The 144179-nt window shown below is 37.4% G+C and overlaps 3 protein-coding genes and 1 long non-coding RNA gene across 8 annotated transcripts; 2 read left to right on the forward strand and 2 right to left on the reverse strand.

Moving 5' to 3' along the window:
* Positions 1 to 2162: 2162 nt before the first annotated feature.
* On the reverse strand, positions 2163 to 6033 carry LOC127942335 (protein phosphatase 1 regulatory subunit 3B). Its single transcript, XM_052538004.1, has 2 exons — positions 5842 to 6033; positions 2163 to 4025 (listed from the first exon to the last, which is right to left on the reverse strand). Exon 2 carries the CDS (start codon positions 3992 to 3994, stop codon positions 3113 to 3115), a length of 882 nt encoding a protein of 293 aa, XP_052393964.1. The 5' UTR covers positions 3995 to 4025; positions 5842 to 6033; the 3' UTR covers positions 2163 to 3112.
* Positions 6034 to 9276: 3243 nt separating this feature from the next.
* LOC127941485 (poly [ADP-ribose] polymerase tankyrase-1) lies at positions 9277 to 108291 on the forward strand. Of its 5 annotated transcripts, XM_052536559.1 has the most exons (29): positions 9316 to 9812; positions 10997 to 11221; positions 21089 to 21184; positions 56587 to 56623; positions 58270 to 58345; positions 74303 to 74323; positions 77460 to 77554; positions 77759 to 77825; positions 79560 to 79746; positions 82328 to 82449; positions 82716 to 82807; positions 82932 to 83010; positions 87470 to 87641; positions 87752 to 87831; positions 89362 to 89507; positions 89627 to 89792; positions 90797 to 91016; positions 93381 to 93490; positions 97588 to 97776; positions 98325 to 98562; positions 99145 to 99227; positions 102166 to 102286; positions 102381 to 102478; positions 103451 to 103525; positions 103635 to 103740; positions 103911 to 104097; positions 106488 to 106644; positions 106738 to 106775; positions 106946 to 108291. In XM_052536559.1, exons 1-29 carry the CDS (start codon positions 9362 to 9364, stop codon positions 106989 to 106991), a joined length of 3780 nt encoding a protein of 1259 aa, XP_052392519.1. In that variant the 5' UTR covers positions 9316 to 9361; the 3' UTR covers positions 106992 to 108291. The 5 variants fall into 5 exon arrangements, with proteins under 5 accessions (XP_052392520.1, XP_052392518.1, XP_052392519.1 ...); XM_052536558.1 differs by having other exon boundaries at positions 9315 to 9812; positions 106738 to 108291; XM_052536560.1 differs by lacking the exon at positions 74303 to 74323 and having other exon boundaries at positions 9277 to 9812; positions 106738 to 108291.
* LOC127941487 (uncharacterized) lies at positions 74335 to 76974 on the forward strand. Its single transcript, XR_008149038.1, has 2 exons — positions 74335 to 75703; positions 76234 to 76974. It is a non-coding gene; the product is annotated as an uncharacterized LOC127941487 (long non-coding RNA).
* Positions 108292 to 109234: 943 nt separating the features above from the next.
* LOC127942337 (dual specificity protein phosphatase 4-like) lies at positions 109235 to 114619 on the reverse strand. Its single transcript, XM_052538023.1, has 4 exons — positions 114118 to 114619; positions 113286 to 113413; positions 112572 to 112791; positions 109235 to 110902 (listed from the first exon to the last, which is right to left on the reverse strand). The coding sequence occupies exons 1-4, from the start codon at positions 114491 to 114493 to the stop codon at positions 110523 to 110525; spliced, it is 1104 nt and encodes a 367-aa protein (XP_052393983.1). The 5' UTR covers positions 114494 to 114619; the 3' UTR covers positions 109235 to 110522.
* Between the last annotated feature and the right edge of the window lie 29560 nt (positions 114620 to 144179).

The raw sequence follows: 144179 nt of genomic DNA on the forward strand, positions 1-144179 counted from the left end.
TTGTAATGCTAGTTACAATTATTTTTTTCCAATTTCATTTTATTTATTTAAACATAACAAGTTTTTAGGGAATCTTTGAGAAATTATCCAAATGCAGTCAAATCAGAGAGATCATCTTATTTCTCAAGGATTGTATCACAACAGGTGAACAACCCTAAAGTGCTGTTTGCTACCATAAATAAGGTGTTAAACCCGCCTAAAAGTGTAATTGTAAGACCATCTCATGACTTATGCCAGGCTTTTTTTTTTTTTAATTTGTGAACAAGGTGGATTTGATCAGGTCGAATATATCAGGAGTAGGGCACACAGTGTTTAAAATAATAGTGAGACCTTCTCTCCCAGTTCTGAGTCAGTTTAATTTGGTTTCCTTAGAAAAGTTGGAGGGCATTGTCTTGCATTTAAAATCTACTACATCCATTTATGTCTTCCCACTAAATTGTTAAAAGAGGCAATGCATGTCCTTGGTCGTAACATTCTTTTAATTATCAACAGTAGCCTACAATCTTTCATAGTACCACTTGAGTTCAAGCGGGCCATTATTGAGCAAGTTCTAAAAAAAAAAATAACCTGGATAGTCAGGATCTCAAAAATTTTAGGCCAATATCGAAACTCCCCTTTATGAGTAAGATTTTAGAAAAAGTTGTCCACACTCAACTTATAGATTTTTTAACTGACAATAATATAATAGACATTTTCCAATCAGGTTTCAGGAGAAACCATAGTACTGAAACAGCATTAATAAGAGTCGTAAATGACATTTTAATGGGAAGAGACTCTGGGAAATGTTTTGCTTTGATGATGCTTGACCTGAGCGCAGCTTTTGACACTGTTGATCACAGCATTTTATTAGCACGTCTTAGAGATGATGTTGGTATAACTGATGTGACCTTGAAGTGGTTTGGTTCCTACCTAAGGGACAGAAAATGTTCAGTTAAGATTGGAGATTGTCTTTCTGACACTGTGGATGTTTTGTGGGGGGTTCCTCAGGGATCTATTCTTGGTCCAACTTTGTTTTCTCTGTATTTGTTGCCTTTGGGCTCTATTTTTACACGCCACAATATTAATTACCACATCTATGCAGATGATTTGCAATTATATTTTTCTTTGGATAAGCGTGCTGCATGGGACAGCTTCTACATATGCTTAAATGAAGTGAAGGTATGGCTTAATTTTCTGCAATTAAATGAGAATAAAACTATATTGAAATTATAGTTTTTGGAAACAAACAGTCTAAAGGAAATCTGTTTGTGAGTGAGGATATTGCTCCCAGTATAAATGGTTATGTTAGGAACCTGGGTGTCATTTTTGACACAGAACTTTGCTTTGACCGACAAGTAAATGCTGTCGTGTAATCATCCTTTTATCAATTAAGAAAGTTATCCTATCTGAAATCTATTCTTTCCAGGAAAGATATAGAATCTGTTGTTCATGCTTTTATTTCTAAGAGGTTGGACTATTGTAATGCCCTATACTTGGGTTTGAATGCATCACTCATAGCTCGCCCTTCAGTATGTTCAGAATGCTGCTGCTAGGCTTTTAACTGGCACTAAGAAGAGGGATCACATAAAACCTGTTTTAATTTCTTTACACTGGCTTCCAGTTATATAGGATAGAATATAAGGTCCTGATCATTGTGTATAAGGTCTTACATCAACAGGCTCCTGACAATATCATAGCTATGTTGAGCCCATACAAAACCTCTCGCTCTTTGAGAGCAAATGAGCATATGTTGTTGACTGTTCCGCGATCACGGTTGAGGAGTGGAGATCGTGCATTCTCTGTGGCAGCTCCTGTGTTATGGAACGGGCTACCGTTATCTTTGAAATCGGCTCCCTCTTTGGGTAGTTTTAAAGGACAATTGAAGACTTTCCCTTTTTCTAAGGCTTTAGCTGTATGATTGGTTGTTTTCTTGTGTTACTGTGTATGGTATTTTTATACTTTTATCTAATTGTTAGTTTGATGTGTTTTATGATTATACTTTTTATGACTTATATAATGATTTCTACCATAAAGCACTTTGGTCCATTGTTATGGTGTTGAAAGTGCTATACAAATAAATGTTGATTGATTGACAAATTGAAGAATCAACATCAATGGGTGTTGACATGACACTATAGGACATGATGTCCTCTTTCTACTTCTACAGAGATAAGTCAGATAAGTCTTATTTGCTCCAATACTTTATTTGAAATTTTCAGTGATTATGAACATTTAAAACATTGCATTGAAATGCAAATAATGAACATACCTCATACCATTGAAAGAACTTGAACAATGTCTTTAAAGTGGTTCTGACTAACCTGTATTCACACTCGAACAATGCTATTTAAAATGGGTGACAAAAAATTAAATGACAAATTAAAGTGAATACATTACCTCGAAAAAATGATACGCTTTACATTAACTTAAATCGCTAATATCATAATCCTGTTGTGCAGTCAATCATAGTGAGAATCAGTCACAGTCAATTAAAATACAGAAATGTAAATACTTTAAGAGTTTTACATTAAAAATGAGCTGTTCAGGGAAGAAAACAAATATGAAAATATGCATACGTATATCCAGTTCAACTCTGGTCTCACATCTTTTGGGAAAAACACATTTTGGGTCATTCTGTCTTTGCTTTTAGCAAGGTTTTTAAGATCAAAACCATTTGTTGTTCTCAAGAAAGAAGTTAATTTGAACTGAACATGATTTACAGTTTAGCATATACTGGCCTGCAGATTTACTTACACTTAATTAACACTGTATCATTTTATAAAGGTCCATGCAAACCCCAAATCAACCTTGAGAACCTTCACTACCCTGCACAGAAACTAGCATCAATGTCATCAAATTTGACAGACACTTGAAAAATAAACAAATTTACCCTCATAATTATTCGTATAGCACCATGAACAGTATTTTTTAAAAACATAACATCCTTTTGAAAATATAATCCAATATTATTGAAAATAAACATCTCCAAGTGTCCATATGACTTCAGAGTCCAACAGGTCCTTGTTCAAAGAACAACGTCAAAGTTGCTGTGTTTATTTTATTTTTTTAAGAGGCATTCATCACAATGTCTGATGGATATGCGAGCAGGATAAACTTCCCCGAAAGCAGATTTTCAGTAATACGGACCAATGTCTTCATATCCAGCATAGTTTGGCCAATTGGGAATGATTCCACGAGAGCACCTGGGGCTGCCGTACCGGTCAAAATGAAAGTCCCAATCGCACACACCATATCGCTGATCCTCACCGATCAAGTCATTTGAATTCTTCTTTAGTGCTGATTGAACGATTCTGTAATTCTGTCCTTGGTTGTTGTCCCAGAGCATTACGCCATTGACGTCATAGCAAATGGCAAACTCGATGCGTTCGTGTGGAGGCACCTGATCAGGCAAAGTAGCTTCGAATGAAAAGGTGTCACGGTTTGAGGCGGTGTAAGTGTCCTTTACGTACTGGCATTCTATTTCTGTGTGACTTTTCCAAGTGTCAAACGTAATGCGAAGCTTAACGGACTTCTCAAAGGAAAGGTTTTTGACTTTAACTGTGCCTGCTACAGATTTTTCCTTAAGCATGCAGTGTTCGAGGCAGATGTTTTCATTTTCTATACGCTGACGAAACTTTAAGTAGTCTGCCGACGGCTGGTCAAAGTCGAGGGTTAACCTGTCCTTCCCTTCTGGCAGTGTCAGCGAAGAGCTAAAAAACTGCACAATGTTGGTTGGGATGTCAATGGGATCATCAAATTCAGAAAACATCTTCACCATCGTCAGTGAGAGGCCCTTGTGATCAGCAAAAGATACTTGTTTTTTGGCCCTGCCAGGTATCCCCATGGGTGTGCTGGCCCCATTCGCCTCTGAATGCTCCCTGGGAGAGCCAAAACGAAGTTTGGTACTTTGAAACTGCTGTAGACATGGTCTCAAGGGCCTGCTGTATTTAGACACCCTCGGGTTCAGGAACTCTTCATTCGTCAGATAAATTGGCATGGCGAGTTCAATCGGCATGGTGGGTGAATTGGGATGGCAGCCACGTGGACTGAAAAAACAGAAATGTGTTTTAATAACTACATTAATACAGTGAGAAGGGTCTGTGAATGTTGGTTGAAAGCTGATGAATTCTTCGAATGTCTGACGAATTCAAATTTCACATTTGTACTTTAATATGGCACAGCATGAAATCCTTACTAAATACGCTGTATAAAATATTTAAATAATTATGCACAGCAAACGGGACTTAATATAGTCAAATAATTAAAGACTATGCAATAGATTGTAGCAAGTCAAGCAAGTTTATCTAAACCGGAGGATGTATGTCAAGCAGCAAATTATGGTGAACCCAAAAAGACTGAACTTCTAAAGATATTGAGCATCCTCTGGTGTTCATAAATTATAAAACATTTTATTCAATTAAAAAAAAGAAGAAAAAAAAAAAAGAACTTGGATTATCTGACAAATTCTAAGAGTCACTGAAAAGGGAAGTTTTGTTTAGAAAAGACCTTAATTTTTAGAGTGCCAGGTAACACATCCTATAGGCACACAGCACTGCAGAGTTTAGCTCCAGCTCTAATTAAACACACACCTGAACCATCAAACCAATGTCTTTTCAAGTAATCCATGCTGGGTTTATCTAAAACCCTGATCAAACTCACCTACCTGCAGTTTTCTAGTGATCCTGAAGACCTTGATTAGCTTGTTCAGGAGAGTCTGAACAGGGTTGAAGCTAAACTATGCATTACAAGATCTGAGCGAATATGGAGTAGATGATGCAAGACTGTTTAATAATTATTAGTTTACAGGAAAATAATAATAATAACGTATAACATCTCATCTACAAGCGTTCATCTACATGAAAATCTGCTAGAAATTTCATGGCTGAGGAGATAAGGTGGGCTAACACTATTTTAAAGTGTACTTCTAATGGTGCCATATATAGATAGCATAATGGCCTATATTTGCTACAATAATTAAACTAACTTCTAAACCATACACCGGTATGTTTTTAGTTTGTTTTATCTATTTCTGAATTTGTTCTGTATTTCTTTCTAAATTCCCATTCATTGTTAAACTATTTAAACACTACATTCTGTGATTACTCACAATAAACTCATGCACACAGTTTAAAACGTCAAGCAGTGGGTTTGGTTGTAACAACAGCACTCTTTGTAATTTTACATTAATCTACACAATGTAAAAATAAGCAATACGTTTCAAAACAACTTTAATTTGTAGAAGGCAAATATGGGAATATAATTGTAAAAAATCTGAGACAAATATTCCTTTAAAAAAATCGTGTTACAACACTCATCTAACAGCTTGTATACATATAAAGTCAGGAACAAGGAAACATAGTACCGGTTTGTCTGTGTAAAGCGAGAGATAGATTTTCTTTAGAGTAAAACAGAAAATGGTGAGTTAAAATAGCATGCAATGGCAATCAGATTTAGAATCAAATGGTTTCGCAGCTGTTGCAGTTCAGTTGCAGTTGCAAATTTAGCCCTGGTTCAAAATACCATCACGCTATAAACCACACTGCTGCCTTTGCTTCTGATAAACATCTCCTCTCTTAATCGTTGATTTTTTTTTTAACCCCAACTTTATACAAGATTGCTTTCCTTTTCCATGTCTATTAAAATCTTTAAGCCTAATATCATCTGTTGCTCTGCATCATGCTCTTCCTGGTTTGTAGCCGTTTCCTTGGGCACGACCGTGTGTAATAAAAGTTTTCTCCCTCCCTTAAATAAAAAAAAAAAACTGCGTGTTTGAACACGAATCAGCTCAATGCAGAATTTGTAGTTCCTTCCTCGCGTGCGCTTTAAATTGACCGTAAGTTGAGGGCATATTTGAATGCATACCTGTGTTACGGCATTGGTTCTTCAGCAAGCCCAGTGTTTTCTGTTAATGAATGCAGCTTCGGCTCACTTGAGGAATACGCTCGCGCTGATGTGCGTCCGGCGGCATGTGCGAGTCTCCTAGCTGTACCGGCCGGCCCCATATTTACATTTTTGCCGAAGATCAGCCCGTGTTCACGTGAACTTCCTGTTTGGACCAATCATTGCAGGCTACAGGGGCATGCATGCGCCCATGTTGATCAATGGCATGTCACGTGACTTCTAGGACTGGGGGTCAGTAGGCCATGTCTGGACTGGAGGTCCCACTAAGTTTTAATAATATCCACCACTTTTCCTCCCATAAATATAAACCCACTAACTACTACATGTTTTCACATTGAACAGTGGATATATATAATTTTTTCTCTCTCTTTTTTCTGTTCAGAGCATAATTCTAAGATAATTGTGTATCTGTGTTAATTTTTTGTGCATTGAAGCTGAAAATGCAAAGGAAAGCTGTTAAGCACTGTTGTCTTTGGAACAGGCACCCATGACACCCATGGTTGTTGTCTAGTTGTTTCATGTGACCTTTTATCGCTTTTTTTTTTCAGTTCTATATCTATAAGTTTATATCTCTCTATTTTATGACAATTCGGAGGTGGAAAAAAGTTAAATTGCACGATATACATTCAGAATATAAATTTGCAATTGCAAGAAAAAAAGTCAGAAATGTACGATAAAAGTGTCAGTTGCCTTTTTAATTTTTAATTCCAAGAATTCTGAAAAAAAGTATGAATGCGGCAAATTATACATAAAAAATTATATCACATGGGATTATATCACATAAAAATGAACACAAAAGCCTGAATACTTAATTTAATAAATGTACAATATATATATATATATATATATATATATATATATATATATATATATATATATATATATATATATATATATATATATATATATATATTATTATTATTATTATTATTATTATTTTTTTTTTTTTTTTTTTTTGCCAACTCATGTTTGTTTTGCTTCTTTTTTATGAACAAATATTTACTTTTTTATATTTAATTAAAATCCAAGCTCACAGAATCATTCTTCATACAGGAGTCTTATGCTCAGTTTCAGTGTGGAGACATTAGGAGACTGCGGTATACCTGATCCTACTGCTGCCACAAGTGATGCACAGATGGTGTGGAAAATCCATAGATAAATCCAGATACAGAAAACCCAACACTGGAACATTATAGGGCCAAGAAAAAAACTGCCACAATCAGCAGAAAAGGAGAAGCTGTTTTAGGCACATGATTTATGAAATAGTGAACTAAAACAGACTGTAGAGAAGGTTATCAGGAGAACAACTGTTAAGGCTTGTTAATTCTGAATCAGTAAGAACACTGCTTATAAGATGACAAGAAGAGGTCAAATGAAGTCAAGCTGACACTGATTTGAATGATAATTCAAATAAATGGATAAATGGAATTATTGTGCTTGGAAAAGTATTTTCAGACAGGTTTAAAGCAATGGACACTTAAATGGCAGCTGATATGACACCGATGCAGACACATCAGTATATGTATAGTCAGTAATATGTATATTTTGGGGGTCATTTGTGAACCTCTGTGATTGACACTGCAGGGTGTCAAAACTCATTATGGAACTTCCAGAGCATATGATCCCTTCCTGTATGAATGCATTTATATATATATATATATATATATATATATATATATATATATATATATATATATATATATATATATATATATATATACATATTTAAAACAATTAAACACATTTCCCCCTAATAAATTATTAGCATAACAAATTAAGGTAAAAGATTAACTGAGAAATTAAACATGAGTCTGCATATTCTTTGAGTAGGTACTTTTACTCGATAATTCATTACTTCACAACTTTTAAAAAACATGCTCTGTGTATGAATAATAGTATGAAAGCAGTCGATATACTACATTGATCATGTTGACATTGTCGTGTGACCTACCAGTGTGAGTTGCATCACTCCCTTTCACAAATCCACTCCTGAGGCATTATGGGAAAGAAAAGTGTCTATTATTAGATGTTGACTTAAGAATCTCACCAGAAGAAGAAGGTCATTTAGGTACTTTTTGCTTGTTTTTTTCTTCTTCTTTTTATGAATACTGTGAATTTGGGTATACTACACTTTCACATATGATTTTCACATAGGGAGGAAGTACGCATATTCGGATGTAGTTAATGCATATGTTTCTTTATTTTTCAAAACGTAAACTTTCTGATTATTTTCAGGTTTAAATTAGATTTTTAAATTCAGATTTTCCGTTTGGTCTTTTGGACCGGGATGTGGATATAGATATTTTTTTAATAAATTACACTTTAGTACTCTTGACCATGAGGAGAAAATAAGATAGCTTTGTAAACATTAACGTTGGACTGTCGGCAAGATAAGAGTTCCATGATTCTTACGCAAATATTGTTATAATATAACAGGCATCAGAAAAGCAGAACTTTATACTCAAGCACAAAAACTGTGAACGTTCATCCTTGGCTAGCGTTTCAGCTTGAGCAATCAAATATTTTCAAACAGCTGAGAAATAGAACTCTGATCCCAGAAGGTCATTACTTTCACTAGCCTAATTCAAGTTAAAACAAATGTTTACAGAGGGGGGATTTGCAGTTTTGTTTTGTCAATATTGAATCAGTGATGGTTGAGTTGCCCAATGAGGGTCTAGGGAATAAGTAACAATGTTTGTTATAAACAGCTGCTAATAGATCTAAGACTTTGAGCCATGATTTTTGATTCGATATTGTAAACAGAAGTATGCCAATCTGATAAAGACAAATGGTTTACGTGCTTGATGAATCATACAACTATTATATTCCTTCAGAATTCCTTTTTTGAGTCACAGATTTTATTTTATTCATAATTGAAAAATACGCTCTATGTGAACTAATCCCTGCTGTAAATAATAATAATAATAATACAGATTAAGATGGTTTCTGATTTGAGCAGTTTTGGTTGATATCAGAGGACTGGTTTTAGAAGGGTTTAGGCTCTTTTTAACCAGACTGGCTTTGGAAGACCAGCTCTAGGACCAGCAAACCAACTTAGACTAGTTTAAATATTTGTTTGTTTTCTTCAGCAGAAACAAGCCATCAATAATAATAATAGCGTGAATGTATAAAAATATGATAAACTGTTTAATTTTGATTTTTTTGTGGTTTTTTTACATTTTGATTTCATAATATTGTTTATATGTAGGCAGATTTCCAGAAGCACTTTTGCATTTGTTTGTAATTTAACTCAATTATATTCGGAACAAAATTCTGTCTGAATTTTTATTTCTTATTTATGATACCATGCTTCCCCTGATTTTTGCTGCCGGAAACTGTGATTACCATGGTAATAAGACACAGATAGCCACAAAAATGTTTGACCGTTTTGGTCATTTGCAAGCGGAAGTTTTACTATGACACTTCCCGGAAGTTCTCCCCAACTGTTTTGGCTGCCAGAGGGGGATTTGAGTGTGTGAAAATGGCGACGTCTCGTCGCCCTTCCCAGCAGCAACAACAACAAAACTTATCCTCCCCACCAAGACCCGACCCCAGTCCCCTCACGCTTCCAGAATCACCCTCAGACACCGGCGGCTCTGCGGCTGGTGGGAGGCCGGAAAGCATCGGGGATCCGGAGATCACTGCAGAAATCCCCGCTCCGCTCCTCAGCACCAGCAGCAGCAGCAGCAGCTCCAGCTCCAGCAGCACTAGCTCGCCTACCACCGGCGGGGGCAGTAGTGCGGTCTCCACTCCCGACTCCGGTAGTGCCAGTCCTGGAGACAGCGTCTGCGGCACGAGTGGGGCTTTCAGGGAGCTGTTTGAGGCCTGCAGGAATGGGGACGTTTCTCGAGTGAAGAAGCTGGTGGATTCGGCCAATGTAAACGCAAAGGACATGGCCGGGCGCAAGTCGACCCCGCTTCACTTCGCTGCAGGTAAATACAAACATATAAATGTTTGCGATCAATCTCGATATGGAAATCATCCAGGTAGACGGTTTAAGTCACTAAATAAACAGTTTGATGGGGTTAAAGGAAAACAGGTCAAAGGGAATAAAGTAAGTTAGAATTCGGCCAAGTTGGCCAACAGGACAATCATGCTTCTGGTTCTGTCTAGTAGAAAGTTAACCACTCCGCCAGCTAAATCGGTCTGCTCATGTTTGTTTTCGTTTGCCGCGTTGCCGTAACTGAATAAAGTTCAACATACAGGCTGAATGAACCGCACTGCACCGCGAGGTGATCGATAAAAGTTACAAACATCGCAATAAAGTTACAGTTTGTCAACGAATATCCTGAATTAATGTTTACTTTCGTTCATATAATTGTATAATAAACTGAAACCGGACCCTCTCACGTTACTTGTGACCTTACAGAGCTGCCAAAATACTAAACGCAAAACATAAATGTAGTAAATGCCACAAAATCAGTTTTCCAATTTAATAATAATAATAATAATAATAATAATAATGTTGAATTTAACTATATGCGTGCTCATTCTTAATTTTATGCTCTTTGTAAATGCAACCACTACAGAACTATTTTTAATAGTCCTTATCCAATAATCACAAATGGCTGGATATTTTTAAAGATATAAAAAATTGTGGATGTTAGTCCACGTGTGGTTATTTAGAGGCTGTTTTTAAACAAATTAAGGAGCTATTTGGGTCCCGCCCCAACTTCCTGTTGCAGTAGGAAATATGTCCACAGAGAAAGGAAAACTGTACTTGCTAAACATATATTATTTGAAATGTACACTGATAGATTTCTTGCTGGAATAAGCATGCCATCGAATGTTATTTGCCTCTTTGGGATGCTTATAGTGCATGCATTATATCAATAAAATTATTGAATGATCCTTGTATGCACATATTAATGGTCTATTGTGGGAAACCGGTTTATTTTCTTCCTCTTCATGTCCAATAGTATTCTCAGTCTGTAACCAGAACAAACCAAAATAAAGCATTATCTGTTGAAACAGGTTCTCATATCATGACTAAAATCATAGATAAGATTTGACAGTCAATGGAAAGAACAGCAGCACAAGTGTAAAATTAGTTTCTTGCTAGACGTGACTGTTATGCATGTTGGAAACTTGATTAACTGACATTTTTGTCTCGCAGGTTTTGGAAGGAAAGACGTTGTGGAACATCTCCTGCAGACGGGGGCAAATGTGCACGCAAGAGATGATGGAGGTTTGATCCCGCTGCACAACGCCTGTTCCTTTGGTCACGCAGAGGTTGTCAGCTTGTTGCTTTGTCAAGGAGCCGATCCCAATGCCAGAGACAACTGGAATTACACTCCTCTCCATGAAGCCGCCATCAAGGGCAAAATTGACGTATGCATCGGTAAGCCCCTATTCTTCTGTCTCTTCTACATTGATAACTATAGTATATCATCGGAAATCCTGAAACATGTTTCTGGATTTGAAAGTGTTGGTTTAGATTCGATGGGTAACATGTCAGCTTCGTAGATTGAGGAGACGAATGGTACAATCTCGCCTTAGTGAATTCTGAAGATGCATGACTTTAATTCTTCCTGTGTTTTTGCCTGAGGAACAGTTCTCGATATGGGTTAACCATGTGGCATTTTTCTTGATTAGCCATGGTGACTGACGCTGCTATTACACAGCTCTCAGTCATTAATCAGATCTTTACTGCTTGGTATTCATGAGAAAATTTTACATTGCATTTGAGGGTTGAAGAGAGTGGCGATGGAATGTGGTTAAACATTTCAGTCCTCTGTTTCATGCAGTACATTGGGAAGATCATGAAACAATCAGCTTGATACGCTTCCCAGTCTGTTTATTACATAATTAGACTGTGGATTTGCATTAGAGTTTGTTTCTAAAATGAAAAGGGTATTTTAAATTGTATTGTGGTTGTATCTTCTTTTTTTGTTGTCTGATTTTGTTAAAAAATAAGTCTCGTCTGCTGCTCATAGCAATCTTAACCATTGCACCATTTGCTACATTTTTAGCATAATCCAATTAAATGGGAGAAAATTCCAATTTAAAAACTTTGAGATAAGAATTATCTGCACAATCTTAGGGAGAATTCATCTGAAAAGATTGAAATAGATGTTCTCTGGCTTTTATCTTTGCACTTATTCATCAGAAAATTTACTTTGGAGAGCTTTAGACAGGCTGAGTCATTCCATGTACAAGTAGACCTCCAATTTTTATACATCAGTCTAGAGTGGAGTAGTCATGCTGGAAATAAAACTTCTGTCCTTGAGATATTTTTGATTCAGTATTGATCACGACATTGTGCAAGTTAGTTCAAATTGTAGATTTATGCTGATGCATCCAGAGCAATAGAGATTTGTTTTTTGTTGTTGTCCATTAATTTAGTTTAAAGCATAGCAGGCAACTTCTGTTCAATTTGTCGTTTGTTGTCGTCATCTCTGGTTGACGCCCTAATTGTTCATAATCCCCAGGCTTGGTTGGTTTTTGATAGAGTCAGTAACTAAAAGACCAAAATAAACACTTAGCTTTACCAGGATGTTTGCACATGCCTCAACCAGAAGGTGTGTTTCGATTCAGACAGGACATATGGCCACTTTATATTCTATTACCATGCAATGGAACAGTGGAACGCTTTTGCATTGCTTTTTGATGTTTATATATATTTTTTAATGCAAAATACAGACAGACATTGTTGTTTACATGCCACAATTTTTTCAGCATTTTGTGCATGAGCACCACGTTTTAAAAATGTGTATTAGTTCCACTATTTATTTGTAAACATTAATAGCTAAGGAGGTTTTACACACACACACACACACATGTCTGGTCAGCTATATTTTTGTGGGGACTCTCCATAGGCGTAATGGTTTTTATACTGTACAGACTGTATTTTCTATCGCCCCACACCAACCCTACCCCTAAACCTAACCCTCACAGGAAACTTTCTGCATTTTTAGATTTTCAAGAAACTTCATTCTGTGTAATTTATTTGCTTGTTTACCTGTGGGGACCTCAATTTAGGTCCCCACCGTGACACGAGTCCCCATGAGTCTGTGTGTATTCAGGTTTAAGTCCCCACCAGAATAGAAAAACAAGTACACACACACACACACGTGTATATATATACATATATATAAATAACGTTTATATATAATATATAGGGGTGTAACGGTTCACAAAATTCACGGTTCGGTTCGATACGATACACTGATGTCACGGTTCGGTTCGGTTCGGTACGTTTTAGATACAGCAAAATGTAAAAACATCTCAACTTTTCAGAATGCTGCAAGCGCACCGCGGGTCATGTGACAAGAACTAACCAATCAGCTTCATCCTTTCCCGTAACAACGTTGAAAACTCAGCCAAGATGAAGGAACAGCTGTTCACAGTTGTATATGGATTGCAATTTTGAAATAAATTTAGTAGCAGAGCTACTGCAAGCGATTTTTAGAGCTGCAAATCCATTTATCATTCGCTGAAATTTCCGCGTCTCATGGAGAGAGCACGTCATTGTTGCTTAGCAAAGACAGACGCCTCATGAGCGCTTCTGCCCGAGCGCTTTGGAAAGGAGGAGAAAGACGTGCTTAGCGTTTTCCACGCGTTTTTAGGCGCGATATGTGAACGGCCCCTAAGGCGCTCGCTCACTCAGCACGCGCTGAAGGCTCGTTGCAAAATGTCTAATGCATTTAACAGACCAGAAATATAAGATCCTAAAATAACCAACAGGTCTGGTGTGGGTGCACTTTGGATTCCCTGTAAGCTATAATACCGGTGTCTAAATGCTGCAGGGATAGTTTGTTGCGTGCTTGTTTCTCATTTTTTTCGTCTTTTCCCAGATACTGACACAATAAGGTGATGTCAGCGTAAATGAGTTGACATGTTTCAAGTATTCCCGCTGGTGTTTTTTTTTTTTTTTTTTTTTTTTTGTATTCCCGCTGGTGTACCCTGTCATGTTGCAGATGCGACATACCGTTGTTTTTTTATCCACCACTCTCTTGCCATCACCATTATAGCTTAAAGGGAATCCAAAGTGCACCCAAACACCAGACCTGTTGGTTACTGGAGGATCTTCTTTTTTCTGGTATGTTAAACACATTGGCCATTTTGCAACGAGCCTTCAGTGCGTACTGAGTGAGCGAGCGCCTGACTGAGTAGTACCCTAACATAAACATATAAGTTGGTGTTTTTTTCTTCTTCGGGAGTGTCAGGGGCGTTGCCTGTTACGTCGTTTGGGTTATTGGGCTACCTTGTTGAACGCATATCATTATATTTCTCTTTTTTTTTTTTTTTTTTTTTTTTTTTTTTAATATAATGAATTAGTCCAACGAACCGTTCGGTATACATAATGCGTACCGCGTACCGAACCGAAAGCGTCGTACCGAACGTTTCAATACGAATATGCGTATCGTTACACCCCTAATAATATACCATAAATAAATTAAACTGTATAACAGTTTCACTGCAATTCATGTTATTATGATAGAATTAAATAAGTATAAAAATAATACATATACACTTATCTGTACATAGTAAATGCAGTTATTTTTAAGCAGTTGATGACATCCTATCTTAAAGGTGATTTAGCCAAAAAAAACAACAACAATAATAACGTTACCACTGTAATATGTCTTGCAATAACCGTGTGTGTGACCCTCTTGTTCAATATTCTCTGGGTCTTAATCTGGCTTAAATTGATATCGACGCCATCCTTAACTAAACCCGAGCAGACAGAGGAACTTGCTGCTTTGTTCTTTATGATGGTTTTTCTAAAAATATATCCTGTTCATGAAATAAGAAATATCCCGATATATCGTCTTGCTTATATTATCACATGTGTGTCGCAACCCCTTGTACCATGATGTGTATTGTATCACCAGATTCTTGCCGATACACAGCCCTAGCTGCATTTGTTTTGGCAGAATTTTAAAGCTGCTACTAGGGCTGCAACAACTAATCCATAAAATTACAGCACTGAATAATTCATTTCTATGGACAAAATCTACAATTTGCATCTACAAATATTGGAGGAAACAGAATGAGCTCCTGCAGGAGCCCCTTTTATTTTCATCCTTTTGGTACCCAACAAGTGTTGTCACTAGGGATGCATTGATCCGATACTCGGGATCGGTATCGGCTCCGATACTGGCATTTTCTGCGGATCCGGTTTCGGTCAGACAAGATTGATCCAAGATTAATATTGAAGTCATTAAATTCAAGTCTGAATAAACTCTTCTTTCCGCTGCGGCTGTCTGTCATCCTCCATTCAGGAATCAAACTGCGTGTTGCTTTCGGATACTACAGTCAAAAAGATAAAACTCTCTTTAAGAGCGCACATAACTGAGGTTTAAAACAGTTATGAGAAAGAAAAGGCTCATTAAACTAACGCACATATTTAATACACTACTTATCAATATCTCTTCCCTTTGTACTTGTGATGTCATAAATGATTGTTTTCATTTGTTATTTTTCATTAAAATGAATTTGTTTATATATGCCGTATTTTTCAGACTATAAGTCGCACCCGAGTATAAGTCGCATCAGTCCAAAAATACGTCATCATGAGGAAAAAAACATGTAAGTCGCACTGGACTAGAAGTTGCATTTATTTAGAACCTAGAACCAAGAGAAAACATTACCGTCTACAGCCGCGAGAGGGCGCTCTATGTCTTCAGTGTAGACTACAGGAGCACTGAGCAGCATAGAGTGCCCTCTCGCGGCTGTAGACGGTAATGTTTTCTCTTGGTTCATTTCTCTCTGTTCATGTCAAATTAATTTTGATAAATAAGTCGCACCTGACTATAAGTCACAGGACCAGCCAAACTATGAAAAAAAAGTGTGATTTATAGTCCGGAAAATACTGTAGTAGATTGTAGGGGGTGTAATGGTACGCAAAAATCACGGTTCGGTACGGACCTCAGTTTTAAAGTTACGGTTCGGTTCATTTTCGGTACAGTAAGGGAAATAAATGCAAACAATAAAATGCAGGTTGTTTATTACTATAAACTTTTTTTTAACAATTTGTTTACACTTTTTTTATAATTAAAATACTTAATAAAATATATATAAAATAAAAAAGAATAAGAAATAAAATACTGCTGCAAAGTTCTCCACTAAATAAAATACTCTCTCAAACCAATATCATATAATAAAATATAATGAAAAATATAAATAAATATCTATGATTTACAGTGCTGCATTACTAATCCCAGCTTGTAGGCCTGCTCATATTTAAAATATATATATATAACTTTTCCAAAGTGTAAAGTGCAGCATCAGTTTTTAGACCTGCTCAGATTTCGTTATAGCCTTGGCCCGATCGGAATTAAGAGCAAAGGTCTTTTTAAATGCCGATTGGAGCTGCGTTTGAATTGCAATAGTTTTTTTCCTAGTTGTAGTGATGTTCACACCCGTGTGATGCCTTTTGTAAACCTTGAGCCGGTGACACACTGGCATATTGCACCTGTCAAACATAGTCTATTTGCCGTCAATACTGTTGACGGTGTCCTTTATCAGTAGGCTTTATATTTATGCTCAACATGAAGTATAGATATTGTTGTCATGAAGACAAGATCCTGGTCTGTAGGCGGCCTACCTCTATGTCACCAGTGCCGCGTCAGGCACGATTCTGGTGTGTAAAGACAAAGAAAACGCAAAGCAGCCATCACACAACTGACACGCAGCAGAAACGCCACACTCACGCCATGCAGCCAGTGTGTCACTGGCCTTAGAATCAGCTGCAAGGCGGGATTAGCGCTGAACGGGGAGACTTCCGCTACTTAATATGTTCGTTTGGAAACAAGAAAATGTACCTATGTTCCACACACAAAATATTGCATTCGGTCATTCCGTACACATGTGCACCGTTCCGACAGCCCTGTACCAAAATGGTCCGGTACGAATACACATACCGTTAAACCCCTAGTAGATTGTGTTTAACACACAAAAGAGTGATGATCAGGTCAACACAGAGAAGTATAAAAATGTTACATTACGCAGATACTCAGAATGTTGGGTATTGGATCGGTTGTGAAAAAATTGTATCGTTGCATCCCTAGTTGTCACCTTTTCCCTTTGTTCATGATGAATAAATAATTAGCATTCTCTTTGCTAATTATTGCTGCTGGTCCCCACTCATTAATTTCTTTGTCCATCAGCCCAAAGCTGCAGGGGGCAGCATGAAATTTAAGGTCAGGTTGTCATTCCTTACCTCAAATAACGATAATGGTCACGGAATGTTTTAATTTGTATTTCTACCTCTCCACCTCATTCCTGACTTTTTTACCGAACGAACAAGTGTGATCTCCCCACATTCATAGCCTTGGTCTGTAGCCATTCACTCTTCTTTTCCAATGTGCCTAATCATTATTGCGCACGTAAGGGATGAAATTAAAAATCAATAAATCGATTAATCACAAACGTCTCCGGCGCACACCTTCAATCCCGGATAATGTGTATGTGCCCGTCTCTGTGTTTGCAAGCCCCGCGAGTCAATTCTTCCATTCCCTTCTGGGTTTATCAAATTGCTAATGATTTCACTTGGCACTAATAGCCGTTTTCACCGTTGTCTAAGTATGTCAAGAAACTTAATGAATGGCAGCTTGCAGAGATGGCTGTGTCTGATATATGCGTGTTTGCAAGTCTCTCTGAACGCTGTCAGAACAGCAGGGATTTGTACATGGTTATGCATTAACCCAAGCACCCATGTTCTATCTGAAGCGTTCAGTGTTCAGTGTCTGGTCGTAATTACCTTACTCTGCTGATCACACTCCTACCATCAATTACTGTGCATGGGCGGCCGTTGTTTATTCAGAAGGTCCTTATGACCAACTGTAGGTCTCGCCACCTGCTTTACAGCTGCAGTTGGTTCTGGGGTTCTTTCATTTGTATTCTGTGCACACATTTTCATGTTTATTTCAGGGTCAATGACATTAAAGTTTGTACATGATAAGGAAAGGAACAAAATAAATCTATTATATACCACATTCTGTGGATGTACTTTGTTTCTTTGTTTTTCTGTGGATGTACTTTGTTGTTTTGGTTATTCTGTTTTCAGTTTATTGGGAAGTCATTTTTAAAGGTTATGTAAAAAGTAATAACATTGTTTACACATGTTGAATAAATGTTTTCACATCTTAATCATTATAATAAAAAAAAAAAGCATTTTCCAGGGTCAGTAAGGTTGTCTATGATAAAGATAGAAAGAAAATGAAGCGGTCCATTTAAAATACATGTACCAGGCTGAGAGCATACACATCCTAAACATTAAAAAATGTAAAATTTATGTAAAAATGTAAGATTTGCACCACTTAAATCAAAAAGACAAATTATCTGGTATTTTATGATGCCAAATTTACAGAAGTGCTTCTGAAGTGGCATTTAAGTGACAATTATATACTTTGATACAAGGGACTGAGGTGGGTCTGAGCAGGCATAATTGAGTCTGGCTTTGATGTGCCATTGTGTCTTTTACACTGAATTTTGAGCAGGTACAGAACAGCCTAAACTTGACTCTGTTAAGGTAGCTGTTTCCATTGCAACAAGGCTCTTTTTTTTGTTATTATATCAGTACAGTTGTATCACACTGACATTTATGCTCCCTGAAAAGTATCAAAATAAACTTTAAGAAACAAATTAAACCAATGCAATGTATTTTTGAATAAATTAATAGATCAGGACAAAAAAAAAAAAGCTTTGTCAGCATTCTTTGACGCTTCAGGATGTATAAGCATGCAGACAACATACTGTAACAGACAACATACTGGATCGCAGAGGTTACAATGATGTCCCCTCGGTGCCTGTCGCCTGATGGATCGGCAAGCTGTCATAAGCACGCCAACGAAATGTAATCACCCCATTGCCGTCACCCTTCAAACACTTCCAAACCTCTGTGCCCACCCACCCCACAGCAGCCCACTGCTCAAATGCTTTCATGACACCAGTGTATGCAAATATGGTCTCCGTGGGGCCTTTAGTGCATATTAATTTGACTGAGAGGGTTGATGGTAGCTGTATCTTCCCACTTAACTAAACCGTTTTCCTCATCTTGTGTTTTTCCTCATCAAACCCCGAGTCCTCCCTTGATGCAGTGGTGTATTTCACACGGGTTTAATGCTTGTCAAAACTGTGTTTTTGTGATGAGAAATGGATGACCTATGAGTCACTGGCATAGCAGTAGCATCACAATCATACTCACGCAACGCAAGATTGCTCTCCTTTTTTTAGGTACACATACTTCTTTGCCAGGATTTATGAACCAATCCAAACAAAACACTTGTTTTTTTCCCCTCAGGCTTTAAAGATTTAATAGTATTGTTTTGAGTATAGCTTTCTTGCAAAGCTTATGCTTCATTGTATTAGCCTGTCCCAGATGACATGATGGTCAAATACACTCTTTCAAAAGTTTGTCGATATGATTAAAAAAAAAGTTTTTGAAAGAAGTCTATTATTATAATTATAAATTATTATTATAATTAAAAAAATTATAATTATTATAATTTAAAATGCAATTAGTTCCTGTGATTGCAAAGCAACATTTTCAGCAGCCATTACTCGAGTCTTCAGTGTCACATGATGCTTTAACGGAACACTGAAAATAGGCTCATTTCAAACTCCCCTAGAGTTAAACAGTTGAATTTTACAGTTTCTAATCCATTCAGTCAATCTCCGGGTCTGGCGGTAGCACTTTTAGCTTAACTTAGCATAGAACATTGAATCTGATTAGAGCATTAGCATTTTGCTCAAAAATGACCAAAGAGTTTCTATATTTTTTCTATTTAAAATTGACTCTGCTGTAGCTACATCGTTCAGTAGAACAATTTATCAGTAATAGATATCGTATATAAAATATATTTTTTTCAATGTCTTTACAGTCACTTTTTCTCAGTTTAATGCATCAATTCTGAAAGATTAAAAAAAAATTAACTTTTTTGTTTTTGTAGACTTATTTCTAGATTTTTAAATTATGATTATTATTATTATCATAACCATTTCATAATAATTTATTATTAATATATTTATTTATTTGCTGTAGCGCTGTAATTATATTGCAGTTCCTTAGCATCATTTTTTCTTTCAGAGAAGATGGGCCATGATGGTTGACACTGTATAACAAGCAAGATGTCAATTAGTGAGGTCAACTATTGTATGATATTATTTCATGTATTTGTTTATATATTTAGCAGCGGTACATTAAATAGCAAAAATGTTAATTCTGCATTTTCACACCGCTATGTTGTCCCAAACCTATATGATTTTATTTCTTCAGTTGCACATAGATATTTTTTTTTAATATTATTTAGTGTAGTGTTGTTTTTCAATGGTCACCAAAACAGAAAAAGCATTTTTCTGTGTGTGTTTCGCAGAAGAAAGTCATGCAGGTTTGGAATGACATAAAGGTGATTTAAATAACAGAATTTTCATGTTTGGGTGAACTTTTTAAGAAAACTATTTTTAATCTCGTTTTAAGGAACTGGTTGAGGTAAGCAATTAATTGTATTCTATAAAAGAAATGCCTCCATTTACATTAAATTGTCCCTGCACATATAAATTGAAAACTGGGTCCAGGTGATCCCAAAATCAGCCTAATTATGCACGTCTTCCAGAAGACTAGTTGATTATGAAACCATGTTGTTTTGCACATCACTAGCCCAAAGCTCCTGGATGCTCCCAAAGATTTGAAGCATGGAGATGCTCATTTTTAAGAAGAGTTATTTGTAGTTCCTCTCTGATGCCACAGATGTGTGTGGAAGTATTAGTGAATGGACAGGGTTAGTAGAGGAAGGGGACACGCACGTTAGCCTGTGTACACGCGTACGTTGTTGTACAGAGAGAGAGAGGCGAGGATTGGAGACAGTTGATAGACGCTGCTTGCTCTAGGTGCTCTGCGTTACTTGGGTCTCAGTAGCAGAGCGCCAGGCAATGGCTCTCTCCATCTCTGTTCCTTTCTCTCAGGGGACAGTGAAGAGGATCGGAAAACATGCTTAGATATTCCTCTCTCACACCCGAGTTTCTGTCACATGCCCGGAGTCGGACTCTCTCTCAGTAACATGGGCTTTTTTCCTCCGTCTCACTGCAGTGTGTGTTTTTCCGTGCAGGCTGTTTTCGCTGCTGCTCTTGGTGCGCTGGTGCGCGATGTGTGTTTATGTCTGCACCATGCCGAGGCAATCGCTCCCAGTCAGCGGTGCGAACGGCCCCAGCAGCAGCCTCTGCCTGCCTGAGTTACGATACTGCTTGTGTTTCCCCTGCACAGTTCTGCTCCAGCACAACGCCGATCCCAACATCCGCAACACCGACGGCAAGTCTGCCCTGGACCTGGCTGACCCGTCCGCTAAAGCTGTTCTCACCGGTGAGTGCTGCAACCTCATCTTCTGCTTTCCTTTCTTTTTTATCAGTGTTGTTGTCTTTGATCTTCTGCAGTTTGTTCCTGTATGATACTACATCTATACAGCTTTGAAATGGAGCAGCATTGTTATGCATCTGTATCTCCACATTAAGTGTGTTTGTTGTCCTTGAGCACTTTCTGCCTGCATGCTCTCTCTGTAGTAGGGATGGGCGACTATATTGAATATCCAGGATATATTCGTGATCGTTTAAAAATAAAGATACATTGTGAGGGTTTTAATGGACTGTGTTGGTAATAGTTTTGCGCCGTTCTTAGCGCGAAACATTGCTAGAGTTACGTATGATTAATTACTATGTTGTGAGTTGATTCAAAACTCTGATTCAACAATTTATGAATCAGACAAATCTATGTATATTTGGAAAAGGTATTTGTTGATAATTATGGCTGTTTATTATTGATAGGCAAATGTATTCGCTAGGCCGTATTTGGCCTGAAAACAATGTCGACATTGCAGACTATCGGAATCTCGCCAATTAATTCATAATTTAACTTTGCGCAGCCTTTTTTCCCCATGTTTAATAGTTTAATAGGTTGCTTTGAAATATTTTGAGTAAATATTGTGTTAAAATTATTAATATTATTTATTTTATTTTTTTTAAGTTTGCACATACCGTATTGCTATCATTAATTTGATTGGCCCATGTGTTCTAATTAAAAACTGAATTATTTTGAGTGCATTTTATTTCTTGATTTAAACATTGAATTTAATTGGCTTTAATTTTATTTAATTTAATTTTTTTTTATATATACATAATCACTTTTAGGCTTAGTACTCCTGCCACTCAGCCCCACAATTTGTATTGTTTGGGAGCAGAGATTCCTGTAGAATCATCAGGCTGTAGTGATCTATTACATGGTCCTCTTAGACATATTCTGATTGTGTTTACACTTAGTTGCATCATTTCCTATTTGGTAAATACATGAGTTACAAAAGGGATGTAGAAAGCATTTCGTCAGCTTAGTAATACTCCGAACTGACAGCACGTTTTGCTGCCAACAAGCAACATATTAATAATCTAAAGAACATTTTTGAGAGCAGAAGAGTGACATTTTAATACTAGCATATACTAGTAGTAAAACTTTGCTCTTCAGCTCTCAAAAGTGATCTTTAGATTATTAATATGTGCTTCACACAAATAAAAAGCTGGGTTCATTTGCAGCAAAATTATTTGGGGAACCCAAATTATTGTTCTACACTCTTAAAAATAAATTAGAAAATATATTCGAAATCCATTTGCCATGCCACTTTGTTTTTCTATCCACTTTTCAATCTAATAAATCAGGATTAAGTTGATAATGTATAATTGGCAGCTCCTGGTGTGAGTGACAGAGGTGATGTGTTTGGTTTTGTGTGTATAAATAGAGCAGGAGGCAGAGCTGTAGTCTCTCGAGTATTTCAGATAATTGTTATAGATCCGCTTTTCCTGCCCGGCTACCTGACCCTGCCTGTCGAGCCTCCAATCATCTGTCTAGAAATATTGAAGAGCAGTATTAATTTCATTCTTCATCATGGTTGGCTAGCTATATCACACCAGACTACACAACATAGAGCTTTTTCATTTTTAACCAGCCTAGCCTCTGATTACTAACTGAAATATTCACTTAGAAGCTGAGCAATGTGAACAGAGTTATTCCCGTTTTTGTTTATCAGCTTGAGGCGAATTCCTCTCCTCTCACTTTCGTTCTGCTAATTTGAATGTTGCTTGCACAAATTACATTGCGAATTAACCGTTTTGCATCGTGGTTGCCAAAAGGCGAGACGTGAGAGGTCTAATGCCGTCCAACCATCTGTAAGCGTAGCTACTTTTTCTTCAAAATGCTTCAGAATTAAGCTCTGGGCACATCTTGTTGTTACAGCTTAATGATCGCGCATATTAACACGTCCGGGCCAGTTTTGTTATACGATTGGCTATTTATTGCATTTTTTTCCAAGGAGTTTGGTGCTGTGAAGCTACTTATCAGCTGCTTAATTTGTTCGAGCATCCTGTTTGGTTATGTTTTCATATGGAGGAGTATTATTATCTATTTCAATAAACAATTCCAATTGTCTGTTGCAAGGGATTTTGAAAGTCAGCACACACTGTAGCTACTAAAAATTGATTTTGAACCTCCCTTGTGTATTTAGGCTATATCAGTTATGGGAGTCGCTTGAATGTGGCAAGAGTTTTTTGCGCAGTCACCAGAGGGGTGCTTGGTAAACATTATAGTTCAGACTTGTTTATTTATGAGGAAAGAGATCAATTGGTGTAAACATGTCTCGGCTTTGGTCTTGTGTTGTGGGTCTGGATAATGATAAGGCAGCCATGACAAAACACACACTAACAGGAGCAACACACAGACTCTCAAAACACTGAGATAAGAACATCTTTCCCATCCTGCTGTGGATATTGAAATGTCATCTTATTCTTCAGATTTTAGGAGTATAATGGATGAATGAATTAATAAGTAATTTAAAAAGAGAATGCCTAATCATTACTTGCTGTGTTGTTCAACAGCACAAAAGTTTAGGGTCAGATTAGATTTTTTTGTATTAAAAAAATAAAGCTTTTATTAAGCAAGGTGTAACAACATTGAGTTTTACATAGTAATTAACTCAAATGATATATAGGGAATTTGAATAATTAATCAAGAATTTGATTAATATATATCTCAGATGACAGTTACATTTAATTTTATTGATTATGAAAAATAGCTCAATTGCCAATACCAATACTAATCACAGGGCACTGTGATTTACTCATTAATATGTCAATATTACATTCTTCATATCAATTATTGTGATCTCTTACTGTAAATTACTGCAGGTCAAACCGTGGTATGTCCAGCACACCACTGTAGACCTATCAATTTTCAATAAAGTTATCACGCCTTATAATTCAAGGAAAAGTATTCTCTGGCCATGAAAATATTATCCTATCCTTATGATAAATTTAGTTTCTAAATTTAGAGCTTGTAGCTATAGATCAGACACATCTCAGTGACTCGTAATGTGAGTGGGGTGGAGTCCAAAGCCAATCATTTTATATATGAGTTTTTAATAATTCAACTAGTAATACATCAAACTACAAATCACACAGAGTAAATATGCGTACGAAAATACAGACAATAAACATTTAAGAGACATAACGGAATCCAAATAAAAGAGAGAGAAAGAGAGAGAGAGAGAGAGAGAGAAAGAAGTGTAGAAAGCGAGAGAGATCACAGAATGAGCTCAGGTATGAAAATCAGTCAGTAAACCTTAGTGGAACCAACAACGAATCAAATAATAGCAACACTTTAAAGCAGCATTTAAATCTCCATAGAAAACGATACTTGCATGGCCCAGTGGGTGAGCGTGGTACCGGCGACGCACGTGTGATGTCACGTGGTCCTTTGAAAACTGCGCGCGTGGGCCGGAGGCCGTGTGGCGCGCGTGCAAGCTGCGCTGGATCTTGGCGTGAGCGTGGAGTCACGTGTTCCTTTGTTGCAAAGAGGTGTTCGTTCATCTTCGCGCGGTATTTGAAAGGTTCAACAAACAATGTTCCAGAATTCGTCTTCATTGTGTGGAGAGGCGAATAGTTGAATAAACTTAGTAAAGAAAAGAAAACAAAACAACGAAAATGAAAGTTTCCAAATGAGCCATGAAAATGGCTTTCCTCTCCTCAGTCCGTGTGCTGAGGGGGGAGGAGAACCAAGCGCGGCCTGAGGCCGCGCGGAGCGACGTGTCCGAGAACGGGAAGAAGAGCAGAAGAGAGCGGAGAGCGAAGAGAGAGGCGGACCTTGTTCGGTCGACTCTTATAGCTTGAGATGTTCACGCCTCTTTTCGCGTGAACCACCCAATGAACATCCGCGATCTGAAGCGGCGGGAAAGTTCCTTTGTCTCTGTTGAGACAACCCCCTGATGATTTAGGGCCTGTCCGATTTCATCAGGAATATTAAAGCAAGTTCATTATTCCAGATTAAATACATTTTTCATTACTTTGCTCTAGATAAATGGGTCTGTCAAAGCATGACGATTAGAACAAGACTAGACCTAATATATATATGACCAAAGATCTAATTTTTAGATCGAATTACACATTTAAAGATTTGTTTAACACATGATAACACTGCAGATATTCCCAATTTATATGGGAAACCTCTAATGTACCGCAAAAACAATACTATACACATTAAGACTGCATTTGAGTACATTCTATCATTCTTTTGTAAGGATTAGGTTTCCTGTCCTGTGGTCCTGTGAGCTCGTAAAATTTTACGAGCTACCAAGGAGTGTGGGGGTTGCAGAACATTTCTTTTTGAGAAAGTATAAGATTGAAATCAAGCATTTCCACTTATAAGTCAGCACTTTAACCATTTACCCAGGATTAACCATTTTATGCAATACACAAACATATAAAATACATATTTAATAAAGGACTTACAAAAGTAAGGAACAAAAAGAAAGGTTTCTTTTGTGTGTGTGTGTGTGTGTATGTTAAGGAATTTGGTTTCAGGTATCCTTTGAGGCTCGCATGGGTATCGTAAAGTAATTTAAGTCCAGCCAGGCTGGTATTTAGTACCAACAGTCTGAATTTACAAAACAGAATTTAACCCATGAATCGCTGACCTGCATATCTGTTACATCTCCCCCTTTACGTCAGATGAAGTCCCTGTGTGGACATCATCGGACGGCAATCATCCCGGATGGGCAGATGACAGGTGAATCGTGATGGTCATGCAGCAGGTGGGTCATGATGACAGGTGGTTCCTGAAGCTGAGGATTCAGCTTGGTGAGGTTCGGTATTGTCTTTGACTTTGCATCCCTTTTCCGGGGATTCCATCGGAGACCTCCAGCCACAGTTGTCGTGAGTTTGGCTGTAGAGGTTTGCATCTCGTTGAGTATCCTGTATAGGATGAAGGTCACGCCAAGAGTCAGGGCGGGACCAATGACGGTGGAGATGCACCGTGCAGTGTCGGCAGCAGTCCAGGCTAGGACCGCAGATGACTGGTTCAGAATGGGCTGTCGAGACAGTGCTTGGAGGGCTGTATCGACAGGAGTAATGTCAATGTGTTGGGTGGTACCTTTCAGTACTTGGTCCAGCAGGTTGGCACGGGTGGCGGTGTCATGCTGGTCGTAGGTCAGCATAGCTGAGCGCACAGGAGTGTTGACGAGCCATCTGTTACCCACAATCTCTGCTTGCGTTTCTGTGACTTGTGTACGAGGCTTGGCTTCGGCAGGGCAGCGCGTATCGCTGACCCAGGGTTGCAGCTCGCAGATTCCTTCAGAGTTGTGTCTGAGGAAGGGTTTGCTAAGGCAGAGATAATGAATGTCTTTGGTTAAAGTACACATGTGCATGTTTGGGGCCAGGTACAGCTGTGTGTCGCTTTCGTGGTAGGCCACCACATTTGGAATGTGTGTTTTGGTGTGGGTGTTGCTCTTCCACATCCTGACACTGACAATGTCTTTAGGTCTGTAGACTTGGCTTGACTCGCTGATGAGTTGGTTCAGGAGCACGTTCACTTCTCTCTGTTTGGGGTTTACGTGCCGTAGGAAGGCGCTATCCAGAGAGTTGGCCAGGTGTATTTGTAGCAGGTCAGCTGGCATGGTGATGGCGTAAGACAGCACAGTTAACACAAGGCTTAAGGGTATCATGTATGGTGGGGTTTTACTCGTGGTTAGGCTGTCTTTGGAGGAGCTAACCTCCCACAGCATGTCTGTTGTTAACGCTGTAAACAGCTGAGTCTGGGTAAAGTCCTTCTGGAAGACAGTAAACAGTGGTTTCGAGGAGTTTACAGTCTGGTTCGCTGCATTGACACTGGACATAACAATGTTAAACATTCTGGTGGCAGCAGCGGCTCTAAGCAAAGCTCCCGGGAACTGTTTGGAGCGGTGGTGGTGTCCACCTAACTCCATTTGTGTAACCGTCACTTTCTCATATTGGCTGAACAGGTGTTTGACATCGGCCTCCGTGTGAGTGAGGGAGTCCTCTCTCCATCGGAACCTTGTACAGCTGTATTTGGTTACAGTGCTGGGGTAGTGTGCCCTGTCATCGGTAGTCAGGAGTCTCAGCGGTTTTCTCGGTGGCAGCTGTCCTCTCTTTGGCTGACAGCACGGCACGGCAAACCACAGCAGCATCCTGGTACAGATAATAGGGAGAGAGAGAGAGAAAGGGGAGAAAGAAACAAACAAGGCCTGTCTTTGGTTGGACAGGACAGTCTCTTTGCTTCGTGGGCGGCGACTGGGTTTAGCTCGCCCTCGCCCATGTTTTGCCACATCTTGCTGCTGGCATGACGCTTGCCTCAGTGTTGTGTCAGTGGCTCTGGTGCTGCGTGGTGCAGCACATGCTGCGTCATGGAAATATATTGGCCTTATCCCCCTTTTGCTCCGTGGCATTACACGCCCTGGCATTGTGATGTCAGACGGTGCACAACCCACAATATTGTTCTGTGCACGCAGCATGGTTTGTGTATCATGCAGTGGTCTGGGGCTTTGGTTGTCAGTGACTGTTGACTGGTTGCCAGGGTGGATGGAGGGGTCTGAGAGGTGGTAAAGTCATTATCAAGGTTTCAGAAGCCCGCATGTCCGCTGTGTTGGTCTGTGTAGACAACGGAGCCTGCGTAAGCGATTCTGAGGTAGGCAGTTTAGCTAGTAAAGTTCTTGTGCTGTGTGTAATCACTTCAACCTTGAATGTGGGTGGGTGGGTTGGGAGTGACCACAGAATGTTGTTTAGTGTGCCAGTTTTGGCAAGGGTGTCAGTGTGATCTTTAAAGTCCTCGTCTAGACTTGGTAACTTTGAGTGTCCTTTTTCCTTCTTCCAGTACACGATCACATTGTGTGTTTTTGTGATGTTATCACATTGCTGGAACAGGTGTTGGTGTTTGACATGCTTGTTGTTTGCAAGTGTGAGTCCGAGTTCCACACATTCAGGTGAGGATTGGAAGAAACCCAGCGTGTGGTGTAAGGTTTGACCACCTTGCAGGTTGAGCCGAACAGCGACCCCTTTGGTGTAAGCTGGTACCACCGTACCCTGTTTGTTGACTAAGGTGCAGAGGCTTGAACTTGGGCCTGTTGTTAGGGCGTTGTACTCATGGCTGGCTGCTGGGGTTCCCGTGACCTCTGTGACCTGACCGTCTGGCTCTGTGGGAGTTCCCGTGACCTCTGCGACCTGACAGTCTGGCTCTAGCAACCTGTGTGGCTGGAGAGAAAGAGGTTCTCGCACTTGAGCAAAGTCTTTTAGCTGTTTGAAGTTCAGAAAAGGGTCAAAGTGTTCTAGCAGGTCTTTGTCGATGAGCAATGTATGAGTGTTCACTGGTGGGACATACATGGGATGTATTAGACTCATCGGAACGAATGTCAGGTGAATAGAAACAACCTGTTCAAACTGGATGTCATCCTGTCTGTACACCTGTACATTCAGTTCATAAGTTTGAGGTGTAAGAGTTCGATCTTGTCTCTTAGCTTCAAATTGGAGTCTTTTGAAAAGGTAAGATGAGATCACCGTCAGGTTTAATCCTGTGTCGGTCAGGTCTTCCCTGTTGACTCCTTTTTGACCCACCCCCTTTTTGACAGGGCTGCCCAGGAATGTTGGCATTAGGGCAGGTGGGACGATCGGTGGGTGATGAGGACCGGTCTTGTGTAGCTCGCTGCGAAGGCAGGTAGTCAAAACAGCATTTTCTGGTACCTTGTGTTTGTGGTACCTGGTGTGAGGACCTGTGCTGTCTCGTTCAGTTAGCTGTAGCTGTTGACTGTGGAGCTCGGGCAGTGTTCTGGGTGCTTGGCTCATCTTCCTTGCGAGTATTCATGTGAAGAAGATCTTTCAGCACCCTCAGGATCTCTGCTGTCTCAGACGTGGCTGCACTGTGTTGCCCTCTGCTGGCTTGGAATGGTATTGACTCTCTGTAAAGATGTCTGTGACTGTGGTGTTGTAGAGCGCCATCTAGGGTTAACTCCAAGCAGTGCTCAGAGACAGAGACGTTGGGGTTTTTCACAGTCTTTTCACAAATAGTCTTTTGCTTGGTGCAAGCTTTGTGGGCTAAGTTCCGTAACTCTTGTGTAGTTCTGTTACGGGGACACGCTGGGACTCTGAGATGAAAACTCCAACTGGCATGTAGGTTTAGGAGGAACAGAGTTTTTAAGTTGAAATCCTGTTCCATACCTGGTTCGTTGCATGCTCCGAAGTAGGTGTTTCGTAGCTGACTACAGAAAGTCTGTGGGTTTTCAAATCGGCCCTGTTTGAGGTCCATAGCAATAAGGAGCCCATGATCTGAGTTTGGATCAGAGAATTCAAGAATCAAAGTCTGTAGCAGTTGCTGGTAGTACGCTTTGACAGTCTCTGGTTGACGATCCAGAAAGCAATGCACATCACGGCTGGCCGTGATTTTTAACAGGTACAATGTGTTCACATCTGTCACGTTGGCGACAGTTTGCAAATGAAAGTCAATGGCTTGTAAAGAAGCATGAACATCATGTCCTCCTGCAGGATCTGGAATGAATGTAGAGATGCTTCTGGCTAGCTTGTGAAGTTCTCTGTGAGCAGTGCAGGGTTTGGTGACATGCGTTCTCTGGAAGGGTTCTCTTCCCTCCGTTGTTGACAGATGTTCTTGTAAGCTGGTTCTTGTTACACCCCCTTTTCCAGCTCTGGGTTCTTGGCTGAAAGGGTTGGAGTGGCGGCCCGGGAGAAATTTTGTGGTGTGCGTTTCTCCGATCCAGCCACTCTGTAATCTGTGAGATTGTCTCAGTTCTGTGTGAACAGTGTCAAGTTCATCTTGGAGCTTGTCTCTCTGCAGCGTAAGCTTGTTGAATTTAGCTTGGGCCGCTTGCAAGTGTGTTTTGCAGGCCCAGGTTTTATAGTCTTTTTCTTTCAGTTCAGTGTCTGCTCTTTTTAGGAGAGCGTCGCCTTGCTGGAGTTTTTTTTTTTGTTGAGTTCTTTTCTGGCTTCTCTCTCCAGATGTTCTCTTTGATCTGTGCCGAGGCGAAGATCTTGCAGGGCATTGTGAAGTCTTTCAACTCCTTTCTGTAGCTCTGGATCTGTGTCGTCCTCTTTCTCGCGCTGGTCCTGGGTCTCGAGGAGAAGCTGATCAAGATGACTCTGGGTTGGGGCCTGGTCCTTCCAGGCCTCCTCCGCGATGTTGCTCCGTTCACTGAGCCGTGCCTGGGCGACGAGAATGTGAACTAGGCTTCTGAAGATCCTGGCGAGTTCTCTGTAGTAGTCGCTTTGGTTTGGATCGCGTGCCATCAGTTCATCTAGCTCGGTGTCTAGTTGCTCTGGGTGCTGCAGGTTAATGGCATCCTTGGGCAGGAAGGGGGTCGTCACTGCTTTCAACCATGTCGAGAGGTGGCCCCCGTGGACTGCTGGACTGGATGCCTGGAACATCCTGATTCTCTGTCGGTGAGAGAAGCACAGCACACACACACAAAAAGACCAATGCAAGTTCGTTCTACGTTTAACGAGCTATATTCATACGGGCTGTGCCGTTTATGAGAATTTTGGGGCTGACTGATGCAAACAGTCAGACAGTTAAGTAGCCAATTAACTTGGGTCAACGAAGGACCTGAAATGGAGATTTGACAGGCAGTAGCCTAGCGGGTCGTGTGATGACACCGGCTGCTGGTGGTCGCTCTACTATTTAACTTCGTTGGTGGCTCCCAGGTTACTGTCTCTATGTGAAATGAAAGAAACAAATCACAACAGAACAGGTGGTAGAAAAAGATCAAAGTGAAACACAACACTTGAAATGAGATGAAAACAATAGAAACACAGCGTGTTAGTGAGAATAAGGAGGCCTAAGCCTACTGCTAGGTTTTAAGATAGGGCCAACAGGTGAGTGGGCTATCTGGGTAGGAAACCTAGAAATATGGTGTGGCTTAAAGAAGCAAAAGGGTCAGAACACTTAAAATATATCCGGGGGAATATCTAATATTCTGTGGCTTATAATAAGTGGATAGGTTTTATCACTTTTGGTTCACCTGGTTGAATTGAAGTCATTCAGGTGGGAACCAGTGGCTTGGTCAACCTCCCCGGTGCTCCCCAAACACTGAACCGCAGTGTCCCCGGTCCTCCGTTACTCTGGCGTGTCGCAGGACAGCACGGCTTGTGACTTTTAGCACAACCTTTGGAGTGCCAAAATTGCTGATGTCTCTTGAGACAAGAGGGACCGAGTTTCACTCGCAGCCAGTATCGGTAACACCGATCGGGCAGCCTTGCTCACTGGAAACCTGAGATGACTGTCCAATCACCAAGGGAGTTCTACAATCAAATACACAAAGGATGAACAAAGGAAACTTAAAGTTAATTAAGGTTTGGTTTGTTTAACATCAATTGAGTAACTATATGTAGAGAGGAAAGGTAACAGCTTTACCTAATCATGATAAAACAAAACAAAGGAATTTATGATAATAATGGTAATTATCAAAATAACCTAAGTCAAAAGAGAGAAGCAAAATAATAAACATCAAATTAAAAGACAGTAATGAAACAAGGGAGAAGGAGTAGCTGGTTTTCACCACAAGGGGGGGAAGTACTGCTTCTCTGTCTTTAACCTGCTGAGCAGAAAACTTAATTCAAATTAAGAATTCAAAACTGGTTTAAATCAAAATTTAAAATAAGCATGTAAGAATTAAAAGGAAAATCGGAATAATATCCTATAATAACCATTGATAGCTTGTAAGTTATCATTAATGATCATGAAATTAATCAAACAGTGTGAGATCAATCAAAGAGGGTAAAAGTGGACATGCAATTTCAAAACAGAATGGAAAAGACAGAGGTCTGTTAGTCGATTTAACAGGAGACTGCCACTAGATGGCTTACCTTCTAAGTGGGTCAATCAGTGGTTGACCTGACACATCTAGATTTCCACTATTAAACAATTACATTTTAATTCAAATCATGTTTGAACTAAACTCAAAGTAAATGTAAACAGTCAAAGGCAGGGAACATTCTTTTGTTTCCCTGTAATAATATTCGCACGAGCAAGAGTGTAAATGCAAATAATTATTGAGAATTTAGACATCCAATTCAAATATACATCACAGGGGATTATAAATTAGCAATCAGAGTGCATTATCTGAAATGGCCACAGGTTAGCAGCTTTGCACTCATGCAAGCTGGAATCAGAAAGCAGGGTGTACCCTGAAATTTCTAACCCACACGTTCCCTCTAGTGTTTAGATAGAGGAATTACAATTTCAATATGACTTAGAATTTATCTGATCGTTTGTCAGGCTGATTTTCTGCATCAAAATCACAAGTAACAAACCAAAGGTTTTAATCTCTGAGGTGCTATATTAACATAGGTTGAAGAAGGATCCGTTCACTTCCAAAACACAACTGTAATAAAAACAGGAATTTTCCAACTGTTGACTCCAATAAACATTTATCAAAATAGCACTTATGACTTAAATGTTTTAGGTTTAAAAATCGGGTAGCTAAGCCAATTTTAGACCAGGAGTTTTTATCGTTTTATTTTTGAATATTACTGTGGTTTACCACGAATTCAATAACGATGTTTAATAACAAGGCCTTTTTACTGAATCAGAGGAACATCGCTCATGTTCAGATTTACATGTTGCAACTAATAAAAGATTTCTTCATCTTTTAATTATTCATATTAAAATGTTCTCACTGTAAAAAGATTTTGGTCTTTCTTAACAGGATACTTTTAACATTATACTGCAGATTACTTTCATTAAAATTAACAGTGACTATACTGTTAAGTTTCTATAAATACCTAGGTGCTTACTGACCAGCTTTTTGCCTCAGTCAGTTGAGTGAGTTCGCGTCTTGCGACTTATCTCACAAGTAACGTTACATAATTTCATAGCGCACGTGCAGAAATTATTAAAAACCATATACACAGATTGATTGCTCACAAAACGAAGTTTGAAATGCCCGCATTCTCCACCAAAATGTAACAACATTGAGTTTTACATAGTAATTAACTCAAATGATATATAGGGAATTTGAATAATTAATCAAGAATTTGATTAATATATATCTCAGATGACAGTTACATTTAATTTTATTGATTATGAAAAATAGCTCAATTGCCAATACCAATACTAATCACAGGGCACTGTGATTTACTCATTAATATGTCAATATTACATTCTTCATATCAATTATTGTGATCTCTTACTGTAAATTACTGCAGGTCAAACCGTGGTATGTCCAGCACACCACTGTAGACCTATCAATTTTCAATAAAGTTATCACGCCTTATAATTCAAGGAAAAGTATTCTCTGGCCATGAAAATATTATCCTATCCTTATGATAAATTTAGTTTCTAAATTTAGAGCTTGTAGCTATAGATCAGACACATCTCAGTGACTCGTAATGTGAGTGGGGTGGAGTCCAAAGCCAATCATTTTATATATGAGTTTTTAATAATTCAACTAGTAATACATCAAACTACAAATCACACAGAGTAAATATGCGTACGAAAATACAGACAATAAACATTTAAGAGACATAACGGAATCCAAATAAAAGAGAGAGAAAGAGAGAGAGAGAGAGAGAGAGAAAGAAGTGTAGAAAGCGAGAGAGATCACAGAATGAGCTCAGGTATGAAAATCAGTCAGTAAACCTTAGTGGAACCAACAACGAATCAAATAATAGCAACACTTTAAAGCAGCATTTAAATCTCCATAGAAAACGATACTTGCATGGCCCAGTGGGTGAGCGTGGTACCGGCGACGCACGTGTGATGTCACGTGGTCCTTTGAAAACTGCGCGCGTGGGCCGGAGGCCGTGTGGCGCGCGTGCAAGCTGCGCTGGATCTTGGCGTGAGCGTGGAGTCACGTGTTCCTTTGTTGCAAAGAGGTGTTCGTTCATCTTCGCGCGGTATTTGAAAGGTTCAACAAACAATGTTCCAGAATTCGTCTTTATTGTGTGGAGAGGCGAATAGTTGAATAAACTTAGTAAAGAAAAGAAAACAAAACAACGAAAATGAAAGTTTCCAAATGAGCCATGAAAATGGCTTTCCTCTCCTCAGTCCGTGTGCTGAGGGGGGAGGAGAACCAAGCGCGGCCTGAGGCCGCGCGGAGCGACGTGTCCGAGAACGGGAAGAAGAGCAGAAGAGAGCGGAGAGCGAAGAGAGAGGCGGACCTTGTTCGGTCGACTCTTATAGCTTGAGATGTTCACGCCTCTTTTCGCGTGAACCACCCAATGAACATCCGCGATCTGAAGCGGCGGGAAAGTTCCTTTGTCTCTGTTGAGACAACCCCCTGATGATTTAGGGCCTGTCCGATTTCATCAGGAATATTAAAGCAAGTTCATTATTCCAGATTAAATACATTTTTCATTACTTTGCTCTAGATAAATGGGTCTGTCAAAGCATGACGATTAGAACAAGACTAGACCTAATATATATATGACCAAAGATCTAATTTTTAGATCGAATTACACATTTAAAGATTTGTTTAACACATGATAACACTGCAGATATTCCCAATTTATATGGGAAACCTCTAATGTACCGCAAAAACAATACTATACACATTAAGACTGCATTTGAGTACATTCTATCATTCTTTTGTAAGGATTAGGTTTCCTGTCCTGTGGTCCTGTGAGCTCGTAAAATTTTACGAGCTACCAAGGAGTGTGGGGGTTGCAGAACATTTCTTTTTGAGAAAGTATAAGATTGAAATCAAGCATTTCCACTTATAAGTCAGCACTTTAACCATTTACCCAGGATTAACCATTTTATGCAATACACAAACATATAAAATACATATTTAATAAAGGACTTACAAAAGTAAGGAACAAAAAGAAAGGTTTCTTTTGTGTGTGTGTGTGTGTGTATGTTAAGGAATTTGGTTTCAGGTATCCTTTGAGGCTCGCATGGGTATCGTAAAGTAATTTAAGTCCAGCCAGGCTGGTATTTAGTACCAACAGTCTGAATTTACAAAACAGAATTTAACCCATGAATCGCTGACCTGCATATCTGTTACAAAGGACACATTAAATTGATCAAAAGTGACAGTAAAGGCATTTATATTTAAATAAAAAATTTTATTTTCAATAAATGGTCTTCTTTTTTTAGTATCAATTTAGATTAGGGATCACACAATAACAATATTACAGTTTTTACCTTTTTTTTTTTTTATCAAATCAAAACATTTATCTTAATATGATACATGGAATACTGTTTTTATCCTTTAAAGACCCAGAGTTCAGGGACCAAAAAGCTAGATTTTCTAAGCAACACCTAATAATGGCTTTCATTAGGGTTATTTCAATGATTGTTAAAGCTTTACAGATAATTATCTAAAGTGATAGTAAGAAATGTCATTATTAGTATTCATTGCTTCCTATGTTGCCTTCATGGCTCCCTGGTTGAAAATGCTGGCTTTCAGAGAACACCAAAGTAAATGGTTTGATTCATGCTTATTTTTGACACATAAATAGCACCCATTTGAAGACGGCGCCTCTATAGAACGACAGATTTTGAGGGACCTTGAGCTTGATTTTGATCATGTGGTAATGCCTCTGCCATCATATGATGTCCTTACAAAGACAGAATGTTCCTTTAAGTTGCGTTTGACACACTTGCACTATAGCTTTTCTGAAATGATTAATTACTACGGTAGTACCGCACACGGCGTTCCACACTGATTCATTCTGTTTCTGCAAGTCTTTGTTTATTTAAATGCTAATGGATTTCTGAATCATGAGCCTGTTTTATTCTTGCCATAACACTACTATTAACTCAATTGTATATGCAAATGTTTAATTTTATAATGTATTTGTGAACCGCACACTTTAGCTGGGGGTTTTATGAGTGTCTGTGATTTCTGTGGGCTAGTCTGAAACAAAAAGTGCAGGAATTGCACAAAACGTGCCAGTGTAGAACAGCAAATATTTCTGGCAGAACACTAGTATCTTAGGTGCTGTTAAAGGGATAGTTCACCCAAAAATGAAAATTGTATGTTTATCTGCTTACCCCCAGGGCATGCAAGATATAGGTGACTTTGTTTCTTGAGTAGAACACAAACAAAGATTTTTGACTCAAACCGTTGCACTCTGTCAGTCATATAATGAAAGTGGATAGGAATCATGGCTTTGAGAGTCAAAAAAACATACACAAACAAAACCAAATTAAACCCTGCGGGTCATGACAATACATTGATATGTAAAGACACAAAACGATTGGTCTGTGCAAGAAACTGAACAGTATTTATAAAGTTTTTTTACCTCTGATTTTCACTGCAATTTCCGAACTTTCCTGAGAGCATCTTGAGTGTGTTCTCAACAGCCGGCACCTGATGCGTCATCATCTTCTTCCTTCTGTTTTACGGCTGATTGTAAACTTATAAGTTCATTACCACCACCTATCTCTCAAATGGACTATTGACACTCTATCTGCAATCTCAATTAAGAGTGTCAATGGTCCATTTGAGAGATAGATGGCGGTAATGCACTTAGAAGTCTGCTTCCAGATAGAAGAGTTTTAAGAGATTTTAGATCTTTTTAGATGTGATCTTTGTGTTTAATATGACACTACTTTTAATACGAGACACAGAAAGGGCAAATGTTAGACTTGATTGAAAAATTTAGATCTGGTTAAGGCTGGTTAAGTGAGGTGTGCATTTCATATGTAGGTTTATTCGGAAATTCTGAAGCATGAGATTGCATTTGTTAACTAAATCAGTTTTGCTTCGCTTTTCTCTAATGTCAGAGTTCAGCTCATCCCTGGTGTTGTATTGTGATCAGATGTGAGTAAATTTCTCTATTGTTACAGGCTTGATGAATCCAATTTGCTCGGGTTGTTCGTTTTGCGGAGATTAGTTCATAACAGAACGGAACAATCAAATAGCCGCTGGCATCTCATCCTCTTGCCATGTTAAACAGAATGCTGTTCGTTTAGTTTTGCTTGATTGACTTTCAAGAGGTGCTGTTCATTAAGCCCACTTCTCATGATAAAAACAAAGTTATTCAGAATCAATAAAAGTTCAATTTGACAGACAAACAAAAAAACCTCCTTAAAGAGCAAATTCCACGGTGAGGCATCTGAATAATGACTCTGACATTTATGTGTGTAATGGAAAGATGTTTGAAGTGCGAGTGCCCTCCAGCACAAAAACAGTGCAAGAAAGTAAATGTTCTTAGGAGATAATGACCTGAATTTGTAAACTAGTAGACTGCTGCATGGCTTCAAAAATAGCGTTTTTAACTGTTATTTCTCACATGTTTCAGAATGTCTTTCCCAGAGACTAGAACCTCTGAGCTTTTATTTTGCTCTCTGTTGTTGGTTCTTTATTCTTTACTCTTTATTCTTCTTTATGGGCTACTTTCACACTTTACATTAGGGCTTCATTAGTTAATTAATTAGTTAATATAAACTGCCAATGAAAAATGTAAAGAAGTATAGATATAAATAAGTTTGTTGATGCAAACTTCAAGTGGGGCATTTCCATAAATGGTCAGTTATTTAAGCAAATTAAGTTTATAATATTTTTGTTCTGCAGCAGAACGACTATTTTGCCTTCGAAATCTTCTGCAGAATTATATTCATGGTCTGCTTTAAAAGTTAATGTTTTTCAAGTGAGTGGGCGAAGATTTGTCTTATCGCAGTGCACCCATGCCCTAGACGATTTTTTAAAACCCAGTGTAAACATAACCGGAAAACCCTTGTGTGTCATTTGAAATATTTTTGGACTAAGTAAGGAGTAGGCTGCCCTCCAAAACAAAGTATTTTTTACTTGTTCACTTCTTAATCCAATAGAAAAAATAATTAATTTGATGTTTGTGCCAATTTCCCCCCCCAGATGAGTTTAAACCTACCAAATATCACACATTTTTCAGTCTAACTTGCCTCTGACCTTCAGCACCAAGAAAGTGAGGTTAAATCGCATTATAGCAAGTTTATTTAAAGTGCCAATAGTCCCAGATCAGTTGGGTTATTAACATGCCTGTGGACATGTGCTCTATTGGGCTGACTGCATTCTCTCTAGAATTTGGTAATTCTGACTGCTTCCCCCTTTGGAAACTGTGCAGCAGTGTTATGTGTATCAGTATTTTATCGATTAGTTCAGTTATTCAAAGATTTAGCGAGACAAAGATTTTCATTTGGCTTTTGATGTTTAATTGGATTGTATATATTCAAATAATTTACATCAAAACTTTAAGTTTGTTGTATTCAGTGGGGACATAATTACCATATTTCTCGGACTATAAGTCGCACTTCAGTATAAGTCGCATCAGTCCAAAAATAGATCATGAAGAGGAAAAAAACATGTATAAGTCGCACTGGACTATAAGTCGCATTTATTTTGAACCAAGTACCAAGATAAAAATTGCCGTCTTTAGCCGGGAGAGGGCGCTCTATGCTGCCCAGTGGTAGATTACAGGAGCACTGAGAAGTATAGAGCGCCCTCTCGCGGCTGTAGAAGGTAATGTTTTCTCTTGGTTCATGTCTCTTAGTTCATTTCTCTCGATTCATGTCAAATTAATTTTGATAAGTCGCACCTGACTATAAGTCGCAGGACCAGCCAAACTATGAAAAAAAGTGTGACTTATAGTCCGGAAAATACGGTACTGATTTTTTTTTTACACATTGCGTTGGGTATCACGCTGAGTAAACATAAAACCATGTCTGCATTTGTAATGGGAGAAATGACAAACAAGCGCTACTCTACAGTGCTTTTGAATCATCAGTGACAAATCCTTTAAGTATGAAAACTTACTTACAGACTATAATTCAGAAGCGCCAGACCGTCAAAGTTGGAATTGCCCCACTTTATAGAAACAGACACCAGCATTGTAGGATACTCTCACAGGAAACAGTCTTCATCCTCCGTAAAATGCGTTGCACACATCTGAATATTTGGGTTGAACTGTTCCGGAACAGTGTTCAAAATACAGCTTAACTACTGAGTTCTAGGTTTGTCCTCTTTTGGAAGGCCAAACAAAGTATTTCAATTTCAGAATGAAACACACAGCGTCTCCACAACATTGCGAGATTCAAAGTTATGCCTTGTTTCTTTGCGTGAACATTTGCGCAACTTTATGCAAATCCTCCCACATTGTTAAATAGACAGGTGGGAGTGTGTTAGAACAAGTTGTTTTAGGTAAGCGTGGTTGACCCTTAACTTTTATAAATAATATCTCTTTGGATTTGAGACTTTAGTCTTTGCAACTTTACAGATCTTCTTTATGCACCAAGAGCGTGTATCTCTCCAAAGAGAAAGAAAACAATTAAATCCTGTTTGATTGTTTTTCTTTTAGATATTTCCAGCCTTTTTTAAAAACGTTGTGTTCTATGGCTCCTCTATCACCTGAGTTTGCTATTTGATATTATGAAACATATTTTTCCCAAAGTGAATTGAAAATTTCTCAGGCTGTTTTAGGAGGTCTGTGATATGTTGCAACACAAAAAATCTGTAGTGCAAACATCTTGAAAAGCCCTCAGCACCAGAGGAAAGAGGGCTTGTTTGCTTAATCTATTCAATATAATATCCTGCCTCTCCCACGCCAGGATTTAAGCAGGAAAATAAAACTGGCTGCGGTTTTATTTATAAGATTTACTTTTATGTTGCAGGCAGGCAGTCTCTTCCTAGTCAATTAGATCTAGCAATTGATCCATAGCTTGTGCCCTGCTGGGTGGGTCAGAAAATCCCTTTTATCCTCTGTGTATGTCTGCTGCAAAGACCTTTCGGGTTGTGTTTGGTTATATTAAGAATTGTAAATCTCTAGGCCAAGTTGTAACCTTTGACCTGTGTAGAGCACAGAATCTAAAGTTCACGACAGTTTTAGAGTTTGGGTAGTAGTTCATTTTAGTTGACATGTTGCTTGCATCGTAAACCATAGAGAGCAACCCGTATTTGTACTATCCAGAGGTGCAACTATGTGTCTTTCAGTAATAAAATAATAATAACAATAATGAACATTACGAGTATTTCAGTATGTTTCATGATGTATCTGAAAAACTTTTTTTTTCTTTAATGACTTGTAACTGAAAAGTCATAAATCTATTTTATTTTCGAAAGCAGACTGGAATCTTTCTAAATCATTTGAAATGGTTCTGGAACCCTGTGCACTGGCAACTAGACCCTTCTGGGGGGAGTACCTTCAGCCGAACCCTTTGTAACTTGGGAATTTGTTGTGTGTCTCTGACAGGGACATATCTCATTGATCTGAGGCCATTTTTACCCAGGAGCTCAAGGAGCAGCGTGAGAGTTTTTTTTCAGCCCACCTGTGGAGCTTCAGATCAAGGGAGTCTCTGTTTATCTCTGAATAATGAATGCTTTCCTGAATTATCCACTCCTGTCTGCAGTAAACAGAGTACCCAGAAGCCCTGCCACAAAGCTCCTTACATGGACTGAAATCCATATTTATTATTTTCTTGTACACAAATTTCTCCCTTTTAATGCTCTTAACACAATGCAGAGACCTTGTTTTGTATGCAGCTCCACAGCGCACTGCTTACAGCTCGCTTTCATTATGCTTCGTTGCTTTGTGCAAAGACCTGAACATTTAAACTATCATTGATCTGAATTTTATTTGACCCGTAGTGAGGATCTTAGCTTAAAGTAAAATTTGAATTTTATGTTTCAACGGGGTAAATCGAGGGAAGGTTGTGGGTTTGATTCCCAGGAAGCACACTTACTGAAACTGTATGCTTTGAATGCACTATAAGGGGCCGATCACGCCGTGCCTAAAAATGCATGCAACATGCCGCGTTCTGCTTTTTTCCCCCATAGAGTTTGGGCACTTCCGCTTTGGAGGAGTCTGCCGTTGCTAAGCAACCATGACCTGCGCTCTCAATAAATACGTGGAAGTTTCAGCAAAGGATAAATGGATTTGGAGCTTGCAGTAGCTCTGCTACTAAATTTATTTTTAAAATGAGTATCCCTGTACAGCTATGATCAGCTGTTCCTTCATCTTGGCTGAGCTTTCAATGTTGTTACAGGAAAGGATGAAGCTGATTGGTTTGTTCTTGTAACGTGACCCGCGGTGCGCTTGCAGCATTCTGAAAAGTTGAAATGTTTTTATCTTTATGCTGTGCTTATGCTTTTGGAAAAAAATTGCCTGCCGCAACTGCGTCACTTCCATTTTGAGCGCGTCTACATTAGAAATAACTAATTTGACAGTGCAAAAGACATGATATGTGAATGGCATATTTATACCAGTTGTTTTATTCCTCTAATGTTTTACAGCTGTTAGATTTTCTTTGATAAAAACATATTTCCTGTGGCTCTCTTTAGTGCTACAAGAGGAAAACTCATTAATTTTTGCTGATTAAGCACCCAAAGGAACTTTGATAATGGGAGTTCACAGAGCCATTTTACAAAGAGGGATATCTGATGCAACATTAACTTCAATTAATTACTTAGCTTAATGGTCAGAGCTTGCCGGTCCTTTTCACTGGACACTGGGCTGTTAAATTAGTGTTTTCAACCCCTCTCACTTCCTGGGCCAAACTCATACGTGATAAGTCTGAGAGTTTTACTATTTCTACTATTTTACTATTTCTATTAAGATTTTATTATCAAACAGGGAAAGATTTCTTTATTGTCTCCCTTATATTCTGCAAGATCACTGCATTGACATTTTTTTTGCTAGGAGTTTAGGAGAGGAATTGATCCATAGAACTGATGTATGAGGCATTGCAACTCTCAGATGGTTCTTTATCAAATCTGCTAATTCATAAGAATTATTAATAATTAAAAAAATAGATTATTTACATCAGCCACCTCTGATGATAGCTTATTAAACTTATTCTGGGTGTTTTTCACTTTGGATACTTTTAGACTAGTAACACTTATATATATTTTTTTTAAACACACTTTCCACACGTCTTGCGGAAGAATATCATAGCCGGAACTACTTCTCTCTGTTTATGTCTATGAAGAATCACAAAGGTACTGGGTTACTCCGCCGCGGTACCCCCGAAGCAATCTAAAAATAGTCCGAATATAAACACTTATTATAGGTGCACCCTAGTGATTCAGGACAAGCTAAAAACACGGTTTGGAAAATGGATTCATGGTGTACTCGCTTATTATATACATTTTTCTACATTTTAAACACACACAAAGTTACGGACCGCAGCTCTGATTGGTTGTTTTTTTACCGGGAGCGATGGAGTTTTTGCAAATGCAATTTTTTTTTTCTCACAGATTATCTGTCTCCTATTCTACTGTCAGGACATAATGACAGGTTTAACAAATATGTAAAAAATACGTTTTTGCAAAAGTTACCTACTGCAGCTTTAAGTCGTCTACTATTACTGAACTTTTATAATAATTTTGTACTGCAGGGATGCATTATATTGATCAAAAATGGCAGTAAAAATTTTGCTTACAGCATTTGTATATAATATGCTTCCACAACAGCTGTTTTCAACATTGATTATAATTAGAAATGTCTTTTCGTTCACCCATTCATATTAAAACCTGATCATATTAAAATGTTTTTCTGAATCATAATTCAGTGTGATCACAAAATATTTTCATTACATGAATAACTTTACATTTTTTAAATGTTTATATAGAAAACAGTATAAACTATAACAAGATTATTATCATTATCATTGCCATCATATTTATACTTTTTAATTGCATTTAACATTTATTTTATGATTGCAGTGAGAATGGTTAAGTTTATTTTTAAAGTGTCTTTTCAAGGGTAATTTAATAGCTAGCATGTTATGAATCCTAAATGCAATAATTTTTTTTTTACATAATTGGCACAATTTTAGAATTTTATTTAAATTATGCGTACATTTTTTCTAAAATTTAAAATGTAAGTGTATGTATAAATTAATTTATATTTTTTTGTGATGGACCTCTTTCATAATTCAAAATTACAATTCTGGGTCTGAGGCACGGCACGATATCAGTCATACATACAATTTAAATTTGCAATTTAAAAATAACTAAAAAGTAATTCAAATAAACATTGAAGGCATAGTAAAATGTATCCAAGACATTTTTGCTGTTAACTTTATATAACAAAATAAAAATCCACAAGTAACAGGACATGACCCGTTTATTGGTAAGTCATTGCAAAGTTAAGGTATTTTAGTACAGATTTCATGCAGAACCACCTCTCAGCGGTTGCTGGAAAAAGTGACGTGTCTTGAGGTGCCTAACGATTTCCACTCCTATTTTCCACATTTCTGTACCTGGGTTTTTTGCACTGCAGTCTTTTATCTTTCTCTTCTTGCAGATTCCTGCTTGATTAACCCAGTTTTGGCTTATATACGTGCAAAGTCTTATTGATCCTAACAGTACATGCTTCTGTAGAGCAGACCTCATTTGATGTCCATATTAGCCAAGGTCAATTATAGATCCACGAAGATATCGGTAATGTAAAGAGCCCAGACTTAAATTACCGTAACCCATACTGCAGCATTTCTTATCTTCCATAAGGAAAACTGTGTTTAATGTCAGACTGTGATGTTGCACAGACTTTGATTTTCATCTTAAATCCTTTCCAAGTTCTAGCAGCTAATTACCCAGTGATCTGAAATCAGGTTCTTGTCTACAGAAGGAAGCAGTGGGGGGATGCTGTGTTTCTGTGTGCTTTTGCCTGCTCGTGTCTATGTAAAATGATAGAATAAAAGTGCGTTAGTGTGGTAGAGACGTGCGTCGTGGGACTCACACTTGCCCCCCTGTGGGTAGGTCTCAGCGTGAGCTTTTGGACAAATATCATGCTGATAAAACAAAAGACTTAGGCAACATGCTCATGAATTGTATCCTGCTGGTTCCTGTCATCAAACTCTGTGCACAGCACTCCATCGGTTTGCTTTGTTTTAGTGCTTTTTCCAGTCAAATCTATTAGGATGGTGTCAAACCAATGGGTACAGATAGAATGACGATGCACAGATGTTACAGACCGTAATTTGCTGCCTTGTGTGTATTTCAACAATTGAAGCCTTAAATGCAAAGCCTTAAATGAGATGTCTGTAGCTCTGCATACAAATTACATCTCTTAAGGAAGTCATAGCCCGGTAAGTGTTCACATTGTTTTTATGATTAGCTCCCAGAGGGAGGTGCTGGTTCAGTCTCTTCAGCTCGCGCACACCTCAGACACACATACACACAGAGTCTGCAGCAGGAGCTACACTGTATTTGAGGGTGCCGGGCACGTATTGGCCATTCTGGGAAAGCTGCCTGTTTCCGGGCAGGTGCTGTTGGCTTCCCTGACAGCTCTGAGGAGCAACAAACCGATTAGCAAGCAGAGTAGTGCATATAGACAGCCGGGCTTATGCAGGGAGGCTTGTTAAAGCCAGAAATGTTAAATGGGTCCTCTGTGCCCACAGCTCAGGATGCCTATGGTGTCAAGACAGGGGTAGCTGCAGGTCAGAGTAATGTCTGTGACAAAAGGTGGCGTGCCGAAAGGAAAATTCTACAACAGAATGTAACTCTAACCAATTACAAAGACCTTTATCCACACCCCCTACCTTTCGGCACGCCCTAATCTTTCGCCATGGCCACCTGCAGTTATCCCTACTTGGCGGTGTCAGTGCCAGATCGCCTTCGTACACCGGAACACAGAGCTGTCGGCAGTAAACAAGCTAAAACCTGTCAGAAGAAGAAGCAGGGCAATGGAAGAGAAAGTTGGAGAGAGTCTCATCTCAGTGGTATTGGCAGCAGATTGGTTTAAGCCGAAAAGGTCATAGCTTATTTCCGCCTTTCAGAGTGTCTCCAGCAAATGATCTTTGAAGTATCGTTGGCGCGTTTATTCAGGGAGATCGATTGAAACAAGAAAGCAATGTCTGAGTGTTGGTGTGGTGTTTTTTTTTTAATGACCCATTTTATTAAGGAAGATTTTCTGCACCTTCCTTCCACCCTCTCCTATTGCTTTATTGCTCATTTGGTGGGTTTTTCAGTAAGTCCTTTCTTATACCCGGTATGAGGAGGATAAACCTCTTATTGCGGCAGGAGCATAATCCCTTTTGCATGCCCACAGCGAAAGTATATTACACACCAGAAGTGGAGCAGATATATCTGTGACTGTGTAGGGTACCAGGAAACTCCCACGTCCCAAAATCATAGTGAAAAAAGATGCATGAAACACTTTATTTGATATATATTTATTTGAACCAGAAGCGCATAAAATACAATGTTCAGATGATTCAGAGCCTTATTAAGGGTTTTGGATGCTCAAAAATGACTAAACTGTTTGTTTGTCTGTATTTTATTGAAATACAGCGGTTGGAATACACTGTTACAGTGGTTATTATGCAGCCTTGCTGCTCATGTGGACCAGACAGGTTTGAGTCAGGCATGCATACTGATAGGATTTTTCCCCTTTCTTTTATGAAAGTTTGTTCACCCAACATTGGCATTTCTGTAATCATTTACTCACCCTCATGTCGTTCCAAGCCCATAAATCCAATAAAATATATATATATTTTTTTACTTTCTGAAAGTTTAAAGTTTTGTTCGGGTAGACTTTCAATTTAGGCACAGTTATCTCATATTGCATTTTATAATCTTTATTTGATATTCAAAACTGAACAAATGAGTTTGGAATGACATGCATTTTATTTATTTTTTTGTTGATAAATTACCCCTTTAAAGTCCCCCCACAAATTAAAAAATTCCCAAATGTGAACTCTCAAAATGTGTAATGTTTTGGCCATAGTTCCATACGGCTTTTACCTCCATGCGAAGGAGTCATTTGAAAGGAGCATGTAAATAAACTGGCTAATTTACCTAACAATTGGATATATTATTAAGGGCCACCCATTTTCACTTGTGGCCCAACAAGAGCTCCACCACTTTGTTCTCCTCTGTGACAAGTCTGCTATCCATCCCCGACAGCTCATTGATTACCGTGGTGTGCTGCCATTCTGATCGGCTCCCTGATGAATTCTCGCAGCCCTGAGATCCTCCCTCCCGAGTTTCCATTTGCCTTTATCCACCAGAGCATTACACAGAAGGGTTACCATGAGAACATGCAAATTCCGTTGCGCACCGTTGGCTGTCACATATCCATATCCCTTTCTTTTGTGGCAGTAACGTTCAGTGATGAGGGCAACTATTTCGCTGCGTCTTTCCTGAAATGACAAATCAGCCCACACTGATAATGGCTCAGAAAGCCTGACAATGTAAATCATCAGGAGATCAGACGTTTTGCCAATTGGCTGATGTTTTCTAGTCCCATGATGGAGAAGAAAGCCATTCATCTTCCCAGGCTATCTGTTGCCCTTGGTTGCTATTATCACCGAGCAGTAATTGTCTGGTTTTAAACATGGCCGAGTGGACGCCCAGCCTGCCTGTAATAAGATGGTTGGCAGAAATACAGGAGACATGGTGAGAAGAGAAACCGAAATAATGAGCTTAGTTCTCAAACTCTCCCGATGCAGGATAAAACAACCAAAGAAGAGTGGGGGTCGCAGCATGTCCTGATTTACACTGTTGTTTGAGTTCTCTTGAGAGGTTAAGATTCTTATGATTGGCCGGGTTGAGTTTTTGGCAGTGATGCAATGGCATATTTAAATGTTGGATCTAGAGATTTTTGCCAGTGTAGACCGATCTCTCTTAATTGTTAACTTGCTGTGAAATGGTAGTTCCTGCGGTGGGTAACCAGCAGTGATAGAGCGATATTGTCTAATTAACAGCTTTAGCTCTCCCTTGTGTCCATTCCAAAGTCTACCAGCAGCATTGTCAGTGAATAATGCATGATGCACATATTCTAGTGTTGAACATTTGTATGAAATTTTAAGTAGCCTACATGTTGTTTAAACCCTTTAATTTTAGGGAATATATATATATATATATATATATATATATATATATATATATATATATATATATATATATATATATATATATATATATATATATGTGTATATAAAACTTTAGGTCTTTCCAGCATTAAGGTAATCCTGCTTTATTAATCGTCTTGTCTCAGTTACAAATTTGACTGGTAAAAGATAAAGAATGATAGCCCCTTTTGTTGCATTGCATATAAGGGGTGACAGCTTGATAAAAAGACATGCTATTTATAACTAGATGTAACTTTTGATACTTTAGCAGTAAAAGTGGCTCCATGAGTGACCTTGCCCTATCAGTGCGGCTCCCCTGAAAAAAAAATAGTGAAGACCTCAGACAGTCTTACGAACATTTACAATGTTATGTAAGAATGTTATGTAACATTTTCACTGTTTACAATGGCATATCGCCATATTGCCCTGCCCGACTTTCTCCCCAGCCTGGCACAAACGGCACGATTAGTTCTGGGTTTGATGAAGGGATGCCTAGCGAAATCCGAAATGTGCTGCGACTAGTTAGCTGTCCGAGTGCGTTGTGATTGGCCTACAGCTTAGACAGTGTTTCAGTTCGCTGGAATTATTTTAAAGATTTTCTGATGGGTCGCTTTGTGACATCACAAACCCTGGAAACCAATGCTGCAGTCCAAACGGGACGTTCGTTGTAGTTCTTGAAAAGGGATTTATCTCCATTTGGAGTGGCCTTTGAGATTTGTAACTTTGTATATCTTTATGCCCAAACATGTATACTACACACTGACTAAAATTCAAAAAGTGAAAAAGCATAATATGACCCCTTTAATATATTTTCAGCAGCCATTACTCTACTCACATAATCCTTTAGAAACCACATGTTGATTTGGAGCTCTGTTCACATTCCTTATTATCATCAATGTTGAACACAGTTGTGCTGCTTAATAATTTTGTGAAAATTGTTTGTTTCCTTTTCAGGATTCTTGAGGAATGGAAAGTTCTAATTAACAGCATTAATTTGAAATAGTCTTTACTGTCACTTTTGATCAATGGGCTAGGTGCACAAGATGGCGCTGGTGAGCTTCAGGGACGCGAGTGTGTGCGTACTTATTTCCGGTCTTGCGACGTTCGCATTGACTGTAAGGGAAACTTACATACGAAACTTGGCTAGATGTATATAATTAATGATTTTCAAATTTAACAGCCGACAGTGGTATATCAAAAACATGGGGAAACATCCTCCCTAGATTTTGCGTACCTCTGTGTGGAAATTCATCAAGATACAACGCGGAGATTGCTTTATTCTTCTGTTGATTATGCGGATCAGCGTCAGGTCAGGTCCACAGGGATTTCTTTTTTCAAACACAAACCTCTCAAATATGCAATACTTTTCATTTTCGAAGAGCTGGTTTTGTTCTGTTATGTAAGATAAATGTTTCTGACTGTCAAAAGACGCACAGATGTCTGATAAAGCATGTTTTGTTAACTTTATTTGATAACATAATTTATAACTAACTGTACAATTAAACGTAATATGATAGGTTTGCCTTAAATAAAATATCGCTGTTTGCATTCATGTGTGTTTTTATCTGTTTATTTGTTTTGTGAAAGATCTGCAGCATAAATCATTATCTGTATATGAGCAGCCATGTATATTTTTATTTTTTTTGCATTAACAGATATTAAAATTAGTCACACATTTTTACTGTGTAAAATAATAAAATAGGTTGTTAAAAAACGATGAAACAGACTGATGTATGTGTACAATTGAGAAATGGATACTTCTGAAGATAAATCGCAGCCCACATCTCACGAGGTAAATATTTAATATAAATAATAATAATAATAATAATAATGCAAACATTTTCGAGAAATAAATAATTTGTATTACATATTTGGTAAGATAAACATACATTTGCTGTGTTTACAAACCATGAGTTCAACTTTCATTTCGTGAACATTAGTGTATTTAATTCATTCACCGGACCCAAACATTCACAAGTTTCAAATCCACTGGCTCAGTTAACATTTATAGTATAGTGTTAATAGCAGTGTATATCTTATTTGCATATGAAGTGATATTATAAATCCTGTAAACATATAGAAGGTAATATTTGGACTTCTCCGGTTCTCTGCACTGACTTTAAGCACAACCGGAAATATCTACGCACACACTCGCAAGACCGGAAATCCAAGATGGCGGAGATATGCAACTAGCCCATTGAGTGAGGCCTTGCTGAAAAAAATACTAGTTTTTTTTAAAAGAGCTTATATGAAATATATTATTATTATTATTATTATATGAGATCAAATAAATTATTTTATTTTTTTTGTTCTAAAAATATAATTTTTTAGTGTTCCTGTAGCTCAACTGGTAGAGCACTGCGTTAGCAAGCAAGCAAGCGCAAGGTTGGGGGTTCGATTCCCCGGGAACTCATGATATGTAAAAATGTATAGCCTGAATGCACTGTAAGTCACTTTGGATAAAAGCGTCTGCTAAATGCATAAATTTAAATGTAATTTTAATTTTTAAATTTTAAATTTTAATTTAATTTTCAATTTAATTTTTTTTTATTCACGATTTGAAATGAAAGAGTTATATTTAATTGTTGTAGGTTTTATTGCTGCATTTATTGAAAGATGTTATTGAACTTTTTGACTTTTATATATCTATATGACCTCTGTTTTCAAGTATTTGTATGGTAGAAAATAACTGCATGATGGCCACCAGGTGAACTGACTTGCTCTGAATGGACTTAGTCATGCCTCAGTTGTAATACATCCACCTACAGTGACATCTATTGCTTAGCAAACCACACTAGGAACAACTGATATCCCAATATGGGGAAAAAACTATTTAAGATTCTATCCAGGCAGTGCATGACCCAGTAGAATCCTTCAGGGATCTTGATGTCTGAGAAACATTCTGTGGTTAGCTTATTAGCTTCTGTGCTGCTTATTTACATTACAAAGCCATAGGCCACTGAAGAAGCAATATTTCAAATGATGGTTATATTTAATTATGGTTTCCTGATATTGAGGATGTGAAATTGATGTTCTCACTGAATGGAAGTGATACCTTACGGCTCAAACCCTATAACATTTTTCTTTTTAATGGCTCATTCAGGGTATGCCAAGGTTTTGATTGACACCTAAATTCTCCGGTGTAGCCAGAGGAGAGGCGAGGGCTCAGCTGGATTGTTTTCCATGGCTTAGGTTCCAATTCCCAGCTCTCCGTTTGGCAGAAGGGATCCACCATTGCCGTCAGTTAACAGTGACCATGTCTCAGGGCTCTGATCTTTTAATGCCTAGTCCCAAGAACTTTCCATTTGGAGTCACTGATCCAAAACCGAAAGGGTTTTTCGCCGTGTTTATATAAATTGCAGCCCACAAAGCAATCATTTGAGTTGCAGGTCTTGTCATAGGCATCATCAGTCTTTTGCTTTCGGCTGTATGGTTGTGCACTTGGGTCTCTCTTATCTAGAGTTGTGACTCATGAGTTATATTAACAGAAGGTGAACATTGCAGCTCCTCACAATATGGTTTATTTCCTCAATCAGCTTTGGGAATGAGCTGTGCATTTGCCAGTTAATGGGAAGAATGAAGGAATTTGCTGGTTTGTGCAAAGCTGCGGGCACACACAGTGTAGATGCTCGTGGAAATAATGAGGTTTCAGCTATATTTGTTGTATATTTGTTATAAATGAGATTTATTTAGTTAAATGTGCTGCCTGAAATATCATTTTTACAGTCTCTCTCTCTTTCCATTCAGTTGAAATGAAGCATTTAATGGGCTGCAGAGTGACACAAACTTTCCCATAAGACTGCTCTGGTCATAAGAAACGGTTAAAAATGTTAAAAATATGTAAATCTATCTCAAGTTTTTATATCTCAAAAGCTTGTTACAATGAGATGAATGGAGAAAAATATATGTAAATTATGTGCCAAAAAAACTTGAGGGGACATTATTTTATATCAGAGATGCATTTTTGTTTGATAGTATGTTTATACAAACGTGTTAATTCAGTGGCTCGTTCAGTGTCGCCTTTGAATAATTAAATTGGTGGAATTTATTTTATTAATGCAGAAGTGAATTTAGTTCATATTTATGGTTGCAAATCTCTCAAGAGATGTGGTTGCATTTTAATTCACTGCATGTGGCACATCCAAACTGAATCTTGTCGAAAGTTTTATGCTAAATATGTCCCCATAAAGTGAGGTAGATATACTACATATAACTGCCAAATGTGCAATTCTTATGATTCTTTTAACATTGCCTTTTCTTCTAAAATAAGAAAATGAATAAGGAGGTTTTAAGACTAAACACGTGTGCTGACGAGCACAGTTTAGGAAGAGGAAATTAAGCTAATGTCCCAATGTTTATTTTAGCTCCAGAAAGAAAATTGTGGCACACAGCAAAAAGGATTTGTCCTATGTTTCCCATCACGTCTCAGCAAAAGTGTGTTTGTCAAGGAGCCATAGGCTTATGTGGAGAGCACCTTTATGATGCAACACCATCTCCCTGTCCTCTCTCTTTGAGTCAGCTAGGCAGGGGTCCAGTTGTCCTGACCAAACATGCCAGTTCCCCCTAACCTTTCCTCACTCACAGTTGTGCACCACGCACACAACTTCCTTCACAGCAAGAGACTGAAGTGCAGTCGATCTCTTTGCCAAGTGCACTTTATCAGTGTGTCGGCCCGGAAATCAAAGGCAGGTCATTTGTCCTAAGGCTGCGCATGTTTACTTTGAGTTGTTGCTCTTGCACCTACCCACACAAAAAATATACTGAAATTCAAGCAACCAATGTGCTCACGGTTCATTCAGAGAGGCGATTAGGCCTTGCTTCAGAGGAAGTGTTTGAAGAGGGAGGAAATGATCATTTGTTCACATCCCGAAGGGCTAGACTGATGTAACAACAGATAAAAACCAGATAAATCCTTCAGTGTTTTTCATTGTAAAATTCAGGAACTTTTTCTTTTTAGGCTGTGTAAAAAATTTTTTTTTTGTTATAAATATGTAATTTTTACCTGAAATTTATATTATAAAGATGATATTACAAAAATTATATTACTGTTATATTAAATGTATATTACTAAGTATTAGTTTGATACTTCATTTCTTTTAGTAATCATATGAAAACTGCTTGCCAACAGATATTTAAAATTTTATACTTCACAATCTTTATAAAATCCTTATATTTACTTACACAATATGCTTTAAAAGTTCAGGGTCGGTGAGTTTTTTTTTCTTTCTTTTTCTCAATGAATTCCTTTATTCCTATTAGATCGGAGGAAAAAAGTAAAAATAGTTTATTGTGAAATATTATTAGAATTAAATTAATTTTAATTACATTAGTCTAATTTTAATATATTTTAAAATGGGATTTATTCCTGTGTTGTCAAAGCTGAATTTTCAACATCATTACTCCAGTCTTCAGTCACATCATCTTCCAGAAATCCTTATATGCTTATATATATATATATATACACACACACACACACACACCTTATATACCTTATATACCTAATATGCTGATTTGTCTCTTATCAATTTAGAAAACATTGGTCCTTTTTAATCTTTGATCAGGATTTTTTAGAAAGGGATTCAATAGAAAGGTTAAATGAACAACCTTTTTATTGAAATCATTTATTTATTTATTTTTGTAACAATGTAAAACTGACCTTTTGATTGACTTAATGTATCATTGCTGGGACAAAAATATGAAGTACTTAAAAACAAAAATGATTTCTAGAAAATGCAACGTCTACTTTGTGGTCAAACAAAGGCATAGCATTTCATTCATATTTGCCTACTAGGTTGAAGGCATTGAAGGAGCCTGAATGGAAAATATGAGGTTCATTTAAAAATGACTCTATTATTAAATAATTACATATCATTTGGGTCTCTTGGACCACAAATATAGCAATAGTAAGTCACTCTCAAAATGAGTGTTTAAAGTGCAACTTCCTCTGATGTTATGAGACTGCTGGATTATTACTGCTTCTCTCAGCTCTGCATATCCTCAGTATTAAATCCCTCATATATGGCTTAGAATCAGAGTCTGGGGTATTTTGTAAAAGTGAGTGTTTGATACCACAGCCAATTTTCTATATTCATTATGTCCTGCTCTGTATTTTAATTTATGTCCATATAAATGCCGAAATGGGAGTAGTTGTCTTTCATTGGAAAAGGGCCTGGCATGAGAATATTTTAGCGATATAATAGAGGTAGACATGGAGCTGTTAGCAACTGCCCAGCAGCGTCCTAGCAACAACTTTGAACACATTATTAGCTACCTAGCAGCCATTCAGGATACTAAGAAAGTCAGTACAACAACAATGTCATGCAGGTGAGTTGTGTGTTGCTCGTATGTACTTCAGATAATGTATAATCTAGATTTGTTTTTTTTATTGTGAAATTTTTCTTTTTAGTGTTTGGGTAAACATGTATCCTTTTCATGCAGAGACAGCATCTGACTGCAACAGCACGACTAGACTAATAGTCTCTCTGATGCTGTTATGAAAGATTGCTAAACTTGGCAGGCAGTTCGTTAATAGCCTCTGAAGTCGTGATATTTTCTGCCTCACCATCTGTGGTGTTTTCTTCTTCTCACTCGCCTTTTTTTCCTTAAAGCTCACCTTCCTGTTAATAATGTCACTTAGCTTTCTGGAGGATATTTGTCCTGGAGACATTCAGTGGCTAAATACTGACTAAGCAAGAAAAGCTCTCAGAATACCAGACCAGGACGTGACAAGATTTCACCCCTGGTTAATTTTGCCTTTGACAAGTATTGCAATTTCCATCTCTCATGGCATGCTTTAGACCAGGGTTTGGCAACCTATGGCATGCGTGCCAACAGTGTCACACAGAGGGATAATCACTAGCATGCGAGCAATAGGGAAAACCGCTTGAGGTAATAACTTTTCATAGTCACACAGCCTTTTAGTAGCTATTAATACTATTGAAGTGTGAATTAACTTGCGCTAGTCTACGAATGTGCGAGCGACTGCTGCACATACTAGGCACTTCAGATCAAAGCCTCAGCGGTCTAACAGCACTCGTCAATGTCAAAATGACTGAGATGGCCAAACAAATGAAAGTAGGTGGGGTTTACTGTTCACAGAAGCAGAGCGCAAAGCTTAGTTTACTGTTAAAGAAAGCGACGTAAGATGAAGCTGCAAATAATTTAATATTCGTCAACTTAATAATACGTTTTACAATGGAAATGTTAAATGACTGACAGCTATATCCAGTGATGCAAACTACTCCAATTTACTCCAAAGAGAAAGAGAGAGAGATGTGTGTAAATTGTCTAATATAGAACATGGTTAAATTGAACAGTTTTAATGTATTGGCCTTGTCTCTCTCTCACACACACACACACACACACACACACACACACACATATAGTGTAGGGCCCTATGATTTCTGCGATGTGGAAAACGTGAATCTAGTCATAAAACAGAATTTACAGTTTAATGCGGAATTGGTCAAATTTTTTATTAATTAATCAAAAGTTGGTCATTACACTTCAATCAAATCGCAATATAGGTGAAAAAGTTGATTTAAATATGAATCCTGCATGTTCTTCATGTTTCGGTTACTGAATGGCACAGATGCACGGTTTCATTTACTACATGCCTACTTAAGCGTATGTGACGTTCGCGTTAATCAACCTAGGTTAATGGTATTTTAAAAAACAAGCTATTGGTTATTGTTAATGCATTTTTCTTCATTAATCACTAATATAAAATAATACTACTTAAAATGTATTAGTATATGTGGAAATGAACATTTGTGACCCTGGACCACAAAACCAGTCTTAAGTTGCTGGGTTATATTTGTAGCAATAGCCAAAAATAGATTGTATGGGTCAAAATTATAGATTTAAATTTTTCATTTTATAAATCATTAGGATGGTCAAGTTCCATGAAGATATTTTGTAAATTTCCTACTGTAAATAAATAAAAACGTAATTTTTGATTAGTAATATGCATTGCTAAGAACTTTTTTTTAAGACAACTTTAAAGGTGATTTTCTCAGTATTTAGATTTTTTTTTGCACCCTCAGATTCCAGATTCAAATAGTTGTCTCTCAACCAAATATTATGCTATCCTAACAAACGATACATCATGGTAAGGTTTTTTTTTTTTTTTTTAATTTACACTTAAGACTAGTTTTAGTGGACCAGGGTCAATTTTAGCATAAATAAAAATAATGTAAAAGTGTTGTTGCTTGCCAATTCAGAATATTTAGTGTAAACTAATGTTTTAACCTTATTGTTAAGTGTAACCTGTGATTCAAACAAAAGGCATAGTCTACTAAAGAAATTTTTTTTTTAACTTTAAAAATGAATCATGTTGTGATACCTGTGTGTAATATTCCTCATGTAGCCACAAAAACAAATATATGAGAAATATAAGTATCATTGTTGTTGTTGTTTTTTTTTTATTGTTTTACAGAGAGACTATATATATATATATATATATATATATATATATATATATATATATATATATATATATATATATATATATATATATATATATATAAAATAAATTATAATATAAAAAAAAATATTTATATATAGTTTATAAAAAATTATGCAGAATACAATTTCATGGCTAGTAAGAATATTTATGGTCTACTATTGGCAAAATCATAATTTTAGACCCTATGTGTGTTTTTGCACTGTGCTCCATTTGGATCTCTCAGTATGCAGTGTCGTCTCTGAGGTTGGCAGCCCCTCTCAGTGCAAACACACACGAGTGCACAGGGATGTAATGAGTCTTCCAGACACACTGTTTTCTGCTTTGTTACCATCCTTCCTCACTCCTGATTCAGTTTGCAACTGCCACAAAACGGCAAACAAGCCCTGCTTGCTGCATTTAGTTTTAGCCATTTTGTTGTGTAAACACCCCCTGCATGCAGCCCATATGTCATGATATCCACCTCTACATAACATTTTCACAAGTCTGTCTGCTGCCTCCCTCATTCGTCCTTCCTTTTTGCATCCTCCCCCCTTATTCCTCACTTCTCTTGTTTCCACAAGCCTCGGTAGAGAGAGAGCGAGCGAGCACATGTGGGGGTGGGGAAGAATCACAGCTGAATTAGTTGTGTCTCTCTGATTGGCTGGGAGGCCGGGTATTGTGGGTAAGGGGGGTGGGAGAGAGTGCGGAGCGGCATTTGTTTATTACATATTTCCCCCCCTGTTTCTTATGTTATCACAGCAACGGCTCCTCCTGTACAAACATAAAATAGACAGTAGAGGGGGAAGTATCAGGCTCACTGTATGCAAAGGGAGGTGTGTGTGTTTGTATATATGTGTGTGTCTGCCTAAGAAAGAGAGCCATTTAATTTGTGGAGTGAACAGGGATATGCGTCAGTTCGTCCATCGTATCCAAGACACTGTCGATGGTGCATCCACAATCTGCTCAACGTCACGGTTTCATCAGGCGAGAAGGGTTGGTGCCCTGCGACGCCACCACCAGAAGAGAGTGACGGGCAGAGAACGAGAGAAAAGCGAGGCAGTGTTGGTGCACTGATGCCTGTGTGTGCGTGTGTTTGAGCGTGTCTGTGTGGGGCTGCCAGCGGTCCGCTGCTCCTTAGTTACTCTGGCTTCTTGCTGCTGCTGTACGTCCTTCATCCTGTATGCCTCTGACACCATGATTTTTTGTAATCACTTAGGCGAATACAAGAAGGACGAACTCCTGGAAGCTGCGAGGTGAGTACATGCCTTCTCAACCATTCCTCCTTTAATTTCACACTCTCCCATGATTGTGTTCTCTTCCTCCCTCCCTGTTTTTCTTTTGTCTGTGCACATGGATGTGAATTAAGGCATGTGTCGGAGAAGGTGCCATCAGGGCCGGTGATGTCTGACTCAATAGATGCATTTTCATGCATGCAAGTGATGGCCTGCAGGAGCCTGTTATCTGCACAGAGGACAGCCTGAGAGTTTCCATTTAGCAGCATGCCATAGACAGAAAACTATATTCCATGTGGGGAATTCTGTTTTCCGACTGCTGCAGGTGAAACCAGAGGAAGAGGATGTGAAAGAGACCTAGAACTTCACATCCTAATTGTAGTCCAATTTCACCAAACACCTAATTGTCACCATGGGACACATTGCCATGGAGAAACAACTCTGCCTCTGGAAACATCTGAGGAGCCTGCAATTCAAGCAGTCGCTGCCTTTGTCACAGAGAAAAGATGTTCTTTTTCATTCTCTGGTTTACCTCTCCATTGGTTTTACCCCCACTTTTTGTACCCCTGCCTTCAGGCACAGCCCGTAGCATGGATACAAATAAGGACTCTTGTTGTTTTAATGATCAAGAGAGAAAGGAACTACACAGGCCTTGTCATTATCTCCACTGTTAGGAAGAAAGATCATTGGGAACACATTCGATCACAAGGGGCTTCACTACTGTTGAATTAAGTTGATCTTGGGCCCCCTCTCAGACAGCATAAGACAGCATGAGTAACTCTTTGAATTTAGAATTGTTTGAAGAGACTTGTGTAATGGTAGATGGACGAAGCCGATTCGCTAGAACAAAGAATTCGCAAACAATTCACTAGAAAGCCGGATTTGACTTATGGCCTGCGCTCCTCTTAGTGGTAATCTCCCAAAGACCAACATGCATCTTCAAACCCATCACGAAGATTGATGACACCCTCCCATTTCTCAGCCTCTCTTCCCAGTTGTAATCTCCCAGCCAGTCCTATTTTATGTGGGTGGCAGATTGTGCATTTAAATGAAGGATCTTGTGTTGTTCACTGAAGCCAGTTATCCGTAGTTACCTTCAAGAGTAACTGGAGCAAGAGCGACTAGAACAAACTTTACTGTTTTTGTGGGGGTCGATTTGACGTAATGAACTCCCCTCTATGGCAAAAAAAGTCGACACGAGTCTGTTTTTGCATGCTTGCAAGAACTTGACAGTTTTTCAAAAATGGAAAACTTGATGTTGACACGTTCCACTACAGCTAATATGTCTCTTTGCCATTGTTCACTTTTTGATTAAAGTGGCATCAGGCCCATCTTTGGCCCCAGATGGCACAAGGTTTTGGCTGTAGCTGTTGGAGGCCTGGCATATCTAACACTGTCATGGTTTGTCACTTAAAGGAATCGCTGACAGGTGCTGATGAGTCGAACCTCTCCAGACCACGGCTCACTCCAGTTACTTTGTTCCTTGTAGCAAAAATCTAATAGATGCTGCTTATCTTATGTGCTCCTCTTCTTTTGACTATGGCTTTCGTTCCCCCATCTCTCCTTTTCCCCTCCACTCCTCATCTTCTCTGTGAAATTCACTGTGTTAGCTTGTTCTTTTTTTACTGTTCCCTCTTGTTCTTTAAAAAACTGCTGCTTTGCTTCAGGAGCGGAAATGAAGAGAAGCTCATGGCCCTGCTCACGCCATTAAATGTCAACTGCCATGCCAGCGACGGTCGTAAGGTAAGAACATTCACTGCACCATAAACGTTTGGCCACTGTTGGTGAAAACTCTACAGAGCTGTTAATATTATCTATCTGAATGGAGTCAAGGTAGATCCCATATTTAACTGAATTAATTCAATAAACATCTCTCCTCACAGTTAATGACCCTAGTCTTAGTCAGCTTCTGTTCAGGGTTATCATAGTTTTCAATTCTTACTGTAGTTGTATTTTGATTTTCAATTTGTTTTAGTTGTTCGTTTTCATGCATAATTTTTTCTTCAGTGTTTTCCAGTTTGTTTATTTTAGGCTTAGTCTATCTAGTCTAATGGCATTTTCACATTTAATGTAAAGGGTTTATAGAATAGCATGTATCCTGTTAGAAATTGTTTCAACCAAAATATAATTGATTCAAGTCAGCTATTGAGAAATTGGCTCCATTTGCATAATAAATTAAATATGGTGTTTACCCAGCTTCATTGTGAGAAATGCACCATTGTTCACTTTGCCTTGCATTCATTGATCTTATTTGCAGTTGAAAATAAGTTGAATATATTTCGTCATCATTATGGGGTTTTAAGATGAAGCTAAGGAGCGTCACTCTGAATTATTTAATTGCTTCATATTTAATCAAGTGCATTACTCAAGTAATTTATGTGGAACTGCCATTTAATTAGACCAGTTTTTGCTGTCGTTGTTGCACATTAAATTCTGGGCTCAATATTTCACTTCAGATTATAAAAACACTTAATAGGTTCAGAGAAATTTTGCTTGCATTGGGTTCCAAGATTAAAGCAAACCCTCAGGTTTCTATTGCAGTTTACTTGCAGCAAGAGTACTAGCTTACACTTCACTCTTTGTTTAACAAGCTTTAAGAGTTTATTTTTAATTTTTTGATGGTGCATATGGACTTAGATTTAGTAAGTGTGTTTTCAGATCAGATATATCTATTTTAAACTAGACTTGTATGAATTTTGTCTGCAGCACGTTAGATTGTGTACAACGACTTCTCCATCGATATTTGTCACTGAGGACAAGACAGGAGCAGTGAAATGGTTGCAGAAGAGTACTAATCTCTCAGTGAGATCAAGGGCTTGATTTAGAGGAATTACTCTCTGCCGGTTCTGCATGTACTCCTCATGCATATTTATCGAATATTGACTGATTTCCCAAGCGTGCTAACCAAAATGTTTTTTTCCCCTTGCTTTTGTGGTAAACATCTCGAGAAGAGTCTGTCTGCAGACATGCACTCTCAGCGTATATGCACTGTCTGTGACATTACTGAAAAGTGTTTAACAAAGATTGGTGCTTTATTGCATAATTATTCTCTTAATTCAGCTATTTGCTTTTCGTTTTTTTTGCGTGGCAGTAATCATTTTAGATTGCCAATGCAGCATATGTAAGTACTCTGAAGGACGCTGTGATGATTTGCCAGTTGTTTTTTTTCTCAGTGCTGGTCAGGATTAACAAATCACTGTCACTTGTGATGACGAGCCAAGACTTTTTTATTAAATCATTTTAAAGACATTGCAGGATGGATTAAATTTACCAATCCTCTAATTTCATAGATATTTTAAATACTTTAGCGTATAAATGTCTGCGGATTTGAATGCAACTTAACATAGGATTTGGGTCTTTTTAATGTATTTTGCATCAGTGTAATGCTTAAAAGCACAAACATAATCCTAAAATGTCTAACTGCAGTTATATACATGGCTGTATTAGAATATGTTGCATTTACACATTTGTTTTTTTATTTTATAAGTATGTATGAACAAATCTGATTTGAGATTTTACTTGTTTCTAGTTTTCTTTGAATAGAATGCAATTGATGTCCAGACAGTGGACCAGTAAAGTGCCATTCGACTCTTAAATGCAGTGCAGCACTGCATGCATCAAAATGTCTCAGCGCTGCTTACTGCTGATTATTTTACAACATTTATAATGCATCATAAATGTTGTCCTTTTGATCAGAATGTCGGCCATTTCACATTGCGCTATGCATCCTTTTTTTTTTTTTTTATATAGCCTAGATTGAAATTCATCCCTGAACTTGTTTAACAAGGTCTCTATTCATCTTAAAACAGGTGAGTGGAGTAAAGGCTCACTGAGGATGTACCTGAGATTGGCTTTTATCGACCCAAGGGCCCATATCTCGCCTGTCTGAGTTAGCGCCTCTAACAAAGCCTAATGCTCGACACCCAATTTCAGAGAGTGTTTCTATATGAGATGCTGTCATTAGTAAAGGGATTACAGTATTTAGATGTATCTGATCTGTCCCCTCTCGAATGAATCTCACTGGATATAACCCACTCAGAGAATGGGTTTAATAGATTCTGGTTCATGATACATAAGAATTTTGCAGTCACCACGATGATGCTTATTCAAACACAAAAAGCTGGCATATGCATTATGCCTGGGATAATCTTTAGCTCTTTGGACTTAATGAAAAAATGCTCTTTCTGGGTCCATCTGCTAGGGCTGTGTATTGCCAAGAATCTGTCAATACGATATGCATAATGACACAGGGGCCGGATACAATATGTTGCGATACTGTAAGCAAGGCGATATATTGGGATATTTCTTATTTTAGGAATAGGATATTTTTAGGAAAGCTGTAATTAAGAGCACACCACCATATGCAAACATTAGCAATAAATAAATAAAATATATTTAACCAGAACACAGTGTGATCTGCAATTACAATAATCAGACCCTGTAACATTTCAACATTATTGAACCACTTTTTGTGCAGTATGTGTGTGTGGGGGGGGGGGGGGATGTAAGTGCTTGCTGGATCCTTTAGTTAAATGTATAATACATAGAAAAAATGTTTTTTTAAAGACCATACATATTTTTAGACCCTGCTCTAAAGATTCACAGTTTAAATGTATAATTGTAACATACAACGTCATAACATTTTGATCTGAACGAAAAATTACATCTGCTTAATATCAGTGAAAAATAAAGTGCTTACAGGATTTTTAAAGAAAACAAAACAATTGAAAAACAATAAAATAAATACATATGTTGAACCTTTCCACTTGGATTTCACAGGTTTTTCAGTGTGTATTTATGCTCCGTGTGGAATTGCCGAAACCGCGGCACAAGTAAAATGATGAGATAAAACTGCAGCAGCACAGTGACCCTACCGCCTGCTGCGCCCCATGCGAGAACCGAGGCAGCGCCTGTGCCAAGTTCCTGCGGTGGACGTTACCATAAAAAGCCCAAATGGAGGAACACCTCAGCTTTGTACACCAAAACAGGAACTCCTCCATTACTAGCCTCAAACTATATAATGCTAACATTAGTGGCGTGCCCTAAGGCTAGTATTTCCTGTCACTCAGGATTTGTTCAGAGATGAAGACTGCCATCTAGCGGTTGGGATATAAACTCAAAACGAAACAACTGCCATGAATCTTGAATGATTTTTTTTTTTTTAAACATCGATATTCCGTTTTTCGATTCAGTATCGCCAAACAAAATATGGCGATACTCACGTGTATCGATATTTTCTTACACCCCTACCATCTGCTTTAGTTGGCTGTTTTGCTCTCCCAGGCTTTATGGGTGTGTAAAGATCAGTCTAAACTTAAGTCAACAGCGGCTTCTTCCGGAATCTTGGACATGCCACTCTCCTGCCTTTTGTTGCTTTCTTTGCCTCTGAATGCATCCTTTGGTGCACTCACAACTTCATTAGATATAGAGAGACACCACAGGAAAGAATAGAGCATGTCAGGTTGTAAAGCCTGAATCCTTTGTTTGTTTGATGTAATCAGAGGATACCTTCTTCTGTAGATCCACCGAGAGATGTTTGTCTATTGTCTGTTTGCCTGGTTTTATTCCTCCCTGCTATACAATGAGAAAGACCTTGCAAGTGTGTTATTTAGAGCTCTGTCCCTTTAATTTCATAGCCAATTTCATCCAACTGATACTCTAGTCTCAACCATGAAAAGTGATTTGACTTACATCGACCGCAAGCACTGTTTAAAGACAGAGCCTTCCTCCACAAAACACCCCTGTCTTATAATGCTGAGCAGATTTCAGCTGGACCCCCGCCAAACCCCCATATGGTTGAATTATGTATTCTGCGCTCAGACAGAGAAGCACTTCCTTGGTCTTCTGTCCACACATCTCCGTGCCTAACAGTGTGTTGTCGTTATACTCGATGTTCTGTAAGAACTGGTGGTGTATCGCTCCAGATTTCTCACGGTTTGGTTTGCATTATGTTTCAGATCAGTAATTACTTCAGATTTTGTGGTTAAGGGTGCCAGATAGGTTAAATTTCCTTTCAAATTTCAAAGCCCAATACTAAAATCATTCTCCACATTTATTTTTCATAGATTATACCATCTCCCCTCTTCGCTCTCTCTCTCTCTCTCTCTCTCTAAAAAATATGTGTCTAGTGGTCGACCGATATATTGCCAAGGCCGATATATTTTTCAAATATCGGCATTGGCCGATAATTTTTTCTGCTTGGCCGAACGTTTATTTTGACGGCCCTGAGAGCGGCAGAGCCTGAGCGCACAAAGTGCTCACACTCTCTCTCTTGTTCGTTGTCGTCATTAACAGTTCTGTCTAATACGGATAGAAGTCTACATATATATATATATATATATATATATATATATATATATATATATATGCAGGTGGTGTTAGACTTTATTTTTATTTTAACCATGTTATCTCACTAACACAATATTAGGAATCTTTTACTGATATTTGTTGCATTTTCTTCCTGTTACCCACCTTAAATGTTTACAATGAACAAGATTTTCTTCACCTCTCGTTTCTGAAAGTGTGGGATGTTTTTGATGAGAACACTGTCCTCAATGCTGCATTTTCATTTTATACAGCTTTTTACAGTCGCTTCAAGCTGCACATTCAATCAAACAGCTTGGATTAGGTTTTTTTTTTTCTTTCTTTTTTTTTTTTTTGCTTTTACTGAGAACAGAAACATGACTCTTGTGTTGTCTGAAAGTGAAAACACCTTATGATGGTGAGGGAGGTCCACCAGGTCCCCTTCAGCATATTATCCAAGCTTACACTACAAGGTGCTTCATCACAGTTGTCATGGTCATGCAAAGTGCTTTGATATTCAGACGGGAGCATGATAATGATCACTGAGCCTTAATTAGCCAAGATATCTCCATTCAGAATGATATCTTCCACTCCACTCTACTGCCAGATACAAGCAACTTCTGTATGGATGGCAATGGCGTGACACACTTTCACCCACTCTTCATTACAAGTGAACCACTTTTCATTTCGTAATTATATGTTTGCCTCAGTGGCCATCACGCTCTGAGCCCTGGATGCTATGACAGATGGCCTTGGGCCCTCAATTTAATGCTTGCTGTTTTCCTCACACTTCACCTCTCTGGGGATTCTAGATTATACAGGACACAACATTCATAAAATTATATTGATTTTAGTTATTGTGTTTTTCCCTTCCTGTGTTCCCTTGCAGAAACCAAGCACATGAAACCATTGCATAGAATAAGGTTTTCACAACAGCAATATTTCATCAGTCGATAGATATGAATACAAGTGATTTTCTCAAGGTACTAAATTCAAAGCTACAGCAATGTTCAGTAGCAATTATGAAACTGCACTGCTTTTACATAATTGCTTAAACTGCAGTTGTGAAAAAACACTACTTTTAATTAATAAATTGAAATATTAATAGCAGTTAATTAAGCCAGCTTTCAAATATTTAAACATTGCTTCAAATAAATACAGCTCTGATACATGTTTTTACAATTCACTTTTTATCATATCTCTTTACATTCATCATTTAAATCTATTTATATAGTTCACTTCTAATAAATGTATCTCTCCTATTTACATTTTAACTATTCTTATCAGTTTTTGTTTTACAATTCTTTTTCTCGGTTTTATTTTTTTGTCCTATGATTTTTGAGAATTTATAAAATTATAACATGCATATCAATATCAGATTTTGACATCCGTGGTATAAAGTAGGACTTGTTTTTTGGCAGGCAAGTCTGAAACAGAATCGTAATGTGCTGTGTTTGGTTATTCTTCCACATCTATTAAGTATAACAGCATGGACCTAGAGGCTTCTGCCTTTTCTTACATCTATCCTAATGAGAGGTGATGATGAGGGAGCATGCAAGCCTCTCTACCGGTTCAATCTCATCTCAGCCTTTGCCACGCAGACCAGGATCTCTCTCAGCACCCTGCAAATTACCTCACATTCATCTTTCCCATGTATTACTGTTGTTAGTGTTTTGATGCTGACCAATTTTAGTAGCTTCAAAGTTGTACCAGCAATGATTTATTGACAGCTCGTCCCCGGTCTCATGCTTGGAAATTAGAGACCCTGTTTTAACAATCTAAGCGTATGGTCTAAAGTTCCTAAAAATAGCAACACGCCAACAATGTGCCTGAACACACCTCTTTTTGAAACCAGCATGCCCATGGGCGCACAAATGGGTGCAAGTGCATTTGATATTTAAACAACGCGCGGCAGGACGTGAAAATAAGAACTAGCAAAAACACTAACGGTGCATTTCTCCGGGTGTATGATTGGGCCCTAGCTCTTCCTGTTTTCTTATTTTAAGGGCTGTCTCCTCATGTGCTGTGATTTCTTCTGCTCTGTTACATTTATGATATTTTTACAGATATTTACAGATTTACACATTTACAGATATTTTTACTACTATCTACTATTACTACTGTTTACTACTATTTCTCTTTGGCATATGGCAGCTATCTGGCAAAATTCTGTGCACTATAACAAATAATATCCCTAGTATTTGCCTTTTTGTAAAATCTTGTTACCCATTTTTAAAGGATTTTTCATATTGGTATTTTCTCTTGCTATTTGTAATGCTCCCTCAGAACTGTACATCATGTAACACAGCCTTTTATTCTCTTCTGTCATATTTTCTGGCTGGCCGTGTTGTCTCAGCGTTTCATGGCAGCTGTGACCCTGGAGGAGCTCCTGCTCAGCGAGGCGTTAGCATGTTAAATGTACCCTCCTGAACTGCTTTGTATTCAGGTTGGGCCTCTGCCTGCCTCTCTGTTTCCTGCATGTGAGGAACCAGGCACATGGTTGGAACTCTCATATTGCAATTTGCTACAACCTGTGAGGATTCAATGCCCTGCAGAGCTGTGATGATTTGAAGGATGAAAAGTGTCTGTCTGTCCTGCGAATCAAATTCTTGAGTATGGAAACAGTGGCCACTGTTCTTACTATAGAAACATAAAAACCAATTTTGCTCTATCTATAGATCTATCTGTTTATCAATCGATTGATCTATCGTTCGTTTTATCTATCGTTCTATGTATCTGTCATTCTGTCGTTCGTTCGTTCTATGGTTCGTTCGTTCTATCGTTCTATCTATCGTTCTATCTATTGTTCTATCGTTCTATCTCTCGTTCTATCGTTCTATAATTTTATCTTTCAGTCTATTGTTCTATTGTTGCCTGATCTATAATTTTTCTTTCTTTGTACGTTTTTTCTTTCTATATTTTTATTTTTTTCAAAGCTTTGAAAAATTCAAAGATTGTACAGAAGAAAAAAAAACGTGATTCTAGTTAAAAAATTAGTCCTTAGAAAACTTTCTTGCATTGAGATCGAATTGCAGTTATTTGCTACAGCAGTTCAAATACAGATTAATTAACTGAATTGGAATTCAAAAGGCATTCTCAATTCATTTCTAAATGTCACAAATTATTTTGTTAGTTACTTTGCATCACGAATGAGTCTTGCATGCTGAAGAAATGCTGAGATTGCTCCCTGAGATTGTGGAGTCAGTAGCTGACGGATAACTAGATGTGCGATTAAACGCTTGGCCTATTGAAACCTGGTGACAGTGTGAGTCCTGCTGATTTGTCCATGACACTCTGAGCCTCTCATCGTTAGTCCTGAACCTCCCAGAACAACTCCCCATCAAGATCAGACACCACGCTTTGACCAGGGGCACTGATGAAGTGGTCCGGTTCCCATGGAGCAGCTGCTCTCCACAACCAAAGGCATCATTTGCATCTATAAGAAGTCACACCAGTAACAGGGACAGTGTGGGCTTTCATAAGAGGGTGCTGTTGGTGGGTCAGGCAGGGACACACTCCTCGTCCCCCTTCAGGGACACGTATAATCTACCAGAAGTTTGTGATGTTATCGACAATCCAGAGTGACTTGAGGGTGCAGAGATGGCTGGTGCATTGTGGCTCCTTGAAAGGGCTCATTTACTGGGCTGTGAAGAGGGTTAAGTGACATAGTGCGACAGTAGTTTGGCCTGGGGAGACAGAGAGGGTGTGTCGATGTGTGAAAGGAAGGAGTGCTCTGCCATAGTTGTAGCTGTCTAAACGATAGAAAAGGCAGAGTCATTAGTCTCCTGTCTGGAGAAGAGGTTGTCAGTGAAGGCAGAGACACTGCGCATCATTATACGTTTATGACTGGACTAAAAGCTGAGCTCCATCTTTGCTGAAAATGCCCTTTTTGCGGAGGCACTTTGTCATGGCAAGGGCACTATGAGTGGACAGGCTCTTCATCAAAATGTGAGAACATTCACGCACAGCTGAATGACTTCTCAAATAAAATTGAAAAATCACAACCCCGTGGCACAATTTGAACTGAATTTTTGCTCCAATTTGTTCAAATTGACTAAGGGCAAATTCCAAGAGGTGGCCCTGAATTTCCCAAATACTATTAGTACGTTAAATGTAGCTTTCACACTTGATACGTTTGCTCAAGAAATCTGAATCTGATTGTCCCTCTTGCTGGACTGCTTTCACATGTTGTTGTTTAGCAGTATGTTTTCGTAGTCAACGTGAGTACCTCTAAAAGCTATGTATTTGTAGCTGTGATTTGCGTTCACATTAGCCACAAACAAAAGTAGCTCTCACTGATTTTCCAAACCCCTTTATTTCAAGTACTACAAAGATGTAATTTAGGAAGAGTGAAGGCAGGTTTGAAATTCTGTGAAGCATTTTGTAATTCTCCCTAGAATTCATCTTTGTTCTGAAATGAGGGGCATCTGGAATTCAGTGTAAACCACTTAAGCTTCTGTTTAATGTGAATGCAATCAAGAAGTGAATTGCTGACCGTTGTTATATTGTGCAGAAATACCCAAATATATAATATGACATACCATATTTGACAAATTTGGCTTGATTTAAAGGGATACTTCAACCATAAAGGAAACTCATGTCATCATTGGAAACACCACATTTTTTAAGTACTTTTTGAAAGTTTAAAAGTTTTTGTCCATACAAAATCAACGGGGTGCAAAACACACACCCATACACCCACACACGTTTGTTTTTGTGAAAAGTAAGGACATCCAATAGGCATAATGGTTTTTATACTGTACAAACGGTATACTCTTTTGCCCTACACCAACCCTACACCTAACCCTAGCCCTCAATGGATTTTCAATACATTGAAATTAATTTAAATGATGACATGACTTAAATTTTTGGGTGAACTATCCCTTTAAGCAAACTATCTTGTGAAGAAGCTACATGGACTCTGATAGTAGGCAGGATATTTAGTAGAGTTCATGTTCTCACACTTTATACATTTGCTTAAATCACTAGTTAGCTGTTCATGCCTTGCTTTGTGTTCATAAAAACCACAAGCCAAAGTGGCTTAAAATCCAGACTCTCAAGCTGAGCTTTATGGCCATTTGTGCTTGGTTCCACACCACACCTCTAGTATATATGTAATGTCAGTTGGAAAAATGGTCTTGATTAGCTTCATCACCTGCTTGCGTTCTTTAACTTGCTTGTGGTCTCCTCTGACCTCTGAGAAATCTGCGTAAAATCAAAACAGAGATGAATGACTTGCCCTCACTGTTTTTCTTGAAGTGGAAAAGAATTTATCAGTGCCATGCTAGCTTTAGAGAATGTCTCTGAACACTGATTGAAAGCCATGCGTGTGAGACAGAATAGGAAGCGTACTCCAGAGTGTGAGATTTTTCATGGCCCGGGTTTGAAAATGATGGAGCTCTCTGAAGTGCAGGACGTTATTAACACAGCACACTGGAGCACATTATCAAGATGCCTTCTACAGGGGCTAAGGGAAAAACAATCACTTACCGTACGCCTACCGCAGATCCCATCAATCATGTCACAGTTGTTCCATGGTGAAAATTGACTTTTTCATTTACTTTCCACGTTTTTACTCTTTCTTGCTGCTGCTTTTTTCTCAAATTAGTTTTGAGCTGGGCTCTGTTGTATGTTAAATATACACTAGTCAGTTCCACTTAACCCGTCTGAACTTTTAACCATGACACTAAACTAGTGCAGTAAGCTTGTTTCTTTCCTTAGATGTGCTGTTATTTTGTATTTATCTGATTTTCTTTCCCCAAATGACCCATACAATTCCACAGCATTTTCTTTTAGAGGAATTGGTAACTGGGAATAAATCGATGGTTCACACGAAAAAAAAAAAATGTTTTAAACCTGACTTTTTTTTCTTTGCAACAACATTTTTTTTTTTTTAGTGGAAAGTCATTAGAAACCAGAGTTATTTTGGACACCACTAACTTAAGTTCTTCAAAATATTTTCTTTTATGTTTCACAGAAAAAAAGGAAAGTCGTAAAGGTTTGCATTGAGGTTGGTAAATGATGACAGAATTCTTTTGTTGGCATTAACAAGCCATATTTTATAACCAGATGTCTTTTATGCTAAACAGCACTAGGGTTGGGAATCGTTCGAAATTTTCTGGTTCCGCCTTATGGTTCCAGTTCCGGTTCCATTAAAATCATTAAACAACTATTTAAAAAATATTGGTATAAAAAAATGCACAATATTCAACAACTCAAATGCTCAATGTTGTTTATTACTTAATGTCAACTTAATTTAAAGGTTGGCAATGTCAAAATTCAACATATTTTACAGTATACGGATCTTCATAAGTAAGGTTGGGTATCATTTTTCAGTTCCAATTTTGTCCCATTTAAATGAATTATTAAATAAAAATTATTTTTACTGTTTTATCTCCACTGAATGTAGTGTTGCTGGAAGGTAGTAAGCTATGTTGAGTAATGTTAGTCCATCAATCAGCATGTGCTTCAAAGTTGATGTTTTTTACACTATCAATTACATTTTGCTTTTCAAGCAGGAATAAGCTGGTCCCTTGAGGGCTAAGACACGTTCATTTAACTAAATTAATGAAATCTAAAATGTATATACACACTCCATAAAGCCCTTATTTTACAAAAAATAATGCAGTCAGGAGATGTTATGATGAACTGAGTGGTTTCCACATTTTTAAACATTTAAATGCATGAAAATAAATAATTTCTATCACTTTATCACTCTTGAAACGACCTGTACACTAAATAATGTAACACTCATGCTTACATAACTATAGCAATCTATTTATTTAGTGGTCCAAGTTGAAGTCAGTACATATATTAATGACAATATGGAACAAATATAATGTAATTTAGTGGCGGCAGGTGCTGCATGCTGGCGGTACATGTACAGTCAGACAAAATGACGTGCACAGTTATCAATGGCACAATGTGTTTGGCAGTTTAAGACGCGACACGGTGTGGTGCGTTTGTGGAGTGTGCGTCATTGGAAACAATGTGCTCAGTAATTAAAGAGGCAGCACAGTTTCTGTTATTTGGTTTGTGACATCCTTTACCGGAAATGGCTTTTAAAAAAACAGAACCGGTTCTCGGACCCCAACCCTAAACAGCACAGTAAGTAGCTTCCAAGTCAGCACATTGGAAGTCATTATTCCATTGAATGCCTTATCATTACTCTGGGTGTGATTGTGAAACATAGCTGTTTATATAACATTTGCTTTAACATATTGCATGCTTTAGCTTAAATATTATGTGTACTGGAGGAGAGTGCTGTGGGAAGAGGCTTGCGAAGGAATTAGCACAGACAGATTTACTTTGCACCAATTCTCTGCGCTCTGGATCCAGGGTTCCTCAAGACAGCTCTCTAGCTTTGTGGTTGGTTGGAGATTCAAAAAAACAATGAGCAACACGTAGAATTATTAATTAAATTAAATTGAAACCCAATAATACAGTAAAGTGCATTTATTTGAAATTGAATTTTATTGCAACATTATAAATGTCTTTACTGTCACTTTTGATCAATTTATTGTGCTCTTGCTGAAAAAAAATCTTACTGATCTCAGACAAGGAAGTATACATAATAATAACTATTATATGTACATTATTCATAAGCTATTATGTAGTGTATGCAAAAATGTCTTGATAGTGTTGTCTTCATTTTTTTTTTCAGGTGAAGCTTGCTGTCACCTGAAGTGCTATTTTGTTTTTCCCCCCGTTAGACTAAAAAACGAACCGAGCAGAATGTGTCTGTTGCCATCTTTGATAAGGTATCAAGTTGAGGCAGCCTCTCTGCGCAGGCTGAGATAAAACAAGCAGCGTGAAATCTGTACAGTGGTTGCCTGTGAGAATGTTAAATCAGTAGCAGCTTTTTTTTGTTTCATTTCCATATTTCTGAAGATTAACAAATATTTTGTCTATCCAAGCGTCTGTTCTTGGCCCTCATTGCAAAATTATGCGCCCCCATAGAAACGTAGGTGGATTGAAAAAACGAATGTGAAATGCTTGTAGTGTTTCCCATCTGCCTTTATTAGATTTTTTTCTCTCTCTCGTACACACAGACTTCATTGCAGTTAATTATCACACATGACTATTTGTCTCTGCTTTCCAGTAATAGACTCCTGGGAAAACTTGAGCCCTTGATGGCACTTGATTTGAAATAGCATCCCATCAGACATGCTAGCATTAATGGCTTCTGCGACTGGGACTGTCTTTAATGGGGGGTTAGTGTTGTGATTAGGACGGAGGAACCAGGCATTGTCTCCCTTTAGGATTTGAGCTCCTTTATTAAAGAGCCCAATAGAAGCCCTTATAGGTGTCGGCAAGCTGTATTTTTCCCCGTTATGCAGGCCTGGTAGAGGGGGTAGTGTCTTATTGATCCACTCAGCATATAACTGGCATTAGTGTGCTCAGTAGCCCCTTCCTGCTGTTTGCTTGCAGCTAGTATGACGCCTTTCTGGACCAGGTGTTTGCTTTTATTGCACAGGGACGAAAGAGACCCTCTTCTGTACACTCTCATGTGTAAATCTGCAACTGAGGTGCACTAAAGGGTTACTTAGCCAAGCAACACATTGTTTTCAAATGCTCTGCTGCGCAGATTTCACGCTAGTTGTAGCCTGTATCGCAGTCATGGTAACAGCTGTGGAGAAGCACTCACTGTTGGCATGGTTACAGGTCACCATTCCTCCATGGCAAGACAAGGGAAAGACATGGACAAAAGGAGATTTCTACTCTGAGGAAAAACAAGGAGCTTTAGTTGTTTCCTAGGCACTTAAAATTGTGTAAAATGAATATTCCTAAATTATATTTCAGGATGCGTGATGTCGACTGAGATTAAAGTCTCTTATTAAGGTTGCATTTATTTGAGTAAAAATACAGTAAAAACTGTATCACAATTTTAAATAACTGTTTTTTTTTTATTGTAATATATTTTAAAATGTAATCTATTACTGTGATAACAAAGCTGAGTTTTCATCTTTCACATGATCCTTTAGAAATCATTCTATGCTGATTTGGTGCCAAAGAAACATTCCTTATTATAAATAGTGTTAAAAATGGTTTATATTGTATAAATATATTTTTGTGTAAACCTTTTTTATTTCAAAATCGAAATTTCAAAGTTTGTTCATTTATTAGGCTGTATGTTGAGTCATGCATTAGTCATTCAAAACCTTCAAGGTTATTTAGTCCTTTAAATAGGATTTTATTTACTTTGGTCATTTTTCTTATATTGATTAAGACAGGACCAGCAGCACAGATTCCATCTGTGTGAAGCATAGAAGATATATTATTTTATTTTTTTGCTTGTATTTACTCAAAAGTTCACACTGTTCCTTTACTCATCACAAACCGTCATGAAATGTGTTTTTTAGTGTTATTTTATCATTAAGTGTGTAATGATAAAGTATATTTCATAGACTTGTCTCTGTATATGTAAATGGAATAACACAAAGTAGTTTTATATTTTTTTTTAATCTTAAAAAAAGAAAAAAAAAGTAGCTCAGTGTTGTTGCAGACAAGACTTCAGTGTGCAATGATTTGTCTTATTGGCAGCCCATGCTTGAATGGGCAGAACAACCCATTTGAGTGACCTGAACTGCCGATCTCACTCTCACGCTTTAGGGCCTTTTGGCAAAAGGTCAACCCTGCTGCATAGCTTTACTGTTGCTTTCTGTTAGAAGCCATCTGAATCGGCACAGATCTTCACTCTAGTTCACCTGTCTGCTGTTTCTGCCAGGAACAGAAAGATTTTATGTGACAGAGCCAATGTACTGAGTGTACTCTGAGTTTCATTATTTTTGAATTCTATTCCCCTAAAACAAAGCTAAACTCATTTTAGCATTCCACCCATTTTAAACAGTGTCAGGATGTTGCGATCTGGAGTATGTAGGGTGTAATATTTCCAGCTGTACATCTTTAGGCAACACATTCATCTTAAATGATTCAATAGGAACAGCTATCGAGTGTGACGGCAATTCTGCTGGTGTGTCGGGCTCATAAAGAAATTGATTGAAGATCTGTGCAAGAAGCAGATTTAATAGCCTACGGTTAAGCTGCCATTATATTTTGTCTTATATATATATATATGTATATATATGTGTATATGTGTATATATATATATATATATATATATGTATATGTATATGTATATGTATATGTATATATATATATATATATATATATATATATATATGTATATGTATATGTATATGTATATATATATATATATATATATATATGTATATATGTATGTATATATATATATATATATATATATATGTGTGTCTTTCCAATATTCTTTGGGTAAGACTGACAGATTGTGGGGGGTATGCGGGGGGCGAAAGTGGTGATCCAGCCTCCTGATATGTTACATACGATTACGGTTGCTTAGAAAATTCTCAAATGAATATTTCCCACAAGGTAAAATAACTAGGTGTTCCCCAAGGGTCAGTTCTGGGTTATCTTGTATTTACTAGTACTGTTAAATGTAGTGCTCTTTGGGAAGTAGTTAAAATGTTGATATGATGTCAGATTAATTCATTTTAGTCTGAAGATGACCTTGATACTGTAATAGATCTGTGGTTCCAAACAAGATTGAGAATGTAATATTTTGTTGAGTACGAACTGTTTTTGTTCATATTTGATTCAGCAAGTAATCCCCATTTAAAGGAGACTTTATGGTTGGAGTGTTCATGTTTATCATTATTTAAATGTATGTTATTAGGGAAATACACTTTTTCATTGCAGCTTATCATGGTTTAGTTTACAGAAGTGTTACTTTGGTTAACAGATGGTAAGCATTGCATATTTAATGGTCATCACCAGCAACCATTAATATTAACAAAGTTGGAGACAAAACGTTTTATTTATATTCAAATTTTTCAGTGTAGAAAAATTGCCTTTTATCTCTGCTGGTTTGTTCCAGTGAACAAAGCCTTTTTTTTTTTTTGTACTGATAATACAAATTCATTAGACAATTTAAACACACATCAACACACCAGTTTTCTTCCACTGGATGAATCATGTAAACCAGCAGCACAGGTGCGATTTCTCGTCACAGCTGTCTGAAATGAGTTTTGGTTTAGTGCCACTAAATCAGTATCAACTCTTCTGTCAAGTCAGTCCAAACTCCCTGGAGAGTTAAAAGAATGATGGACTGCTTGCTCTGTTCGCCTATCTTTTTTGTGTTGAAATCATGTAATTTCAGTCTCCGTCACAATGCGGTGCTGCCGTTGTGGTGCTTCACTTTGAACACTGAGATGGTACCAATGTCCCAGGTAAAGGTACAGGACAAAAGACAAGGAGTTGTTGCAGGGTGTGTCAGAATTACATATTGCTATCATTTTGTCACTATTTGTTTTTGTTCTCTTTTGTTTTACTCCTCATTCTGCCGACATTGTCTATCAGTCGACATCGCAAAAAATGCTGGTAAGTTTTTTGTTTGTGTGTTTGTTTGTTTGTTTTTTTTCTGAGCTTGATTGCACTCATTTTAATTTCGGTTTATTTTTTTCTTTACATTTTTTTACATTGTTTTTTTTTTCTTTGATTGTCACAGTGTGCACATTTTGGTTCTTTGTTCACACACTGCAGCTTTGTGAATGCAGTGGATTGGGGTGATGGTTTTAAGAGGGTAAAACCTGGTGTGAAAACTCTGCCGTAAAGAGGATGTGTAGTGTACCACCTGCTTGATAAGTCAGCTTAAAAATACCTCCTCTACCACTACAGCTTTCCACCCCGCCGCTCACACTTTCACTCGTTTGTTTCTTGTCTTTTACAACCTCCAACACCCTGATGTGCATGCCTAGGAAAGCTCGTCAGTGCATATTGTTATCATTATTTTGCAATTGAAGCACACAATTTAGTTTTCCAGTTTCATTTAGAATGATTTTTCATTGTTTTTTTTTCATTTTCAGCTGTATGGTGAATGATTTGTGCTTAACGCAAGAGACTGTGCGGGAACGCATGGAGTTTGCGCATTGCACTTTTTACACATCAATACATTGCTGCGATGGTTTTGACCATGTGCCTTGTCGCATTTCATTGGAGAATTTTAAGGGAATTTGATTTTCGATTCTCATTTAGTTTGATTGTTTTCGATTGACTTGTCGATTTTCTTTTTGTTGGTGTTTTGTTATTGAATGCAGAATGCATGAATTACTTGTTGTCTGTAAGTTAAGTATTTGATTAGCTGCTTATTTGAACTGCTTAATATTTGTGCCATCAGACTTCCTTTTAATTTTATTTTATTAAATTCTCTTCTCGTTCATTTTTGTTGGCTTGAAACAAATATCAGTCGCTGTCTTTAATTAGCTCTTGTAACAAATACGATCCTCAAACAGTCATTACAATACAGGTGATATGAGTTTTTACAATGATTACGCTGTGCTGAGGGAGCTGTTGTTATACCCCACTGTGTGCTGCGGTACATAGATATATGATGTTGAATACCTTAATTATTATGTATATCAACTCTTAAACTCAGGATCATTCTCAGTAAAACAGTAAGACTTCCAAATGGTTGGATTGTCAGGCAGGTTTACAAGCCACAGAGCTGCAATGAAGTGTGACTTCTTTAACCTCCTGAGACCCAGCCCCTTGACTTATGTCCACTGTAGTGGACATTTGAGTTTCATCCCTCTCCTTGGAATCTTTTGTGCAAGTCTCTTAATTCCTGCTGTACTGTACAGAGGACATCCTGGGCTTTTCAGGGATATGTTATTTGATTGGCTGGGAGGCCGGGAACCCCCTCAATCTTTCAATCCAAAATGGCCGGCATAGGAATAAGCACATTTTATGGAAAGATAAAAGGTGAGTAAAATATTGTTTGTCTATGGTTTTGTTTCTATGATAATCATATATTTTCTTGTTCATTAAGGTGTTAGGAATCATATATTTAGTTCTGATAGCAAATACATTATGTATCTTTTGAAAAATTAGCAATTTTATGAATGTCAATTATAGAGGACATCAGGACTATCTTCATGTAAATAATGACTCCACATTGTTATAGGAAATAGAACTGAAGCAGAAAGAATTCTTTACAAAATAGTCGAGGGAGATTCAGATTTAGAGTTGTCAGATGACGAGAGAGATGAGGATGAGTTTCAACCAGTGAGAGAAGACAGTGATGAAGAAGAGGAAGATGATGCAGAAGGCTCAGGTGGAGGGACAGATGCAGACACAGACAGGGATGAGCAGGAAACTCAACGCCCTCTGTGGGCTAGGAGTAATATGTAGGTTTTATGCAGTTCCACAATTTTAAATGCAGCTGCATTGAGTATTTAAACTGTTATTATTTATTATTTATCATTTATTATTCTTTTTTTCCTTCATATCAGATTTGCACGTTTAACCTGGGCTTCCAGTGTGTCAAGATGACCCTACAACACATGCAGACTGGAGTCCAATTGAATATTTTTGGATACCAAGCATGCAGAAAGATGCAGAAATAAGGGCTCCAAGAGCAAGACGTACATGAGATGTACCAAATGCAAGATGTTCCTCTGCATTACCAAAAAGAGAAATTGCTTCCTGGACTATCACAACTAACAAAAACATACTAAGAATAAAATGAAAAGTGAAGGAAAAACTAGATTGGATTCAGTTTGACAGAAGGAAAAAAAATCCCCCTCCAAAAGTTTCACATTAGTTCTATGTTCATTGTTCGAATAACACTAAAAGGATTCAAGGGGACCAATAAAAGGATACGGACATAACAAAGTGTTAAGCTCTAATAGTAAAGATATACTTGCAAAATGTAAGGAAAAGGATTCAAGAATGATAAATGTTTATATAATCAAAATGTCTGTATTGGATAATAATCAATTTACAGCCCAAAATGTATTCTTAGTTAAAAAAAAAATGTATAATCTGGTAAAATTGTTATCTACCAAATGTGTTTGTTTTCGTACTAAAATGATCCTGTTGTCCACTACAGTGGACATGCTGTAAAACAAAAATAAAAAATAAAAATAAAAATGTCTAAATTGTAGGATGTTTTTTAAACCCTAAACAGGTATGGAATCACAAAAAAATAGGATTAGGAAAAAAAATATTTTCCTTGGTTCTCAGGAGGTTATGGCAAAGTTCAGTCATGAGCCTTGATCTTTCTAGAGGAGATGAAACCCAGTATGAGTTTTTACTCACAAACCAAGACCTCCCTTGGTCCCTAGGCAGCCCAATTTCAGAAAAAAAAAATGTCCTTATTAATTCTAAAGAAGAAAAATGTGGTTATTGGCACTGTTTTACAGAGGGGTGCTTTGTTGTGGCGTTTTCGGTTTATATAAACATTCAAAAGTTTGAGATCAGTAAGATTTTTTTTTTAATGTTCTTAATAAAATTATAAAATTGATTTATGGTCACTAGGCCTGCATTTATTTGACCATATTTATAATAAAACAGTAATATTGTGAAATATTATTACTATATAAAATAATTGCTTTCAGTAAATGTAATTCATTCCTTTATAAAAGAAACAAATACAAATCTTACTGACCCAAACCTTTGAGCAATAGTGTATATCTTAGTTTTGTCATAACTGTGTTTCCTCTTTTCTTTCTTGCAGTCTACTCCATTGCACCTGGCAGCCGGATACAACCGAGTCAGAATAGTTCAGCTGTTACTGCAACATGGCGCTGATGTTCATGCTAAAGATAAAGGGTAGGTCTGCTTGCTTTCCTGTTTGTTTTTTTGTTTTGTTTTCTACATTGAAATAAATATGGTCTCTATGAGCTATTTAAAAAAAAAAATTCACTCTGGTAAAAGTTTTTGTTCATTAGCCTTCCTTTGTCCATATAATACTTGAAGGAAAATCATATTTTAGGCATAAGTGATTGTTTTATTTATGTTTGGTTTTCCCCCCAGTGGTCTTGTTCCTCTACACAACGCCTGCTCATATGGACACTATGAGGTTACAGAGCTATTGCTAAAGGTAAGGACAAAACCTGAATGGTTATGCATGTATATTATAGTGTGTGGAAGACAAACAAAACTGTTTCCAGTTAAACAGCTTGTCTTAACCAGGCACAATGTAATAAAGCAACATTTTAATCTAAGTTCTGTCCTAACCAGTTTGGTCCCAGTGACTTTGGTTTCTGTCTCTTTTCACATTTATTCTCCACTGTAGATGCAAGCATATATGTGGTTTTAAAAAGTATACATGCAAGAATTGTAAATAACAGTAAACAAAATAATTATAATAACAATAAACATTTACAGTCATACTAAGCAGTTACAAGGCATTGAAATATTTCTGGGATTAACTATATAATTACAAAAATCAGCATTATATACACCTCCTTGCTCTGAGCGGGATTCGAACACATAGCTGTAATGTCATTTAGTACCATTGCGATCATGGTACACAAGCATACATTATTGTTGTTAATATCTTCAGTTGGTGACTAACTTCACCCAGCAGCAACGATATGGAAACAAGATGGAAACATTTAAAATTAATATTAGCTGTGCACACAAAGATGAAATAAACTTTGTGGAGAACTATCTCTTAGCTCCGCACTAAACTTCCAGACGCACTTCATTTTCTTTCTAGTGGAACTAATAACAGATGACACTAAAGTTGTACTGATTTGTAGTTTGAGTTATTAATAAAAAAGCTCACCAATGACATTCACTGTCTATTGTCTGCTTGGGTTACTTTATCTCAGAGCCCAATAAGAAAGTGACTAATTAAATGTACGTCCTACATTTCTGCATATACAGTTTCATTCTGCATGTCTCGTCAGAGTGAATTCTGTCTTAGTGCAGACACAAGCTCTCCCTTGATCCTGCAGTTCCATAGTGTATGGGCTTTAAGCCCAGCTTCCTTTACTTACAAAGCTGTTATGTGGAACACTGTGTTCACGGTGTGCTCTCCCATGCTCACTGTATCAACAGAGCCCTGCGGAGTGGCCAATCTGTCTCTACAACTATGTTTGGCATTTGATACACAGCAGAGTATTCTTGTCCTCAGGAGAACTACTGACAATATCATTAAATTAAAATTTATGCATTTAGCAGACGCTTTTATCCAAAGCGACTTAAAGAGCATTCAGGCTATCCATTTTTACCTCTCATGTGTTCCCGGGGAATCTAACCACAACCCCCCACCCCCCAAAAAAAATAAAAATACAAAAGAAGCAGTAGCTCCCCAGATCTCCTGAAGATTATTATATTTGATTAAATGTGCTGTGCAGTGACCAGCAAGACAGTTAAGAATCCTCTTATTATCACAGATCCATTGTGAACACCTGACGTTGCAACTTGCAGCTTAAACGAAGAAAATAATTTTCCATAGTTAAAGTGGATGGTGACCAGGGCTGTCAAGCTCTAAAAAAAACAGTCAAATTGGTTCATACATCTTGTGTATCAAATTTGAAAGCATTAAGAAAATCATTTTTAGGGGTACTGTTTACCCCCTGCCTCTGAGTGTAAGTTTATGTGTCAGTCATTTTCTAAAAATGTGTTCAATATCCTTTTCCCCACAGTGCTATTAACTCAGATCTGGGGCATGGCGGACTCCCTAACAGATAGAAATTCATAATCTATGCTAAAACCGCTCTAACTGCTCAAGTGGAACTGCATAATGTTCTCAGTGTATTTGAAAATGAATCTTGCCCGTCAGAGTCCTTTCCGTGTGATCTCACCCCTGAATGTTTTTCTGTAGCATGGGGCGTGTGTTAATGCCATGGACCTCTGGCAGTTCACCCCTTTGCATGAAGCCGCCTCCAAGAATCGTGTGGAGGTGTGTTCCCTGCTGCTGAGTCACGGAGCCGATCCCACGCTGGTCAACTGCCACGGGAAGAGCGCGGTAGACATGGCCCCGACACCAGAACTCAAAGAGAGGCTCACATGTGAGTTTACCTTCTTCCCATCTTTAATTAGACTTCTGGTCAAAAGTTTGGGGTCAGTTAGATTAAAAATATTTTTGAAAGAATATTCTTATATTTGCCAACACTGTAATCTGTATTTAGCCTGTATTTGTCCTCAAAAATCAGGTAGAACCAGTCAAAACCAGTAATGCTGTGCAATAATATTAACATTTAAAAGAACTGTTTTCAATTTAATAGATTTTAAAATTGTATTGATTTCTTCAGAAGTTTATTGAATTTTCAGCAGTCATTACTCCACTGTCACATCAAGTGTCACATGATCCTTCAGAAATCATTTTAATATAATCATTTCTTATCACAGCTGAAAATATATATATTTTTTGCTTAAATTGTGGATACTGCAATTAGTTATCTTTTGAAAGATTATACATGTCTTGATTAATTAAATGTGTCCCTACTTAATGAAAGTATCAATTTCATAATTATAAAAAAACATTATGCAAGCAAAGTAAACAGTGTAGTTATTAACTAAAATTCTTTTTTTATTATTGTTAATGAAATATAGTTAAGATCAAATATAAATATTAGATCAAATACTCCAAAAGCCAAATTAGAAATATTGCCACAGCAACTAACTCGAATTAAGATTGTTAAAGTACTGAAACTAATCTATCGAAATATATTTATATTGCTAAAGGCTGTTACTAAATACTAGGGCTGGGCAAGGTAAGGTATTATCGCGTGAACGCATTAATTGATTAACGTTGATAATTATTTTATCTCGTGTTTACTCAGTTTTTTTTATTATTATGAATGTCCATTGCTCACCAGCTCTGAATACACATACAGACAAATCATGGGTTTGTTTTACCCACAATAGCTTGTTTTTATATTTAATTTAATTACATTCATGTTATAAGTTAAGATTTACGAGAAGTATTTTAACTGCTACTATGTAAATGGAATGCTGCTATAAAAAAAACACTTTATTTGTTTCAAGTGTTTGCAAACCAAATTTTATTGCACTTTTGTTCATATAGCGGTTCACAATATACTACTTTTGATTGCATTATTACTGTATTGTCCCGGATATAAGACAATGTTTTTTTTCTTGGAAATACATCAGAAAAAAATGCGGCCGTCTTATATTCAGGGTCTAGACTTTGACATGTTAATAATACACACACAACAAATAGGTGTTGTCAAAAACGCATAAACCGAGTGTGCCATGAAATGCGTAATGTAATGTGTGTTGTAAAGATCTCAAGTGAAAACAAAAGATAAAGGAAATGCTTACACGGCATGAATCATAACTGTCATTAGCCTGGTGTAACCAAACTTTTTAAAACATAAGACAGGACCCAGATTTGAAGACTACATACGATTTCACTTCTACTGTTAAAACAATTTTGATAGGCTAGATGGATGGACTAAATGTTATGTAATTCAAATGGGCTACCTGTTATTTGTATGGTATATCAAAAAGTGTATATTTTAAAATGTGATTATCGTTGGTATATTTTACCAGTATTTACCATACTTTCAAGACAAAAGTTAAAATAGGAAAAATATGCAATTTGAAAATAATTTAAGAAAAAATGTGTTTTACAGTGAGAACAAAAAAACAAAAAAGCCTTTTTCCAAAAGGTACATCTGAAAAAAGGGGGCTGTCTAATAATCAGGGTTGTCTTATATTCGGGTCAATATGGTAGATATGTGCATAATGCAGTTAATCGTATTTAATCGCAGACAATCGTGTGATCATCGTGATTAAAAATTTTAATAATTGCCCAGCACTACTAAATATATATCCTGCCCAGCACTACTAAAAATATATCCTCCCGGCACTGAGACTCGACCCTGCGACCTTCGGGTTACAAGTCCAACTCTCTAACCATAAGGCCACAGCTGCCCCCCTTTTATAAAAAAAGACTTGTGGCTTAAGAGTAAATGAAAGACATCAGACCAGGATCTTTCACTGTTGCTCAGCATAAGTGGAATCAAAGCCCACAAAACTCATCCTCTCAAAACTCGTTCACCTTGCAAGTATAAGTGAGCTAAACACAACTTGGCTGTGATTGCTCCTGCTACATTCTCACTGGCACTGAGACAGACACATCAAGGTTTAGAGAAAGATGCCTTTAAACACAATATTTTCGTTCTGCATTATTCCAGCGCAGTGGAGGCTGAGCTCCAGTCTGCTGATGAGGTTGGCAGGCGATGTTGTTATATATTTTGCCTGTGAATTCTCCATCTGGCTTCTCCCAGTGTGGGGTGGAGTGATGCAATTTTGACTGCAACTTTACACAATTTGTTGTTTAAAGACTTTCCTTTTATGTGGTATTTGTGTCTGAGCTTGTGCTGCGAGTATTTTACGATGCAAAGTAGAACAAACAAATGTTATAACGATGACAAACGATTCAGTCATACATTTTAGATATCCCAACTCATATTCTTTCTGCCATAAAGCCAGATTGCATTGTAGCTGTGGAGCCTCAATAACTTTTTATCATGCTTTGTCTTGATGAATTATGTCTACCACTGGCTTCTGTCAGAGCGTCTTGCATCACCTATCGAAATGTTCTTTTCTCCTCCGGTGCAGACGAGTTTAAGGGCAACTCTCTTCTTCAGGCGGCACGGGAAGCAGACATGACCAAGGTGAAGAAGACCCTTGCTTTGGAGATCATCAACTTCAAGCACCCACAAACCCATGAGACGGCACTGGTGAGCCCCTCCTGATTCGCTTCTAAGCTCACCAGCCGAGATATCAGTTTGAAGTGCAGATGTTAAAGACACAGTCCAGTCATTCCAAACCTATGTTTTTTTTTTTCTTCCTAAGACACCAATAAGAGATTTTTAAGCAGGATGTTCAAACTACTATGTTCTATGCAAAGAAAGTTAATGGTGACCCAAATGGTGCCAACATGTTACCAAAAAGACAGAATTTGTGGTGAACTGTGAACTTACCAGGCCTCTATCCTGTGTTTCAGCACTGTGCTGTCGCCTCACCTCACCCAAAACGAAAACAGGTCACTGAACTGCTGCTACGGAAAGGAGCCAATGTCAATGAGAAGAACAAAGAGTGAGTGAATGTGCCTGGCATGTGTTTATCAAATGTCAAATGTTCATCCCCTTAAGATTGATGCTTAGGGCTGTCTGGCTTACTTATTATCTCCTCTGTTATCTTGTCCTTCTTCCCTGTGCAGCTTCATGACGGCTCTCCATGTGGCAGCAGAACGGGCGCACAACGACATCATGGAGGTTCTGCAGAAACACGGGGCGAAGGTACACAGCTGCTCCTGTGTCAGCAGATGCCACATACCTGCATGTGCCTACAGAGCCGTGACACACACACACACACACACACATTTACACACCTGACACCTCCCATCACCATCTGGCTCTCATAGTATAGTCTGCCTTAAAGGGATAGTTCTCTAAAAAATATTCAACATTTATTCACCCTCATACACCCACAAACCTGGAAGCTGTTTTTTTTTTGTGGGAAGAAAGAAGATATTTTTGGAGATATTCTCTTGCCATATAACAACAACTCAGGTCAGAGAGAGGGAGGAAATTGGCATTTAAAAATAGATTATGATTGTTTTGGGGCAAGAGCCGTTGACTGACATAAGTAGTCTTCTGGGGAAAAAAACAAAACACTACAAGTGAAGAATATGGCCTCTTTACAGAACCTCAGCATCTTTTTTGGTCTGTTCTCACCTGAGCCGAGAAAAATCAGTTCAGTGGAGCAGCATTTCTGTCACATCTACTGTTCTGTGCAGATGAGTCATCAAGTTCCTGCTGTAAGAGGAGAAGAATGAAGAATGAACCCATTGCAATCTACTTCTTTTATTTTATTTATTAATTTTTTTGTCAGAGTAAGTTGTCTGCATATCAGTGGTTCAGATAATTGGCTTTGAGATGGAAGAGCTCATCATCAGTATGGAAGTGTTTATATGCTAACATCTTCCCAATTAACTGCCAAGCATTTATCACTCCATTCACAAAGATACTTTAGCAGATTGGTCTCTCACTTGAAATCTGATCACTAGAGTTTGGAATCATGAACTTATTCTGAACATTTGCATTCTTCCACGGACCTGCATCAAAAAAATGCATCAATTTCAATAAATCAGAGCAAACTTGGCAGGCGATTCATGTTTTTTTTCCCCCATATGTACAAGAATGAAAACATAAATTGCACAATTACACAATTTATTGTTTCCCATGACTAATAGTATGGTTCTTCTGTGTGTTGAATGGAAAGACGCCTTCTGCATTATTTTTTTTTTACACAGACATGGCACATTTGACATCCCTCACAGACAAACTAAATCGAAACTATTGGTTTAGAAGAGATCATGCAGACAGCAGAGTTACTAGATGAAATATATTAAATAAGTTCTAAGCTCTTTTTGTATTGCATTGCCTAAAACAATTTTGATTCTTATTTGTTTTTCTGTTGCTGTCTGAAATGACCTTATTTAAATAGCTACTGCTATTTTAGTGTATTCTAAATATATGCTACCGTTTAAAAGTTTGTATTGCGTAAGATAATTTTTTTTATTCAGCAAGGATGAGTTAAATTGAACAGAAGTGACCATAAATACATTCATAACGTTACAAATGATTTATTTTATAAATAAATACTGTGCTTTTGAACTTTCTATTTATAAAAGAATGATAAAAAAAATATGTATATATATATATATATATATATATATATATATATATATATATATATATATATATATATATATATATATATATCATGGTTTCCACAAAAATATTAAGTAACACAACTGTTTTCAATCCAGTTTTCAGATTTTTTTTTTTTTTTACTGCATTTATTTGTATCTGTCCTTTTTTAAATCTGTCCTATTTAAAACTCTGTGGTTCTTTTTCTGTACTACTTTACAAAAATAATTCTGACTTTTAATGGTAGTGTCTAGTGAAAGTTTTCTAGTGAAAGTGGATAGGTAAACAGTCTGCTGCCTCGGTCTCACAGTTGGACTGTGTCAGAGAAACCGGAGGACGTTTACGAGCTACGTCAGTCATGTCATTACCTCTCCAGAGCAGAGAGGGGTAAAAGACTCCCAAATCAATGGAGCTCTTTCAGAGAGCCAAATCAGATAAGCATTGACTAACTGATCAGGCATTCATCTACCGTCTTGGCTGAGAGCATCAAGGCTGATCAGCTATTCTTCAGCGGAGAGACCAGGGGAGCCGATACACCTGTAAATAATCTCATCCACAGTCTGCCGTCTTTGTTCGGGCCAAGAGTCTAGCTACAGGGCCTCTCCGTTCATCAAACTTCTGTGTCCTCCTTTCACGCAAGATTTTATTATCCAGAGTTTCTTCTTCATTGATGCTGTTTGGCTCTTTAATTCTGCCTGGAGCAGCTTGATTTTCAAAGCTGACCTTCCTTCCTCAGCTCTTCTGCATGATAAATAAACGGAGGCTGACCCTCCATAACCCGAATTGCATCATTCAGTCATCAGCATCCATCTGTTGCAGTGCAACCAGTGCAACCCCTCTGAAACGCATCCGATCGTTAACTGGTGTTGCGACCCAGCTCATTGCCAAACTGCAGCGGCCAGACATTAAGTGACATTAATGGACTGAATAAATAGTCAGGCTGGAGGTTCAAAGACAAGAGGCTATTGTAGCTAGCGTGTGTTTGTAGACCATGTGTGAACCAGTAGACAGATAGTGCGGAAGCATTGAGTTAGTAAGAAGAGCAGGAAGCATGAAGAATAAAGCTGTCTAAAGCAAACACGGTAACTGAGGAAATCTGCTGATGGTGGGAGCTGCTTATTAGCTCAAGATTTAGATTGATATGTGTAGCTTTGTTTATACAGGCAGGAAAATGTTTTTTTGGTATAGACTGTAAGACTGAAATCTCTTTAGTAGTTTGTTGGTCTGGACGGCCCAAAAATTCACTTTTAATCTGCTTTGTACGCTACTGTTCAAAAGTTTGGGGTCTCTAGTAGGGGTGCTCCGATCACGATCGGCCGATCGTTAATGTTCATCTCATCAGTAAATCCTATTACTACACAGAGCCAATGTTAACTGAGAAGATGCTCAAATAAACCCTGAAAATGAACGTGGATTTGCGCAGCTTCTCAGTTACCCCTAGTCTCTAGCATTTGCAAGATTTTTTAAAAGAAGTCTCTTAAGCTTACCATGGCTGCATTTATTTGCTCAAGATTTTGAAATGTTATTGCAATTTAATATAACGTATTTTTTGGACTATAAGTCGCACCTAAGTATTAGTCGCATCAGTCCAAAAATACGTCATGACGCGGAAAAAAACATATATAAGTCGCACTGGACTATAAGTCGCATTTATTTAGACTCAAGAACCAAGAGAAAACATTACCGTCTACAGCCGCGAGAGGGCGCTCTGTTTTCAATGTAGACTACAGGAGAAATGAACAACATAAACGCCCTCTCACGGCTGTAGATGGTAATGTTTTCTCTTGGTTCATGTCAAATTAATTTTGATAAACAAGTCGCAAGTCGCAGGGCTAGCCAAACTATGAAAAAAGTGTGTCTTATAGTCCGGAAAATACGTAATTTTTTCTATTTTAATGTATTTTAAAATGTCATTTATTCCTGTTATACAAAGCTGGATTTCATTAATCCAGTCTCCAGTGTCACATGATCCTTGAGAAATAATTTTAATATGCTGATTTACTGCTCAAGAATCATTTCTTATTATCTATGTTGAAATGTTGGAAACAGTTATGCTGCTTAATATTTTTGTGTAAACTGATACTATATATATATATTTTTTTTTTTAGGATGTGAACATGCAGAGGACAAAATGCAAGGTTATGTAAAATGTGAAAAATATTTGTAACTTTTTGCAAACTTCAGTTTTTCTTAACGCCTACATTGACTATACTATATTACAATCAAATCTAATCTTATCTTGACAAACTATATATCGTTGAAAAGGTCTAAGACTCCCAAATATATATTTTACCAATATTTTTTGTTAAACATTATGTAGCAAAAGTAATCGATGAATTTATGACAAGAGTGCACCCTCAGAAATCTACATTACAAAAGGAGCTTTGACCTTTGTTTAAAAAAAAGACTTCCTCGTTGCCTTTTTCTCTATCACATTTTAGAAATCATCAGAAATTATATATAACTTGAAAACATAAAATCTTAAAATTCATCCTTCAAAACCCATTTTAAAATCAGACATTGCATTACCATGTAAATGGTACATCAAAATCATGTAAAAAAATGTTTTCAGTCATGAAATATAAAAACTTAGGTTTGTATCATGCACATTCATGTCTATCTTCAAAAACGTGAGTGACAGTTAACAGGTTAAAATGAATTTTCATGCAATATTATCCCATTTATTTAAACATTTATTTAGAAACAAATCAGAATTGGTTGCAGTGTGAACAAAAGTCATTTTGTGTTTGATATGGAGAACTACAAAACATAAATTTCGCACTTCCAATAAAGCATGATTTTGCTGAGAGTTTTGAGTTTTCAAAAGTAACACGTTTGAGACACTGTACAGTGTTGATCGCCTTTGAAGGAGTGTAGAAGTTTCCCAGGGGCTTGTCTGATTAATTCATATTTGTGTTCATTTGAAAAGAGGCCAAGTCTTGCTCTGTGAGCTGCGTTCAGATGTGCTCTTCACTGATCAGTGAGGAGGAGGAGATTCCAGTCTGCTCACTCTCTTTCCATCCTTTTTTGTGTTTGTTTATAGATGAATGCTGTTGACACGCTGGGTCAGACTGCATTACACCGGGCGGCTCTGGCTGGACACTTGCAGACATGCAGGCTACTTTTGAGTTATGGAGCCGACCCCGCCATCGTCTCCCTGCAGGGCTTCACTGCTGCACAGATGGGCAATGAAGCTGTACAGCAGATCCTAAATGGTACAGACTGAATCTGGGGTTTGGGGTTGTTTATTTGGGCCTTGAAGTTCTTTGTCTTTATGCATTAATAGTTATGGAAATTCACGTTTATTTATGCTTGTGTCTGTTAGAAAACATTCCAGTGAGGAACTCAGATGTGGATTATAGACTCTTAGAAGCAGCCAAAGCAGGAGACCTGGACACTGTGAAGGTGAGAGGTGCCTTCATTTGGTTTCAGTTAAAAAATGGACATGATAGTTGTTCAAAAGTCAACCAAGTGTTAAAAATTTGGAGGTGAGGGAACCTTAGAAATATGTGGTGATTTGGTGAAGCCGAGATATAACATGAAACTGTTTGTTCATTATTTTTTTTAAAAAATTTTTGTAAGAAACTTTAATTCATTTTACATGCTTTGTAATTACCTTTACAACTGTTTTCAATAGTGTAGTGCTACAAAGCAGCTCCAGGTTACATGGAGATGAAAATATATCTGTTGTTATGGATATTGCATTTTTTTATAGGCTTTTGTCTGGAACAAAAATACCCCGAAATGAGTTTAGTTTCTTTATTCCAGACAATAAAACTTTTCAGGGATGCAGCTCGCAGCTCTTAGATGTGTTTTGTTCCATACTCATGACCTTGAACAAGGTAGATGTAAGAAGACCTCACCTTCGAGTGTGTGTGTGTGTGTGTTAGAGAAAAACGCTGAGCCAGCATGCACAAAAACCGCAGTATCCTTCTACATAGATTTCTACTAAAGTTTGGTCTTATTGTTTTTAACTACACTATTTTAACTTTTACTATACACTATCGTTCAAACATTTGTGGTCAGTAATTTTTATTTTATTATTTTTGAGAGAGAGAAGGAACTTTTATTAAACTTGCTGAATACTTTTATTTAGGAATGGCTTATTAAATTGTAAAAAGTCACAGTAAACACAGTTTAAAATGTTACGAAAGATTTTTATTTCAATTAAATACTGTTCTTTTCCATTTGAATGATGTCTGAAGGTTCATGTGACACTAAAGACTGGAATAATGGCTGCAGAAAATTCAGCTTTGCTGTCACAGGATTAAATTACATTTTAAGATATAAAACAGTTAAAATACACCTCTATTTTAAATTGTAATATTTCACAATATTACTTTTTATTTTTTATTTTTACAGTATTTTGTATCTAATAGCAGTCTTGGTGAGCATAGGAGACTCCTTTCAAAAACATTACAAATCTTTTTGAAATGTAGTTTATATATTATTTATATTGCTAAATTATTAATCAGAATTAATGTGGTTACAGTTATAAATTATTATTAATGTAAATACTATTTGTGTTAGTCTACAAAAGTAGTTTGAATCATTTATGCACAAGTCTTTAGATCAAAAGCTTCATAACCTTAAATTTTTTGACTGGTGATAAAAGCCTGAAGATCATGATTTAGAAGATATTTCATTCAGATGATAAAAATATCTGTATGGATGGATGCCTTTTGATGCGATCAGATCCTCATTATCTGAAAGCCTCATTATGCGTTAAGTAATTAGATCAGAGCACCAATTAGACTTTTGTCAGGCAGTTAATCAGAATCTCTACTGACGCTTGCCATAATTCTGGCCTGGTACCCTATAAAAATGAAATAATTTTTAGGTTGTATTTAAACCCTCATTTTAAAAATAAAGTTACGTATTCGCATTAAGAAAACTGTCATTCGGTTTAATGATGTATCATTTTGTTTTGTACAGCAACTTTGCTCCCCTCAGAATGTGAACTGTCGAGACCTGGAGGGCCGTCACTCCACACCGCTACACTTTGCCGCCGGCTACAACCGCGTGGCTGTGGTTGAGTATCTCCTGCACCACGGCGCTGACGTCCACGCTAAAGACAAAGGGTGAGACTTCTTGCTGATATTCATCAGAAACTCTCCCTCCGTTGTGGAGTGGACTTCATTAACAGTCAGCTCATGGCTTAGCAGCACCAGGAGATAAACTCTAATCTGTCTGTTGGCAGAGGTCTGGTGCCGCTGCATAACGCCTGCTCGTACGGCCATTACGAAGTGGCGGAGCTGCTGGTCAGACACGGAGCGTCCGTCAACGTGGCTGACCTGTGGAAGTTCACTCCGCTGCACGAGGCTGCAGCCAAGGGCAAATACGAGATCTGTAAACTGCTTCTGAAGGTACTGTCATCACTACTCCTGCTGGCTCCACACTGACCACCATCACTCCACATACTTGTTAATTCAAGAGATATCCTTTTCTATAGATGTCTGACAGTCTGGAGTTGTTAATGGTTTTATCACTCTGTAAAGTTTTTAAATGCATTGTGAACTGCTGCAGGGGCTTCAGGTTTATTGCTGTTGAGCAGACGTCGGTTTTAAACGTCTGCTTTAATCGGACCTCAGGTTACTGTCACAGAGAGGTTCAGCTTCAGAGCTGTAAAGAATATGCACAGTAGCCTTCAAACAAACATGTCACTGTTTCTTGAAGTGGAACTGCTGAGGCAGTCTTTGGTAGAAACCGCAGTAAAGAAATGTCCTTTTCTCATCCACTGAATCTAAATCTGTAAGAGCAGATCCATTGATTTCCTGATCCAATTTTATTCTTATTCGGATTTGATTTGAAGTCTCAGATTTGATTCGATTCAGATTCGAAAAAATTCAGTTGAGAAAAATAAATTTCCAGGCTATTTAAAATCAATTCTCTTTGATCTATTGCTGTACAGGGAACTCAAATATTAATGGATCCCAACTATTAAATTCAATACTTGTGGCCTAAAAATGTAACTTCATCAAAAGACTTTTAAGAAAAGTAAACATTCCTAATTTAAACTTCTTTATTTGGTCACATTCAAATTTAAATATAATTTGATATAAAATATAAATTTATAAATATACACACACACACACACACACACGCACGCACACACACACACACACACACACACACACACACACACATATATATATATATATATATATATATATATATATATATATATATAAGCATTTATGTTTGGTGAAATCTCTCATCCTCTAAAAAAAAAAGGGAGGATTGAATGATTGAGTAATGATCATTTCATGCAGAAATGTTCAGAAAGATCATAGATGAGGTTTTGAAACTGTGCTAAGGCAGCCTTTGGGCTTCCCTGTGGATCTGTGCTCAATGTCTTTATCTCTTTCAGCATGGAGCAGACCCCACCAAGAAGAATCGGGATGGAAACACGCCATTGGACATGGTGAAGGAGGGAGACACGGATATCCAGGACTTGCTGAGAGGAGATGCTGCGCTTTTGGATGCCGCCAAAAAAGGCTGCCTGGCCCGGGTCCAGAAACTGTGCTGCTTGGAGAACATCAACTGTAGAGACACACAGGGACGCAACTCGACTCCGCTGCACCTGGCAGGTAATGAAAAATCATTCTGCGGCCTTCCAAGCCATCGCTTTCAACATAGAAACTAGAGCACGTCTCTCTTTTTAAATTGAAGCATCAAGCTGTAGCGCCAAGCAGAGAATTGCGTTTCTACAAAAGCATTGAAGCGGTGTGTGTGAGATATCATCCCACCCCAGAGGCGAGGCAAGGAGACCCAGAAGGAAAGAAAGAGGGACATGTTGAATTAAATCTCAGCTCTCATCCCTTTCTGAGCTCTGTGTAAACCTGGCTTTCAGGCGGGGATTCAAAGGGTTCTTTGCCAAATATTAAATCTGCCTAAAATTTCCACACCTGTTCGTACCATCACCGACATTTACATGCACAATAATATTTTCTGAATGTCCCTGATAAAGTCTTATTCAGAATAATCTCTTTATGTGAGCCTTCCCCTATCTTATTCATGGGTGTTCTTGTATTCGTGAGAATATAATATTTGAGAATAGCAAATATTAGCAAGTTATTGTTATACTTTATTTTCAAATTATTAATGTTAACAACATCAGCATTGCGTGACTATGAGGATAGTGTGTATTAGCATGTAGACTTCAATTTCTCTACAGTCCAATCTCTAATTGTCACATCATTCGAATTTCATATTAAGGAATTCTTTTAACCCAACCTACCCAAACCACTCAAGACTTAAAACATTATCATAAATTAGCCATTGTGAATCAGCTAAAGTACGGCTCCAGGATCATCATGCCATGCCATCAGTGACTCATACTGCATGCTGAACAGCACAGATCAGCAGATGTCACTTAACAGATGGAGTGAGCGCACTGGTCAGTCCACTTATCATGCTAGGCCAGGCCAGCAGCAGGAGGGTGACAACCCTTACCATCAGGCAGAGATATAGACGCATGATTTTACTCCAGCTAGCACACATTCCCTATGTCCACTGGAGAGCAATGGGCTGTGACTAACGTGGTGGTTGTGACCCCTGCTTGGAGAATACGCCACTCGTCTGCCATTTCCCTGTGGGGAGAGTTGTAAGACGAATTCATTCGTTCTGACTGACGTTACAGGATCTCATGCATTACATTTTTTGTTTTTTATTAATCAATTTTGTGGAGAAATAACACTCATGTTCAAAAATGCAGTGTTTTCACTCACATTTTGCAGTCTCTGATGTATTGAAAATGGCTGCTGACACTTCATGACATGTGATATTGTATCCACAACGTTAATATTTTTTCATTGACTATAATCCTAATGCTGTTGGTGTTAATGAGGGTAAATCTGCTTTATTAAAGATAAGAGGCAAAGAGAGCAGTACAGCCAGACAGATAACATATTTGTGGGAAGGAAGTGAGAAACTGCTAAAATTGCTTGTAGTTTATAGAGGAGAACCTGATGAAGCATTTGATGAGCGCTGCACATGCGGTGGAGTGTGGACGTGTGAGACAGAGAGTGTGTTCTCATTAGTGCGGTTCTCAAAGCTGGGTTTGTGCACTATTAGAGAGCTACAGCCTGTAATGATGCGGACTCTAATTAGTCCTGTAGGTATTTATGTCTGGAGCCATAGTGAGAGGGAAAGGAACTCAAGAAGACAGTTAAAACTGAAAATAGTAGTGTCTGGTCTGTGGTCTTTTTGGGAAAAGGTCAGTGACAGCTTGTTTAATGCCAAAGGTTGACTGCCAGATTGAGTGTCTTCTAGCTAAGCTGGAGTGATAAAAAAAACACATTTGTGCTTAGATTCCACTTTGCACTGAGCAATAAATATAATTGCAGTCACAAAGAGGAGTACGATTTCAGTGACACTTGCTAAAGAGAGTTTAATTAATTGAGTTTAATTAAGTTTTGAAAATGGGAACAGATGAAATTTCACTGTCTGCTGAAATGATGACCCAAGATGAGCAATTTGATCTTGGGAACAATTAATAAATAGGCTGAAACTGTGAACTTGGGAAAAACCTTTTTATATATATTCGGTTTTCTTTTAAATTGTAGTTTTAGTCATGTCTTTTGTGCCTATATTTTAATAATCTGTTTTAATGTCAGTTTTAGTCATTTTACTACTTATATACAATTAATAATTACAAATATTTTGAATTGTTATTTTTATCATTTCAGGTTTCATTTTAATTTAGAAATGTATGTGCTTTGATAATTTTTATGTCCTGTTTTTTTACATTTCTATTTGGCTTTACTCACATCTATCCATCCATCCATCCATCCATCCATCCTTGGTGTGTCGCAGTGGAAAAATTTAGTTATTTATTTATTTTTTACGTTTTCAAAGTTTCAAAAACGCTCTGAAGCGGATTGGTTGCTTTTGTTTGATACCAGATTTATTGGCAGATGGATTTACATTTCTCTGCATCCTTTGCTCCACAGCTGGCTACAACAATCTGGAGGTAGCAGAGTATTTACTTGAGCACGGGGCGGACGTCAATGCCCAGGACAAAGGTGGCCTTATTCCCCTCCACAACGCGGCCTCGTACGGGGTGAGTGCATTTACTGATTAAAAGGAGGAACATTTAATTGAGACTGAGACTACGTGCAGACATCTGTTAAGCTGACACATGTCAGGTCTGGCAGGAAACGTTGCTGTGGGTACCTCAGACACACACAAACAGATGTAGATGCTGAATAATCCATGTGTTTGCTCCTGAAAACGAAACACGGGGCTTTTTTTCTCCCAGAACAAATGTAAACCTTCACCTGAACCCCTCTGTGCTCTGATACAGCACTTTGTTTTCACTTCCTGTGAAAAATCAGTGTGACTGTATGCAAAAAGTGTTTGGACATCTGTATTTGTTCTGCCAACAGAACCTTGCCTTATGCACTTTTAATGCGTCGCTGTGCCTCATGATTCTTTCAGATGGTTTCAGTTGCATTTCCACTTGCGAACAACCCAGATGTCGAGATGAAGCTGTCTGCTAGCCGCAACCCAGATGAGCCTTAATACACAAAGCACAAAACACTTCTAATACAGGATTTGATTCTTTCTGGAAATCAAATCAAGTGAATTTCAGGGAAACCCATTACAGGTGATGGTAGTTAGAGATAGTTATCAGCATGTGTGTTACGACCCGGCTCAAAGTCACAACATAAAGAGGGCACTTAGACAAAAATAGGTTTCAATACAGTTATAAATTTATTTCAAATTAATCAAATAATGTCTAGGGTCAAAGTATTAAAGAATAACCAATGAATCAAATCAAATAGCTGTTAGAAATTGGGTTTGTGGAGTTGTGGAAAACAAATGTGAACACAAAATATCAACCCACTCTTCAAACAAACAAACCAAAAATGAGAGAGACTGATCACAGCTCCATGAGCCTCTTAAATAGGGTGCCACAGGTGCCAATAATTAACACTGGAATCCCGCCCATCCAGGAGGAACCTGCAACCTTAACCAAAATAAGAGAAAAATAGGCAGGGCTGTAACACCTCAATCAACAAAATGTTAAATAACCTAAAGTATTTAACACAATAAATTTAACAAATAATAAAATAAACAAATATGTCAAAACATTTACAAAAAAAAACAGGAGTATAGAATGTCATACACGAGACAGTGCATCGGCTAAAACATTCTCCTTTCCTTTGATGTGATGAATTTGTAAAGGAAAAGACTGCAAAAAGAGACTCCATCTCATCAACCGCTGGTTAGAGTTGCAACTTCGCTGCAAAAAAACTAGTGGATTATGATCAGTCAACACTTCAATTGGGTTGCCACTACTCAAATAAACCTCAAAATGTTGAACTGCTAAAATCATTGCCAAGGCTTCCTTCTCAATTACAGAATAATTTCTTTGGTGGGAATTAAACTTTTTAGAAAAGAAGCAGACTGGGTGTTCAATACCTTGATCATCGTCCTGCAAAAGAACTGCCCCTGCCCCATTTTCACTTGCATCTACTGCCAGTTTGAAAGCATTTTTAAAATTTGGCGCTGCCAAGATAGGGGCATTAACCAACAGGGCCTTGGCATTATCAAATGCCTGCTGGCAACTGTCTGTCCACACAAAATCAATTTTTGGACTTAACAAGTCTGTAAGAGAACTCACTACACTAGCGAAATTGGGACAAAAGGCACGATAATAGCCGGTCATTCCCAAAAATCTCCTTAGATCTTTACGAGACTGAGGAACAGGGAAATGATCTATAGCTTCAACTTTAGCCCGAATAGTTCGAACTTGACCTTGCCCCACAATTTTGCCCAGATAGGTAATGGTTGCTTTGGCAAACTCACATTTAGCGAGGTTAACAGTCAGATTAGCAGCCAACAAACGGTCTAAGAGCGCTTTAAGCTGAGCTACATGACTACTCCAGTCAGGGCTGTATACCACAATATCGTCCAAATAGGCTTCACAATTGTCTAACCCAGATATTACTTGGTTAACTAACCTTTGAAAGGTAGATGCAGCATTTTGCATTCCAAAAGCCATAACCTGATATTCCCATAGTCCATCTGGAGTCACAAATGCTGACATCTCTTTGGCTCTGTCAGAAAGGGGAACCTGCCAGTAACCTTTTAAAAGATCTAACTTGGTTACATACCTGGCAGAACCCACCCGGTCAATGCAGTCATCCAATTCTAACTCCTTTTCTCGTAACACCATCTCTTTTAGCTTTACTTCACTGTCAACGTTACTTGGAACATGTAACTTTGCAACTAGAACTCCTTCTTCCTCTAAAGTGCCCCTCAAGTTCTTTAAGATAGACTCCTTAAGTTTTTTATCACTTTTAGTGAGCTCTATATTATAATGAGCAGCAACCAACAAAAGCTGCTCTTTAGTGCACTTCTCAAGTGCTTCCTCTGAAGGTTCTTTTAGAAATTCTTCCACATTGGAAGCCATTGCTAAAAACCTCTAAGTTTTCAAACAAGTAGCCACTTTAGGAGTTCACACGAATCAGAACAATATCCTTTAAATATACTCCACCAAAAAAAAAATTTACCTTATACACAACTCCATTTCCACAAAGTTACTTAATGGTAATTTAATCTACACCAACAAATCAGATTAACAAATCAGAATCAGTCCCCTTATCTTCTCTATGGAGAACGAATACAAAGGTTTAACAAAACCCTCTCCGCAAGTAGCATGCTAACAATATAATACTCTTACAAAAAGAGATTAATTCATAAGTCACGCAATCACTCCTGAACTGCTGACAATATTCAACGAGGTAGCTACCACAAAACTGCATGTTAATTAGTATATTGACTCCCTACGTTTGTTATTGGTGTAAAATTACTTACCAATTTGAAGAAAGTGGGGATGAAAAAAAAAATGCTCTCTCAAAAGCAAACAAACAAAATAAATTTCACAAGTTCCCAACACTAGCCATTGATTCAAAGTACCACACCAATTGGCATGGATACTAGAGAACCACTCCGGTAAAACACTACACAAACAAAAAAACGAACCTCTCTAATCTTCAAAGGCTTACCAGGCTCGGGGCCACTTTAAACGCTGAACTTCATGTCACCTGGTAAAAACCAGGCCCTGAATAGCGCACCCCCAACAGAGATTAAATCTCCACCCGGGATACCTTCAAAAATAACAAACTAACAAAACAAACTAACAAAACAAACAGTGCTCCGTTGGAAGGATTGACTAGCAACCCAGCTGGACCACTCTACCTAACCGGAGTCCTCTATTAATCCAATAACTATGAACCTTTTCCATGCTCCACTCTCAAAAAACTTGAAAAACAAGTCACAAAACCCCAACTTCAAACAAGAATTTGATCCCGGACGAGGCTCCAATTTATGTTACGACCCGGCTCAAAGTCACAACATAAAGAGGGCACTTAGACAAAAATAGGTTTCAATACAGTTATAAATTTATTTCAAATTAATCAAATAATGTCTAGGGTCAAAGTATTAAAGAATAACCAATGAATCAAATCAAATAGCTGTTAGAAATTGGGTTTGTGGAGTTGTGGAAAACAAATGTGAACACAAAATATCAACCCACTCTTCAAACAAACAAACCAAAAATGAGAGAGACTGATCACAGCTCCATGAGCCTCTTAAATAGGGTGCCACAGGTGCCAATAATTAACACTGGAATCCCGCCCATCCAGGAGGAACCTGCAACCTTAACCAAAATAAGAGAAAAATAGGCAGGGCTGTAACAATGTGCCCTCTGGAGGGCTACAGGGATGTGACTAGGCCATGTGGATGGATGGGAGCAGATTGCCAGACTCTGACCCTCAACCGCACTCACATACGCTCTCTGTTGCCATCCAAGAAACCGGGCCTCTGTGACGTGAGCTGTGAGATTCTTATTGGCTGTGAGCGGAGTGGCTAGTTGCCCAGACTTTGCTGATTGGCTAGAGGAGAGCTGGCGGCTGGCCAATGTCCTTGAGTGCGCCTCCCTCTGCTCATTTGTGGCCTTTTTGTGAAAAGTCTGTCAGCGCTCTGCAAACACAGCCAGCTGATCGCAATTCCATACAGTCCCTGCTGCTGACGGGAGGGCGGCTTAGGACATCTCAGCCACACACACTGTGCGCCAGAGCTAGGGCAGATGTCAAAATTGTAGGTTGTAGAATTATTTTGTCATTAATAAGCCTCCGTCTTCCCTTCTAGCATGTGGACATCGCGGCCCTGCTGATCAAGTTTAACACCTGTGTAAATGCCACTGATAAATGGGCCTTCACACCCCTCCATGAAGCTGCGCAGAAGGGCCGCACGCAGCTCTGCGCTCTGCTGCTAGCCCACGGGGCCGACCCCACCATGAAGAACCAGGAGGGCCAGACGCCGCTGGACTTGGCGACGGTAATAAACACATACCTCTCACACGGTTTCACATTTATGTACATTCAAGCCCACATGTATATACTAGCATTCATTAACAGTTCCAGCTTCTATAAAAGTTGCATGCTCTGCTAGACTATTTGCTCTGGCTGTAAGGTCCCACATGGTTCAGGTAGCACAGTCTATCCTGAGAAATTGGGACATTTATCTTCTAAACACATAAGCTAAGGAGTTTAAACCCACGTCCCCTGTGTTCAGGATTGTGCTAAGCAAATGATAAATTTGCCATAACCTTTAGTAATTGGGCTCTGGTGGCCGTGCACAACACCAGGTGCTTATGACACAGCTGTTCTCAGCTTTTATTGTCCAATTCTAGACCAATAAGCCAAACTAATGCTTTGTATAACTACTTTCTAATTTATCCCCTCACTTATGTGGCGTGGTACTCTAACATGAATATTAGATGAGTCTAAGTTGTATTTAAAACTGATCAGACACAGAATTCTTATACAAGCGTTGATTTTTTTTCCACTTTACTTTTACTTTACTTATTTATTATTGATTTTCAGGCTGATGATATCCGGGCACTGCTGATTGATGCCATGCCCCCTGAAGCATTGCCTAGTTGTTTCAAGCCCCAGGCTACAGTGGTCAGTGCCTCTGTCATCTCTCCAACATCCACCCCTTCCTGTCTGTCTGCCGCTAGCAGCATAGACAATCTGGCCGGGCCCCTGGCAGAGCTAGCTGTACCTGGAGCCTCAGGCCCTGCTGACGGAGCCACTGGATCAGAGAGGAAGGAGGGAGAAAGTGAGTAGATCATGTGATGTGACTTAAAATGATTTTACAGAACTTTATATTGTAAGTAGGGCTGCAACAGCAAATATTTTATATATATATATATATATATATGTATGTATGTGTGTGTGTATATATATATATATATATATATATATATATATATAAAATGTGTTGTTGGATATAAAATATTAGTTTAAAATGAACTGAAATCAAAATTTATAACTATATATAGTAAACTGACTCATTATTTTATAGTCTTTTATATTTGTATTTATAATCTTCAGTTTGCACATTGTTTTGGAGTACAATAGAGTGCATGATTACAGTATTTTTATTTTTAAATGCTGGAAAAATAGGCTTTTATTCCATGTGTGTGTGTATATATATATATATATATATATATATATATATATATATATATATATGTATGTGTATATATATATAATATATATATATATATATATATATATATATATTAAAAAATTGCTATATTAATCTGTAATAAAATGAAATTTAGTTGCAGGCCTAAATGTAATTATGCCGTAAATGTTGGACAGTAGTAATATGAGATGTTTTTTTTTTTTTTTATAGTTACAATTCTGGATATGAACATCAGTCAGTTCCTGAAGAGTTTGGGTTTGGAGCATTTGCGGGATATTTTTGAGCGGGAACAGGTAAGGTCATTCCTAGGATCATATCAATCTCAGTCATCTGAATCTCATCGCTTCCACTCCACACATTAAATTGCCAGCTGTCCCATGTAGAGAGGCCTGTCGTTGTTTCCCATAGAGAGCTTCAGGTTCTTCTCTTCAGCGTTATGTAAATGCGATGGCCTCGTATTTATCTTCTTTCAATACACTCTCGCTCTCTCAGCACCTTGGTTTTATCATTTCCAGCCAGCTCCTCTCCAGACGGACACTGTGAGATTACTAGTGTCTCAAGAACTGTATAGGTGTGAGAGCAATCCTGGGTACCGGCGCTGACCTCTGCGCCCCTTCTTTTGATTAATACTGTCATGCTGCTCTCTCACACTGAGCTGAGGACTCTGTTGTTCCTCCGGCTTTCCTCCTCCTCAGCTTCGACTCCACGAGGGCGAGCCCGTGGGATGTGATTGGCATACTGCGTCAGACCCGCCGCTCATTTGCACAGAGATGAACAGAAATGGTCTTGGCGGCCACCAGCTGGGAAGAGCGCTTGATGTGAGGGGCTGAAATCAGTTCTGATTGTGGCTCTAGTAAGATGCATTCATCTGTCTCACAGTGTCTCACTCGTCTGCTCACTCTCCATCTTATTCTGCCACGCTGTGCCTACGGGAGATGGAGCATGAAGAGGCAACAGATTTTCAGAGAAGTGTAAAAGATTGAGTGCAAACGAGACTGAGGATGTGCTCACAGATCTCAAACACGCACCAATGTCGTCATTAAATATGTCTGGTTTTAACCTCAGAGCAGTTTAGAACGGTCTCCTCAATTGACTACTGCTGTCATAGGGGCATTTTGCGCATATTTGTCTCTTTTAGATATATGTATTAGGTCTACTGCCTTTCCACTTCCCTTCCCAAAGAAGAGCAAATTTGCACTTTGCTGTTATCATTAAAATTGTAGTATGGACTTTCCTATTTCATACAATTAGAACAATTGCTAGCTGAGCATTAAATGATTTTAATGCATGATGTGGTGACAAAGAACCACCTGACGTGAATCAGAGCCACCCGTGCATTATCCTGCTTACACTGTGGTCGTTTGCCAGCATTGACAAGTTAAAGCTGTTAATGATGTTTGCAGTGCAATATTTGACTGGAGGTGTAAAAATGAGTTATTTTCATCAGTTATGGCTCATCAGCTCCAGCATTCCGCCCGCTTCAAATCAGACACAGAGATGAAATAGTGCAGTAAGACCACATTTATTTGAATGAAATGCATTAATATAGAACAGTGATTAAACCAACTTGGAACTACCTTAACGGTTTTAAGGCATACCTGTCAGCCTATCAGAATTGAGTATTCAGAAAGATCATGGTCTATATGTTTGTATGTGTATGTATATATATATGTATATATATATATATATATATATATATATATATACACACACACACACGTTCACTTAAGTTTTGCTTATTCTCGTGTACTAAAGACTTTATTAACTTGCCGTCTAGTTGATTTCTTCACTAGTCTGTAGTAAATCTGCTGTAGTTCTTTTTCAACTTTGGCACAAATGAAAACTTTGCCAAGAGAGAGAAAAAGAAAAGGAGAAATAAATGAAATCTTTCCCACTGCGGCCATCACACCTTCACGGCCATAATGGTCAGTCCTGCGAGCCCTATCGATTGAAGTGCATAGTGCTTTCTGAAAGAAAGAGAGCGAGAGAGAGAGAAAGAGAGAGCAGCTGGCAGCTCCTGGGCTAATGGCTTTGACAGACCTATCATAGATGTGATGCATTGCCAATAAGAACTGGAGTGTGAGAGTTTGAGAGTACACAGGCTGCTGCAGAGTCATTGTTTCTTGCACTTCAGTTCATGCACTATAATTTTTTTATTATTATTATTATTAAAGTCTCTTATGCTCATCAAAGCTGCATTTATTGATTAAAAAAATACAGTAAAAACTGTAAATTTCTGTTTAAAATATATACAATTTACTATAAGGTTACAGTTAAAAATATTGTTGATGTTCTCAATTTTAATATGGGATGCCTGTGATGGCAAATTTGAATTTTCAGCATCATTACTCATTACTCCATTCTAATATGCTAATTTGCTGCTCAAGAAACACTTTTTTATATCAATGTTGAAAACTAAAACGAAAATAGTTTAGTGGAAACATTTTCAGAATTCTTTGATGAATAGAAAGTTCAAAAGATAAGCATTTCTTTAAAAAAAACTTTTTTTTTACATTATGAATGTCTTTATTGTTATTTTATAAAAAGCTGAGTGAAATATTAATTTTAAAAAATCGTACTGACCCCAGACTTTTGAACAGTAGTAGATTTGTTGATCTCTGACCGGCAAGGTCCTGTATTTTAACATTTTGAATATATCATTTTATATATATATATATATATATAATATATATATATATATATATATATATATATATATATATATATATATATATATTATTTTTTTTTTTTTTTTTTTTTTTGGAGTTATTTTTTACAAACAAAAAAGTGACAACATATCTGTTTGTCCATATTCATTAAGGTCCAAAATGGTTTCACATGCTTCGTTCAGTGTGCTGTGACCAAACATTAATGCTCTCTGTAAGACACACGCTGGCTTAAAAAAAGAAAGTCTAGCATGCACGAATCAACATCTGCATGTTTGCTTTTCTGTGCATGTTGCAAGTACAGTAGGAGGCGTATTCAGTAGTAATATTTCAATTATCAATAAACGTGCTAATATCCATCCAAGCCTCCTGCCACTCTAAGAGTTTATCTTCTGAGTAGGAGGAATTTCAACATTGCAACAAGCTGAGAAATAAAAAATGCACTGTTGGATTTTTCAGAACCAGCCGTGTCGAAACTGGCTTTGAAATGAATCATTGTTGCACGTTGTGCTTCCAGACTATTACAGCTTCCCTAATTCTGATTGGTGTTCATCTGTTGTGTTAGATTACACTGGATGTGCTGGCTGACATGGGGCACGAGGAGCTCAAGGAGATTGGGATCAATGCGTACGGCCACAGACACAAACTCATCAAAGGCATTGAGAGGCTGCTGGGCGGTCAACAAGGTCGGCATCTCTCTCAAACACCATCTGTTCATGACTAAACAAGCAGCGCACTGAGGTGACTTATCGTTTAATGTGTCGGTGTGCTTCTGTACAGGTGCCAACCCATACCTGACGTTCCACTGTGCGAGTCAGGGCACGGTGCTGATCGACCTGGCCCCTGATGACAAAGAGTTTCAGTCAGTAGAGGAGGAGGTGAGACTGACATCTAAATCAGCAGATCATATTCCAAAACCATAGGATTCCATATTCTAAAATGGATCGTTCTGTTTCTAAAATCTGATTGGTCTGCTCAGTATTCCGTCTCGCTAAGATAAAGAGTAGGGGAACAGCTAAATGATTTATAACATGGGATGAGTCTGACGGACAACTAGTTGTCTAGAAACTGACCAGACAATTACTGAATAGATTTTATAGATATTTTTCAGGCTTTATTTATTTATTTACATTTTTTCTGGTGGTGCTATAAATTAGATGAATTTAGACATAATGTATGTATAAACAACCTTAAACTTAATATAATTTTTTATCATATAGTTTTTTGTAAGGAATGTGATATGTAGTGTTAATTTGCAGTAAAAGTTCACTTAAACTCTTATGTAACTTATTTGTAGACTTATTTTATTAATTTTGTTTTGTTTTAGTGCGCGATTTAAAAATTATAACTTATTTTATTTTAGTCTGCAATAAGTTATTTTTTAGTTGTATTTATTTTATTTCAGTGTGTAAGTAATAAATTATCATCTTAACTTATCTGTAGTCTTATGTTATATAATTTATGTGAAAAGTTCTAACTTGGTCTTGTTTAATTTGTATGTAATAATTTTATTTCCTAATAGTGTGTAATAAGTTATAATTTATTGTCTTACATAAATCATTTGTGATCTTATTTCATTTTACTTGAGTATGCAATGAAAAATTATAACTTGACCTAATTCTAACTTTCTTATTTTACTATTTTATTTAATTAATATTATTAAATTTTAGTGTTTGATATAATTCTTTAAGTAGTCTTATATAATTTATTTGTAGTCTTATTTTATTATTTTACTTAGTTTTTTTATTTTTATTATTATTTTACTGTATGATAAAACTAAAATCCTATTGAAGGGCTGCATGTTCTTATATTTTTGGTAGTGTAACATGATTGTTGTTTTTGTTTTACAGCTGCAAAGTACGATCAGAGAGCACAGGGATGGTGGCAATGCTGGGGGTGTTTTCAGCAGATATAACATCCTGAAGGTGAGAATGAACTTCTCATTTGATTTACATGAATATTAGACATCTTTGTGACTATGTTTGTTGCTCCTGTATTGCGCTGATGTCACAACTTCGATCCTTTTTGGTACAGATTCAAAAGGTGGTGAACAAGAAGCTGAGGGAGCGATACGCACACAGGCAGAAGGAAATCACAGACGAGAACCACAACCACCACAACGAGCGCATGCTCTTTCACGGTACTGTCACCAGATGAATGACCTGTCAGAAGTGCTATTTGGGAAAGTTTAAGCTACAAAATAACCTTTTTTCCTGTTTCTCACTCAAAGGCTTCTTTGAAAGAATGTAATTCCAGTTTTCCGCTGTTTTACCTAAGGATGATCGCTTTCCTTTTTCTCTTGATCTACAGGGTCACCGTTCATCAACGCCATCATTCATAAAGGGTTTGATGAGAGGCACGCTTACATAGGGGGGATGTTTGGAGCAGGGATTTACTTTGCAGAGAACTCCTCTAAAAGCAACCAGTATGTGTACGGCATCGGAGGAGGGACAGGCTGTCCCACGCATAAAGACCGCTCCTGTTACATCTGTCACAGGTACAGTACATACACATCTGTTTCTTCCTCTTGAAGAGAACTACAAGAGATCCTAGACTAGCTCTGATATGAGTCTGATGTGTTGCTGATGAATAAACTACTGGAGCACTTACCCTACATGACCAGCGGATGGTGCTGTGTATAATAAAAACCAGTGCTTCTCAACTGCTTCAGATATGAAGTTGACCCAAAACAGTAGAATATAATTTTATTGTTGAAAAGTATCAAATGAAATATTAAATATTATTGCATACATTTCTAAAACAAATGAGTCTGAAACTGTCCATGGATCTGGTGTACTTTTATGTAATCATTTATTGACAAACATACTTACGTTTTGATCCTATTAAATAAAAATAAGTATTAGTATTATATATATATATATATATATATATATATATATATATATATATATATATATATATATATATATATAACTTTTTTCTGTGTTTTTCATTTGTATGTTATTATAAATATATATATTAATTTAATATAGAAAAATATAAATTAAATATAATACATAATACTATTAATTAAAACTTTTTGTTTGTGCATAGAGAGACAGAAAATAATGAAATATAATTTATATATATATATATATATATATATACATATATATATATATATATATATATATATATATATGTATATATATATATATATATATATATGTATATATATATATATGTATATATATATATATATATATATACATATATATATATATATTAGTGCTGTCAAAATTAGCGCGTTAACGCATTCGATTAATTTGAAATATTTAACGCGTTAAAAAAAAATAACGCAATTAACGCGGTTGCAGTTTTTTTTATTTCCAGTTGTGGCCTATGTGTGTTCAACGTGCAAAGAAATATGGATAAGACCAAGGAAGGACTTTTAGACGGAAAGTTTCAGTATAAAACTCTGCCGGATTACTCTTCAGTCTGCCACAAGAAACATTAGCCTACTCTTCATTTAGTCTGCCACAAGAAACAGCAACATCAAAATCATGAACTCATATGTCATTGTTTAAAAAAAAAAACCAATGACTGTAACAGTGCGTAAATCAGACCTTTCTGTAACGCTAACGTTAATAAGCTTAAACGAAAAATAACGAAATAATTGTGTAGCGGAGTATTTTTTTGTACACAGTGCCGCGAACTGTCAATCACTCCTGTACGCGTGCATCACTGTCCTCCTCGCAGCTGCAGCAACTTGCGCTCTCTCTCTCTTCATCAAGCTTTAAAACAAAAAGGGGACAAAAAGACCATATTGTCTTTGTGCATAGGCTATAGATTAATTAGATAAATGAATATCTAAATTTGTGCCTTGCCGTCTACGGTATTTTTTTTAGAACTTAGAAAAAAGATACTGCAGCCAATGAGCAGCCAGTGGGGGCTGCAGGACGACTCAACCTCCGCAGACAGTTTTTAATGTTTATCAGACAATAAATACTCAAGATTTTGCTTTAGTATAACTCACAACGAGTTTCACACACCTTCTCCGGCCACGTTGAGTTGTTGACACTTAACAGTGGGAAAAGCGACACATGCGCTATTCACTTGTATAACTTAAGGGTGAATGGGTAATGTAGTTTCTGCTCTGGGTGGGATGAATTAGGAAGCTTGCATTGTGAAGGGCGCTCTGAAAATCGGCAGTGCAGGTAAAAGATTAAAACCTCTATTAAAACAGATGTCCAAATGAGCGTACCGGTACGCTACAAGCACGTTCTGGCCGCACGGAGAGGTGGCGGTACGCTCAAGAGCTATATTTGGAAGTGGCGGTACTGAGTACCTGTGCGTACTGGCCCACTTAAAGCACTGGCAATGACTATACTTTGGAATTTTTTTGCAGTCCACTTAGAATTCAACATGGAAATCATGTTTGTTTTTTATTGGCATTGATTGTTTTGAAATTCAAATGGTACTTACATGCCTGTTTTTATTTCTGTAATGGCTTTCAAGCCAACAGTTAATTTGGAGGATATTGATGGTTTATTGCAGGTATGTTGTTTACATGAGAAAATCTGTGTTACAAGTTAAACAAAAATTCCAATAAACAATCATATTTTGAATTTAAATAGTTTCTTTGTCTTGAGTTTACATTAATTATTTACATTTTACATTTACATATCCAAAAAGTTTCAGTCTTTTAATTGCGATTAATCGCGATTAATCGCGATTAATTTTAGAAAATTGTGCGATTAATTAGTTAATTTTTTTTAATCGATTGACAGCACTAATATATATATATATATATATGTATATATATATATATATATATATATATATATATATATATATATATATATTTAATTATTTACAAATATATATAAATATTTATTTTAAATATAATGTTCTATTACTATTTATTGCAACTTGTGCTGTTTGCAGGCAGATGCTGTTTTGCCGGGTCACTCTGGGTAAATCCTTCCTGCAGTTCAGTGCCATGAAGATGGCCCACGCTCCTCCAGGACACCATTCCGTCATCGGCCGACCCAGTGTCAACGGGTTAGCCTACGCCGAATACGTCATCTACCGAGGCGAACAGGTGAGAGAGCTCAGATATTTAACAACTGCAAAAACAAAACAAAATTTCAGGTAATAGATATTTGGCTCATTTCCAACTCTTGTGTTTTTGCAGGCCTACCCAGAGTACCTCATCACATACCAGATCATCAAGCCAGACAGCACACCTCCATCACCAGCAGCTGCGGAGCAGAAGTCCTAGTCCACATGAAACGCTCAGACTGTTAGGAATCACATCCACTCACCCATAAACCTCTGCGCTGCCTCTTTAATTTGCAGTTAGGCTCCATTTATGTCACCTTGAGTGTTTACAAGAATGAGTTGCCTTGGCTGGCCGTTTCCTGGCCTTCCTTTTCAGGTCAAGGGTGAGGATATTGGCCATAATGCTGTTTCGGGGCTAAACGGAAGGACTCGCCTGCTCCATGAAAGACAACAAGTGACCTCTTCCCCATCATTCTATTCAGTTTACCAGTTTCAAGCATTAACTTCCTTTCTTTGAATGGTTTTACTTTTACTGTGATTAATTACCTTTATTTTATTTTCATCCGTTTGAGTCATAATAATGGAGCACGTCTCAAAGGGACCTGACATCTCAGCACTCCTGCTTTCCACTATTGAAGACCCTGAAAATCTCATTGATGTGGTTTTTCTTTTTCTTTATGCATTTAAAAAAAATAGCCTTAGAGGGGTTTTAAAGCAAAAAGATTGTTGATGCAGAGATCAGAACTATTCAAAAGACCTTTGACCACAAAATAGCAAAAATTGTATGCTTTTATTCCTTCTATTTGTTTTTTTTTTTAACATATCTTTGCACGGGAATACTAGTCAGAATGTCCCATTCCATTGCCATTGCCTAATCGGAAAATGCATCTTTTAAAGAATTTGCACTTTTAAGCAGGTCTTAAGTTTTTCAGAATAATTTTAAAGACATAGGTAAAAAAATACAATGTCCAGTAATGTACAGGTTGTGTAATGGACAATGCCTTTGTATAGCTTTTAATGTTTACCAATGCAGAGTGGTTTTTATTAGTACTGTAAAGGAAGTGGGAATTTTTGTTTTCAGATCTTTCCTTCTATATTTTCGGACGACCGAGTGACTTCGCTTTGGAAGTCGCTACTTTTGCCTCCGATATGTTTTAAATCACAACCACAAGAACTCCTCAGTCTTGTTCATTCCAGTCCTGTTTCTCTGACGTCAGAGAAACTCCTCTTTTTACGAGGGTCTCCGTAACGCTTTTCCTGTTACACACTACTGATATCTGCTGACTCGCATTCATGTTACAGAATGAAATGAAGGACGTGGCTCTACCTCTGAAAGTCTCATGGTTTGGTTGCTTGGCTCAGGTGTAGTTTGTGGTTCTGCACTTGTGTACTGGAGGTCATCTGCCTTACTCCAGGTTTTTGTGTTCAAACCAGAGAGAAAGAGAGCAGACCTTTCTTCTTCTCTTAGTAGTATGAGCACAGACATGCCCACTGCTCCCACCGAGCCGAAATTTAGGAGACCAACTCCTGAACTATTTCTCAGTTCTTTGAGCTGTATTTTTACTTCATTTCCATGTTCCTGTGAACTTTAATCAGAAAAGGCTTGTCTACCATAAGCCATCTTCGGACTAATCAAACACTTTTCAATCATGTAATAATGTCTTAATAAAGTACATGTCATAAATAACATGTCTACTGTCTTTTCTCACACGTGTGTGTGTGATATGCTTAATATACTTGTCTGCTGGGCCTTAATTGCTGTAGAATCGCTGAATTAAATTATTATTAAATATAATAATAATAATAATAATAATAATAATAATAAAATCCACGTACTTTACTGAACCCCTGTAAAGTACCTGGTCATAGATGCCTACAGTGGCGTTGGATTAAAAGAAAATCCTGGAAATATCAGGTTTAAAAAAATTATTTGTTCAATCCCCTAAGGCCTAAACGTTTCTCACAGCACCGCTTATTACTTTTAATTCACATTAGAGTACATTAAACATCATAAACAAGGCTTCGCGACCGTTGTGTAATCGTGTACTAAATATTTAACAAAAATGCTTTTCATTTTATCTCAAGTAGTCCACAATGGTCCATAAGCCTCGATCATATTGTGTTCCTCGGTGCTATGCAACATTTCGGCTTCTAGTTCAGCATAATTTTAAAACATTTAATGAAAATATATGTGAATAAATTGCTTACAGCGTAGTGCAGTTTTGCTGCAGCGTATCACTAAGGGTTATGTGGATTCTGATCGAGGAATCCGTCTTATTTCAGTGTTTTTCCGCGAACTTCTCGGGAAATGACTCGAAACGACTCAGACTTGACGGTGAAGTAAAATCAGAACACACGCTAGGAGGCGCTGTAGCTCTTTAAAAAAAACATCAATCTATTCATAATCCTTCCCTCATTTATCCGATATATTATTTTCTCGCGCATAATCGAGCGCGCTATTCTTTTCTATCTTATCTTTAATTCGTGTAAGAAATAATGAGATGGCTCATGTTATATTAATTTTACAAAATGATTGCAATATTACTTACAGGCCTACTGCTATACAGCAAAATATGATTCATCATCTGTAGCATTTTTCGTCTTTACAAATTAACCACTCCACACATTCATTAAAGAACATGGTTTTTATTTAATGACAACCGTGAGATAAATAAAATGCACATATAATACAACAGAACAGGGTAGAGTTAAAAAAATTTAATCCCTCAGTATGATATTGCCATTAGTCGTCACGTCAGACAATAACATCTCACAAGTACAGTAAAAAGTATTGCATTCATCTCAGTGTTTGACAGACAAACATATCACTTAATATGCCAAAAAAAAAAAAGTGGGAAACGCTGCCCGGTTACAACTTCAATTCCGGCGAGGTGCAAAACAAAACTCAAATCAATTGTGCATCGCTTACAGTGCTATAAAAGGTGCCCACAATCTCATAAAAAAGAAGCAGGTCCCCACACACATGAACAAACCAGCTGCTACAGGGACTCTTCAAGGCATGTTTCCCTCGCAGAGCTTTACAAAGGGGAATATTAAAAAACAAATCGACTCATAGGAAAGTGGCTTCCCAATTGTCCCATTCCTAACTTCCAGTGTAAAAAGGTTCAGTGTAGGCCTACAACCCAGATTTATCCTACTCTATTTGTTAAATAGTCTATTAATGAGAACATTCCGTGCGGAAGTCATTGTTGGTAAGGCATACAGCAGAAATCAATCATAAATCTCTCTTCAGTAGAAACTACCAAATAAAACCAAATTTTTCAGATAAATTTCACACTATATAAGAACATACAGTGCTTTGGTGTTGACTGGAAGGAAGGGGAATCAAGTTATTGCTCTGATCTGTGACAGGAACGGATCTGTATTGCAGAGTGAAATGCTGTGAACGTCTTGTTCTCGATCAGTCTGAAACAACGGTGACGTGAGCGTCTTGTGAAAGTGTCTGTGTACCTTCTTTGTACAAGGCACTGACAGATGCTTGATGAAAGACACTTCCTTCCAAAGGTCATGCCACAATCGTCTCTATCAAAAGAATTCAGGAAGGCCAGGGAGAGGAAGTGATAAATGGGAAGTCCAGACGCAGTGTGAAGAACTTGTCAGGGTCGAAGGACCTCCTGTTCTTCATTCCCACAAGCCCCGCCGGCCAATCACGAAGTCTTTGGAAGTGAAGCACAGGAAATGAAGGAGATGAAATGTCCCCACAGGATATTATGATTTATTCTTCTGATAATAATGTGCGGTGGAGACTGCAGGGCGAGTTAGATGAGGATGGGTCACCAGTGAAGTCATAAAAAAAAGGGGTGCAGCTAAGCTAGAATGACCAAATGATTGAAGAACGTCTGAAAAATTCACCCTTTCTGGTGTTTGTGAGCAATTTTTTTTCAGTCTTGCGCTGTATCAGCAGCTTGGTGAGGTTGTGATGGGACTCTGAAGGTAGGTGAGGCTGCTGGACTGGCTGTGCATCACTACTGACACGGGGAAGCTGAAGATGAAGGGCGATGAGGGGGTGGAGGAAGACTTGGGGCCGAGAGTGGCCGAAGGGCTGGCGGCCTCTACAGAACAGGAAGTGGCCAGCACCTGAGATTCGAACTGTAGCAGCTGACCCATGAAGCTGAAGTTGGGGGAGATGATACTGCGACGCTGTTTAACAAACTCGAAGGCCTCTTCCAGACGCACACGCTTCTTCTTCATCAGGTACGCCAGGCAGATAGTGGCCGAGCGTGAGATGCCAGCCTGACAATGCACCAGAACACGACCGTTGGAATCCTTGACGGAGTCTGAGGAAAGAGCAGAGAGTTAAGCACCGATGAAGCTCAGACATGAGTCATCCTACTGCATTTACTGTGAAGCTGACGCCCGCAGCATTTTGCTGCAGGTTCAAAAGTCACATTTTAATATGCATCGGAAGTCACATTGTAATATGCATTTAATAATAATAATTATATATATTGAATTAAGTGAGACATTTTTTTTTCATTCTAGTTGTGGCATAGGTTATGTTTGGTTTCGCATACAGCTTGTGACGGGAACTCGGTACAAAACGTCTTTCTTGCTATTGTTTATCATCTCATTAAATTTAGAGTACAAACACCCAATCAATTCACCTCTGAAAATAGAGCAGGAAACACGATGGGAGATTGCAAAACAGAGAAAACTAGATTGAAAGTATATAAGCTGACCAAATTGTTAATGAAACTATTACCTTATAGAGAAAATACTTGTGATCTCATTTTCTATTGACCTTGGATGACCTTGGATTTAATTATCTTCATTGCCTCACTACTGTCACAAGAAGTCCATCCAATCAAACAAGAGGCTGACTGATCGACCAATCGTAGTTTGATATAAATCTTTTTTTGTTTTAACAAGATACAAATTAAATGTACTAACTTAATACAAAAAGTACTAATAGAAAAAATTATGTGATTTGTATGTATTATTACCACTTAAAATGACCAATAATAAGGACAATGCATTTCTAACAATACTCACAGAAATGGAAATTACACATTCACCCAAAGCTGGTATCCACAGTTGGAAAACAACACTCAACACCCAGGAAACATGGTCTGGGGTGGATTTCACACTACTGTACACACAGGCACCTGCTGCCATTACTAACGAGCTGCTAATTAACAAAAGCGTGGCATGTCTATGGTACAAAGGGTAAGCACGTATATCCAAACATTATTTAGATTTCCTGTGCACTTTACTGTCTACATATACACCTTTGCCCAGCCATACACACCAGATCTGAGGTAAATCCAGTTTCAAGGCACCCCCGAATGGAGGATGAGTCAGACTCTGGTCCCTAAGCTGTGCACTCCGCCGCATACATACAAGTACACACACACACACACACACACACACACACACACACCTAGAATGGTGTGATCAAACGCGGCGAGCCTACTTGGGAGCCTTGCTTTAGTGCAGAGGATGCTGAGCTGAAATTCGATATACCGGATTCCCTCCCCACCCCATATCCCTCGCCTGCCCCCCTCGCTCAGTCACGGAAACCCTTTTATGAGGAAAACCCACCCATACCACAGAATTCATCCTGTATTTTGCACCTATGACACACAGACTTCAATTTTCACCATCTCATTTCTCAAATAACTCGTCAAATGCCAAAACACATTCAAACATATTCTTCAAGCTACATGCATAGATGACCAAGATGAGCTATTGAAATGGATGAGAGACTAAAAAGGAGGGTGTATTTGTTGAAAAAGCTCTGCAATGCAGATCATCGTTTTAATTGCTGATGAACTGCACATCATTTGCAGTTGAAAGGAGCCATAACAACAAAGACTTATTTATGCCTTTATGGGTACACCTACCCTAACCATCCAAACCCCAATTTACAAAATCAAACAAATCTATATATAATTAAACAAATATGTATTATATATAATAATTATTGAATAATTATAATGACCATACCTATAAATTCAATGGCTTCGATGAACCAAGAGCTGATGTCCTCCTTATGGTTGTCTTCCACTGGGATAGACTTATACTGGTAATCCCCTTCAAAATGGTTTGGACAATTTGAAGATACATTCAATAGAGCAGAAATGCCCATACGATCCAGCATGTCCTTTTTAGATGCATGGAGGGCACTGCCAAGAAACAAAAAGGGGAGGATTTCCACAGGGCCACCCTGTAATAAAAAGAGTGTCAAGAAAATATTTAATAATGAATATTAAATACATGTAAATAAATAGTTTTATTAATTTGTCATTATATTCATGAAATCACAGGTCTCCATCAATAACTTATCAAAAGCATTGCAGCAGATTACAGCGTCAAACCACTTACACCTCGGTTTGCTATAAAAAAAGGTCATGTTAATAACGTCCGGTTTATTTATTCTGGAAATGCATATTGATTTGGCCCACTGTTATGTCATTGGTGGCCTGCTTAACAAGCTGTAGAGACAGGAAATGATTGATTTGGGGATCAACACCGAAGCATACTGGAGTGTTTGACACAATACACCCCCTATCAGAGAGGAAGACCGGACGAACGCACTCTAAAGCACTGCTATATCAGCCGGAAAGAGCAGCGGATGACAGCAGTCAACAGGACGTTTAATGTTACACAGTGCTGTCCATTAACTGACCTAAAAGTATCCACTGGTGCTAATGTAGTTACCTGGTCATGCTGTGGAGTTCCGCAGGAGGTGCAGCTGCTCTCCACACTGGACTGAGGGCTGGACACCGCCAGTGTTTTGGTTTTCAAACAGTAATCGGGATACTGTGTGGAAAATCTGTCGTAGCCTCCTAGAAAATGAAATATATATATATAAATTCAATACATTTGCACAAACTGTATCCTGCATAAAGAAAGCTGGTTGGCTATTTACAAAAGGTTTTAGAACCAGCATAGGCCTAAACAATCTAATTAAAAAAATAATAATTTCCCCCGAATTTATACTTGAATGGAATGATTTCACTGTTTTATTGTGGTAACACTCTTTTCAGGCAAGCCATACATTTATGACATTTTGAATACATTTAACACAATGTAAAGGCCTACTAAAGAATAAAATTAATGATTCTCTAAAGAAATGTAATGCATATTAAATTGTTGGTCTATATAAGAACTAAAAAATTTGAAAGAATTTAAATTTGAAAAAATTTGAAACGTGTATAAAATTATTGTCATGATCCAGGTTTCTTCAGAGCATTGGGGCTATTTTCATATTGGTTAGCTTGTGGTGGTCAAGCTGGAACATGTTAACTGGTCACACAACGAATAACCAGCCTGGACAAGCTTAGATGAGTCAGAGTGTTCCAAAGAACAGCAACTATTTTAAACTGGACTGTCCAGCAATGAAAATCTATGTGACCTTATCTCAGAGCTGACCACAATGAAAACAGATATTTTCTCAGAACATGGCAACATTATTTCAGATGGTAGGCTACAGTTGCGTTAAGAAATACAGAAGCAAAATAGATTTCTGTGTAGCGTAGATTTGAATTACCTTTCAGCAGATATACATCTGTCCTAAACGTGTCCCTACACAAAGCGTTATGCACCAGGGTGATCGTGCTGTCGTCTTTCATGGTGTTTGTATCAGAGGTCCGCTCATCGTACAAGATCACGGCGGAGTACAGCCCTGATTTCAGACGGGCTCTCGCTTCATCATCACCGGACAGAATCTGGTCCAGACTCACGGAGCCTTTCGCTCGCCTCCGAACTATTGTGTTGCATCTAATATTTACAGCACCGCGGAGGTGACCGGCGCTGAACGCCAGAAACGACCTGCAGTCCAAAAGCAGACATTTCGCACTGTCGTCCTTCATCAACCTCTTCAAAACGCTGCAATCCATTCCACAAAGTTCGTCCATTGTGACCATTTTCCTCCTCCGACGGGGACTGGTCACGGTCAAATGGTGGTTTAATAACAATAATACGTCAAATCCAGCCTTGCCAGTGCGCAGTGTAATGTTGTGTTACCCTCCTGAGAGCTTTACTACCACGGGCACTTCTTTCCGTTTTATGAATGGGCTTCAGACGGGCGCTCCATAAAAGGATCGCGACGTCACAATGGAGATGACGTCTGCTACGAGCTCCATTCATTAAGCTCTCTTCATTCATAACAGTCAGCGAAGATCGAAACCAGAATTGAGCTATCAGATATTTCGTTGGAGATGATGAAAACATTTTGCTGAAATAAATTTTCATAATAATAATATCTAAGGTAAACAACATAAGGAGGACCAATACATTAGAAGATACACCCACGGCCAGGCGAAGTTGAAATAAAGCCTTTTGTATAGGCTAAGCAACACGAAACCACAGAGTATAGTTTATTAATAGGCCTATAGGACCATTTTGCAGTCAGTTATGTACACTGAAGAATTCGTTTTTTTTTTATTGTTTAATTAATGCTTAACATCTAGCGTGGGAACCCGGTGCTTACTGTAAACACGGTTCACATACTTTGGATGAATAATGTAGGATAGATTATGTTTCATGAATTTTACACACATTGTGTGGTTTCCATTGTACCACCAGATGGTAAGTACGCTTTACAGTAACAATCTGTAATAATCTGTAAGACTTTAAAGTTTACGTAGCCTACCTTGATATAGATATATATATATATATACATATATATATAGCTGACAACTTACTGTATGCTTCCTATATTTGTAAAGAGTTAATTATTGCTCTACAGGGGGTTGGGAACCTGTCTGATTTGATGGAGGCATGATGGTGAGTTCTTTATTGACTCATGGGATAAATAATGTTCCTGGTTAATTAGTCAGCATGGGTAACAGGAAAGATAGGCCTCAAAATGCTGAGCGTCTTCTGCTGGGGTTTACATATTTCACATAAATTTTACATTTTCTGTTAAATGGAATAAAAACACAACATTTAATATGATTTTAGCTGAGAGAACATGGTGTCTTCATGGCACTTGTATTACATTATAGTTATACTAAAGTGTGTTGAAGGAATTGAAAGAATGGCTTTGCATTTTAAAACTTTCATTTTGCATTTTGGTTCCTCCGGATCTTGAATGTAAAATATTTGCATGATTTAACACATGCTCGTTCATGAGACTCCTGTATTTGCATAGTGCTTTGCCATCATTGCTTCAGTTAAGCGCAGATAGGAAGGTTCTCTATCCAGTAGATGTGTTAACATTATCAAATGTAACACACAAGGCTTTGCATTCATTTGTGATTAAAAAATAATCCATTTACATCGTCTGAAGCAATTGTGGAGTGTTAAAGAATTGTTACTGCTATGTGAGTCTGTTTATCAATGCACCAAAATGTTTTCTTGATTGTGTTTGTTGCATCAATCCTATATTTTTCAAATGCCTGTTTACTCCTCTTTACAGAGAATAATATAGATTTCCAAAATAAATGATATGTTGAGCGCATCCAGACCAAGATTTTTAAAGAGCGGTCCTGAAAATGCCATTAAAAAGTTTAATAAAAATAAACAAATGTTTTATTCATTATTAATTATTTATCATATGTACTAATAACAGTAAAGAAGAGTATATACTGAATTTGATTTGACATTGTTTCATTTTACTACAAATAATTCAGATAGAAAATAGAATTAAAAAAAGGTTAGTTCACCCCAAAAATTGACATTTTGTAATCATTGACATTTTACTCCCCCTCAAGTTCCAACCCTGTATGAGTTTGTTTCTTCTTTTAAACACAAAAAAGGAATGTTGGCACCCAAACAGCTGACAGTAGCCATTGACTTCCATATGGAAAAAAACACTACCAGCAACTATTTAATTGCCATCATTCTTCAAAATAATATATATATATTTTTGTGTTCAACAGAAAAAAAGAAAGAAAGACAGGTTTGGACATTCTAAATCTGTAATACTGTATCAGGTTTCCATTTTCATTTTAACTCCTTAAATATTTTCCAGATTATATTTCGCACATATTTATAATTTATTTATCATAGTATAAATGGGTCTTAATAAATGAATATAAGTGAAGTGGTCTGTGATGTCAAAAAGTTTGAAAACCCCTGCTCTAGACAAAGTATAGGCTTATATGAGTTATGAATGTCTCAGAGTAGAAAGAAAGGAGTTGGTGACAATTCCTGGAGTAGCCATGTGGTCTGTTGCCACGGCAGCTCGGTGCACGTGTGCAGTGCTCTGCGCTCTCACAGGGGCTCTGGGTAAATCATAGCTGTCATAGCAACCGAGCTATGGCACATGTAGAAACTGCAAAAGGATGATGTGGTGACTCTGTACACTTTGAACTGAATGCTAGGCGTCAAACTGGCCTCTGTGATGTGTGTTTATGTGTGAGGTCTGATAGCGGGTTGGGAGTGAGGCTGATTTCATGCATGCTTATACAGTAAGGAGAATATGACATTATATTCTAGGTATTATAGTGATGCTTTGTCACATGTAGTACCATCTGTACTTGTCTGACAAACAGGAAGCAGTTTAGTCTTGGGATATGGAACATGAGTCACAGGATTCAACATGGTCAATCTTATTATACCGGTCCCAGCCAAGAGTCATGTGCTCTTTTCCTCCAAATCATTCAATAAACTTACATACCCTTACATCAACCCGTTTTGCCATTTCCTGTGTGTACAACAGGAAGAAGCTCCCTTGAGAAAGCCTTGTCAGCTCAGAGATTGTCACTTATGACAGATTTGGTTTTTTTTTTTTTTTATATGAGTCAAGTGTAAAAACACAGTAAAAATGTAATCATTTAAAAAGGGTAGTTCACCTAAAAACATAATTTACTCACACTTTTCATGGTTTTTAATAAGGATGCAGACTATTCATGTGACATCTTCCTAATTGGACAGGTTAAGAAATGTATATTAAAATACCAAACTTTGAAGTCAATAAAAATTGATATGGGAGATGGATTCTTTTGCAATTTAAAAATTAACAAGCCTATTTATTTTGCTATCCAACTATGCATGGTTTTATGCATTTTTATTTTCGTAATTTTGCAGTTAGCAATATTTTCCCCTTGGCCATACAGGTAGTTTTGTGATTTGATTTCAGTACTTCATAGTTGGGATTTATTTTTTTAATTGTCATAATTTAATTTCTTTTTAAGGACAGTATAACAATGACATGATTCCAGCCAAATAAATGAAAGAAAAAGTCCCCTAAAAGACATTTCTTTAACAAAATACCAACCCTGCTTATATTTGGTTAACACTTTTAACTAATATAATATGTCCACACATACCTATACCTTCCTAGGAAAATCACTAAATCCCTATTTCAAGTTTATTCCCGACACTGGTAACATATAGATACACACCAGTTCAGTATAGTGATATATGACCATGGCAGTTGCATTTACTATCTGGACGACTTGACAAGAGGAATAAGCATTACAGAGTAAAAGACTAGTTTGTTTGTTTATTTATTTATTTTTAATAATGTCATCAGTTTTAGTGGGAAAAATAACTGGGTAATTCATTGGAAGATTTTAAACCCAGCTATCCCTCTAAGTTTATTTCTCAGTTTTTCATGTTCATTCTTGTTCATTTCATGATGATTAGCCTTTGAAGCATCTTTTGTGCAATATTTAGTGTCAACATGAACATCAAAGCCAGAATGTTCTTCTGCACTATTAAGCAATCATGTCATCACCACCACATTGCTATCCCAGAATATGAATCATCCATTTTGGAGAAAACAGAAAGTTACGACACATGAGTCAAGTGTAAAAACACAGTAAAATATGTGATTGACATATGACTGAAAGTGATAGTTCACCCAAAACTGAACATTTTATTTGCATTTACTCTCCCTCATGTCGTTCCACACCTTTATGACTTTCTTTTTTTTCTGTGGAACAAAAATAAGTTTTTCATTTTTATTTTATTGGCTATACAATGAAAGTCGATGGGGTTTAAATCGTTTGATATGTTTAAAATATATTCTTTTATGTTTCACAAGAGAAAGAAAGTAATACAGGTTTAGAACAGCAAAAAGCACAGTAAACGATTTTTTTTTTCAATAAGCTATCCCTTTGAAGATATGCTGAACGAATCTGATTGTAATATAATGTGATGTCTCCGACTCAGGACATGTTAAACTATGGCTGTTCAAAAATAAAGAGTGAAGAACAAAGGCAGCTGGGCAAACTTGTGTATGATGTGTTTCAGTGCACTCATGACTGGCTGGAAATGCAAAGCCACAAGTAATGTGAGTTATGGACTGGGGTAGTGATACTGATGTTTACTCAATTAGTCACTGTGTTCAGAGGAAACAGCTCATCTTGTTCCCTATATGATAAATGCAAGTTTAGAAGGTCTGACAAACATTTGCACTGAATAGTTTATTCATTATGAAAGCAATGAAGACAGACTCATCTTTGTCTATGTAAGACTAACTCTTTCAAAACATTTTGAGCATTTAAATTGCAGTGTGCTCTATTAGCATCACCAGACTGAATGCCATTGGCCAGTCAAACAAATAGCCCAGCCCCAAATGTATGCCATTGGTTGAGCCAGTGTTACTCTGTAAGGCTGGTCGGAATACTAGCTTTATTTATAACTGCCTTGCATATTAAGAGGAAAAAGTACCAAAGATTATGCATAACAATTTTAAAATATTCCAATAGACAAAGCTGAAACAGTAGCTGCTTCGTTCTTTGTTGCATTGTTTAATATAACCACAGACATTTGTTTGATTTCCATAGCATGTTAAAACCAGCGGTCAGGCCTCCACACTGTGGCTTCCTCAGACTAACTCAGCTCTGACCAACAGCAGCATGGCTCACTGCCCTCTTATTAATCCTCTGTCATGTGACACTCACACCCGCACACACGCGCGTGTCTGCATCTCCGGAAGCAACATCCGCCCCATCCACATTCAAAACTCCATCATTTTGCATAAGCAAAGCAGTAGTGTGTCACTTGGCAGGATGAAATTTAGGACACGGGTGTTGACCTGTCTGTACCGGCATAAGTCAGCCTTTTCCATCCTATCTCAATGTCAGATTGTATTTAAAATGATAGTTCCCAAAAATTACAATTTCTGTTGCAGCCCCGGTACATTGAGAAAATGTGTCTGTGGCAATAACGAATAGTGTTTTGGTGCTTTTTGCACATTTCCTGACTCTTACAAAGTGAAATATCCAGTGAGTGGTGCTAAAAACTCAGTGTTCAGTTTTACACTATACTGATGAATGTGAAACTGGCAGTGTATTATTATGTTGGTTGTTGAATGTATCATGGCAGTTGGGAACTGAATGTCTGGTGAGTGGCACTGAAATATTAATGCTTAAAATTTACGTTTCACCTACCCTAAATGTTACCAGTTATGTTAACCCTCTCAGGCTCAAATTAAGTTTTAGTAACAAGTTTTTAGTACTCCAGATACATAAAATATGTATCTGGAGTAATAAAATCAGCAACGCCTGTCTTGAGAGGGTTAAAAAAAGAAATATAAGATATAATCAGATTTTCAGAAGCAAACATGTTTATTTTAAATTGCTTTTCCAAGTCTTTGTGCTCTTGTGACTTGTGTTTCATGGGACTTGCAGTGCTGTACCAGGTGAGGCACCAAGCAAGTTTACTACGTCAGAAAAGCCAATAATGTGGAGCTGCTTATGTGATGCAAATTAGAAAATGCATTAGTTTACAAATCATGCACTATAGGGTAAAGCTATTTTACCTCTTCCTATCAAACAGCCAAGAGATTTTTCTAAGAGAATACACAAACAGTTCAGTTGCTGGTTGTATTGTATGTATCCTATAGTATTTCAATAGTGCTGCATTGAATATTTTAAATCAGCATAATCCTCTTTAGCCCCACATGCTTCTAAAATATATGACTCGATGCTGGAAAGCGCCGGTCAAAGTCTTTCCTTGTAGTCGCCACACAAGTGTCACATACTGCAAGTTGTGTTATGATTTGAGAATGTAAGAGTGAGATGAAGGATTTAGGCCAGACAATTGTTTGTTGCTTTTCAGACATCAGTGTCATCATTCTTCATGCCTTTTGTGTGCTGTTTGTGTCACATGTCAGCGCTGAGTGATGAGGATTTTGTTGATGCAGAGGACAGAAGTAGATCTCACATCTCCTGTGATCATCATCTTTGTAGATGACATCATCTCCACTCCCCTCCCTCTCCTGCCAGACACACAAGTCATGTGATCGGATGAGGGGATGATGCACCAGATTAGCAAATAGTCTAAGATTATGCAGCTTCCGGTGTTAAAATCAAATATCTCCTGTTCGGAGTCATTATTGTAATTATTTCTGTGGGAGTAATCTTTCTTATTGGATTTATGCCCTCCGGAAAAAAAAAAAACATCCCGACTGAACCTGTTTTGTGGACATGTTAAAAGTTTGCCTCTGTCTGGTTACACAAGTCCTCATTAGCTTTAATCTGTCGTGTAAACCGATTAAAACATGCCAGCCCAGCACAAACGAAATGACTATGTCACCCCATTCATGAAGACGGCTGGAGAGATTATTAGGTCCAGACTCCATTTAACATTATTAATGTATACTAATCATAAGTATGTGGGATGGCGCAAATTTATAACAAATAAATAACAAGTTTAATTAAGGCTGCATTTTTAATTGTGTTACCAATCTTTTTCAATCTCTATTTTGATACACTGTGTTTATATAATTAAAATTTGTATTGTATTGTAAGGAAATACAAATCATAAATCAGGGCTTAAGCTGTATTAACTGAATGTCTGAAACTTTGATAAGATTGCAACAACTGCAGGGCCTTTATTATTTTTTAGCATCTCCTTTCACTAAACAATTGAAAAAGGCCAAATTTAGTAAAAATTTGAATCATAGTAACACTTAAATTCTTTCAAATCAGCCATTTCATGTCAAACTAAAATGATCGTGTGCTGTCAAAGCAGACTTCCTGTTGCAGATGATTTGTTTGAGACATTTTGCATCTTGACCTCATTTTTCCCTGCTGCCGAGTAACAGCAGTAGTAGCTCTGATAGCTTTCCATTTGCTAAGCGTCTCCTATCTCATTTCGCTTGGGTGCATAATCGGGCGAGCTTTACCTTCTACTTTGCAACACAGCATCACTTCAAGCTGCTTTGAAATGTGGTTTGTGAAGGTAGAACTCACAATTTCAATTTACAGCATTCATCTGAATATGTAACTTTTGGCAGCATGTAACGGCCAACCTTACTATTTTTGAAATGCACATAGCTGTAATGAATTACCAACACTATCTCACGACCAATTCGTACGTATTTTACGAGGTGGCTTATTCGTACTAATTTGTATGACCTCACTCATACGATTTTATACAACCCCACTGACAGTAAGGTTACAACTCGTAAAATACGTACGATTTTGCAACAATCATATGAATTTGTACGAATGTGGTCATAAGAATTCGTACGAATAAGCCACCTTGTGAAAAATGTACGAATTGCCGTGAGATCGGGTTGGAATTACTTAATATGTTAAATAATATGATAGATGGTATAAATGCTATTTAAAATACACAATTTACAAGTTGTACAAGTACTTTACAATATCGATTGGTAAGAATTTTGTTTCTTAGAAGTTCCTTATTCCTTAAACAACACTCTTAAAAAAGCGATGCCATCGAAAAACCATTTCTGTGAAACAGAAAGCTTCTTTAGATGTTAAAGGTTCTTTATGGAACCGTTTAGACAAATGATGTTTCAAAAACTACTGAAACTAAGCTGCAGCTGCTTTACTCTATTCTGTATTAATAGTTGGCTGTGTTTACTGTGTGCCACTCATTCATTCTTAAAATCTCTCTGCCACCCCAGTACTTGTGTTCTGTAGCCAGGCCCACTGCATTATTGAGCAGCAGTGGGATTGTGACTTACATAAGACTTTAAAGGGATTTTTATCTTTTCAGTAAATCAGCCGCTTTCATCGAAACATTGCTTGAATATGCAGCTCATGGAGACATTGCCGCATGAACTTTAATATGAATGGTCAGTGCCGATACATGAACGGATCTGCTGATTCCTGCTGCTTGTGAGCATGTTTCCAGTTTACTCTTCACGGGTTTTATGATATAGGTCAGAGCAGCTGGGTCACAGCTGAACAGGGTAATTAAAAACGATCAGGAAAGAATAGACAAAAACACACACACACACGTTTGATAACGGCGTTTTGGGCGAGTATTAGAATGAAGCGGTTATGACAGACAGTATCAGGTGGCAGAAAAAAGGTGTCCCTTCATTTCCTGTTGAAGCTCCCCTTGGCTCAGGAGTGCTGACAAATGCCAGACACAGGAAGCCTTCCCTCTCTGTGTGAGAAGAGGAAGCAGACATAAGAGATCGGAGCTCTGGCATCTATTCAGATCCTTACTTCACTTCACCTCTCTCGTCCAATGCAAATATCTGTCTTGTTTTACATACTTAAATCAAGATTCCCCCGTCCCATATTAAGAATGATCATTTGGAAGTAAAAAAAATTATGTATGTTTTTTGATACTTTTTACTGTGTTTTGATACATTTTATTTACTTGCTTTGGAGCTATTTTCACAAGTACGGTGTATATTTTCGAAACTCTTAGTACGAAAATCCAACCTGATCACATTTGTGACACCACTAGTCATTCTTTCAAAAAATGATCTCATGCTTTTATGACAGTTATTACACATATTTTAATCCACATAATCATCGTTTCAAAACATAAGAACATTCGATTTAATCACCGAAACGCAACACTGTGATCTTCTTTCAGTTTAGTACTTTTTACAATCCATTCATTCAAGAGCAAACAATACAAGATATTTGTGAAATTATCAAAGTAATATAGGCAATAATTGTCATGTTAGAAAATACTTGCATTGCTTACTAACTTGCATAACTCACATAAAATCCTGTGCAATCTGTGCAATATGACCGAATCTATACTGTAATGTAACTTTTCAGATGCCTCTACAGTATCACATGGCATAATGTAATATAAAATGCTGTATTTCATGCCTTCTGATGCATCTCTGATCAGTTCTTGTATCCTGCTGTATGTTCACAAATGGCAAAACACGCAGTTTTACAAATGAGGACGTCCTAAAAAAGAGAGATTTGGGGTGATTTTGTCAGGTTTTGCTCACTTCTGGGCTACAATTTGTTCCAAAATATGTAGGCACACACACACACACACACACACTACTAATAAACTTACTCTTACAAAAATAGTTTTTTTCCTTATAGGGCCCCCAAAAAGTCCCCCACAAGGACAATGATTACAGATATTGCCATCTTTCTTGTCTCCATTAAATTGGGTTTCAATGAACAACACACGCACACAAACACGCACACACACCCACACACTGACAAAATAGTGGTTCTCATCTAAGATACAGTAACTCACTTATAGTGTAAAAATAATTAATTACAATTGATAATATGTAAATTATGAGCAAGCAAGTTCTTGAGAAACTATATATAATGATTCTATATCTACATACTGTATATCTACAGATGCACTAAATTATTCACCGATTAACCATTAAAATGAGTTAGATTAAATGATCTGAATGCAAGAATAGGCAAATGAAAAGGTTTATAATGAGAGCTTTATGAAAGGCTGTTACTGTGAATGAAACACTTGTTTTGTGTAGTAAAAAGGATACCTACGAAAGGAAATATGCTGAAATATTTGAAAAAATTTGCACTTTTGATGATCTGCTATGATATTAGTACTAAGAGTTTTGAAAATGCACACCTTACTTAAAATATCCAATAATAAAAAAAAAAACTGTAAACATAAAAATTATAGAATCATTTATGCAAACTTGATCAAATATTAACATGAACTAAATTTAAGATAAGTTGTCTGAAAATACTAATACATTTCACAGTAACTTTACTATTTACAGTAAAAATACTATTTATGAAGTTCTCTCTCTCTTTTATTTCCGTCCCTCTCTCTCAAGTTACATGACTTTCAAACTGAGATTTACACGGACCAGATGTACTGTGAAGCAATGAAGATTCATTTACTGTGATGGCTTGTGGAAAGAAACAATAATAGGCAGGAAAACAGAGCAGGATGTTGTGAATTATTGGCCAAATGTTACTAGAATGGCATGCAGTTGAGATGCTTTACAGGCCAGTCTTTCTATTTTTGTCAAGTCACAAGGTGTAACCTTGTCCTGGATGATCTCAGTCTCTTGGGGAGTGCAGAAAGAGGAACAGAGGGCAAATAATAGCAAGAGAAAGTGTAGCACAGAGGTCAGGGGAAAGCAGATGTTGTTTCTTGACTGGTGAGCTTCCTCTTGAGAATCTGTCACATAGGTGATGTGTTCTTGCTGAGGTGCTGTTCTCATCTTGTGGAGGGTGTTTTTTTACTCTGTCCCATGGAAATCAGAGCATGCAACAATAATAGTACTTTAACCTTCAGCCAGTTCCTTAAAATTTCTCCTGAATTTCATCTGACATGCAAGTGCCTCCCCAACCGCAATTCTTTGACGGATAGAAAGTTCAAAAGAACAGTTTTTATTTGAACCGTTTGTAACATTATAAATCTTTACTGCCACCTTTGTTCAATTGAATGTGTCCTTGCTTAATTAAGTACTATTCACTTATTTTAAAAGAAGAATATTACTGATCGCAACCTTTAAAGTTTAGTGTATATAATATTTATATAAATAGATGGTGGAAAAATGGAAGATCTTCAAAGACCTTCATGTAACATTGAGAAAAAGCAAGTAAATTTTAATGTAAATCAAGTGCCCGTAGATTAAGCAAATAAAACACCATTGTTGTCAGTTCAGATTTTTAAAAGTGTTTCTCTACAGTAAATCACTTTGTAAAAACCTGCAGCAATTTCACCCTGGATACATGCCAATATGACAGAACTGAGCACAGAGGTAGCGAGCATCTGCCTGGGAATCAGAGGCCAAAGGTAAAATGACCTTGGTATATAAACATGTAGCTATTTTCAGATGTTTATTAAGCCTTTTGTTTTGTTCTCACTTGTTTATTACATGCACAAATGATGCAGCTTGAACTAACCGTGCCCTCAGTCCCAGACAGAAGAGCTTTTAGGCTTGTATTTTGATTTGATGAGAGCCTCTGCATCAGGCTGTATGACTCAGTACTGCTGGAGGTAATGACTCTGCCAAGATATTGCTGGATATTGATGGGATGCATGCGAGAGGCTGGGGATGGGGGAGAACAACCTTGTCTTTGATTTACCATAGCAGATGATAAAAAGCTAAAGAAAACACATCTGGTCATGGTGGTGTAAGCTGATCAGTGGGCAGGGCAGGGAAGAGAAAAGTAACACCAATCAATTACTGTACTGATTCAATTAAAAAGTCTGGATGGCATGAGGAATAGAGAATATATGCAGACCACAAGGTTTTGTGGGCAAAAGAATGCGTGAAATAAGAAATAAACAATATCAGTATGCATGTCTGAGCTTTTACAAAACAAATAGACTCATTGGTATCTTTAATCTTTCTTAATCAATCTTTCAAACAGGTAATACACCCGAGAACAATGTGCATCAAGGCAACACAGCTATCTGGTGACCTGAAAACACTTTCAATTTCACTATCCATTGATTCCTTGAAAAATATTGAGTTTTTTTGTATATTTTATATGTCTTATACAGTATATGTATATGTACGTTTTCATTATAAAACATATATTTATTAACAGAAATATTATAATATAATGTACAAACATATATTTCATAGTTTTTATTTAAAGTATTTATTTTTGTGGATTGATAGGATCAGCAATAATTTTTAGTTTTTTTTTAATCACCGAAATGCAACACTGTGATCTTCTTTCAGTTTAGTACTTTTTACAATCCATTCATTCAAGAGCAAACAATACAAGATATTTGTGAAAAAAAATTTTTGTTGTTGTTTTTTGATGATGATATACATAAAATGTATACAGTAAATATTATCTTAATTGACTGTAAACTTCACTGTTTTACTGTTATTTGCTTTCCTGGATGATGCAAACATGAAATGATTTGTGTAATACCTAAATTAGTACTTTTACTATAAGAAAAGATTAATAGACACTTAGGCTTGCCAAACTTTAGTCATATTAATTTCAAATTAAAATCACTCTTTTTATTTATTGCTTTATTCACATGTTTTGGAACTAGAGAGGCCTGGTCTGTCTGATGGATTATTAAAGATTGCAATATAATGTTCTGACTATAAACGTACTGGAACGAATGCTAATCTTAAAATGTGCAGAACACAGCGCCACTGCCAATTCAGAGATAAATCATTACAAATGGCTTTAGAGCTGTGTGTAGTTTGTAAAATGACAATAAGAATAATTTGGAACCTTCATAAAAGTAAGCGTGATTAATGTTCAGTTTCAATCTAGCACATAGATAATGAAGAAGAAATTGTTGTCTTATGGAAATTATGCTTGGTAGACGTAAACAAGTCTGGCAAGTGTTGGCATATCAGAAAAAGTTTGAGCTTGCACCCAGGAAATGAAACCAGACACTGATTTACATTTTAGGATTATTTTAGTATTAAACAGCTGCATTATATGTAAAGACTTTTTTTTTCTTTTTCTTTTTGCATAATTGTTTGAGGCTTAAATGGAACTACTAGATTTAAAACATTTAAAGACTCAGATATCTGTTCTTCAGGCTCCAAGATAGTTACAAGGCCACAATAACAAGAGCTCTTTTGTTTAGTCTTTAACAGTCTGTTCTAAATCTATATTTCCCAGTTATGTGAGTTGGTGAAATGTGTTGGAAGTTACTGTGCATTTTGACAAATATAGTTTCCGCTGTCCTTAGTCAGTACTCATCTTTCTGGCACCTGCCGTCCATACCTTGTTAGAAGTAACTTAAGGTCCTTTGGACTGGGTTGTGTTCAACTTGTCAAATAACCTTAATAGCATGAGAACTGTTAAGTTGTTTTAACAACTGACACGTGATCGGCGTCTGTCTGGGTTGAGGAATTGAATTGTCAAGAAAATCCTATTGGGGTTGCTTTTCAGGGAGAGTGATCATCACATGCATTATCAAGAGACAATATGAGGATACATGATTCTAATGCTGCCAGGAAGATGATAACTATGCATGGGCATTAAATGGTATGAATGGGTATTTTTACACTTCCTTGCATAAAATAATTGTCAAAATGCTGTAATATATTTAAATGTATTTTAAAGTGGAGTTTAAAATATCACTGAGGCCCTTTGTGTTAAAACAAGTCATCAATGTCTTGCTTATTTTGGGATGTTCAGTATTTAGTTGGATTTAGTTTGTATTATCTGTTAGCATTCCCATTCGTTTCAATGGCAGCTGCATGGACGTGCCATGATTGCATGCAATCTATTATGCAGTCTAAGCCGTCTTGTTCATAAGAACAGAGAACTTTTCATTCCAGTCACCTGATCCATAAATGACATGTGACTAATCAGTCTGGAAATGGCAGCACTGATTGGCTGATGGCACTTCAAGAAGAATATTTTACAATATATTACCTATGTACGACTGCTTTTGAATGGTTGATGAAAATAAGGTTGTTATTAAAATTTCATGTGTGTTGTTTTTGTTAACTAGAACTAAATCTTTTTACTCATTGAAATACAGCTAAAGAAATAATTTAGAAATATTAGATGAAAACAAACTTAAAATGTTTTTTAATTGTGTCCTTGGCAGTTATAAATGAAGTTTAAATTGAAGTATTAAAATGAATACACTAAAACTGAAATTAATTTAAATAAATATACATATTTAAATAACAGAAAAAATGGGGAAAAAACATAAAATTAATATAACTAATTCAAATCAATCAGAAAACTGAAAACATAAAATATAAAAGCTGAAAAACAATTATTTATAAATATTAGATGAAAAATATAAACTTATATAAAATTATAAATGTTGCCTTTGTAACTGACATAAGCTTAAGTTGAAGGATGAAGATTAATAACACTCAAACTAATTGAGAGAAATAAAGGGAAAAAAGGGACCAAAACATAAAAAAATTACTACAACAAATTAAAATGGAAAGAAAATCTGAAACTATATAAATAAAAGCTAATGAAATATTAATAAATGCTATAATATTATATAAATAGCACTTGTCCTTGGCTAAACATGTTCCAAATTTTATACAGAGAAAGTGATTTAGACAACGAATCAGTCATGGAGGACACTTTAGGATAAGATGTTTTTCAATGCGTTTTCAATTAATGACTTCTCCTGATTAAGGAGACAGGAGAGCAGAAGCTCTTGGGATGAAAAATGACACTATTAAAGAGACGGTTGTGGTACTCTTTGAGTAATCGGCTGTGGTTTGTGACAGGATAGCTTTCCAGAGAGACAAACGGCACAGGGCTTGAGTTCACGTGGCTCAGAGAAAGCCCCAGAGAGAGAAAGAAGGGTGGAATTATTTTTAGTTAATGTTGTTTTTAAGTTCTGCTTATTAGATTTTATGATAAAACATCTAATTAATGAGCAAAATATGTTTCTAATAGTACATCTTACCTAGTAAAAACAAGGACGAGAAGGACTAAACAGTAGAATCAGGCAATGTCAAATTTAGTCTGCATGCATTTGATAATGTCCCCTGTTCTTCAAAGGCCTGACGCAGGAACTAAACCTCTCACATGAATGAATGTTATGCCTGCGGTATGGTGTTTTCGTGGCCTTCAGTTGAGTGAAATTCTATTGCTCTTGCCTTTGGCTGTGCACAATGGAATGTGACACAGGAACTGGAGTCCTTTAGGCTCAGTCCCCTGTGTTGTTTAGCTTTGTAATTGATTTGATACTGATTTTTTTTTTTTATAGCAACAATATGGGCTAAACTCAGATGGTAATATGTTGGAAGTGCAAGGAGTTTGAAATACAGGTGCTGGTCATATAATTAGAATACCATCAAAAAGTTAACTGACAACTAAGGAAAATCCCAAATTCTGTATCTCAGAAAATTAGAATCTAACTTAAGACCAATAAAAAGAAAGGATTTTTAGAAATCTTGGCCAACTGAAAAGTAGAAAAGTGAAAAGTATGATCATGTACAGCACTCAATACTTAGTTGGGGCTCCTTTTGCCTGAATTACTGCAGCAGTGCGGTGTGGCATGGAGTCGATTAATCTCTGGCACTGCTCAGGTGTTATGAGAGCCCAGGTTGCTCTGATAGTGGCCTTACATATCGCATCTTCCTCTTCACAATAGCTACCCCATAGATTTTCTATGGAGTTAAGGTCAGGTGAATTTGCTGGCCAATTAAGTACAGTGATACCATGGTCCTTAAACCAGGTACTGGAAGCTTTTGCACTGTGTGCAGGGGCCAAGTCCTGTTGGAAAATGAAATCTGCATTTTCATAAAGTTGGTCAGCAGCAGGAAGCATGACGTGCTGTAAAACATCCTGGTATACAGCTGCATTGACCTTTGACCTCAGAAAACACAGTGGACCAACACCAGCTGATGACACGGCATTGCATACCATCACTGACTGTGGAAACTTTACAATGGACCTCAAGCAACATGTATTGTGTGCCTCTCATCTCTTCCTCCAGAACCTGATTTCCAAAGGAAATTCAAAATTCACCTTTATCAGAGAACATAACAGTGGACCACTCAGCAGTAATCCAGTCCTTTTTGAAGCGAGACGCTTCTGACGCTGTCTGTTGTTCAAAAGTGGCTTAACACAAGGAATGCAACAGCTGAAATCCATGTCTTGCATACGTCTGTGCGTAGTGGTTCTTGAAGCATTGACTCTAGCTGCAGTCCACTCTTTGTGAATCTCCCCCACATTTTTGAATGGCTTTTGTTTCACAATCCTCTCCAGGGTACAGTTATTCCTATTGCTTTTAAAAAAAAATTCTACCACATCTTTTCCTTCCCTTTACCTCTCTCTTTTGTGTCTTGCCCTCCTTGTGCAAGGTGTCAATGGTCATCTTTTGGACAACTCAAGTCAGCAGTCTTCCCCATGATTGTGTAGCCTACAGAACTAGACTCAGAGACCATTTAAAGGCTTTGCAGGTGTTTTGAGTTAAGTAGAGTGTGACACCAGGTGTCTTCAATATTTAACTTTTTCACAATATTCAAATTTTCTGAGATACTGAATTTGGGATTTTCCTTAGTTGTCAGTTATAAACATAAAAATTAAAATAAATAAACATTTGAAATACACCAGTCTGTGTGTAATGAATTAATGTAATATACAAATTTCATTTTTTTAATGGAATTGGTGAAATAAATCAACTTTTTCGATGATATTCTAATTATATGACCAGCACCTTTATGTGGAAAAGACATACATTATATTCTAGAGTCTTAAACTGGGAGTGACATGACCTACATATGACGTCTATGCATACTTGAGGTCTGTGGGAGTCAAATCAACTGCAGTCACTGGGATGCAGTCCGATTTGATTGTTTAGGCCACTGACTTATTTCTTTAATCTATAAGCATCATATATATCTTATATGTTAAGAAGCTAGCACACACGTCGTCATTTTGTCATAATTCTTAGAAACCAGCAAACCAGCCAGGAGTTAGCTGGTATTTTTATTCCAGTGTGGCACAGGAAGCCAATTCAATCGTTGATAATGGAATTGACCTAACCCGGGGGGCTTTGCTCTCTCTGTCTTGTTCCTGCTCAGCTGGCCTGCTGTGATAGGCTAAAGCAACTGGAGTTTCCTCCCAGCGGGCCGGGGGAGTTCATTTACTAACACTTACAGGAATAGGTAAATAAATGCGATGGACAGTGGCAGTGATACCCTCAATTTAGCCTATAAGATCCATCAAATAAAGCTCAGATTAGATAGAGAACATCTGACATTTACCACTGCAGCCAGCATTTCCTGTTAGGTTTTCCACGTAATTAGCATATGAAATGCAGGCCTGTGATGTGTGCTATGGAGTGGCCGATACCTGCAACACTCTAATTAGAGATAACGATTTAAAGGAGGGCCATCCTCTTGCAGGACATCTGGTTTCTCGTCCACCTCCTGCCAAAGGGGAGGAGGGAAAAAAGCCATGCTTCCTGTGTCTGGTTGACCAGCTCAACTGGAAGGTCACTGCAGGAGGCAGGAAGCTAATGAAGCTTCTATGCTAGCTCTTTGTGTACAAGGCATGGTGAATACAGTGACCTTTCCTGGAGGAATAGTGGTATTCCTGTCTTTATACCACAAGTGAACCTGAAAGAGGAAGTGGATTGAGCTGTCGGCTAATAAGAGTTTGAGAGAATATATCTACCTCAAGTGCTGTAAAAATATTTCATGATTCATCATCACTGCCTAGAAAAAAAAAATAAAAAGAGGATAATGTATTAATCTATGCTTGGGTATTAGATTTAAATGACAATGCACACCAAAAACCACAATGTATATGTGACTCATAATCTTTTCTTTCCCTTCATACACTTTGGTTTTTAAGTTGTTTAAGGTTTTGAAATGGATGTCCAAAGAAGAGTGGGTGTAAGCAAAAGAAATGAACTGAAAATGAGTTTCATAGTTCATGTGTGTTGAACAGTAACCTCCTTTCACAATGTCCAAAAAGATCAAGGTTCAGGCACAAAGCATGCATTTCACAGATTTCATGTTCACTGGGTCACATCCTTGCAAACAAAAGCTTCTTGCATTCACAAGGTGGTTGCAACATATCGGAGAGTACAATATCTGCACAGATACACAGGATGTTAGAACTGAACTAGTGTTATTATTCTCGACAGATATGAATAAAGAAAAACTTGAAGCTAGAATCACGTAAGATTTCCTGTTGGGTTGTTTGTTTCTGGGACAGAACTTACTTACTTACTTACTTTAATGGGAAAGTTGTTTTGACTTGATTGTTTGCAGCAAACAAGCAAACGATACAGCATACATACTTCGATTAAGAATATGTTATGGTGGAGGTGGTGAATGCCTTAGTACTAAAAACATTCAAATAAATATAGAGGATTAAGTATACACTTAGTTAAACCTAAATTATGATGTACTTTTTCGATTTTTTTTTTTACACTTAAACTTATTGAAATATAGCCTATGAAATTAGTAAATGTATGCAAAAGATATGAATAACTACATTTAGTACCCTAACAGATACAACACTGTAAAACCCAACAACCCAAGTTAAATAACTCATCATTTGAGAAATATTTAATTAATTCGAAGCAAATTTCCCTTTCTTTATGTGTGATTGTTAATTGTATTCAACTTAATACTCTTTAAACTTTAATCTCTTTAGTTGTTTGTTAAAAAAAATAATAAAATTAATATGGAATATGGAATTACAGTTCTTGAAAATTTAAACGGCATGTTTTTTCTCCATTCTCAAATATTTTGTTTGAAAATGTAACAAAACTATACCTCAAAAATGTTAGTCAAATGCTATTAAGTATATCTTAAAACTAAAATTTGTTAGTCAAATGCTTTTTTTCCCATGAAGTAATAAAGTTTAAGTTTAGACAAAACTAACTTTTTCTGCATTTATTATGCAATGTCCAACTCAATCAAAGTGATATTCAGAGGTTTCTTCCTGCCTCAGGAAGAATCAGTTAGTACACTGTCATTCATATTTTCATATGATCTTACTTACCAACTGTTTGGTTTATGTGTGGACCTTCATGCCAGTTGTTTAAAAAAAAAAATAGCATGTTTTCATATGAATCATTACAATGTGATTTGTATGAAAACATACAATTATTTTTGGTTTCTTATTAGATGGGGTGTTGTTTTGGACAAAGGAGACAATGACACCATATTTGAATTTGAGACATGATTGCTATCAAAAATCTGAAGCTGACAGTTCTGGGGATCTTCTTAAGCCTGTGCTCATGTCTCATGACTGTCTTCAATGTATTTATTTGTTGTTGTTGTTATGACTCAGGAAACCAGGTGCTCGACTTCCTTTCTATAATCAGGTTTGTAAAAATAGCAGCATGCTGTTTTGCAGCTACACAAAGCTTAAAAAGGAATAGTTTTTAAACTGTTAAACCCCCCTGAACCCCCACTTTCAGACTATTTAAGATATAGATGAGTTTGTTTCTCAGTCAGAATCAATTTGAAGAAATTTAGGATTACATCACTTGCTTAGCAATGGAATGGGTGCCATCAGAATTATAGTCCAAACAGCTGATAAAAACATTATGATAATTAATCCAATTATCAATGTGCAGCTTTATGCTTCACAATACTTTAATTGATGGACTGGAGTTGGGTAGATTATTGTAGATTATTGTGATGTTTTTATCAGTTATTAAGCTCTCATTCTGATGGCACCCATTCACTGCAGGGGACCCACTGGTGAGCAAGTGATGTACATTTCTCTAAATTTCTGTAAATTTCTCTAAATCTATTCTGATGTAGAAACAAATTTATCTTGGATGGCCTGAGGGTAATTCATTAGCAAAATTTCTGTTTATGTCAGAGCGTTCATTTGTTGGAATTGCACAAGATGAAATAGAATCAATGTTTAAACAATGATGTTCTCTGTATTTAAAAAAACATTGGCGTTATGAACGTTATGATGAGCTCCACACACAACACTAAACTTGACTGTCACTATGAAGATGCTCCTTTTCAGGGTCCAGCGTGAGTTTCACTGCCGGGGAGAGATGAGAGCTGCATGACAACAACCCAGTACACAAACACAGCTCTCACCCACCCTCAACTAACCGTTGCTAGGCAGTTATGGTTGCTATGAGACAAAGAGAGGGAGGAGCTCTGGGTATCACCGGATAAAACTGGACATTCCTTGATGTCTGTGTCAGCATGGTGCTTTTTTATTTACAAAACAAAAAATCATAAAAGGATGACTATCTATCTATCTATCTATCTATCTATCTATGTTCTACAAATAAATTAATTACAATATATTTTGGTGCAAAATTTTGGGGGTGAAATGTGAACTGGGCATGTTTTCAGTGGATTCACCTTATAAATGATCTCCCTGTTTCACTGAAGTTCATGTGTCATGTGCTGCTTCTTCATTTTGAGAAATTTCTAGTCATGTAACCACAGCATATACTTCAATAGAGAAATTTTTAAGTGACACATTTGAATTAATCAGTACAATTTGACAGCAATAATTATGTTTCTTTAAGGAAAAAATGTATAATTTAGGCTGATCCAAGCGATGCACATGCTCATTCAAATGACTATTTAATTTAAAGGGCGGGACTACAGCTGTTATATTACGCATTAAAGTTTCTCCCTTTCACAGACCGTCTTCTCTTCTCCTCTTATAATATCTCTGTATTATGTCCACCACCCCAGCCTCTCCAGCTGTCACCCTTTTCTCTTTCCATCTGCTTCCAGCAAAAACATAGTAGATGCTCAGACACCCGTCTCTGCACTTGTGTCAGTCTAGTCTGTAAACCCAATATCAACATCTGTGTGGTAATCTCCCTGCAGGGCTGAAATAGTACATTAATGACCTGTGTTTGTGGCAGGTTTCCGGTGTCGTCACTGTGGGGTTGTGGGCTGGAGACTTTCAGTTACAGAACTGACCTATATTTTCCCAAGCACCTCTCTACTCGGCTTGCAGTCTGCCTGCGTCTTCGTACTTCACCTTTGATTATTGCAGCGATACATCACTTTCCCTGATTAAAGACATCGTCATTACATATACACTATCTCAAGGAATGAGATCAGTTTCTGCCATTACAAGCATCATGCCGTTTGCTGATGTATTTGAGTAGTATTTCCGCAGTTCTAATGTCTAAAGGTCAGGGGCAAAGTTTTTTTTTTTTTTTTTTAGAAAAATAGATCACTAAAAATCACAATTATCAAGAAATGCTTGGGCTAGACAGGCTTCTTTGTCTTTTTCTGGGTCAGATGGGCAACTCTGCAGACTGTAGTCCTGAGGGGGTGGAGGTTCTCTTGTGGTTTATGGCTTAGCTGAGCTCAGCCACCTGGTTTTGTCTGTGTAGGTGATCCAAAATAATGCTTACTAAAACTTTTCTTTCAGATCCCGACTCATTCAGGGGAAATTATTTAAATATTTCTGAAATATATACATATTTTGTGTGTATTTATATATACATCTAAATATACACAGTACACACACACACATTATGTAAACTTTTATTTTGTATATGATTAATCATGATTAATTGATTTGGCATCACTAATATGTGTGTCTGTCTGTGTGTGTGCATGTTGCAGATAGAGTGATATTAATATATATATATATATATATATATATATATATATATATATATATATATATATATATATATATATATATATATGTATACATTTATCAGTATTTATATATTACGTGTTGCAAATTGCTATATATATTCTGAATGATTTGGACATTATTTATGCCAGAGTTCATCCTCTTTAAAACATCCAGACTTGTAGAGAACAGAAACTGCTCTCATGATAATGAGGTGATGTGCTACCTGCTTTAGTTGATTTGAAAAGTGGCAGACCTTGCCTGCCTCGTCCCTACTGAATGCGTATCAGAGCTGTGAAAGCACAGCCTCCCTCCCTTCCAGTCTCTGGCAGCCTAAAACAGGTCACTCTCTCTTTTCATGGACACATTCGGACACACGGCTGGACACATTCTTCATACGGCTTTAAAGACATAAGGTTATTTAGTCAGCCCAGGACAACAGTTTATGAAAAGAAAGTATTTTTATTCAAATTGAGAAAGTAACATATTGTTGGTGGAAATTAGAGGAGAATACATTGGAAAATCATATTCTAATGCAGGCTTTTTGTTGGACATTCAATAGCCACAGAGGTTGAGTAAGCCACCCTTAACATACTTATCAAAACACATTAAAGAAGAAAATGAAAGACCCAGTGAATAATTTCTAAAGAGATGTGATTGTTATCTGTTTCAGGCAGATGTGTCTTTCACTGTGATATTGGCAGAATAAAGCAAAGTTCTCCATGTGCTTATCAGGATTGTGGAGATGTACCGATGGTGGATTGGGCAGCTGTGGTTATCATACGCCAGTGCGTTGGTGTAGCACTCAGAGTGTAATTACCGAATATGCTGTGACCAGCACAAACAGTGAACAGCAATCACAAGCCATCAATACGGTCGTCAATGGCCAGCCCCCTCGGATCTTACTGTTTGACTAATGACAAACAAGAGGGCTGTTGGGCAGATGAGGTAACTGCAGGCGCCGTGTCTCAGAAAGCAGCTCAATCCTGGAGGGATGTCACTGCGGCGCACGACGGAAACGGATCTACACCCCCGCTTTGTTTGCTGTGTCGCTGTGCGCACACCTGGCTGATTTCTCACCTACCACTTACTGCCCACTTCATTTCCGCTAAAGTGATGTTATCAGCAGTCAAGGCTAGGGCTTGTTACAAAGTTACCAAACTAATTTTTCTAAATCATAAGCTGCAATTGCTTTATTTCCTGTAAACCAGATGAAATCGTATTAATTAAAACAGAGTATTATAAAAAAAAAACAAGAACATAGTGCCATATTTTAAGTGTGCATTTAACAGTTTTTAATTTATTTCTCATGATAAATTATAATTCAGTAAAGACCGATCAACTGCAAGCTGCTCATGCTTTTGTTAAAGACATCAGCACATTATTTTTTAAATGATCATGTCCAACTCTCTCTTTTGTAAGACCAAAAAAAACAAAACAAAAAAACATGATGATCAGTGAGCCATCTGGTTTCATTCAAAGCAGCCGCTCCCAGAATAAAGGTGACCATGTCACTTAGGGCAGACCTTGAAGCTTTGTAGATTGTTGCTATTCAGTGCAAGTGCGCTGGGGTGAATATCGGCTGTTGACATTGTGCTTCACAAGGCTGTGAGCAGAGAGGAAATGAAAAACTCCCCAAGAACAAGATCAGTTATTACCGTATTATCAGAGGCGGAGGCATGTGCCATGCTTGGATATAGACATGGAGGATATACAGACTGAATGGTGGTCAATGAAAGTAAGGGATGTCGACCAGCAAGGAGGGGTGTTCCTCCTTGTGGGTGTACATCAATTCTTAATATATTTTAGCTCTTTGTTGTCCTCCCTCAGGATGTAGGAAGGAAGTCATAGCAAGAGAGAGTGATAGAAGAGATATATATTGGCTTAATAAACATTTTTTACTAAAAGGGGGGCTTTGAAGAACTGCTCTTGTCCCTTTGTCAGCTGTGCTTTGTTTCATCTTTTGGATCATGGTGTACTGCTTGTAAAGATCCTGTAAGCCAAGTAAGTTCATTCAGTGGCCATGATGGTAATGGCCTGGTGAGGCATCTTCTTAATAATAGGCTCCTATCTGCAAGGCAAGGAAAGTCTTCTTTTTGGTTAAGATTTCAATAAGTCCAATCAATAAAATTAGATCAGAGAAAAGGTGTCATAAATATTGTTCTTAAACTCAAATCATCGGGCTGTGTAATACTGATCTAGTTAAAGTGCAAAGCAAACACCCATTTAAATTCTTTATTGTGCCTTTATGTTATTCCCCAAGCAGATAGAAATGCAAAAATACAAGATAATAAGTTCCACCTAGACCGGACTGACAAATACTTGTTCACACTCCCAAAAGAAACGACCAATGTGCTTAAAAGTCACCGTCAATGTAAAAATCTATCTAAAGAGTACATTATAAAACTGAATGTCCTACAAAACATTTAGGGTCCTGTTCAATAAGTCTGCTAATGCAGAAATTAATAGTAGTGTCTTTAATGGAAGACATTACACAGTGTTACAAAGAAATTCAAGCATTTCTATATTAGCTTGATATAAAAAGTCAGAGGTGGGGGTACACGTGGGTAAGAAAAGGCTGACAAACTCGAATCGGAACACTAACACAGAAACATTATTTTCTTTAAGGTGTGTAGGAATAGATCAACAACAGAGATGTGAGTAGGTGGACAGGGGCACACACACAAAATGCCTGTTTCCATCAGCGGGGCATCTGTGTGCACCGGTAGAGGGGAGTTTTCAAGGCACAGGCGACCCAGTCTACTGCCTGTTGCCCAGTGACTCATTCTAGCAGCTGACAGACAAGCGTGAGCGGGAATGACATGCCCACTGCCTCTGGCACAGCACAGGAAGGGGAAGTGGAACACGGCCCACACACAGAAACTTCTAGAAGGGCTTTGTGTGTCTGTGGGAAGAGGTGGGGAACAGGTGTCTCGCTTCCTCTATTATGAGATTTGGTCCAAAAATCAAGCCCCTGCTGATCCGCAGCAGTGGATCTTAAAATGAGGACAAAGTTCTTTTAACAGTCACAGACGTGCCTGGTTTAGGTGCAAAAAATAAGATTTTGGGATTACAGTGTTTTCCATGTCCACACATTTTAAGCTTTGAATTGAACACATTTTCAGTTTGCTATTGGTTGGACACACAGATAGCCCTGCCCCCAAACTCACACCATTGGTTATTAAGGCAGTGGTCAATTTTGAGATTTTGGGCTATTTTGCTTCCATAACATGTCGTCTTTCTGGCTAGTGGGATTAAAAACCACTTTGCGACCTTTATTTTTAAGAGTGAACTTTCCAGTTTTGTTTCTATGAATATTCTGAAGCTTCTTCAAAAGATAGTTCACCCAGAAATGAAAATTCATTTACTCACTCTGAATTTGTTCCAAACCTGTACCATCAACAGTGGTTACACACAATCTTCAAAAATTTGCACTTTCAATCAAAGGTTTGTTCATATATTATTCACCTAAATTAGGTTAACATTTTATTCCTAAACATTGTGTTAACATCTTGTCTTTTAAAAACATTATCTTAGTTCGGAGTATTATGGAGTATATTTTGGAATGATAAAAGAGATATCCAAAAAATCCCCTTTGTAAAAACCTTAAACTAATACTTCAACTAAATAAGACTTGTAATGAGAAACAACTGTGTTAATGCATTGTAATTAATCATTGGGGAAGTATGGAAATATCTATTTCTACCCTATTCACCTTTGGTGTTTTGATGAGGAGGTAGTTGGTTTTGGAATTCAGTGGCATTTTTATTTCTGTGACACTGACTGAATTCTGGAGAAATTAAAAAACTTTAAATAGGTTCAAAGATGATGAAAAGGAAGAGAGCAAGACCTCTGGTGTGAATGCCCACATCCTCTGACAGGCTGGTTAACAGCAGCAGGCATATGTGAGCCACTACCTGATGACGCAAACCCAGGTCACGCAACGCTGGCCAAGGTTCAAAACCAGCTGCGGAATCAGACATGTCATTTTTCGAAAGAGAGAAAAAAACACGGTGACAATAAATGAACCCATCTTCCTGTCAGTGACCTATTCACTGACTCACTCAGCACACTACACTGATAAAGCCCATTGTAAAGCATCTACGTTGAATATCTAGATGCTTATTTTTACATGCACTATGTCCAATCTGCTTTTGCACGCAACCTAATGGACTAAAGAGAGATAAATAGCTAATAGCAGTGGAAATAGAGTCCATTAAACACATCTGATTGTTGGAAACAAATAGAGAGGCTATAAGAGAGCAGGTGAGGGATCCCACCTGGGTACATGCAGCTCGCATTGTTACTTATCTGTGCGTTTAATCCATCTGAACCAAAGTAGGATGAAGTGTGTGTGGTGTTTTATAACAGATGAAGAACTGAGAGTAACAGTTGTTAATCTTCCATAAAGAATGCAGACTCCAATATGACAATATGCATCCATGTTATGGCAGATAACAGATAAATTGCAGATATTATAAAAATCTGAAAAAAACAAAAATGGTGTAGAAACATATTCCACTCGGAAACTGATAGTATATTTTTTACATATAATTACAAAGAAACAGCAAATAACACATTATGGAATTTTGAAGTAGAAAGACTGAAATAGTATTTATTTACAACTTCAGCTTTTTATTTATTTAGTTATAGTTCATTTTTACAGTGTGCTATTTTCTTTAAATACAATAGAAAAATGTAATGTAGGCTACACAACACAATAGATATTAATTTGGAAACTTGCTGGGGATGTTTTTGTTATTAAATGAGTATTAGTGTTTTAAAAGATTACCGTTAAGTGAGCGTTAGATGACAGAGGTCTAATCTAGATGTAGAAATAACGCAATGCGCATGCACAATTAAATATACAGTATCAACTGACATCTACGGAAATTTCCAATAATAAATATACTGTAATACAAATACTGTACATATAAATACATTTAAATAATATTCTAATATGCCAATAGAAAGCAAGTATCACAAATTCTCCCAACTGATTCCTGTCTGGGTGGGAAATGGTCAGAGTTGGGAAGATCAGCAAATGTCAGAGATCTCAAAATCAACTAACTATTAACATTTTTCAACAATTATCTGAGCTATGCCACCCTCATCAATTATATTGTTCTAGACTATCTATATATTCCAAACTATGATCTAAACTATTCTATAAAATACATGCATCTGTTGAAGTTCATAATGTTTAGTGAAGAACACAGGTTATCTCATACTTTGTACTGTAAGTCTCAACATGTATGGTGACATGCTGACAAGATCTAATAGAGCTTGCTGTCCTCTGCTTTATTGAGACGTGTACTTTCACACTTAGCCAAACTCATTCAGAATCACCAGTCCCTTCCACGTCACCAGATATCACAGCTTTTCTTTCCAGCGGCACTACTCACATCTTCTTTTTGCACCTGATGTAAACTAAATAAGGAAGAACAGGAATAAAATGTCAAGGGCATTACTTAACTCAGAGCTCTTGATGTGAGATTGGCCCAGCCACGTTCACAGTGACTGAGACAGCCATCTATTACACATTGTCTTATTACACATCCAGAGAGTCGTTTGCAATGCTCGGGAGGGATGATGAAAGTCACGGGCACACTGAACTAGAGTGTTTGTTCCATCGGATGCCTGCAGAGACGAGACAAACCAGCAGGAACAAAGAGGCTGTGAGACACTACTCCTTCCAAATCAACTTGACCTTGCAAGGCAGATGGTTCATTATGGTTATAACCCAGAGACTGATATTGGCAGGTGAACAGCAGGCTGTCCCAGTAATGATTTGAGTGTAGAAATCTGGGTCACAGCAGTGGACCACCAACAAACAACAAAATATAAGAGAATGCATAGCAAGAAATGTGTAGGTTGGTTCATTTATTTTAGAAAAGCTATAACATTTTAAGAGTAGGTTTTAAAGGACGTAGGCTGATTTTCGGGAATGATTTAGACACGAACATAAGTGTCTGTGAAACATTAATCAACAAGAACAACAAGGGGTTGCAAAGAGTGTTAATGGTTCTTAATAAAGCTGGCATTTAAATATAAACCTTTTCTCACAGTGGCACATGATCAAATACGTAGTTATGCAAGCAATGATAATGGTTCAATGGCACATTTAACCCTTTTACCAAGTATCGACTACTATGAGGCCTCTTTTTATAAATGTTTGTTCTCATATTTAAAGTATGAGTTAAGGAGAGTACACACACATTAATTCATAACTGTATTCAACATTAAAGGGATGGTTCAAGAAAATGAATTTATTCACCCCCATGTTGTTCTGTATGAATGTTTACATTTTTTTCTTCTTCTATTGAATGCAAAAGAATTATAGATATTATAGAGATATTTTGAAAAATGTTGGAAATTTTTTTGCATTCAGCAGAACAAAGAAACTTACACAGGCTTGGAACAACTTGAGGGTGAGTAAATGATTACAGGATTACAATTTTTGGGAGAAATATCCCTTTAACAAACATTCAGAAAATGGGCATATTTGTGTGTGTGTGTGTGTGTGCTCTTGTTTTTGTGACATATCAGGACACAACTCTGTATAATGACATGGATATAACACAGGACTTACAAGGAGAGGGTGACTTATGAGGACATAACACATGCCCCATTTTTCAAAATGCTAATAATGAGTACAGAATGAGTTTTTTTTTTGAGAAAGTAAAAATGCACAAAGTTTCCTGTGAGGGTTAGGGTTAGGTGTAGGGTGTATGGCCATAGAATATACAGTTTGTACAGTATAAAAACCATTACGCCTATGGGATGTCGCCACTTTTCACCAAAACAAACGTGTGTGTGTGTGTGTGTATATAAACATACTTTATAATATAACAATAAAACTCTAATATAACTTTATTAAATTATATTTAATATCTGTTTATAAAAATTTATCTAATCATGGTAGTCTGTCAAAGCACTGGTATTTACATCTATCCTGCTGTGATAAATTGAGTATCTGCCGTTTCTCCCTCCAACTCCGAATGTTAGTGTGTGTGTGTGTAAGTGTGTGTGTGAGCAGGGAGGGGGACTCTCTGACTCACTCCTGACTCATACCCCCCTCCCAGGGCATCACGGGAGGAAGCTCAATTCCCCCTTCCTAACAAACAAGCACACACACTCACTCACACATGTAATGATAAGATATAACACAGAACATTAATGATCCAATGGGAAGCAATGCACTATATTAGGGGAAAATGCACATCTGCTAATCAAACATATTTTAACATGCTAATGCATTTGAACACACAGACACATGAATCACACCCTAATAAGAATTCCAGCAACACAGTATGTTATAAATGGGGAATCCCTATTGGCAAAGACACAATCAGGTGACCAGCTACCATGGCAACAACCGCCTGCTGCCTGTCTGTGAAGAGTGTAGGAGACTCATTCCCAGATCCGATGCGTTGTCAAAGACAAGAGAGGACTCCCCACTGAAATCAGCATGAATGAAGGACACATCAGCATCCAAACACTTGAACAACCAAACTAGCATCTGATTTTGATCAGTTCAGGTGCTTTTAAAAATAAGATGCTAATTTAATGGTGTTTCCATTTGCATAAAATTAACCAAATCCTGAGATTATGTCTCAGTTAGGAATGCCACTTTAACAAGATCTACTACATAAATATATCTGACTGCAAAAAATGTAATAGCGCCTTTTGACCTGTTGGTCAATTTTTCCAATTAGGGGTTAGAGAAATTCAAGTTAGCATAGTACTATCACACTTAAAAATGATGAACAAAACACAAGGCATAGAGATGTGTTTTTCAAAGCTGAATTACTTTTAACCTGACCCAGCTTCTTAAAGACAGTGCTCATGTTGTGAGATGCTGAAAAACAGTAACATGTAACATATATTTTTTTTTTTAAATCAGAAATTCAGACTATTGACCAAAATCTTTTTTATGTTAAAGCAATATAAGTATACCTTCATTTCACCTCATTTCATCTGAGCTTTAAATGAAACCACCATGTTCTAAAGTGCATTAACTGTTAATGCAGCCTTGCAACTCTGGATAGATCTGAACAGATCTGTAAAAGCAGCTCTCCATCATCGGAGAGGAGAGTGTCAATCAAGGACTGAGGAAAGTAATTCATGAGTGTATGAGTCAGACAGTTTCTAATAAAAGAACCACCTGAATCAGTAAAGCCACTTTTCTGAAACTAAAATCCCAAAGTTGCATTTCAAAGAAATGAGAGCTTCAGACTTTGATGGGAGACTTAAAGGCAGGCGTCCTTAAACCAGGCCTGCTTTTGGTAATTGCTTGTCGAGTGACACAGGATATTCAACTCGACAGACTTTCAGGCTGACTGGAAAGAACAGCAGAAAGCTTTTTAGAGTGTGTTAAATGAGTGTAAATAGTGTATGTGTGGAATTGTACCCTTTTGAAAAAGAAGTACGCTTAATTGAAGTAAAAGTG

The sequence above is a fragment of the Carassius gibelio genome, chromosome A21 (assembly GCF_023724105.1).
Source record: "Carassius gibelio isolate Cgi1373 ecotype wild population from Czech Republic chromosome A21, carGib1.2-hapl.c, whole genome shotgun sequence".
In the NCBI taxonomy this organism is placed as follows: domain Eukaryota; kingdom Metazoa; phylum Chordata; class Actinopteri; order Cypriniformes; family Cyprinidae; genus Carassius; species Carassius gibelio.

Bases quoted from the DNA above. Each gene is read 5' to 3' on its own strand.
- LOC127942335 (XM_052538004.1), bottom strand. From the start codon at position 3,994: ATGCCGATTGAACTCGCCATGCCAATTTATCTGACGAATGAAGAGTTC.
- LOC127941485 (XM_052536558.1), top strand. From the start codon at position 9,362: ATGGCGACGTCTCGTCGCCCTTCCCAGCAGCAACAACAACAAAACTTA. The intron at 77,826-79,559 runs GTAAGGACAAAA...GTTTTTCTGTAG, and splicing joins TTACAGAGCTATTGCTAAAG to CATGGGGCGTGTGTTAATGC. The intron at 103,526-103,634 runs GTGAGAATGAAC...TTTTTGGTACAG, and splicing joins GCAGATATAACATCCTGAAG to ATTCAAAAGGTGGTGAACAA.
- LOC127942337 (XM_052538023.1), bottom strand. From the start codon at position 114,493: ATGGTCACAATGGACGAACTTTGTGGAATGGATTGCAGCGTTTTGAAG. The intron at 113,414-114,117 runs GTAATTCAAATC...TTCATTTTCTAG, and splicing joins AGATGTATATCTGCTGAAAG to GAGGCTACGACAGATTTTCC. The intron at 112,792-113,285 runs GTAACTACATTA...TTTTTATTACAG, and splicing joins GAACTCCACAGCATGACCAG to GGTGGCCCTGTGGAAATCCT.